The 108,136-nt window shown below is 43.4% G+C and overlaps 2 protein-coding genes across 7 annotated transcripts; both read right to left on the reverse strand.

The window, feature by feature from the left end:
- Window positions 1-3,921: 3,921 nt before the first annotated feature.
- LOC124035753 (PHD and RING finger domain-containing protein 1-like) lies at window positions 3,922-21,593 on the reverse strand. Of its 2 annotated transcripts, XM_046349400.1 has the most exons (19): window positions 21,498-21,593; window positions 20,475-20,648; window positions 19,602-19,715; window positions 19,275-19,462; window positions 18,906-18,989; window positions 18,450-18,583; window positions 18,108-18,199; window positions 17,802-17,977; window positions 17,239-17,374; window positions 17,033-17,151; window positions 16,740-16,933; window positions 16,415-16,543; window positions 16,166-16,320; window positions 13,602-15,798; window positions 12,167-13,482; window positions 11,868-11,944; window positions 10,854-11,042; window positions 7,415-7,543; window positions 3,922-6,571 (listed from the first exon to the last, which is right to left on the reverse strand). In XM_046349400.1, exons 2-19 carry the CDS (start codon window positions 20,560-20,562, stop codon window positions 6,407-6,409), a joined length of 5,682 nt encoding a protein of 1,893 aa, XP_046205356.1. In that variant the 5' UTR covers window positions 20,563-20,648; window positions 21,498-21,593; the 3' UTR covers window positions 3,922-6,406. The 2 variants fall into 2 exon arrangements, with proteins under 2 accessions (XP_046205356.1, XP_046205366.1); XM_046349410.1 differs by lacking the exon at window positions 21,498-21,593 and having other exon boundaries at window positions 20,475-21,470.
- Window positions 21,594-39,671: 18,078 nt separating this feature from the next.
- LOC124035760 (ras association domain-containing protein 7-like) lies at window positions 39,672-92,192 on the reverse strand. Of its 5 annotated transcripts, XM_046349431.1 has the most exons (8): window positions 92,071-92,171; window positions 91,775-91,947; window positions 76,930-77,103; window positions 51,835-52,036; window positions 50,269-51,251; window positions 41,597-41,771; window positions 41,411-41,518; window positions 39,672-39,984 (listed from the first exon to the last, which is right to left on the reverse strand). In XM_046349431.1, exons 4-8 carry the CDS (start codon window positions 51,935-51,937, stop codon window positions 39,953-39,955), a joined length of 1,401 nt encoding a protein of 466 aa, XP_046205387.1. In that variant the 5' UTR covers window positions 51,938-52,036; window positions 76,930-77,103; window positions 91,775-91,947; window positions 92,071-92,171; the 3' UTR covers window positions 39,672-39,952. The 5 variants fall into 5 exon arrangements, with proteins under 5 accessions (XP_046205387.1, XP_046205378.1, XP_046205415.1 ...); XM_046349422.1 differs by lacking the exon at window positions 92,071-92,171 and having other exon boundaries at window positions 91,775-92,064; XM_046349459.1 differs by lacking the exons at window positions 76,930-77,103; window positions 91,775-91,947 and having other exon boundaries at window positions 92,071-92,192.
- Between the last annotated feature and the right edge of the window lie 15,944 nt (window positions 92,193-108,136).

Here is a 108,136-nt window from a genome sequence, read left to right on the forward strand (position 1 = left end):
GGCTGGAGGCCACACATAGTTGCCAACCCCCATTGTATATTATACACTGAATCCGCGCTTATAAACCCAGGATCGTTACAATATGAATGTACAGTGAGGGGGAAAAGTATTTGATCACCTGCTGATTTTGTACGTTTGCCCACTGACAAAGAAATGATCAGTCTATAATTTTAATGGTAGGTTTATTTGAACAGTGAGAGACAGAATAACAACAACAAAATACAGAAAAACGCATGTCAAAAATGTTAGAAATTGATTTGCATTTTAATGAGGGAAATAAGTATTTGACCCCTCTGCAAAACATGACTTAGTACTTGGTAGCAAAACCCTTGTTGGCAATCACAGAGGTCAGACGTTTCTTGTAGTTGGCCACCAGGTTTGCACACATCTCAGGAGGGATTTTGTCACACTCCTCTTTGCAGATCTTCTCCAAGTCGTTAAGGTTTCGAGGCTGACGTTTGGCAGCTCGAACCTTCAGCTCCCTCCACAGATTTTCTATGGGATTAAGGTCTGGAGACTGGCTAGGCCTCTCCAGGACCTTAATGTGCTTCTTCTTGAGCCACTCCTTTGTTGCCTTGGTTGTGTGTTTTGGGTCATTGTCATGCTGGAATACCCATCCACGACCCATTTCCAATGCCCTGGCTGAGGGAAGGAGGTTCTCACCCAAGATTTGACGGTACATGGCCCCGTCCATCGTCCCTTTGATGCGGTGAAGTTGTCCTGTCCCCTTAGCAGAAAAACTACCCCCAAAGCATAAGGTTTCCACCTCCATGTGTGGCGGTGGGGATGGTGTTCTTGGGGTCATATGCAGCATTCCTCCTCCTCCAAACACGGCGAGTTGAGTTGATGCCAAAGAGCTCCATTTTGGTATCATCTGACCACAACACTTTCACCCAGTTTTTCTCTGAATCATTCAGATGTTCATTGGCAAACTTCAGACGGGCATGTATATGTGCTTTCTTGAGCAGGGGGACCTTGAGGGCGCTGCAGGATTTCAGTCCTTCACGGCGTAGTGTGTTACCAATTGTTTTCTTGGTGACTATGGTCCCAGCTGCCCGTGTAGTTCTGGGCTGATTCCTCACCGTTCTCATGATCATTGCAACTCCACGAGGTGAGATCTTGCATGGAGCCCCAGGCCGAGGGAGATTGACAGTTATTTTGTGTTTCTTCCATTTGCGAATAATCGCACCAACTGTTGTCACCTTCTCACCAAGCTGCTTGGCGATGGTCTTGTAGCCCATTCCAGCCTTGTGTAGGTCTACAATCTTGTCCCTGACATCCTTGGAGAGCTCTTTGGTCTTGGTCATGGTGGAGAGTTTGGAATCTGATTGATTGATTGCTTCTGTGGACAGGTGTCTATTATACAGGTAACAAACTGAGATTAGGAGCACTCCCTTTAAGAGCGTGCTCCTAATCTCAGCTCGTTACCTGTATAAAAGACACCTGGGAGACAGAAATCTTTCTGATTGAGAGGGGGTCAAATACTTATTTCCCTCATTAAAATGCAAATCAATTTCTAACATTTGTGACATGCGTTATTCTGTCTCTCACTGTTCAAATAAACCTACCATTAAAATTATAGACTGAACATTTCTTTGTCAGTGGGCAAATGTACAAAATTAGCAGGGGATCAAATATTTTTTTCCCTCACTGTATAGTCTTGGTCCCATGTTTCATGAGCTGAAATAAAAAATCTCAGAAATGTTCCATACGCACAAAAAACATATTTCTCTCATATTTTGTGCACAAATTTAGTTACATCCCTGTTAGTGAGCATTTCTCCTTTGCCAATATAATCGATCCACCTGACAGTTATGGCATATCAAGAATCTTATTAAACAGTATGATCATTACACAAGTGAACCTTGTGATGGGGACAATGAAAAACTTTAAAATGTGCAGTTTTGTCACACAACACAATGCCACAGACGTCTCAAGTTTTGAGGGAACACGCAATTGGCATGCTGACTGCAGGAATGTCCACCAGAGCTGTTGCCAGAGAATGCAATGTTAATTTCTATACCATAATCTGCCTCCAATCTTGTTTTAGAGAATTTGGCAGTGCGTCCAACCAGCCTCACAACCGCAGACCATGTGTAACCACACCAGCCCAGGACCTCCACATCTGGCTTCTTCACCTGCGGGATCGTCTAAAGGGAGAGGCGGGGTGCTGAGGAGTATTTCTGTCTGTAATAAAGTGCTTCTGTGGGGAAAAACTCATTCTGATTGGCTGGGCCTTGCTCCCCAGTAGCTACACCCCTGCCCAGTCATGTGAAATCCATACAGGGCCTAATTTATTTATTTCAATTGACTGATTTCCTTGACTGAATATTGACTGAATATGCTGAAAATGGACCAACTGTATTGAACACTGGTTTCATCTAGGAATGCCATCACTTTGCAGGCAGAGATTTCCACTGCTAGTACTGGTCACAAGTCAGTCACTGGCCTGTTTTAGTCTACTGCACTTTTTATGAAGTAATGCTGTCTTGTCATAGCACAGTAGCTAGGTAAGTGATCATGTTTAACTTAAATAACACATTCTAGGGTAAGTGAAGGCTGTTTGGACAGACACTTGTTTTGGTAGGGTTTAGTTTGTTGTAACCTTGTATGAACACTGAGAAGCGAGCATTTAAAGATATTCTATATTTACTTTAGATAAAAACGTTGAGGCACCAAAATAATACCCTGGAAATTATAATAAAGTATATGCCATTTAGCAGACACTTTTATCCAACCAACTTAGTCATGAGTGTATACGTGTTTTTACGTATGGGGGGGTCCTAGGAATCTAACTCACTATCTTGGCATTGCAAGCACCATGCTTTACCAATTGAGCTACAGAGGGCCACTTATATTATAATAGGTCTTCTTTTGATAAATGAAATAAGAAATAACTTTCGAGATAATTGTATTTTTTATTATTAATTACATTGTCCCAGAAAAATATGTACAAACATTTGAGTGGGCCTCCAGTAGTCTGGCCCAGGCCCAATGGGACCTCCAGTAGTCTGGCCCAGGCCCAATGGGACCTCCAGTCGTCTGGCCCAGTGAGACGTCCAGTAGTCTGGCCCAGTGAGAGGTCCAGTAGTCTGGCCCAGGCCCAGTGACACATCCAGTAGTCTGGCCCAGGCCCAGTGAGACCTCGAGTAGTCTGTCCCAGGCCCAGTGAGACCTTGAGGAGTCTGGCCCAGGCCCAGTGAGACCTCGAGTAGTCTGGCCCAGGCCCAGTGAGACCTCGAGTAGTCTGTCCCAGGCCCAGTGAGACCTCGAGTAGTCTGTCCCAGGCCCAGTGAGACCTTGAGGAGTCTGGCCCAGGCCCAGTGAGACCTTGAGTCTGTCCCAGGCCCAGTGAGACCTTGAGGAGTCTGGCCCAGGCCCAGTGAGACCTCGAGTAGTCTGTCCCAGGCCCAGTGAGACCTTGAGGAGTCTGGCCCAGGCCCAGTGAGACCTTGAGAAGTCTGGCCCAGGCCCAGTGAGCTATAGTCAAGGCAGCAGTAAGGATAATACAGACCTGCCAGGGACGGAAAGAAAAAACCTCTCCACTGGCTCAGTATAGAGCAACAAACCATTGCTCAGAGAAACCTACATCAGAATAGTAGAAATCAGGCAGGTTTGGGGTTTCCACCTTCATTCTAGCCAATTCAGGCATTGAAATGCATTCCTATGGAGAAATGTCATGGCTGCTTTAAAAGTTGACAGGAATTGAACTGGAATGAATATAACCCCAATCCTGGTGAAATACCCCTCTCATCATTTCATCACAGTTTGAGAGGAAATTGTAAAAAAAAATGTCTAATACCCTCCCGTAAAATATTATGGTATTATAATTGTGGGTTCCTTTCCAAAATGTTGCCCATACGGTCACAAAAGTTATCCCTTAAATGTAGCATGTTAGTAAAACATGATCAGAGCAAAATGTAAATTGGGACAAATCTTACTTTTATTTCACTTAGTTGTAATTTTGTGTTCCCCTTTTGAAGCACTTGTCCTAAGTGTCAAGTAAATAAGGGGAGAAAAAATGTACAGTACATGCTCAAATCCAATCAACCCCTGGACACTTCAAGTACATCTGAAAGGATCAGATAGGTACAGCATACACAATTCAATAATAGCTCCATGTTGCCCTCTGATATACTTATCCAGTCCTTTCAGGTTTACAGAAGTGCCAAGAGGATAATATTCCAGGATTGATTTGACATTTTTATCGTAAAGTCCAAGGTGCAGGACAAGACAAGCTTAGCCAAAGAGACAGGTCCACCCCCCCGTTCTACTGAACACACACAGTATGGACGCGTCAATTACAAAGAAGGAAAAGATCGGGTGACAGTGTCAAGCATTTTTCTACATAGAACATTTTAGAATAGATTAAGAGGAATCTGAAAATAAATTGAGATGGCCAACTGTTTTGAGGCACAGTGGACAGCAGTATTCATTAGCAGGAAGGAAGCCAACCACCTCCTCCAATGAGAAACAGTGTTAAGGATGACATGAATTGCATACAGTATGACAAGGGCCAGTTTCTCCCACCCACGCCACCTGACTAGGAAAAACATTGGGCCTTCGTTCGTGTTTTTTATAGTCAGGTCATGTTGTCATCAAAAACATCCTGGCCCTGACTACGGACTGTTAGCTATTTAACCATGCACACACTCCCCACGACTAGTATAATGATATTTGTAAGTAACGAAACAAAATCAGTTTGTTTTTGCAAATGTTATTCAAATTGGAACATTTTCTTTTTGAATCAGACAATCTTTCAAAGGAAATGTGAGCAACTAGTTGAGTTCATAAACAAGTGTGAATAACTGCAAACAACATTAAGCTGCAAGACAGGCATTGTCTGCTTTGTCTTATGCTATAGCTTAGGATACCAATACACAACAGGACTAGCCACTTGACTCGGAAATAACAGAAAAGAATGGTGAAGGTGCAGAATTCACTCAGCTTCAAAACGTATTAAACTCCTGTCCCCCAGGGCTGCAAGTTTTCATTCCTCCTTGGCAAATTACTTGTCAATTGATTAATTAAAGTCTCACCTAGTTTCCTATGTCTTAGTCAATAGCTGAAGTAAAATTAGAATTCAAACCAGTAGACACTTTGGGCCTAGTCTGAATTTGAGAAAATGCACACATAACAGAAACTTCATCAACAACCATGTTTTATGGGAAGTCTGAGTTGTGTTATCTCAGGTATTCTGCCAAGAGACACCAGAGGAGCGTTGACTCAATCTGAACACCACTCAAGACAGCCACTATGTGTAGTCACATACAGATGTAGGATCTTAACTTGATCACCCTGTTGTTGCAGGACATTTCAAGGCACAGCAGGAAATGCAAACATGCAGAGTATTCGTGGTTTAAAAATGCTTCTAAAGTTTGATATTTCCACTTTAAAATTTCAGGCTTGATTTGCCCCAACTAAAAATGTATCAACCCCTACAAAAATGGTATTTAATTATAATTCAAATTTCCTGTTGCTACAAGACTATTTTCCTGCTGTGAGAAACTGGTCAACTTAAGAGCCTAACTGTACCGTTTGCCAACAAGCACTCCATCGGACCCCCATCCCATAGCACAGAGACATTCACAAAAACAACAAACTTCATCCAGAACCATTCACAGTATACATTTGTGAATACTCAGTAGGAAGCTAACTGAACTGGAAGGGCATACATAGTGAATCCAAAATCTAGATTTACACCAAATCTAAAATCAGAAATAACTTTCCTACTCTACAAATTTGCATACATGTATTTTTCTGCACTGTGGCATTATTTTCTTCTTCTAATATGTCAATGACAGCATTAAACGTTGACACCACAGAATTAGGACTCATGCCACAGATAAACAACCCTCTCCCATACAAAAGACACCATTTAAAAAATAAAAGTCAGCACTGCTTCTTGTCAGACATTTTGCCTGTAGAAAAAGCTCATTCACATTATTCCTCAACCTCTCTTGGTGGAAAGGCTATTTGACAGAGCTGTCCGTTTAAGACAGAATCTCTGTGGGAACCTCTCCAAGAGTAGACCATGCTAGACCATGAAAACAAAGTGCATGGAGATGGTCTGGCCTTGTGTGAATCTTGAAACAAATCCAATTCAAAAACAAATGCTTGTCAGTCAGTGGTAATCAAAGTGCAAGACCACATTGGGTCCACTAAGTTATTTCCACATCTTTCAACGAAAAGGCTCTTCCATTATTTTGTGAGATGGTGAATTACTATGAACATAATGTAACAACTTTATAATCCCCAAAAACAATGAATAAAATAGCCAATCTGGAGGCAGTATTTCTCAAAGTCCTTGAGTCCCCTAACAACCTGTGACAATTTGATAACAGAAATAATCAAATTAGTGTGAAAATAGCTGAGTCTCCAGGGCGTGTGGATGAATGCGGGGTCCTCATGGAGTCTCTGGGTCATTTGTTCTATCCATTTCTGCCTCCTGTGTCTTCCCTCCATCCTCTACTTTCCTGTGTTTCCTGGAGTGTTTGTATTTATCCACGTAGGCTTTGACCAGGTTGGCCACTTTTACTGGGTTGATCGCCCCGCTCTTACTATGGCAGACCTGGAAATGCAATGGAAAACAAAATCACATGCATGTTAGTGAAGCAATGTACAAGCACAGTCAAATTACTTTATTTAAATCCACAGTGAAACACAATGGCTTGTCTTTCTGCAAGAATTAGAGTAAGACTCAGTAGATTCTTGTAAATCTAAACTCTCATATTGCACATGTCGGGGCAAGCCCTTATATCAGGTATGGGCAACTTTTATGGGGGTGGGGGCCACAATCTGAACTCATGAAGGGCTGAGGATGCTCGCGTGTCTATTTACCCACATCAGTACCCACATTCATAGCCCCCCCCTCGCATTGCGAGCAAAACATTTGACATTTTAGTAGCCCCCATCTTGACAGCAGAGAAACATTTTACATTTTAGAGTTAATTTCCTGCAATTCTACACATTTTGCCATAGGGTGGAGAGCAATGTTTGCAGTTTTGAATATGATATCTAAGTGAAAGTGACTAACAAAATCACAAGGCCCCTCGGCTGGTAATTTGACCATGATAACAAGTTTAGATAGCTGGCCAGTAAACTAACTTTGTAATCTAAAAAATGTTAGCTAACATGAGCTAATTGACTAACCATCAGTGACTGACATAAGAGGAAAAACTCTTATGCACAACCAATTGGTCCGAGAGGCCTTCAAAAAGGGGGCTGCATGGCCGCCAGTTGCCCACCCCTGCCTACCATCAACCAATGAAAGACACTTCATTCAAAGATTAATTCCCATGATTAACATATTTGGTTACATTATTATGTGCAGGTTCTCCAGTTTCCATAAAAACTCATTTTAATTTATAATTGCAAACCACATGACACATTTTTAGCCAATGATCAGGTGTACCTTCTGGACAGCCTTGCGTACGATATCCTTGTATTCGTCCTTAGTGATGTCTCTCTTCTGGTAGAACGGCTTTATAGCCAGCTTCACCTCCTCTATGGCTCTCTCCTGCATGTGGAGCTTCTTTATGTACTGTGGACAGAAACCAGGGATTGGTCAACACACACAACTATAAAAGGGGCCCAGAGCCATGTATTTACATATTACCATGGGACTGGTAATTCACTTGCAACAAGTATTGGCTGTTGCCAATGCAGCAGATACTCCTCCTGGGGTCCAGCAAAATTAAGGCACTTATATTCTTACAATACATTCACAACAGATTTCACAACACATCAAGTGTGTTCCCTCAGGCCCCTATTCTTGATGTGGAATAGTGTAGTCATGGCTCTACAGTGCTTTACAAAAGTATTCACCCCCTTGGCGTTTTTCCTATTTTTTTGCATTACAACCTGTAATTTAAATGTATTTTTATTTGGATTTCATGTAATGGACATATACAAAATAGTTCAAATTACAAAAACAAGTACAAGTAAAAGTAGTGTGTGCATACAGTATGTATTCACCCCCTTTGCTATGAAGCCCCTAAATAAGATCGGGTGCAACCAATTTACTTCAGAAGTCACATAATTAATTAAATAAAGTCCACCTGCGTGCAATCTAAGTGTCACATGATCTCAGTATATATATACACACCTGTTCTGAAAGGCCCCAGAGTCTGCAACACATCAAGGGGCACCACCAAGCAATGAAGACCAAGGATATCTCCAAACAGGTCAGGGACAAAGTACAGATCAAGGTTTTTATAAAAAAAATATCTGAACCTTTGATCATCCCACAGAGCACCATTAAATCCATTATAAAAAAATGGAAAGACTATGGCACCACAACAAACCTGTCAGAGGGCAGCCCACCAAATCTCAGACCAGGCAAGGAGGGCATTAATCAGAGACAACAAAGAGACCAAAGATAACCCTGAAGGAGCTGTGGAGCATCTGTCCATAGGACCACTTTAAGCCGCACACTTCACAGAGCTGGGCTTTACGGAAGAGTGGCCAGAAAAAAAGCCATTGATTAGGGAATAGGCAAACACATTTGGTGTTCGCCAAAAGGCATGTGGGACACACTCCAAACATATAGAAGAAGGTAATCTGGTCAAATTAGACTAAAATGTAGCTTTTTGGCCATCAAGGAAAATGATATGTCTGGCGCAAACCCAACACCTCTCATCACCCAGAGAATACCATCCCCACAGTGAAACATGGTGGTGGCAGCATCATGCTGTGGGAATGTTTTTCATCGGCAGGGACTGGGAAACTGGTCAGAATTGAAGGAATGATGGATGGTGCTAAAGACAGGGTAATTCTTGAGGGAAACCTTTTTCAGTCTTCCAGAGATTTGAGACTGGGACGGAGGTTCACCTTCCAGCAGGACAATGACCCTAAGCATACTGCTAAAGCAACTCTTTAGTGGTTTAAGGGGAAACATATTGGAATGGCATAGTCAAAGCCCAGACTTCAATCTAATTGAGAATATATGGTATAACTTAAAGATTGCTGTACACCAGCAGAACCCAGCCAAAAGAAGTATTGACTTTGGGGGGGGGGTTAAAAAGTTATGCACACTCAAGTTGTTTCAACGCCGATACCGATTATTGGAGGGCCACAAAAAAAAAGTCGGTGCCGATTAATCGCCCGATTTTTGTGTATATATATATATATATATATATTTGTAATAATGACAATTACAACAAAGTGTTGGAGAAGTAAAAATGCAATATGTGCCATGTAAAAAAGCTAATGTTTATGTTCCTTGCTCAGGACATGAGAACATATGAAAGCTGGTGGTTCCTTTTAACATGAGTCTTCAATATTCCCAGGTAAGAAGTTTTAGGTTGTAGTTATAAAAGGACTATTTCTCTCTATACCATTTGTATTTCATATACCTTTGACTATTGGATGTAATAGGTACTTTAGTATTGCCAGCCTAATCTCGGGAGTTGATAGGCTTGAAGTCCAATTTGTAAGTCGCTCTGGATAAGAGCGTCTGCTAAATGACTTAAATGTAAATGTAAGTCATAAACAGCGCAATGCTGCTGGCAAACGCAGTAAAGTGCTGTTTGAATGATTGCTTACGAGCCTGCTGCTGCCTACCACCGCTCTATCAAATCATAGACTTAATTATAATATAATAACACACAGAAATACGAGCCGTAGGTCATTAATATGGTCAAATCCGGAAACTATCATTTCGAAAAATGATATATCTAACGGGTGGCATCGATAAGTCTAAATATTGCTGTTACATTGCACAACCTTCAATGTTATGCCATAATAACGTTAAATTCTGGCAAATTAGTTCGCAACGAGCCAGGCAGCCCAAACTATTGCATAAACCCTGACTCTGTGTGCAATGAACGCAGGAGAAGTGACACAATTTCCCTAGTTTAATATTGCCTGCTAACATTAATTTATTTTAACTAAATATGCAGGTTTAAAAAATATATACTTGTGTATTGATTTTAAGAACGCCGTTAATGTTTATGGTTAGGTACACATTGGTGCAATGACAGTGCTTTTTGTGAATGCGCTTGTTAAATCACCCGTTTGGCGAAGTAGGCTGTGATTCAATGATAAATTAACAGGCACCGCATTGATTGTATGCAACGCAGGACAAGCTAGATAATATAGTAATATCATCAACCATGTGTCGTTAACTAGTGATTATGTTAAGATTGTTTTTTCTAAGATACGTTTAATGCTAACTAGCACCTTACCGTGGCTCCTTGCTGCACTCGCATAACAGGTAGTCAGCCTGCCATGCAGTCTACTCGTGGATGGAGTGCAATGTAATCGGCCATGAATGCAGATTACCGATTGTTATGAAAACTTGAAATCGGCCCTAATTAAATCAGCCATTCCGATTAAATCTCTAGTCTATAGAAACTGCCTTGTTGATAGTGCTGTTAAGGCAGAACAGTGTTTTCTTTTGGACAGACTTCTCCCCATCTTAGCTACTGTTGTATCAATATTTTTGGGCCATGACAGTTTACAATAGAGGGTTACTCCAGCAGTTTAGTCACCTCAACTTGCACAATTTCCACATTATTCATTACACAATTTAGTTGAGGTTTAGGGTTTAGTGAATGATTTGTTCCAATACAATGCTTTTCCTTTTTGAAATATTTAACTTATTCCTTGCCACCCATTCTGAAATTAACTGCAGCTCTTAAGTGTTGCAGTCATTTCAGTCGCTGTAGAAGCTGACGTGTATAGTGTTGAGTCATCCACATACATAGACACACTGGCTTTACTCAAAGCCAGTGGAATGTTTTTAGTAAAGATTGAAAAAGTAAGGGACCTAGACAGCTGCTACTGATATCACCCAAATGTGCATTGATCCTTTTGAAGACCATCATTTTCCTTCCTCCTCTCAGACTCACCTTATCGTTCCTAGAAACATCATCCTCTCCCAGGTCTTCGTTGGGTTCCTCCTGCCCAGGTTTAGACAGTGCTACGTTGGTTAGGCTGCTGGAGCTGGAAATGGCACTAGGGAGCGTTATGGACACACTGCCCCTCTTGGTGCTCTGGACCTTGGGGTCAGTGAGTGACGTAGCCCCCAAGGGAGCCTCCTATAGGTGGGAATATTTAGATGAGGCAATCTTCACATGTAAGCCTTTTGATTATTGGACAAATCCCAATTTGAGATGTGTGGGCAAGTTTAACATTAACTTAAACTGTGTATTTATGTTGAGGGTGAATTATAAAAAATAAATTAAGCAACACAAGTTGATGTGTTGCTAAATGACAGCACAATAACATTCTAATTTAATGTCATGTTCATATTCACAACAGAAATATGACCTAACCAGGGCATAAATCTCAACCATCTCTTGCCTCAACATGCCCTATCAGAAAATATGTTATTGTGTTAAGGTATTATCAGCACATAGCCTTTGTGACGTAACTTTGCTCCAGTTTTGATTTCCCTTGCAAGGTTTCTACTTTCATTTCACCATAAAACCCTCTATCAGTTCAAGTTTCAGTCACATGATCTCTATTGGGCCCTATTTGATCTGCACTGGCTATCTGCTGACACGCCACAACTGCACTCCGAGTCAAAACGGACAGTCTACCACCTTGTGGCCTTTTAGGAGAGGTGCATGTTTATTACAGGAATAGTTTGTACTGAAGGTTTTGAGCACTAAATCACAGATATCTGTAAAGATCAACAGAACATCTACTTGATATTGACATGACCGGCCGCCAGTATGATGCCGTGACTAGGTGCCGTTTCTTAATGAACTGCCAGTTTACTGATTGATCATAACTACACATTAGCAGGAAAGAAAGACAGCATACAGCGGTAGAGGCCTGAAGCTAAGCACTGACCTCACACCACACAGAACAAATCAGCTATCTAGGTAAGTAGGCAAGGTCAACGTAATGAGCCGTACCTGACTGGATGCCTGGGCGGAAGAGGCAGGTCTGCGAGCTCCCTCCTGTTTCAGCTTCAGTTTGTAGAGGGACAGCTCTGAGACGAAGGCAAAAACAACACATCTTAATTAGCTGTTCCTAATTCAAGAGCTATGACCCTCTCTGTGTTAAGTGAATTAGAGGTTGTTTCTGAACCAGAGTCAAAGAGTTGACTACAAATTGTTGATTGATGTAATTTAACACGTAAGGGCTCTAATTGTGCCAATCTAGGTTATGGTATGCTTAAATGTTTTAAAAGGGTACAATAAAAAAAACTCACTAGTGCCAGTCTTCTCTGGCTGTGGCCCCTCTGGCTCCTGCAGGTTCCAGGTGACCCTCTTCACCGAGGGTTTGACCTTGGTACCTGCTGTGACTGGCACCAGTTCTCCCCCAGTCTTCCCCTTCTCCCCCTCTCCTTCCTTCTCCTGTTTGACCCCAGCCTCGCCACTCTCTCCTCCTGGCTCCGTCTTCACATAGTCCAGGCTGTCCAGCATCATGTCCACGTCCATGTCATCGTCTGAAGGCTCCTCTAACTCGTGCTTCTCTGGGTTCACTGAGATGGGTTGGACTAGTGGAGGAGTCTCTGTGAGGGCCTCTGGTACAGGAGGAATCAGGGATGGGGTCCCCTGCTGGCTGGCTATACTCTCAGCAGCCTGAGGAGGAGCAAGGACCAGGTGTGTGCTGAGTGTTGAGAAGCTTGGGCTGGATTGGCCAGTTTGGGTGGGGGGAACAGGGATGTTGGAGGTTAGGTGTTGAGGCAGCTCAGGCCAGATGGGCTCAGTTGTGATGGTTTCCTTTAACGCCTGATCTTTTTGATCTGCTATGTCTGATGTGGAGACTGCGCACTCCTCCTTTATGAGGGCGGAAGGGTGTTCTTTTTCGATCTCCTTGTGCTGTTGTAAGTCCTTGACTGTGCTGAATGTTGACACAGGTTTCTCTTTTTTGATTGGTTTACTATCCAGTGATTCTTCCAACATATCAAAGGCAGGTTTCTCTTTTTTAATCTCTTTTAGCAGCATAGACTCATTGAGTAGTTTTGTTGAGAGAGAGGCAAGTCTCTCTGTTCTGTCATTGCTGTCACTCTCCTTTTTCACCTCTGAGGCAGAGAGGACAGAGAGAGATTTGAGTCCTGAGGAAAGCATCTGCTGTTTGATCTCTCGCTCTTTTCTCTCTTCTTTAGTCTCGCTCTCCTCTTTCAGAGGGACGCGGGGGAGAACTTGTACCTTTTTCTTCTCTTTCTGTTCTTCTAGCTTATTGAAGGTGGTGGTTGAGGAAGACCCTAGTGGTCTCTGTGACCCCTCTTCTTTCCTCCTCTCTCTGGATCGCGACCTGGACTTCGGCCTCTTCCGGTCTTTCGACCGCACCTCAACCCTGTCCTTTGATCTGGAGGATGATGGTTGTGATCGAAAGTGGTCTTTCCTCCTCTCCCTGGACCTGGAACGGGAACGCGAGCGAGACTGCGAGTAATCACGCTTCTTGTCCTTTGACGGGCGACCCTTCTCTCTTTCACTCCCTCTGCCCTCGTTCCTCTCCCTGCTCCCCCTCCTCTGCTTTTTCCTCTTGGACCGCTCTCTACTGCTGGAGTCTGACCATGACCTTAATCAAAATATTTGAAATAGTTATCATAATAGGAAATATACGAGAATAAATATATAATTAAACACCACCAAATCACTGTGTACAGAATTAACATGATCAAACAATGACATTAGTACCTGGAGCGCCTCCTGTCTTTGGAGGGAGAACGTGACCGTCTCTTCTTCCTGCGAGACCTCTCAGAGATATCAGAATTAGAGCTGTCTGACCGGGACCGAGTCCTTCTCCTCTCCCTCGATCCCGAACGCCTAGAACTCTCTCGCCCCTTGTCTCCTCTCCTACCCCCCTCATAACGTCTCTTCCTCCTTGCCTGGTCCGGGGCCTTGTCTCCCCTCCTCCTGCCTGCCTCTGGACTGTTTGAGGCAGACCGCCGCTCCATGGAAGACCCCCTGCCTTTGGACGTTTTCCTCCCCTGGCCTGGGGGCCTGGAGTATGATTTAGACCTGGATGGGGACCTGGGGGGGCTGTCCTGGGGCTCTGACTTTATCTCAGTCTTCACCATCCTGTTTCTGTGGTGGCTGGAGGCTAAGCTGGATAAAGAAGGAGTAGTATGCTGGTTCTGGGTCTCTCTACTGTTGCCAGTCTGGCTGTGCTGCCCTTTCTCACTGCCTGGCTCATTCCTCTCCCTCTTCAGATGGACCTGGCTCTGGGACAGAGGTGTGCTGGTGCCAGTCATCACAGACCTGGGTGGGTTGTGAGGGCTGTGACTAGGCTTTGCAGTGTTCTCTGGCTCCCTCTTCACCTCCAGACCTTCTCCTGAGCCCGCATTCCTCTCCAGTGACAGGGCTTTCACCTGCTGGCTGGCACCTTCCTTCACCTGCTGGCTGGCACCTTCCTTCACCTGCTGGCTGGCACCTTCCTTCACCTGCTGGCTGGCACCTTCCTTCACCTGCTGGCTGGCACCTTCCTTCACCTGCTGGCTGGCACCTTCCTTCACCTGCTGGCTGGCACCTTCCTTCACCTGCTGGCTGGGACCTTCCTTCACCTGCTGGCTGGGACCTTCCTTCACCTGCTGGCTGGGACCTTCCTTCACCTGCTGGCTGGGACCTTCCTTCACCTGCTGGCTGGGACCTTCCTTCACCTGCTGGCTGGGACCTTCCTTCACCTGCTGGCTGGGACCTTCCTTCACCTGATGGCTGGGACCTTCCTTCACCTGATGGCTGGGACCTTCCTTCACCTGATGGCTGGGACCTTCCTTCACCTGATGGCTGGGACCTTCCTTCACCTGATGGCTGGGACCTTCCTTCACCTGATGGCTGGGACCTTCCTTCACCTGCTGGCTGGGACCTTCCTTCACCTGCTGGCTGGGACCTTCCTTCACCTGCTGGCTGGGACCTTCCTTGTGCACCATGGTTGGTTTCCCCCCAGCATGGCTCTCTGCTTCGCTGTCTGAGCCAGTTGGATGGAAGGGATCGTATATATCCCCCTCTTCCTTCTCCTCTTTGACCGGTGTGTGTGAGGACGTCAGTAGATTCTGTTTCTTCCTGCGCTCCTCTCTTTTCCTCTTTGCCTCCTCTTCCTCCGGAGACGCTGGTTCTAGACAGTTTCCAGCTGCAACAATTGCAGAAGCGTTGCTAAGCTTTCTGGCGTGCCAGACAGAGCTGGCGTTGATCCGAAAGCACACCGTGGATGATGCTGATGAAGAGGTACGGGCAGGGTTAGATGGAGAATCAGAAGAGGAGAACGAAGAGGAGAAGGAGCTGGAGAAGGCTGAGGAAGGGCCTGCTCTGTCTGGTCTCTGTCCCTCTGTCCTGCCCTGCTGCTGGTCCACACTTTGCTGCCTGCCCCTGTTCCCACCCAGGCTGTTCACACAGGCATCAGGCAAGCTATTACTACCACTACCATTAGCACTGCTACTACTACTACCACTACTACCCCCTCTGCTGGCATTGCCATTCGTCACCAATACTGGTGCTTCCCATACTGGTTTAGCAGCGGCCTTCTTAGCCTGGGGCTGTGGTGGCACATTCTCCCTACTACCTCTGGAGTGAGAGTCTGGGGTAGGAGTGGAGGTGGCAGCCCTCTGGGTCCCATGGGGGGGTAGTACACCGGTGTCCTCCCAGTGGCTGTGTCCAGGACTAGGTCTACAGGGGGCAGGGACGTGTGGGTGACTCAGGATGGGAGTTGGATAAGTGGCCGAGTGGGGGGATGAAGGGGTGAGAGGGGACAGGCAGGGTCCTGCTACCAGGTCTCCATTAATGGGGAGACAAAGGGAGCTGGCTGCTGTGGTAGGGGACATCTCTGAGTGGAGCTGGATTACTGATTCACCAGAGCTGCTGCTCCTACTGCTGCTGGGCATGGATGATGACAAACCCACTATAACACAAACACAACACAATAACTGACTCAACATGATGTTGCTGTGTAACACACAGAATCCAACAGACTTCAAAATCAATGGTTAACAAGCAATAAAACATTGAGTGGTCCTTCTGTAGCTCAGTTGGTAGAGCATGGCGCTTGTAACGCCAGGGTAGTGGGTTCGATCCCCGGGACCACCCATACGTAGAATGTATGCACACATGACTGTAAGTCGCTTTGGATAAAAGCGTCTGCTAAATGGCATATATTATTATATTATTATTAAATAGTCAGGTAATAGATACAGTACCAGCAAAATACTGAGAAAAAAAAGACAAGAGATTGAACTAAAGAAAGTAAGAAACCCTAGCAGCCTGCTCACCTGGTTTGATAGCCTTGAGGGATCCATCTCTGTTAATGACTACGTCTGAGCTGTCCATCAGAAGCATGCTCTGCCCTGATAGGATGCTGCCCAGCAGGTCAGGCACTGGGGCCACCTCTGCGACCTCCTCCAACTGGGGAAGGCTCGAGCCCCACCTACAACCCCATGGCAACCACAGGTCAGACATGTATCATATTGAAGGATGTGAGCTACAAAACAAAATAACATTTGGGAGATGAGAAGGGATACCTAGAGAGGCCAGCAGTGATTGGTCGAGCCACAGGCTGGTGTGAGAGGAGTGCGGAGCGAGATAAGCCACGCCTCTTGGCCTCCAGCAGTGATGACGTGGCCGAGGCTTGCTCCTCCTCATCATCATCCCTGGGGTGGGATCAACAGCCAATCAACATTCAGAACCATGTTGAGGTCCATTCCACAATTGTCTGTTATTTTCTATGAGTTTTCCACTTCATGGTTTTGTTTGAAATTATTGTTGTCAGCTTTAGATGGAGATCTCTATTCTCTAGATGAATAAAGTACTGTTATCTTATAGTTGTGAGTTGTGCCTGAGACAGACCTGCTAGTGAAGGGGTCCAGATCGTAGGGGTCTCCATAGACAGAGAGCGAAGCAGCTCCTATGTCAGCCCTCATACTGCCCAGAGTGGTTTCTGAAGGTTGGTACACAGAGGGAAGGGACGAGCCCCGTTTGGGCTTCCCTATCCCGAGGCTACGGGCTATACGACCACGTGACGTAGCTTCCTTTTTCACCACCTAGGAACACACAGTCAGATTAAACATGAGCACTGATTCTGTCATTTTGTTATAGGCACTATATTTTTCATGTTATAATTGTTAAATTTGAAGTCTCACCAGTTTCCTTCTGGACTTGGTCCTTCTCACTCGCCGTTTCCTCCTCCTCACCCCGGTGCCTGCAGCTTTGCCCTTACCACCCGTGGCAGACCGCTTACTCTGGCCTTTCCTGCGCTTTACTGTGGGCAAATGCATCTCTTTTAAAAACCCAGGTAGGTCTTGCGTGCGTGCGTGCGTGCATGGGTGCGTGCGTGTATTTTTTTCACCTGTCCTGCGTCGTCGACTGGATGGAACGCGGGGTGTGAGGTTCCGTATGTACACAGCTGTGTTGAGTCCAGCCACCACTGCATTGATAGTCTCATCCAGCCAGGTGGTCTGTGGCATCAGAAAGCTGGGGGAGATCTGAGACCAGAGGTACACTGCATCACTCTACTATTCTCTGCTGTCTATTTGGACATGCTTTACTTAACATGAACTTCACAGCCGTCTAATGAGGCAGGCTGCAGCATCACTCAGCCTGCAGCATCACCACCACCCTCTGGCTCTCTATTCTAGAGCTGCAGGTCAAAGTAGCGCATTCAAACATGACAAAATAACAGTGTCATCATTAATAAATAAAAAAACATCATACACGTTTCAACCCAGGAGAGAAAACATGGGTAACAACATTTTTCATAAGTACATTATCATGCTGCTCACAAAATAATCTTTGATTACAGAATCCATATCAATGCTACAGAGTAAGGGCTGTTGACACTAGTGGCGAGGAGCGGAGTGTAGTGAGGCAGAACAGAGAAGCCAATAGGAAGCAACACGCCTCATGCCAAACCTGTGCAATGCGTGCCTGGGTGATGCGGTGGTGGTTGACACTGGCGCGGACCCTCTCACTCTGCTGGGTGCGGGCAATGGCCCGGGTGGGGCCTGCCGCAGGGAGCCGGGAGCGACTGGTTGTGGGACGGGCGCTGCTCAGCCTCTCCGTGTTGCTCTGCTCTTCCACTGAACCCCCTGAGGAGCAATAACATTGATGAACTCTGGGATCTTGGTAAAAGGACTTTTTTATATTGCTTTATACAAAGAGTATTGTCAACGTATTCCTCAGAGGAAGACGTAATGAGTCGGTACTGAGTATGATTACTTGAACGGCGGTTGTTGGCTTGACACTCTGGGCAGAACCATTCCTCCACAGGGACAGCATCCAGCGGGGGGGTCAGGCACTCCATGTGGTACCTTCCATGGAGCACAGACATGGAGTGGTAGAAAGTAGGTATTAACATGGATATGATCAAGTCCCGCATTCATAAAGTGTTTCAAAGTACCTACCAGGTTAAGAATGAGAACATGGATATGATCAGAAAATAAAAACCAGGGAATATTCAAAGGGTTCATTGGAATGATCAGATAGATACATTTATTCCTGATTGTATGATTAATCAGGAACAATCCCAGAACGCTAGGTGGCGTGTGTTAATTGTCTCACCCAGCATCACAGCCGTCACAGAGCAGCAGGCGGTCTTCACGGTCACTCCCTCCACACACCTCGCAGCTAGTCTGTTCCAGCTCCAGGTCGATCACCTCCTCCTGGCCCTCCTTCACTGGTTTCTGCACTGTGATCTGCACTCAATCATCATGCACATAGAGCAATGACCAGAATGACTGTCTGTAATGGCTGTCTGGCAATGACTGTCTGGAGTTCCCATGCATGACCCATATTTGAATATACAATGTTTCAACCATAATGGTCTTTGCCACAAAATAAATCAAACACCCTTCATGAGGAATACACATGCCATGTGTAGTAGCTACTTCTCTACCTCTCAGAACACCCCCCCCCCTCCGACAATACATTCAGAAACACCATGTACAACATTAAATCAAGACCAAAGAAGGCAATTAGAAGACATTCACCAAGAGAAAGTCCGATTTTTTAACTCACCATTTTCTGCACTTTCCCTCCATAACATTTTCTCAGGTAGATGTTATTGAAGACTATTCTGTCCACAGGACAGGAGTTTGCATTCTGAGAGAAGAACAAACCACGATTGGAGGCACAACATTTGGACACACTTTAACATATAATTACTATCTGTCTTAACAAAACCTTTGTTTATAGGACTGAAAGTGAAAGCTGAGGTGTGGCGCCTTTGGACCAAGGTTCCAGTGACGCTCATGAATTTGACGGGTTCTTCCGACTTCTAGTTCTTCCGACAATATTGACATTTTGTGTCTGCACTAACACATAAGTGAATAAAAAGCTTTAACCCCTTGACCTCTCATTTTGCACCCTCTAATGTCACCCACCCACCTTGGACCACTCCAGGATGCAGTCGAGGCAGAAGTAGTGTTCGCAGCTCTCTGGCGTGGCCACGGGCTGGCTGTGGAAGGAGTTTAGGCAGATGGGGCATTTCTCAGTGTCCTCGTCTGAGCTCAGACCTGCCAAGTCAGTAGACGCTCCCCCCACCGCACCCTCTACCACGTCGTCCTCTTCTCCATCTGAGGAACAAGTATGTCGTATGATCAGAAATGATGAAACTCAAGTGGTAGATCTATACCTTGGATACTAAAAGCGTACCATGGACCATTACTGATTATTTTCCATGAGTACAGAATCCTACGTTTCCATATTTCTCACCATCACTGTCATCCTCCTCTTCTTCCTCCTCCTCCTCTCCATCGAGGTCTTCCTCCTCCTCACCACTGTCAGAAGCTCCCTCAGATTCCTCCCCACCTTCATCGCTGTCTTCATCTGTAAGTTGACAAATAAAAGTAGATGAGTAAGTCATCCAATTATTTTCAATACTAGTAGTGATGAGGGCCATTTCACTAAGGGCGCTTTCAAACATAGTTTTGAGCTGTAGTTCGAATCAGAATTTGATTATTTATTACGTAGTTTTTTGTTGGTCCCACATTGTCAAATGAAAAACAAACAAAACCATGTGTCCATGCAAGTAATTTGTTTATTGGACAAAAATTATCACGTTAAATTAATCTATGATTATCATGAAGCGTCACTGTGTCCAAATCTTCATATGACTTTAGCTTAGGTCTTCCAACAACATGCGGGAGGAAACAGCGCAATAGCCGCTCTAACTGTGACGTGAAAGGGCTATACAGTAGCCTGTATCCCCGGTATAGCCCCCGTCTCCCCTAATCTGCATCCGATGGGCTCAGAAATGTGCTGCTAGAATCAGAAAGTTTAAAGGATATTAAGTTATGATGCAGCATGCATTTCATCAAATGCTCGTAGTCAAATAATCAATAATACTGCACAATTCTGGTTATTTTCCGGTGTTTTGCAGCAAACCTCACCACAGTACGAATTGAATCAGACCCTTTCTGAGCAAACCACTATTTGTGGTTTACTGCGCTCCTGAGTGCAGATAGTATTCACACCAGTCCAAACAAACCGAACTACGGGGGTAAATGCACAAGAGTTTGAAAAAAACACTCCAAACCAGATTAACTCCTTAGGGTATTCATAAACTGTAGAAATATGATTACATACCTGAGATTGCCCATACTGCAGTCCTTTTATCTTTTCTGTGTGAGGCATTCCGGTTGATCAGCTCATCCTGGTTGTCTTCTTCATCCATGGCTGAACATCAGAGAGCTTCCTGCACCAATATCTAGCTAAATATCAAAGGCTATGCTTCAAATGAGACATATGACTTTTCAGTAGCTGGAAAACACATGAAATTAAAATTAGTGCCACAACTATTCACCTGGCCCATGCACAACAACGATTTCCTGTGTAGTCAGTATTGGCACATGCAACAAGAACGCATTTTCACACTGTTAATACGGATTTAGCTACTGCATGAGATAGCGGTATGTGAGGGAGCTTTGTAAGTCAATTATAGCATGTCACAAGTGGACAGCTAGTTAGCCATTGTGAGACGTGAGTTGGCTACGTTAGCTAGTTAACGTTTGCAGACCTGAGCATTTGCGTCAACGTTAGCTAACGTTACCTACTGTAGATAACTATGACTACATCGTTTTCCAGGCATAAATTACAAGCACAATCCAGACGGACAAATGAAAGACATTTCTATCAAGTTATCTTCTGCGTAGATGTGTTAGCTACCTAGCTAGTAGTAGCTGTTAACCTTAACGAGTAATTAAGTAGCTAGGTAGCTAACAACTACTGCTGCTCCACTGCCTTCTGTTTCCTCAACAACAAAAACATTGAGCGACTTTGGTGTTGCACTGTAAATGTATGCCCGCTAAAAGAGCTAGCTAAATAAACAGTTGTAAATAAGCTTTCGTTACCTATCTTATTGCACAGAAAACGTGCAAGTTATGGAATATGCTTAGCTAGCTACCAGTACCTGCATTGTTATGGATAATAGTCTGCTAGATGCTAGCATGCTACTGCTAGCATTAGCTTGAGCCTAAATATAACTTCACTTGCACGCTCGTTATGTTCGGTGCATGTGACATTCATATGTTGTCAGTTTAAAAGTTATCATTATCCAGGCGTACGTTATCGTATACTTCGAACGTGCAAAGCCATGGTGTTTACACCTACCCTACACGGTTGTGAATGACATGTTTGGAGTAACTGCTTAGTCCACAATTTTTGTTGAGTGACACCGCAGGCTGGAATGACGGAAATGGCCAAACGTATGCTTCTCTTCTTCTTCTCTGTGTCTTTTACAACTATTATTGTATTGCTGCCACCAACTGGACGGGGTTGGTAAAAAACATGCAAAAAATGTAATTTCAATTACAAAGAAGGGAAAAAAATATGAATCCACAGGTATTACACAAAAAAAAGTAATAAAAAAACATCCCTCTCCTTCAGTCATTCAAAAACTCCATAACTCCCTACACAGGTTCTAGAGCCTACCATGAGACAGAACTGCTGGTGATGGGAACCACAGGAGGCTGCTGAGTGAACAGCTCATAATAATGGCTGGAACGGAACAAATGGAATGGCATCAAATATATGGAAATTCCCTAAAGGGAGTGTAGAAGAGGTGAAACTATTATTGATGTCTATCAACAATGACAAGCCACCGGGGTCTGACAACCTGGATGGAAAAATACTGATGTTCATAGCGGACGATATTGCCACTCCTATTTGCCATATCTTCAATTTAAGCCTACTAGAAACTCTGTGCCCTCAGGCCTGGAGGGAAGCGAAAGTTATTCTGCTTCCAAAGAATAGTAAATCCCCCTTTACTGGATACGCACTGAGCTAAAGGGTAGAGCTGCCGCTTTCAAGGAGTGGGACTCTAAACTGGACACTTATAAGAAATCCCGCAATGCACTCAAACAAACCATCAAACAGGAAAAGCGTCAATACAGGGGTAAGACTGAATTGTACTGCTCTGACACTCGTTGTATGTGGCAGGGCTTGTAAACTATTACAGACTACAAATTTAAGCACAGTCACGAGTCGCCCAGTGACATGAGCCTACCAAAAGAGCTAAATTACTTCTATGCCCGTGTCGGGGCAAGCAACACTGAAGTATGCATGAGAACATCAGCTGTTCCGGACGACTGTGTGATCACCCTCTCCATAGCCGATGTGAGAAAGACCTTATAACAGATCAACATTCACAAGGCCGCAGGGCCAGACGGATTACCAGGATGTGTACTCCGAGTATGCGCTGACCAACTGGCATGTGTTTTCACTGACATTTTCAACCTGTCCCTGACTGAGTCTGTAATACCAACATGTTTCAAGCGGACCACCAAAGTCCCTGTGCCCAAGAACACTAAGGTAACCTGCCTAAATGACTACCGACCCGTAGCACTCACATCTATAGCCATAAAGTGCTTTGAAAGGTTGGTCATGGCTCACTTCAACACCATTATCCCAGAAACCCAAGACTCACTCCAATTTGCATACCGCCCGAGTGCTCCCGAGTGGCACAGCGGTCTAAGGCACTGCATCTCAGTGTTAGAGGCGTCACTACAGACCCTGGTTCTATTCCAGGCTGTATCACAATTGGCAGTGATTGGGAGTCCCATAGGGCGCCCCACAATTGGCCCAGCGTCGTCCGGGTTAGGGTTTGGCCATCATTGTAAATAAGATTTTGTTCTTAACTGACTTGCCTACTTAAATAAAGGTTAAATAAAATAAATAAAAAATCCACAGAAAATGCCATCTCTATTGCACACCACACTGCCCTTTCCCACCTGGACAAAAGAAACACCTACGTGAGAATGCTATTCATTGACTACAGCTCAGCATTCAACACCATATTCATAGACTGTTCTCTCTGCTACCATACGGCAAGTGGTACCGGAGTACCAAGTCTAGGTCCAAAAGAGTTCTTAACAGCTTCTACCCCCAAACCATAAGACTCCTGAACAGCTAATCAAATGGCTACCCAGACTACTTGCATTTACCATTGGATGTGCTACCCTGCTGTTTTCGCCTCTCTTCCTCTACCGTACCTGCTGTCTCCAGCTCTGAATGATCGGCTATGAAAAGCCAACTGACATTTACTCCTGAGGTGCTGACTTGTTGCACCCTCTACAACCACTGTGATTATTATTGTTATTTGACCCTGCTGGTCATCTATGAACATTTCAACATCTTGGCCATGTAATGTTATAATCTCAACCCGGCACAGCCAGAAGAGGACTGGCCACCCCTCAGAGCCTGGTTCCTCTCTAGGTTTCGTCCTAGGTTCCTGACAGCTTAATCCTGACACGTCTATTTCTTGGTCTGACAAGAGAAAATCTAAAATATTGTTACTAAGCCCTTGCAGAGAAACCACATGATGTGTGATCACTTCATTTGTGTGACATTATAGAGCAGGGTTCACCAACTGGCGGCCTGTGGGCCGAATTTGGCCCCTCAAGTTTTCTGAGCAAAAAATAAATACAAATATATATTTATTTTTTTCAATGCTGGACATAATAGACTGTAAAAACACCAGGAAATAAGCTCCAAGTGATTTTAATTTAAGAAATCTGTTCCCATCTATTCCCATGCATAATAGAGGTCAATTTGCAGTCTCACCTTCCGGCCCCCAGACCATCCACTCAAAGAAAAATCGTCCCGCGGCTGAATCTAGTTAATGATCGGTGTTATAGAGGGTGGCAGAGCAAGCTTCAAACAGGAAGCTGAGAAGCACACGGTATGATCAGTCACATAGCTATGTATTTTATGTTAAGGTTATACAACTTTCATAATGCATTGTGCCAAATTGTGGAGTAAATGTGCATACTATGTACTGGTGCATCAAAAAAAGTTGCCAATATTATGTTTGAACTTTGTAATTTAGTCATTTTTGTTGTTGTCCCACTTTACCAACCCTAGCTAGCTAAAGTAGGACAGCATGTAGAAGCTAAAGTGGGACAGTCTAGGCTTTTCCAATGGAGGAAAGAGATCCAGTTTACATTAGGGGCCCCCTGTACTTAGGTTAGGCAGGGCTCTCGTTCTTGTAGTACTATATCGTGTAAAAGAAAAGTGTAGTATTGTTATTAGTAGTGATATTTTGAGAATTCAGAAATTTTGTGAATGGCAGAGCTCCTCTGTTCAGTATCTGTGTTCTTTTGCCCATCTTAATCTTTTCTTCTTATTGGCCAGTCTGGGATATGGCTTTTTCTTTGCAACTATGCCTTGAACGCTAGCATCCTGGAGTCACCCTCTTCAATGTTGACATTAAGACAGATGTTTGCGGGTACTATTTAATGAAGCTGCTAGTTGAGGACTTGTGAGGCGTCTGTTTCTCAAATTAGACACTCTAATGTACTTCTTCTTGTAGTGTACCTCTTGCTCAGTTGTGCACCGGGGCCTCCCACTCCTCTTTCTATTCTGGTTAGAGCCAGTTTGCGCTGTTCTGTGAAGGGATTAGTACACAGCATTCTACGAGTTCTTCAGTTTCTTGGCAATTTCTCGCACAGAATATCCATCATTTCTCAGAACAAGAATAGACTGACAAGATTCTGAAGAAAGGTCTTTGTTTCTGGCCATTTTGAGCCTGTAATCGAACCCACAAATTCTTATGCTCCAGATAACTAGTCTAAAGGATGCACAGTTGTATTGCTTCTTTAATCAGAACAACAGTTTTCACCTGTGCTAACATAATTGCAAAAGGGTTTTCTAATAATCAATTAGCCTTTTAAAATTATAAACTTGGATTAGCTAACACAACGTGCCATTGGAACACAAGAGTGATCGTTGCTGATAATAGGCCTCTGTACGCCGATGTAGACATTCCATAAAAAATCCGCCTTTTTCAGCTACAATAGTCATTTACAACATTAACAATGTCTACTCTGTATTTCAATTTGATGTTATTTTAATGAACAAAACATGTGCTTTCCTTTAAAAAACAAGGACATTTCTAGGTGACCCCAAACTTTTTAATGGTACTGTATATTGGCCTACATATTTTCTATAACACTAATTTATTTATGATATTTATGCCATTTGAAGTTGCATTGAACTAAAAAATACATGTATTGTTAATTAAATGATATACAGTGCATTCAGAAAGTATTCAGACCACTTGGCCTTTTCCACATTTTGATACGTTACAGCCTTATTCTAAAATGGATTTAATAAAACATTTTCCTCATCAATCTACACACAATACCCCATAATAACAAAACAAAAACAAGTATTTATTACAAATAAAAAACAGAAATACCTTATTTACATAAGTATTCAGACCCTTGGCTATGAGACTTGAAATTGAGCTCAGGTGCATCCATCCCGTTTCCATTGATCATCCTGGAGATGTTCCTACAACTTGACTGGACTCCACCTGTGGTAAATTCAATTGATTGAACATGATTTGGAAAGGCACACACCTGTCTATCTAAGGTCCCACAGTTGACAGTGCATGTCAGCGCAAAAACCAAGCCATGAGGTCGAAGGAATTGTCCTTGGAGCTCCGAGACATGATTGTGTCAAGGCACAGATCTGTTGAAGGGCACCAAAACATTTCTGCAGCATTGAAGGTTGCCAAGAACACAGTGGCCTTCATCATTCTTTAGTGGAAGAAGTTTGGAACCATCAATACTCTTCCTAGAGCTGGCCGCCCGGCCAAACTGAGCAATCGAGGGAAAAGGGCCCCGGTCAGGGAGGTGACCAAGAACCCAATGGTCACTCTAGCAAAACTAGTTCTAGAACTAGAGTTCCTCTAGGAGATGGGAGAACCTTCCAGAAAGACAAACATCTCAGCAGCACTCCACCAATCACGGCTTTATGGTAGAGTGGCCAGACGGAAGCCACTCCTCAGTAAAAGGCACATTACAACCCTTTGTAGTTTGTCACCTAAAGAACTCTCAGACCATGAGAAACAAGATTCTCTGGTCTGATGAAATTGCTTCTTCCAATGATTGATAAACATGTACCTGTTAACTGACTGTTAGATATGTTACGGCTCCATGGATTGATGAGGAATTTAAAACTGTATGAGTTCCAACCAATATTGAACTCTTCGGCCTGAATGCCAAGCGTCACATATGGAGGAAACCTAGCACCATCCCTATTGTGAAGCATGGTGGTGGAAGCGTCATGCTGTGGGGAGTTTTTTAGCGGCTAGTCAGGATCGAGGGAAAGATGAACTGAGCAAAGTACGGAGAGATGAAAACCTGCTCCAGAGAGCTCAGGACCTCAGACTGGGGCGACGGTTCACCTTCCAACAGGATAATGACCCTAAGCACACAGCCAATACAATGCAGGAGTGGCTTTGGGAGAAGTCTCTGAATGTCCTTGAGGGGCCCTGCCAGAGCCCGAATAAGGCTGTTATGTAACAACATTTGGAAAAAGTCAAGGGGTCTGAATACATTCCGAATGCACTGTACAAACAAGAAAATGTTCAACCTCCAGATGAGTATCGGGGGGAGTTGAAGTACAAATCTTTCAAGCTTGTTTGACTGGTCTGTAGCTTGTTCTTTAGATGTTTGAGGCTGTTGGTGAACCATGATGTGCAGGCATAATCAACGTGACACTAGAGTAGCACACTTGCCAGAGTCTTTAGGGTGTCTATGGCTCAGTTTTCATCCAATTGGTGACTGATTTTCATGTGAATATGATCAAATCTATATAAAAACAATATGCACATTTCAGAGTTTCCTTTCAGAAAATGTGGTGCCAGACAATGTGACCATGAAGATTTTAAATTACCAGACATTTGAGAAGTGTATGTCTTTAAGATCGACTTGGTGCAATGAGCACCATCAATAAAGGAAGGATATTGGCCAAATGAGACACATTTACTTGTCCTTAAAGGCATTTACTTGTCCTTAAAGACGGCCTATAACAAATTACAAAAACATTATTCCTTTGGTTTAAATGTGTAGCATATGCAAAAGTTTTTTGCCATTTTTGTATACAGTTTTTAGACAACTTTCCTTAAACAATAATTGTCCACCTCAACATCTGAGCACTAAATGCATCAGGGCATTGCATGCATAGGCCTATAGGCTTAGGTGTCCACGGTATGATATTAACATTTTTAAAAATGGATATAGCCTAAATCAAATCAAATCAAATTTATTTATATAGCCCTTCATACATCAGCTGATATCTCAAAGTGCTGTACAGAAACCCAGCCTAAAACCCCAAACAGCAAGCAATGCAGGTGTAGAAGCACGGTGGCTAGGAAAAACTCCCTAGAAAGGCCAAAACTTAGGAAGCAACCTAGAGAGGAACCAGGCTATGTGGGGTGGCCAGTCCTCTTCTGGCTGTGCCGGGTGGAGATTATAACAGAACATGGCCAAGATGTTCAAATGTTCATAAATGACCAGCATGGTCGAATAATAACAAGGCAGAACAGTTGAAACTGGAGCAGCAGCACAGTCAGGTGGACCGGGGACAGCAAGGAGTCATCATGTCAGGTAGTCCTGGGGCACGGTCCTAGGGCTCAGGTCCTCCGAGAGAGAGAAAGAAAGAGAGAATTAGAGAGAGCATATGTGGGGTGGCCAGTCCTCTTCTGGCTGTGCCGGGTGGAGATTATAACAGAACATGGCCAAGATGCTCAAATGTTCATAAATGACCAGCATGGTCGAATAATAACAAGGCAGAACAGTTGAAACTGGAGCAGCAGCATGGCCAGGTTGACTGGGGACAGCAAGGAGTCATCATGTCAGGTAGTCCTGGGGCATGGTCCTAGGGCTCAGGTCCTCCGAGAGAGAGAAAGACAGAAGGAGAGAATTAGAGAATGCACACTTAGATTCACACAGGACACCGAATAGGACAGGAGAAGTACTCCAGATATAACAAACTGACCCTAGCCCCCCGACACAAACTACTGCAGCATAAATACTGGGGGCTGAGACAGGAGGGGACAGGAGACACTCTGGCCCCATCCGAGGACACCCACGGACAGGGCCTAACAGGAAGGATATAACCCCACCCACTTTGCCAAAGCACAGCCCCCACACCACTAGAGGGATATCTTCCACCACCAACTTACCATCCTGAGACAAGGCTGAGTATAGCACACAAAGATCTCCGCCATGGCACAACCCAAGTGAATCAGTGAATCAACCCACTCAGGTGACGCACCCCCTGCAGGGACGGCATGAGAGAGCCCCAGTAAGCCAGTGACTCAGCCCCTGTAATAGGGTTAGAGGCAGAGAATCCCAGTGGAAAGAGGGGAACCGGCCAGGCAGAGACAGCAAGGGCGGTTTGTTGCTCCAGAGCCTTTCCGTTCACCTTCCCACTCCTGGGCCAGACTACACTCAATCATATGACCCACTGAAGAGATGAGTCTTCAGTAAAGACTTAAAGGTTGAGACCGAGTTTGCGTCTCTGACATCGGTAGGCAGACCGTTCCATAAAAATGGAGCTCTATAGGAGAAAGCCCTGCCTCCAGCTGTTTGCTTAGAAATTCTAGGGACAATTAGGAGGCCTGCGTCTTGTGACCGTAGCGTATGTGTAGGTATGTTCGGCAGGACCAAATCAGAGAGATAGGTAGGAGCAAGCCCATGTAATGCTTTGTAGGTTAGCAGTAAAACCTTGAAATCAGCCCTTGCTTTGACAGGAAGCCAGTGTAGAGAGGCTAGCACTGGAGTAATATGATCAAATTTTTTGGTTCTAGTCAGGATTCTAGCAGCCGTATTTAGCACTAACTGAAGTTTATTTAGTGCTTTATCCGGGTAGCCGAAAGTAGAGCATTGCAGTAGTCTAACCTAGAAGTGACAAAAGCATGGATTCATTTTTCTGCATCATTTTTGGACAGAAAGTTTCTGATTTTTGCAATATTACGTAGATGGAAAAAAGCTGTCCTCAAAATGGTCTTGATATGTTCTTGAAAAGAGAGATTAGGGTCCAGAGTAACGCCGAGGTCCTTCACAGTTTTATTTGAGATGACTGTACAACCATTAAGATTAATTGTCAGATTCAACAGAAGATCTCTTTGTTTCTTGGGACCTAGAACAAGCATCTCTGTTTTGTCCGAGTTTAATAGTAGAAAGTTTGCAGCCATCCACTTCCTTATGTCTGAAACACATGCTTCTAGCGAAGGCAATTTTGGGGCTTCACCATGTTTCATTGAAATGTACAGCTGTGTGTCATCCGCATAGCAGTGAAAGTTAACATTATGTTTTCGAATAACATCCCCAAGAGGTAAAATGTATAGTGAAAACAATAGTGGTCCTAAAACGGAACCTTGAGGAACACCGAAATTTACAGTTGTTTTTTCAGAGGACAAACCATTCACAGAGACAAACTGATATCTTTCCGACAGATAAGATCTAAACCAGGCCAGAACATGTCCGTGTAGACCAATTTGGGTTTCCAATCTCTCCAAAAGAATGTGGTGATCGATGGTATCAAAAGCAGCACTAAGGTCTAGGAGCACGAGGACAGATGCAGAGCCTCGGTCCGATGCCATTAAAATGTAATTTACCACCTTCACAAGTGCCGTCTCAGTGCTATGATGGGGTCTGAAACCAGACTGAAGCATTTTGTATACATTGTTTGTCTTCAGGGAGGCAGTGCGTTGCTGCGCAACAGCCTTCTATAAAATTTTTGAGAGGAATGGAAGATTCGATATAGGCCAAAAGTTTTTTTTTTTTTCTGGGTAAAGGTTTGGCTTTTTCAAGAGAGGCTTTATTACTGCCACTTTTAGTGAGTTTGGTACACATCCAGTGGATAGAGAGCCGTTTATTATGTTCAACATAGGAGGGCCAAGCACAGGAAGCAGCTCTTTCAGTAGTTTAGATGGAATAGGGTCCAGTATGCAGCTTGAAGGTTTAGAGGCCATGATTATTTTCATCATTGTGTCAAGAGATATAGATATATAAACGAAGACAAGCTTAAGCCTAGCCCCAGAGAGATAGACACTTTTGAATGAAACATTCAAATCACAGGGCTTTTGCACCATTATTCAAATGACATTTTCACTACAGCACTTGCTTGAAAACAATAATAAATGATTCATTGCATTGTGGTGTTGTAGACTAGTCTAGGTAGGATAATGTTATTGTTCTTAAACTAGATCAATAGGGGAGCTTTTTGAGCTGTGCTTCATGTCTTCACTGTTCTTTCATGTGCAATGATGAATGTGGCATCTCCATTGCCTATCAGCTATTCCTATTTGTTCTTGTCGATTCATACTGAAAATTGATGCAGCTTTGAATTATTTTATGTGTGGTATGATTGCTAGTTAGCCTATTGCAAATATGGACAAAAGATCCACCTAGCACTATTGTCAATATGAATGGTGGATAAAAGGCAGGATGGACCACTGGACTGGTAGATTATACCGACCTGTGGTATAGTAACGCAATGAGGCCCGAGGGGGTGTGGTACAGTATATGGCCAATATACCACGGCTAAGGTCTGTTCTTAGGCACGACAAAATACTGATTGCCTAGATACAACCCTTAGCTGTGATATATGTTCAATATACCACAAACCCCAGAGGTGCCTTATTGCTATTATAAACTGGTTACCAACATGATTAGAGCAGAAGAAATACATGTTTTGTCATACCCGTGGTATACGGTCTCATATACCACACCTTTCAGCCATTCAGCATTCAGGGATCGAACCACCCAGTTTATAATAAAAGTTAGCAAATGGAGAAGCATAGTGCATAAGAGAAGTACCAAAACACCTTGATATAGGGGAGGCGCATGTGAGCAGATGAGGAAATTTGGCTAGGATGGAATAAATTAGTAATACATGCAACTAGCAGATGTAAACCAGGGGAAAAAATGCAATGCCCTCCCCTGTGCCCAACAAAAAAACACACAACCCTCCCCTATATTGGACCACCCCTCCCCCCTATAAATTGCAATCTGTCCCTAACTTCGTGCATTTCAAAACATTTTGAATTCTACACATTAGGCCATGGGATAGAGAAAAATGTGCAGTTTTATAGCACATTATCTGCTATTCTACACATTTTGCCATGAGGCTGAGAGAAAATTGTGCATACCATCTGAGCCTAGGGCACTTGCCCTGTCCATTTGTAATCCTGCCCTGATCATTCCACTGATAATAGGCATCGGCCTACATACTATGTGGCTTTCTTGCTCTCTGCTGGTTGATATTGAAATGACATACAGTACCTGGGTGGACCTGTTACATAATATATTGTAAGAAATGTATGCTTTATTGATGTTTTGTATCGTGGTAGAATTTGTCCACACTGTATCCTATTGTATCCAATCAAATAAATGGTATGGTCTGGCATTTTCTGACCAGACACGATTCTATTGCTTTGCCAAACTGTTGATTGACCTGTTCCGGTTCAAAAGGGTACTTGGTAATGTTGTTGAACCTGAACATAACACCTTTTAGTAGTTAGAGGAAACGTGGGAATATGCAAGCTCAAATGGGGGGGGGTTATGAAGAATTGTCAATATGAATAGGACGACGTTCGCACTCGAAGACAGTTTAATTATAGATCATTTTTCAGCTAAATGTTTTTGTATTTGTTTAAAATGTGTTAAACGTGTATAAAATAATGATCTTGAGTGTTAGGCAATTGTATCCTAAATTGAATTTTGCATCTTGCAGGACATCTAAATAATTGAAGATGATCGGTAATGCGCCTTGAATACTGTATGATTGCACTAGTCCAGATCATACAGTCTGTGCCATTCGCACTCTCTCGCTCTGATTTCCACTACTGGAATGAAGCAGCATCCTTAGTACGTGCACAACCACACTCGCCTCATGGCAACACTGTACACAAGCGAGCAGAGTTCAACCACTTTCAGTAGTACGGGTAGAGCGCTTTTTCGCAAAACGGGTTAAATGCACGCCCCTTGACTCCGACGACCAATGTTGCATTACAGTTTGCCCGATTTAGACGGGGAGAACCTTATCGTAACCGCCTTTCTGATTAATATTGTCGATGGAAGGAAATTGCTGACGCGAAAATGGTTTATTCCTAATATAGCCTGAGACGTGCAGAAACGAACGCGCCGCACCCCAACCATAACTCAAGGAAATCCACTAAACCCATTGGTGGTGTTAAGTACACCAATTGGACGCTGTAATTCGATGGTTGTGTTTATTGGGCGGGCTGTACAGTAGGAATAGTGTCCACAGGCTTTACAAGACGCCAATATCTGTATGCTTTGCATATGCAGGTCAGGTTGCAGAGATGCAGGGGAATGGGTAGTTTTGGGGTAGCGCAAGTGAACTGAACTGAACTTCTGGGTTAGTGTGGCCTAAACTGCTGTTCTTTAAATTCACCTAACTTTAATGAAATATTTGACATATTTTTGAGAAAACAGTTACAGTGAATGTATGAACGCGTGGCACTCCGAGCTATTTGGAGTTATTTTCTCTCACACATTATCTATTCAAAAGGAAAATGTGGGAGATTGGTGAGTAGACTTCTGTATCTTTATCTGGTGAAATGTTGTAATAATTTCCTGAGAATATTTTCCAAATGTTTTTGAAGTAGCTCGATGCAACGTTGAATTTGATGATGTGTTAGGCCTATGTTGTAGAATTACTTCCCTTGTTGTTGATCATCTTGTAATTTGACTGATAGGATAAATGAGAACCATGCTAAATATTTTACAACCGAAATGTATCGAAAATGTAGGTGAATATGTCAAGGAGGAGCCTGCCAAACCAACTGAGATTGCACATAGTTTCGAATCCAAAAGTTATTTTCAGTATTTGAATGCACACTATTTACGCAACGTGCGCTGTAAAACCATTCCCATAGCCACAATGAATTGAACCCACTATTTGCATGCCATGTTGACATCAAATAAGATGATGATGATTATTATTGTTGTTATGCTATTATTGTGTTGTTACTGTATAATACATACCACATTTTTTCCCCCTCAGTTATCATTTGGTAGGATTTATTTTATGAATCTGAAATCAGGTTAGCCACTGACTAACGTACATTGCGCCTATCCCAATACCACTGTGCGTGTGACAGCGGCTAACCTGGTTTTGGGGAGACTGCTCTACTGCCGCCGCGGGAAAGGCCCTGTCCAGACACACTTTACAAATGCAACATCTCGTGCTATCTGACACCTGTTATGTGGGAATAATTATTTGCTTCAGCATTACTGCCCTCCCCGTGGCCTTTCTGAGTACTACTGTATGTAGTACATTATCTCCAGGCTATGCAGTCAGAGGCCTTTACATTAGACCTACTTTGGAGCTGCCGTCCTATCGACCTGGCATGCCATCTACTGGGACTCTAGGCTGCTGGTGGTGAGTGTTTCTCTGGCATTGCCTTAGTTTACTTCTGTGTGTATTTCGTTCATTAGCACAAATATAGTCCATAACTTGTATCAATGTATATATACTCTGTTCCAAACCAATGACAATGTGACTTGACAATGTTACCCTAAGAAAAAAAGTAAACTTTCTATTGAAATCATGTGGCATCAAGTATATTTCTTTCCATTGTGTGGTTTCAGTGTTTAGTTTATTGCCTCGTGGATTACTCTGAGTGACACCCAGTAGATAGATAAGTAAGTGGTGTATGTCTAACTGTGAACGTGCAGATACTTACGGCACCATCCTATCAACAGGCAGGCAGGCAGCAGGGCTATATCCATAGCATTCAGGCTCCGGCCATAAACAGCCTCTGGCCCCCCTCCTTTTAGACCCAGGCACATGTGTTCTGTACATCTGAAATTATTGGGTAGGTGTAAGCATATGGCAAAGTGGACCTACCAGCATATTGCTTATCCAATTATTCCTGATCTACACAAATGGTTAGGGGCTAGGGTTGTTTTTGGACAGGGGTCCCTCACTTTTTAGTGATAAGAACAGGGTGCTATTCAATGCCATGACTTCCAACCCACGTCCTGCGTAGATACATATGATATACATATTGTTCTGTCTGGTTAAGGTCAGTTTCCATATCCAAAAGGCAAAAGTTTGCCTTACCTCTTGCTGAACCAGTCTCAACAGATTCAGTGAGAGAGGATCCATATTGAGTGGTATGGTATCTGCGAGCAAACATAATGCCCTCATCAGATAGACACCCTGCAAACCCATCATAATCTGTTAATGTTCTCCTGTTTGTGAGATAGCTGTCCTTAAGTTTGGCTTTTGAGTGGGTGAGATTGTGTGTGTGCGTGAAAGAGAGGTAGTGCCTGTGTGACTGTTCTGTATGTGAGTGGCTACAGGCCACAAATGGGACATTTCAAAAGATTAGAGACTAACTGGATGTGATTGAACTGCTCCTGAACTAGAAAGCCTTCCAGTGTGATAATCCCTGATAGGAAATGGAAGTTTCCATGAGACTGATGACACGACATCTGCATTTAGTATTCCACTTCTGCTGCATGCTCATATCAGTGTGACCCTGCAACAGCTCAGTGTGTGTGAGAGAGAGCTTCCCATGTCATACCAGGTCAGAGAACTGTCCCCCCCCTCTGCTTTCTTTCCCTCACTTCTCTCTCTCCCCTCCCTCTCCCTGTCTCTCCAGACTATGGGAACTGCAGGGATTCTGGGGCTTATCTATCTCCAGCCAAGCCAGACGTGTCCTGATCTTGTCACCATAATCCAATTCCACATAATTCATCTTAATATCAGAACTGTCTAGTCTTTTCAAGTAGCTCTGACAAACATATGTACCTCAGCTACTCCCTCAACCCATAGAGGTGAGAGTTAAAACAGGAATGTAGAGAGAAATGCCGACTTAGGCAGAGTCATTAGACAACTATTGAAGGGTGGAAAAAGTAGATAAATATAGAGGTGCAGATACAATATGTAAAGGGAAGAGGAATCTCTTTATGTGGCAGCAAGGACAAATATTTACAGAGCTGTGGAGCAGCTAAGCAGAGTTTGTTTCAGCATTGTGGTGGTTCATGGGACTCACTCCGTCAGACAGCCATCATGTTTATTCTCACAGATATACACAGAGAGGGAGAAAGGTGGGACTGGGTCATCTGACGTGGGTTCAGAGAGGAGGACTGTGTAACGTGAATAGAGTCCAGAGTCGGGGTCAGCTCACTGTTTATGATATCACTTACTGTAGTAGTGATATCACTAACAAGCTTCATTACAGAAAGGCAAACTGAATAGACATTTGACTTTTCATCACTATCTACTTAGCTAAATAAACTATCAGGGCGGTCGGTAGCCTAACGGTTAAGAGTGTTGGGCCAGTACCCGAAAGGTTGCTGGTTTGAATCTCCGAGCTGACTAGGTGAAAAATCTGTTGATGTGTCCTTGAGCAAGGCACTTAACCATAGTTGCTCCTGTTAAGTCGCTCTGGATAAGAGTGTCTGCTAATTGAATTTAAAAAATGATTGTACGGTCCTAGTTCTGCACTCTTGTCATGTTTGCATTTTATTTTCCATGTTCAAATACCACGGCAAGTTACTGTGGTTTGAGGTAAGAGCAGGGGCCTGGACTAGAGTATGGGAAGTGTTGAGTATATGGCATGAAGAAGCACTTGAGTAGAGAGTTAGTGTGCGTTAAATGTGCATGTTCAGCTATCGTGTGAGTGGACACGTCAGCATAGCATAGTTGACTTCATAGCAGCTGGTGCTAGGTCACATGTACTGTATGTGTTCTCTACCTCTCTCCCCACCAAGGGAGACGTTTTGGTAACAGATTGTATGAGCAACATTATGTGTATAATGTATTTAATGTGTTTTCTGTCACTCACAGTGTATTGGAAGTGTTGCCATAACCATTAAAAACAGCTCTATATAGCAGCCTTTATGAAATGTATGAATATCTATCATAAATGTGAAATTCATTAAACTAGCAATGGTCATCCAAATTGTTAAACGTTTTTAAAAACAATTCTAATAAATGCAAGTTGGACAATGGATGAAGATACTCCAACCTTTTGTCATTTTTATAATTGATCAGATATTGAGTGATTTATAGCACATAACATTTTCTTACCGTATTCTTGATTGTATGTTTGTTTATTCCACTCTGTGTTGTTGTGTGTCGAACTGCTTTGCTTTATCTTGGCCAGGTCGCAGTTGCAAATGAGAACTTGTTCTCAACTAGCCTACCTGGTTAAATAAAGGTGAAATAAAAATATAATAAAACTGGCACGGACAAATAATGAATGGAGTTCTTGGATTTTGGTGGGAATACAGGTATTCAATTCAATGCCATATATCACTTTTTTATGCACTCATCTATACTCGGTGGCCAGTTTATTAGGTACACCCATCCATACTGAACAAAATGATAAATGAAACAATTTCAAATATTTTACTGAGTTACAGTTCATAAGGAAATCAGTCAATTGAAATAAATAAATTAGGTGCTAATCTATGGATTTCATATGATTGGGAAAACAGATATACATCTGCTGGTCACTGACACCTTAACAAAATTGGCCTCACAATGGGTCTCAGGATTTCATCAAGGTATTTCTGTGCATTCAAATTGCCATCGATAAAATGCAATTATGTTTGTTGTCCGTATCATATGCCTGCCCATACCATAACCCCACCACCACGGGGCACTCTGTTCACAACGTTGACATCAGCAAACATCTCGCCCACATGACGCCATACACGTGGTCTGCAGTTGTGAGGCCGGTTGGAAGTACTGTCAAGTTCTCTAAAACCACGTTTCAGGCGGCTTATGGTAGAGAAATTAACATTAAATCCTCTGCCAATTGCACGCTCCCTCAACTTGAGACATCTGTGGCATTATGTTGTGTGACAAAACTGCACATTTTAAAGTGGCTTATTATTGTCCCCAGGACAAGGGGCACATGTGTAATGATCATGCTGTTTAATCAGCTTCTTGATATGCCACACCTGTCAGGTGGATGGATTATCTTGGCAATGGAGAAATGCTCCCTAACAGGGATATAAACAAATTTGTGCAAAGATTGAGAGAAATGCATTTATATTTTTGTTCAGTGTAGTACTGGGTCGGACCCCCCTTTTCCTCCACAACAGCCCAAATTATTTTTGGACTTCTATAAGGTGTCGGAAACGTTCCACAGCGATGTTGGTCTATGCTGACACGATGGCATCACACAGTTGCTGCAGATCGGACGGCGGTACATTCATGCTGAGAACAGCCTATTTCATCTCAGCCCAAAGATGCTCTATTCAGTTGAGGTCAGCAGGCCACTCAAGTAAACTGAACTCACTGTCATGGTCCAGGCAATGTTTCTCCGCTCCTCAATTGTCCAGTGTTGGTGATTGGATTGATGAGTTGTGCAGTTCAAGATGCCATTCTGCACACCACTTTTGTACAGCTCTGTTATTTGTCAGTTTGTGACCCACCTGTTAGCTTGCACGATTCTTGCCATTCTCCTTCGACCTCTCATCAACAAGCTGTTTTTGTTGTCCACAGGGCTGCTGTAGACTAGATGTTTTTTTGTTTGTCGCACCATTCTCAGTTAACCCTAGATACTGTGGGGTGTGAAAAGCCCAGGAGGCCGGCCATTTCTGAGATACCGGACCTGTCATGCCTGGCAACGACGATCATTCCAAGCTCAAAGTCGCTTAGGTAACTAATTTCGCCCATTCTAACGTTCAATCGAACAGTAACTGAATGCCTCAATGACTGTCTGCCTGCCAAGTGACTTACTGTCTGTAGGAGCAATCCATATTCGGGAACGGGGTGGTGTACATAATAAACTGGCTGGCGAGTTTATACATTTTCATATTGCATCAGCTATTTGTTTATATTTTGTGTTAAAATATGCATAATTTGCATAAATACAATGTGTGTATACATTTGTATTTGCATAAATGAATATTAACATAACAGGGTGGAACAGGGCTGCAACCACCAAACACCTACTATCTATCCTACCAGCACTCACCTGCTCCGTCTAACCTACCAACACCCACCTGGGCTGTCTAACCTACCAACACCCACCTGGGCTGTCTAACCTACCAACACCCACCTGGGCTGTCTAACCTACCAACACCCACCTGGGCTGTCTAAACTGCCTCATTAATTACTGTTGTTGTCATGTTCTCTTTCATAATTCAACAAGTGTGTGTCTGTTAGAGACAATTTCAACATATTTGTATACAGAACATACAGAGCTCCATGTACGTGTGTAAATATATTAAATATGAATGTATATGATGAAATATTAGGTATTAACCTTTATGATTTTTATATTTACCTGATTGAGATATATTCCTTTGTTATTAGCGAAATTTTGTTTGTCTCCCCCTCTTGTCCACTCATTGTACTGTGGTAAATGTGTTAGTGATAAAGTAAAGGCAGGAAGTTGGGACTTTGGTGGGGTGTCCTAGCTAGACGCGGGAGCAGTATAGTCGTTTGGCCATACATGCATACAAACAGGCCATATTATGTATTTTTCATGTCAAGTAATCTAGACTTTACATTGATAGGATAATCATTTTTTTAATGTTAGATTTCAGAAGAATAAACCTTTTTGTTGCACCATAACCCTGGACCTCATTGAATGTGTTTGCTGTTTGGGAACTTCGAATGTGGACGGACTGTATGCTCCCGAAACAAAGCCAGGGCAGTGTCTATGTTCAATTGGTAAGGAAGCCACTAGTGTCAATAGCAGGATATCCTCGGATTAAAAATCAACATGCTTGGTTCTAGATTACATATATCTAAACATACAGTACTTTACATTGTTTGCGAGATCAAACATAATATCACTATAATCCGAGTATTCATTTTCGGAAGTTGTTTTCATTTTAGCGCATCTAATTTGAAAAATGTCAACTATTTTAAATTACTTTATTTTTTTGTGGAATTAAAAACCCATCAAAATACATTTTCCTTCCTTCTATTTCTTGTGATTTCAAGTGTCGAGAGGGTTCATTAAATCCCCAACGAAGCTTTAGAGTTCTTATAGATTCAACGGAAATACAATATATTCCATTGAGCGCATTTCAGCCATTAGTGTGTTTGACAGGTCATTGCAAACATTTCCGCGCTTGTAACGTTAACGGGGGGAAACGAGAGGCACAAGCAAAAGTATGAAAGAGCCGCAGGAGTCAAATGAAAGTAATCAATCCAGCGAGATTTAAGTGACAAGTCGATTTTTGCACCCCTCAATCACAGGAAATCGATGGCTGAAAGAGATCCTCAAGTGGGCGGGGCATGCGCCTTCTACATCATTAAACAGTGCCTCATAGAAAGGGTGACTGGAGTTTTGAGTCAGCGTTATGCACTAGCATGTGAAATATTCAGAGTTGGACATTCCCAACAGTAGCCCATCCTTGCCATATCTTATTGCATCACTTAACCAGGCCTGTAGATGCAAGTATATATTATGCAACTATGATGTGGTCTTGGGGAGGATTTAAGGGTTTCATTCAATCAAAACAGCAGGAAGTATATCTAACACACAGTGCACAATATTTTATTATATTTAAATACACAAACAAAGTAATAATTCCTAAATCATTTTACATTTCATACATAGGTACTTTGCAGTGTACAGTAGTAAAATGCTATAAATATATTTATGTGCTAGTATATACACAGTATGTATATAGTATATGTGGTAATCTGGATGATAATAATAATAACAGACAGTAGGTATAAAGACAGACAGGGGTTAAATAGAATGTGTTGGTGACATTAAGTAAACAGTGAACAACTCCTTCGCCCTGCCGTTCCTTGTTTTATCTCCATGACGACTCTCTGGATGTCATGACTGCAAGACACACAAAAATAAGTTGGGATGATGTCTCCTTTCATTTGATTTCGAAAACAATTTTCTTGTTAAGGTGGAGGGAGAGCTTGGTAGATAATTGTAAATCATTCCCTGGGAGTGGGCAGAAGTTGGCCCTAACCACTGATTCAGGGTCAGTTCTTATTTAACCGCCTAATGGATTGGATTAGGGGAATCTGATCAAGGATCTGTGGTGAGGCAACTTCTACCTCAAGCATGCTACCTCTATTTCCCCACTAAAGCCAGAGAAACCGCCAAAATACCCCAGCACCCAGAAGGGAGCACGAGCACACACACACACACAAATAAACCCAACATCACACATACTAGGCCATGGCCATGTTTCAATACTTCTGAAATGCATTGTTCCATTCTCTGTCCTTAGAAGAAATTACTAATATGAAATATCAGAACTAATGTGAAGGATGCATGTTTTAAGTAATCAAACAGGGCCCATGACCTCACACAGAAGAGAGAAGGGACTGTGCAATACATCTTACAGCACTAAGGTCAGGCTCTCTCTTTCTCTTTGGAAGTCAAAGGTCACCAACATACAAGGCAATAGGGAAGTAATCCCCCAAACAGAGACAGAAAAAGGCTCTCTGGTACAACCAAACACAATTGTATTTTACACTACAGTCAGAATGGTCAATCATTGAGCAACATTTATCAATTGTAAGCAGCACAAATTGGATTTTTTTCCAATAAAAAGTCTGCATTTAAATGAGGCACACTCTTTTATACAGAAATAGAGTGGTTACAGTGTAATAGTGTGTTTCTGTTGTGTGTGGAGAACAGGCCTGTTGTTCTGCGGGTGGACAGACACCCTGCGTCACTGGACTGACTGGGGAGAGGGGGGAGGGACATACTGGGGGAGGGGGCAGGAATAACTCACAGCTGCACCACCCGCCTGAGTGTTACAGTCCAGCTGGAGTAGAGGGAGCAGTAGGAGGCAGAGCTACTGTTAGTCCACAACACAGAGAAACAGAGAAAGACTGGCAGAAACAGAGAGAGAGACTGACAGAAACAGAGAAAGAGTGGGGTCGAGAGAGAGAGAATTGGAAAGTAAGGGAAAAGGGGAGCGGGTGGAAAGAAACAGAGAGAGAAGGGAGATGTGCATAGGAGAGTTGAAAATAATGATTGTAGATGGACCAATATAACAGATAACCAGAATGATCAGATACAGAATAGCATTAGAGGCGTAAGGGGCAGTCAGAGGACAGCAAAAGGTTAAGGGAAACCTGGGGGGGCTGGTAGGGGGATGGGGGATCCATGCTTGGACTTCCACCCTTAGTACCAGAACAGATGGGTGTGGTCGCCAGGCATGGCGCAAAAAGTCAAGCTAAGGCATGGGAAGGCCGGAGTGGGACAGGGCGGGGTAGCGGCAGATAGTGTCACACATACACACCCTCTGGGTGGAGGCTGGACACCAGCGGGTTCTGCAGGTTGCGGGGGTGTCCCAGGAACTGCTTGGCTGTGGGCCGGGGTGGTGACTCTGAGGGGAGCAGGCCCAGGCCTGGTGGAGAGAGACAGAGGTTAAGGAGGAGCAATCTTCTGTGCGAGATTGAGAGAGAGAGAGAGTGTGTGTCTGTACCTCCATTTCTGTATCTTTCCTGTAGCATATGAGCCAGTTCTAGCTGGTCCAGCTGGTCGCTGAGGTCTGTGCGTGAATGTGTGTGTGTCGGCAGGACTCCCGCCTGCTGGATGAACTGCTGCAAGTTACACTGCCTCAACTCCTTGTTCAGCTCCTCCAACTCCTCCTGCTTCTCCTGGGGAGGAACACAGAGAGAGGGGGGTGGGGGACGCAGTTGATGATTCTATAGGCATAGGTGTTGGATAGGTCTACAGTTAGGTTTGGGCTTCAATTAACAGATCTCTTCTCATTCTCTTCGTTTATCTCATTCTTATTATTATACACCATTAGATATGTGTTTGACACTGAAATGTACATCGGACAGGTTCAATAATATTTGGATTTAGATACATATAATTAAAGAAATGGTGAGATATTTCTATTGCATGAATCATCTCCTTTGTTTTCTAGGACTACATCCCAAATATGCAAGCTGGAATATAAAACAACCACAGATATACAGCCAACTGGAAGACATGAAATGTAATCTGCAAGGTTACTTAGGTTACATTATCATTAGAACAAACACAGACTGGCTGATGTTGGGCTTTCAAAGGCTGTAATTCATATTCCCGCCACAAGAGTACAGCAACATCCACAGCATGAATCTCAGAGGTCAGACGCTCATCATCATTAATGAACAGCCAGTCAGCCACCTACTGTATACATCTAGAAAGCCACTGCAAGCTGCAAAAGTCTAAAAATCCTGACCATACAATTCATAAGCTTGTAACAATCAGTAAAGTATGTTTTGACTATAGACACCCATCAGTTTGAATTTCTGACTTAGAATATGTGGACAACTACAAATACCTAGGTGTCTGGTTAGACTGTAAACTCTCCATCCAGACTCGCATTAAACATTTCCAATCCAAAATTAAATCTAGAATCAATTTCCTATTTCGCAACAAAGCCTCCTTCACTCATGCTGCCAAACATACCCTTGTAAAACTGACTATCCTCGACTTCGGCGATGTCATTTACAAAATACCCTCAACACTCTACTCAGCAAATTGGATGCAGTCCATCACAGTGCCATCCGTTTTGCCACCAAAGCCACATATACTACCCACCACTGCAACCTGTATGCTCTCGTTGTCTGGCCCTCGCTTCATATTCGTCGCCAAACCCACTGGCTCCAGGTCATCTATAAGTCTTTGCTAGGTAAAGCCCCTGCCTTATCTCAGCTCACTGGTCACCATAGCAGCACCCACCTGTAGCACGTGCTCCAGCAGGTATATTTCACTGGTCACCCCCAAAGCCAATTCCTCCTTTGACCGCCTTTCCTTCCAGTTCTCTGCTGGCAATGACTGGAGCGAACCGCAAAAATCACTGAAGCTGGAGACCGATATCTCCCTCACTAACTTCAAGCACCAGCTGTCAGAGCAGCTCACAGATCACTGCACCTGTACATAGCCCATCTGTAAACAGCCCATCCAACTACCTCATCCCCATGCTGTTACAGTGGTGCAAAAAAAGTATTTAGTTAGCCACCAATTGTGCTAGTTCTCCCACTTAAAAAGATGCGAGAGGCCTGTAATTTCCATCATAGGTACACTTCAACTATGACAGACAAAATGAGAAAATAAAATCCAGAAAACCACATTGTCTGATTTTTTTATGAATTTATTTGCAAATTATAGTGGGAAACAAGCATTTGGTCACCTACAAACAAGCTAGATTTCTGGCTCTCACAGACCTGTAACTTCTTCTTTAAGAGGCTCCTCTGTCCTCCACTCGTTACCTGTATTAATGGCACCTGTTTGAACTTGTTATCAGTATAAAAAGACACCTGTCCACAACCTCAAACAGTCACACTCCAAACTCCACTATGGCCAAGACCAAAGAGCTGTCAAAGGACACCAGAAACAAAATTGTAGACCTGCACCAGGCCAGGCTGGGAAGACTGAATCTGCAATAGGTAAGCAGCTTGGTTTGAAGAAATCAACTGTGGGAGCAATTATTAGGAAATGGAAGACATACAAGACCATTGATAATATCCCTTGATCTGGGGCTCCACGCAAGATCTCACCCCGTGGGGTCAAAATGATCACAAGAACGGTGAGCAAAAATCCCAGAACCACACGGGGGGGACCTAGTGAATGACCTGCAGAGAGCTGGGACCAAAACAACAAAGCCTACCATCAGTAACACACTACACCGCCAGGGACTCAAATCCTGCAGTGCCAGACGTGTCCCCCTGCTTAAGCCAGTACATATCCAGGCCCGTCTGAAGTTTCCTAGAGAGCATTTGGATGATCCAGAAGAAGATTGGGAGAATGTCATATGGTCAGATGAAACCAAAATATAACTTTTTGGTAAAAACTCAACTCGTCGTGTTTGGAGGACAAAGAATGCTGAGTTGCATCCAAAGAACACCATACCTACTGTGAAGCATGGGGGTGGAAACATCATGCTTTGGGGCTGTTTTTCTGCAAAGGGACCAGGACGACTGATCCGTGTAAAGAAAAGAATGAATGGGGCCATGTATCGTGAGATTTTGAGTGCCCTTCCATCAGCAAGGGCATTGAAGATGAAACGTGGCTGTGTCTTTCAGCATGGCAATGATCCCAAACACACCGCCCGGGCAACGAAGGAGTGGCTTCGTAAGAAGCATTTCAAGGTCCTGGAGTGGCCTAGCCAGTCTCCAGATCTCAACCCCATAGAAAATATTTGGAGGGAGTTGAAAGTCCGTGTTGCCCAGCAACAGCCCCAAAACATCACTGCTCTAGAGGAGATTTGCATGGAGGAATGGGCCAAAATACCAGCAACAGTGTGTGAAAACCTTGTTAAGACTTACAGAAAACGTTTGACCTCTGTCATTGCCAACAAAGGGTATATAACAAAGTATTGAGATAAACTTTTGTTATTGACCAAATACTTATTTTCCACCATAATTTGCAAATAAATTCATTACAAAATCCTACAATGTGATTTTCTGGATTTTTTTTTTATCTCATTTTGTCTGTCATAGTTGAAGTGTACCTATGATGAAAATTACAGGCCTCTCATCTTTTTAAGTGGGAGAACTTGCACAATTGGTGGCTAACTAAATACTTTTTTGCCCCATTGTATTTATTTTGCTCCTTTGCACCCCAGTATCTCTACTTGCACAACCATCTTCTGCACATCTATCACTCCAGTGTTTAATTGCTATAGTGTAATTATTTTGCCACTATGGCCTATTTATTGCCTTACCTCCCTTATCCTACATCATTTGCACACACTGTATATAGACTTGTTCTATTGTATTATTGACTGTATGTTTGTTTATTACATGTGTAAGTCTGTTGTTGTTTGTGTTGCACTGCTTTGCTTTATCTTGGCCAGTTCGCAGTTGTAAATGAGAACTTGTTCTCAACTAGCCTACCTGGTTAAATAAAAGGTGAAATAAAATTGAACTAGGTGGAAGAGAAGAAAACACTGGTCTTTCCAACGTCAACCTTTCCATCAATTAAACATTGACACACAAAAGCAAACTAATCAATTAACCCAATCGACTTTCCACTCGAGCCTAGTCAACAATGTCAGAACAGTCGAGAGAGAGACAAAGGGGGGGGGGGGGGTCCTCTGGAAGCAACGTCAGCACAAGAACTGATTGTCAGAAGCTTCATGAAATGAGTTTCCATGGCCGAGCAGCCGCACACATGCCTAAGATCACTATGCACAATGCCAAGCTGGAGTGGTGTAAAGCTCACCACCATTGGGCTCTGCATAAGTGTAAAGAGGTTCTCTAGAGTGAGAAATCCCGCTTCACCATCTGTCAGTTTGACGGACAAATCTGGGTTTGGTGGGTGCCAGGAGAAAGCTACTTGCCTGAATACATAGTGCCAACTGTAAAGTTTGGTGGAGGAGGAATAATGGTCTGGGGCTGTATTCCAGTGAAGGGAAATCTCAACGCTACAGCACACAAATTACATTCTAGAGATGATTCTGTGCTTCAAACTTTGTGGTAACCGTTTCAGGAAGGCCCTTTCCTGTTTCATCATGACAATGCTCCCGTGCCCAAAGCGAGGTCCATACAAAAATGGTTTGAGATCGATGCGGAAGAACTTGACTAGCCTGCACAGAGATCTGACCTCAATCCCATCAAACACAATGGGGATGAATCAGAATGCCGACTGCAAGCCAGGCCTTTACCGCCCAACATCACTAATGCCCTTTTGACTGAATGGAAGCATGTCCCAGTAGCAAAGTTCCAACGTCTAGTGGAAAGCCTTCCAAGAAGAGTGGAGGCTGTTATAGCAGCAAAGGGAGGACCAACTCTATATTAATGCCCATGATTTTGGAATGACATGTTCGACGAGCAGGTGTCCACATACAGGACCATACAGTACATGACCAGAAATACCAGAGATGAACCAGCAACAGTCCTGATATAGTCCTGTACCAGAGGTGGACCAGCAAGCTATGCTGAGAGATTAGTGCTTTTTGAGGTCTGTTTGGTTTCTGTTCAATAATCGGTTGAGGTTATTCCTTTGTGCAATGAAGAAGTAGGCCAACTAGGAACTGGGTACACTTTTGTGAGTTGCGCAAGATGTGAAAAGTGGCGCTGGTTTGTTTTCATTCCTGTATTGAACACAGATTGCCCCGTCTACAATTTGATTGATTATTAACGTTTAAAAATACCTAAAGTTGTATTACAAAAGTAGTTTGAAAAATGTTGGCAAAGTTTATGGCAACTTTTGAAATATTTTGTAGTGACGTTGCGTTTTTTGTAAGCTGTTTTTTTCTGGATCAAAAGCGCTTTATAAATGGACATTTTGGATATATATGGACGGAATTAATCGAACAAAAAGGACCAATTGTGATGATTATGGGACATATTGAAGTGCCAACAAAAGAAGCTTGTCAAAGGTAATGCGTGTTTTATCATTTATTTCAGCGTTTTGTGTAGCGCCTGCAGGGTTGAAATATGCTAACCCCTTTGTTTACTGCTGGTGCAGATGGTGCAGGCTATCAGATAATAGCTTCTTATGCTTTCGCCGAAAAGCATTTTAAAAATCTGACATGTTGGCTGGATTCACAACGAGTGTCTTTAATTGAGTATCTTACATGTGTGATTTAATGAAAGTTTGAATTTTATAGTATTTTATTTGAATCTGGCGCTCTGCATTTTCCCAGGCAATTGGCCAGTTGAGACATTTGCGTCCCGCCTATCCCTATTAAGAACAAATTATTTTTTGCAATGATGACCTACGAAAAGGCCTCCTGCGGAGACGGGGGCTGGGATTTTAAAAAATCTATATATCTATATATATATCTATATATATATATGACAAAATACACATCACGACAAGAGACACCACCACATAAAGAAAGACAATAAGATAGCATGGCAGCAACATGTGACAACAAAGCATGGTAGCAACACAACACGGCAGAAACCCAACATGGTGGCAGCACAAAACATGGTACAAACATTATTGGGCACAGACAACAGCACAAAATGCAAGGTGGAGACAACAACACAATCACGTGAAACAGCCACAACTGTCAGAAAGTGTCCATGAGTGAGTCTTTGAATGGAGATGGAGATAAAACTGTCCAGTTTGAGTGTTGAGCAAACTGAAAAGAGGAGTGACTCAGGGATGTGTGCGCTTTGGGGACCTTTAACATTCTCCATGTTGGAGAATGGAGTGGATGGATAGGGCTGCCGTGCTTCAAGCTCTTAGAAAACTTTGCAGTATTTTGTTTTATGTGTTAGGAGATGTTAGGAGATACTGGTTGTACCCCCTGTGACTGTTAACGTCTTGCTTCCGGACAAGCTAAACACCTTCTTCGCCCGCTTTGAGCATAACACAGTGCTACCGACTCCGTCCACTACCAAGGACTGTGGGTTCTCCTTCTCCGTGGCCAATGTGAGTAAGACATTTAAGCATGTTAACCCTCGCAAGGCTGCCGGCCCAGACGGCATCCCTAGCCGCGTCCCCAGAAAATGCGCAGACCAGCTGGCTGGAGTGTTTACAGACATATTCAATCTCTCCCTATCCCAGTCTGTTTCCACACATGCTTCAAGATATCCACCATTGTTCCTGTACCCAAGATAGCAAAGGTAACTGAACTAAATGACTATCACCCCGCAGCACTCACTTCAGTCATCATGAAGTGTTTTGAGAGACTAGTCAAGGATCATATAACCTCTACCTTACCCGACACCCTGCCCCAATAGATCCACAGACGATGCCATCGCCATTGCACTGTACACTGCCCTATCCCATCTGGACAAGAGGAATACCTATGTAAGAATGCTGTTCATTGACTATAGCTCAGCATTCAACACCATAGTACCCTCCAAGCTCATCATTAAGCTCGAGGCCCTGGGTCTGAACCCCGCCCTGTGCAACTGGGTCCTGGAATTCCTGACGGGCCGCCCCCAGGTGGTGAAGATAGGAAACAACATCTCCACTCCTCTGATCCTCAACACTGGGGCCCCAAAAGGATGCATGCTCAGCCCACTCCTGTACTCCCTGTTCACCCATGAGTGTGTAGCCACGAATGCAACCAACTCAATCATCAAGTTTGCCTGATTAACAACAACGACGAGACAGCCTACAGGGAGGAGGTGAGGGCCCTGGGGGTGTGGTGCCAGGAAAGTAACCTGTCACCCAACATCAACAAAACAAAAGGAACCGATCGTGACCTTCAGGAAACAGCAGAGGGAGCACCCCCCTATGCACATCGATGGAAAAGCAGCGGAGAAGGTGGAAAGCTTTAAGTTCCTCTGCGTACACATCACTGACAAACTGAAATGGTACACCCACACACAGTGTGGTGAAGAAGGCGCAACAGCGCCTCTTCAACCTCAGGAGGCTGAAGAAATTTACAAACTTTTATAGATGCACAATTGAGAGCATCCTGTCGGGCTGTATCACCGAGTGGTACAACTGCACCGCCCGCAACTGCAGGGCTCTCGAGGGTGGTGCGGTCTGCCCAACCTATCACCTGGGGAAAACTACCTGCCCTCAAGGACACCTACAGCACCCAATGTCACAGGAAGGTCAAAAATATCTTCAACAACAACCACCCAAGCCACTGCCTGTTCACCCCGCCATCATCCAGAAGGCGAGGTCAGTACAGGTGCATCAAAGCTGAGACTGAAAACAGCTTCTACCTCAAGGCCATCAGACTGTTAAATAGCCATCACTAGCACATTAGAGGCTGCTGCCCTATATACATAGACTTGAAATCACTGGCCACTTGAAATAATGGAACACTAGTCACTTTAATAATGTTTACATATTTTGCATTACTCATCTCATATTTATATACTGTATTCTATCCTATTCTACTGTATTTTAGTCTATGCCGCTCTGACATTGCTCATCCAAATATTTATATATTCTTAATTCCATTCCTCTACTTTAGATTGTGTGTATTGTTAGATATTACTGCACTGTTGGAGATAGAAACACAAGCATTTTGCTAAACCTGCAAAAACATCAGCTAAACACGTACGTGAAAAATAACATTTGATTTTGACAGAATGTGACTGGCAGAACGGGTGTTGTATGTGGAGGATGAGGGCTGCAGTAGGTATCTCAGATAGCCCTCACTCCCCCCTTCCCCCTAACAGGGTTTTATAAATAAGGTCAACTTGTGACTGATGAAATAAGGGTCAGTCATGACTATATAGACCACAGACTTAATCACAAAGTCCCACTCCTACTCAGCTGACAAACTGATACCAAATGAGATTTTCATGGTCTTATAATCCGTTTTCATAGCATGCCAATAGCACAGTCATTACTTATGGATCACAATGAGATGGGTTGCAATGGTCTAAGAGTGCCAATGGCCCAGTCTTAATGTGGGATGTAGCAAATGCACTCAACCCATATGAAATACATTAGAATATCATTAGCTACATACAACAACATCGTCACTGTCTCCAACTAGCAGCAAACACTGACAGACCTGCTTGTGGCAAAGTCAAGCCAAGAAAATGCACTTGTGCAATGGATTAATGACCTTTATTCAGTTTTTATTGATTTTTTCTCAATTTCGGATACAAGAATATAAGGAAGTACAAGTACTGTCAATGTGATACAAATGAGAGTACAGATATGGGGGAGTGTATCTAATCAGTCCAGATGAGAACTAAGCGGTCACAGCCAATCATACCAGTCAAGCCAGTTCAGCCAGACACCCCAAAGGGGTCCCATTACAATTCATAGCAAACATTCATACATTTAGGTACACGTTTGATTTAAGTACAAAACATTGTGTAAATGGTAAGCATTTTTCTCCCCAATAAATATAGGTTTTCCCATCACCATTGGAGACCGAGACCATATTTATCTGTTTGTTGAGTGTCCTTGCACTGATGAATGTATGTGTGTGCGTTTTCTGCAGTGTGCTGACAAGAGGGGGTGAGAGATGGTAGCTACACCAGTGGTTCGCGAAATGTTTTGATAAAGTGTTTCAAATGTTCCTATGATAACACGATTTGGCTTGATCAAGGATCCTTGGCTCACTTGGTTTCCCAGGTCTCAATCAGTTTGTCCCACAGCACTGACCCACCATTTGGGAACCACTGAACTACAACCTTCTCGTGGATACTGAATAGGAGTGTGGGTGAAGGAGACTGCGAGCTAAACCCCTCTCTCCAGGGCCCTATCCTCTCTCCTTACCTGCAGCAGTGACTCAGCCTTCCCCAGAGCCCTGTCAGTCTCCGATAACTCCCCCTCCAGCTCCTCGCTGTGCCTCCCCTGGCTCTGTAGCTCCGCCCTCGTCGCCCCTAGCGACTCCTCACCCCCCGCCTGATTGGCCCTCCCAGCATGGGCACCACCCCCAAGGTTCTCCTGTTTGATGGCCTGCTCCAGCTGGGCGGAGCGAGACGAGAAGTCGTGGAGTCGCCGGCCGCAGTCGTCCATCTTGGCATGGAGTTCTCCCAGCCTCCTCCTCATCTCCCTCTCCCTTTCCACCTCTGCCTGCAGCTCTTCCTCCCAGAATGTCTCGTGGGCCAGCTCGGCCTGGTTCCTCCTGGCTGCCTGCTCCAGAGCCTCCATCTCCTCCTGGAGGCGAGCCTCTGGGACAGGGGAAGGAGAGGAGGCCGGGGAGGCCCTGTTCCTGAACCGAGAGTCTCTCTCCATGGCCTCCAGCTGGGCCTCAAAGGCCCTCAGCTTCTCCTGCTGCTGAAGAATCTGACGGAAAACCTCCTCTTTGGACGGGCCCACGAGAGGTGAGGGAGAGTGGGGGGAGGGAGAGGGGGAGTGGGAGTGTGGGGAGGTTGCATGGTGGGGAGGAATGGGGCTGGGTGAGGACCTCTCTTTGGTGGAGTCGCAGGGAGACTTCCTAATGAGCTGCTTGGCTTTGGTTCTGGGAGAGTTGGAGGGCCCCAGGTTAAAGGTGAGGGACTTCTTGGGCTGGGTGCGTTTGAGGGGCTCTGGTTCGGGGTGTTTGGGCAGGGAAAGAGGGGCGACACGGTCCTGGGTGGAGCCAGAGCCAGGCCCTGGTCCATCACTGCTGCTGGGGCCGGTGCGGCGCAGAAAGAACTGGACGTCGTTGCCGTGCTGTCCCAACTTGGCCAGGGACTCCAGGGGCCTTTCGTTGGCTAACAGCTGCCTCTCTGAATCTCTCAGTCTCTGGATCAGCACGTAGCGACCCGTCTGACCTGTGGCAGGAAGAGAGAGTCAGAAAACTGAAACATAAAATTAGCACAAATCATTAACAGCTCGTTGCACTCTCTCTGGCAATGGGCATATGGCTAATGTCTATACAAGACTCTAAACTCTAGTTCTTCAGTCCTTAACTCAACTCTCTCTTCTCTCAGCAATGACAAATATAAGTCTTATACAATGTGTAAACATGTTCAAACAAACTGAAATGAGGACAAGCTCTCCCTAATGACCTGGCAGTGGCGTTTAGTTTTTAGCACTGCAGTATGTGGCTTCAATACAGCCTGAGGGTGTGGTGACAGAAGCTTGCTCCATACCAAGTCGACCCCTAGCACCATTCCCCCTTAGCACTTCATTGAGGTCAGAAAGGAAGGATAGGTGGAAGAAATAAATAACATAGTGGTCCCACCTTACCCGATCAGTGGGATTTTCACCATATTGCTTATGCCCATCCTATTCTTTGAAATCTAAAGTGCCTATGGTGTAGTAGGGGCTAGTCAGGGTTGGTTTGGAAAGAGCCGTAGGGTTTAGAGGGAAAGAACTCGCTCCCCAGAGAGGAAGAGGGACAGAGATACTGACCAATGGCCTGAGCCAGTGCGATGACCACATCCTGGCAGGAAGTCTCCTCTGATAGGCCACAGACCACGCGCACCACACCATCCACCCACACCTTCAGTTCCATCTGAGACGCGATGCTAAGAAATGCAATGAGGACTTCAGTTCAGATCCGCTTGGCTCGGTTCGGCTCAGTTCAGCACTGCAGGGTACTACTGACTCCTCTCTGCAGGGAAGAGAAACATGGATAATAAAACATTTAAAACTCAAAACCAACCAATTAGTCACAGTACAGAAATTCATGTTACACAGAACTTGTCAAACGTCCAATGTTATCTAGGCAAAGGGGGTGAAACAAGTAATCCCTCGAAACTAGCAGAATAATATTGTTGCTCAGTTTAACACACCCGACACGCAGCTGTGTCACACACAAATGGCCCCTTTCTCCCTCTACCCTCTGTTGAGCATTGAAGCTATGGGTTTATACATCTCTCCTACAAGCTCTATACGTAACAGAGCCTTATTGACGTCAGGCCCTGCGTATGTGTGACTGAGGTTTAGATTTTCATTACACTGCCCCTGGGAAGCTGAGCGGAGCCGAGCGTTGCGTTCATGAAGTTTCCTGTTGGTTAGTTGGAGCTCTGGTGGTACCTCACGGATCGGAGAGCATCAACTCAGATCTGTAACCCAATTAAATGCTCCGCTGCCCTCCTTCAAAGACATTATGACAGCTTAGTGCCGAGAAGAGCACAAGCAGAATGCACCATAGCCACTCGGTGTGTAGGTGAGAGAGAGTGTGTGTGTGTGTGTGTGTGTGTGTGTGTGTGTGTGTGTGTGTGTGTGTGTGTGTGTGTGTGTGTGTGTGTGTGTGTGTGTGTGTGTGTGTGTGTGTGTGTGTGTGTGTGTGTGTGTGTGTGTGATCTACTTAGATGCTTCCCACCAGTAACTGACCTGGCAGACCTGGAACTTCAGAGACTGTCACTGGGAAGAGCAGCAGGTATCCTAACACAGGAGGAGATTTAGGCCTAAGTGGATTTCACAACGAGGAACAGGAACAGCACTAACCACTGCACTGCTGTGTGCCGTTTTATGACTTTACTTCATCTGTATTCCACAAATAACAAGGCAATAACACACATTGCCTGACTCAAAGTCTATAGCCTTGGGTGGTAAAGTACACACACAGACCTACAACTTTTATTAACAATAGTAGTAGTAGTAGGCTATACAGTTTCTCATTTGGCATATGTAAGGCCATACACACTGATCTGGCAGTGTGACTCTTACGTAAGTTATGTCAACATGAGTAATAGGTCAAATGACCCACTTGCTCTGTAACTGGCCCACAGCACAGCTAGTGTTCGAGCTCAAACCCCTAGCCTAGCTCCTCCTCTCTCTGAGGTGTTTTTACTCAAATCCTCCATTATCTCCTCCTCAATGACTGTTGGCTGTGGTCGTCTATAGGGGAGCTGCCCAGCAGGAATGCAGGACTTCATCTGATGATCACAAGAATTCCATATTTCTTAACAAACCGTTATTATAACGGTTTATATACTGTCGCTAGCTCCCCTACCTGCGACCCAGCTACCCCCAACATTACTCATGTGTTATAAACAGGCCACTGGGCGAGCTGGGAAGCAACAGAGCTTATCACAACACCACATACAGAGAAGGAGTCACAGCTAGCGCTGTTACGGCGAGCGTATTACCGCCACACCGGCAGTCAAATGCCAAGTGAACATTTTGTCACGGTAATTAGGCTTCTCCAAACTCTGATGCTGCTGGTGGTCACTAATAGCCTACCAAACTTACTAACTGCCTGGTACTCAACATGAGCTCATGTTGCACAACATTTCTATAGGCTATGCAAAGGCGTGAGAAAAACAGAGTGATGCCGTCTATTAAAAAGAAGAGGATTCCATCAGCTTTCTATAGGCTAGGCCTACTAGATTTATTCACTTTTGATAATGGTGTTTTCCCGCTAATGGAACATTCCTGCATATAGCCTACTGCCGTGTGCGCATTGCTGCGCTTATAATGTGAATAAATAGCCTAATAGTTTATAAACATTTTAAGCTAAACGTTCTGATCTGTTGCATCCCACAACTCCCAGACTATATTTAGAATATTTATTTCTCGCACAGAATAGGTCAACTTTTGTACGATGGGGGATAGTTCATCGGGTGGACAACGGTGGGTGGACCTGCCGCCATCTTTGTGGTAGTAATTAGAAGCTAACATTTTAATTGAAATGTCAGTGGTGTACCAGCTAAATAGCAGTGGTCTGAAGGGATAGGTCCATTCTATGAATTCTATTTATGATTGAAATGACACCCACCCGGTATTCAAGAGCATGTTGTGTCTCAACCGATGGCGAGCACAACACAAAAACCTCAGATGATGTAAGGTAAGTCTAAGCTACAACATATGTTAATATAAAAAAATATAAAAACATACATTTATATTTAGATAATTGACTTTAAAAAGTTAAAAAATGTCATAGTTTTTATAAAACACTTTTTTTTAAAGAAATTAAAATAATTTGACAACCCTATTTGTATGCTTTAAAATTTTGAACACCTTTATCCCCTGAATGTTTTGACATTCAGGTAACAAAAAGTCCCTATCTGACCACCTCTGCCATGGTCAAACGTATATGGAAAGTTTTGTTTAAATTAAAAGCGAAGATGTCAAAAAGTGATTGGATTCAAATGGCTTTACCTAATAATGACTCACATATATCTCACAACGGCTGAAGATATAACATGTTTCTAAAACACCACGCGGAGAGAACGGTCACTAAGTGCATTGTTGGAGCATGTGTCAATACTGATACTATCAACATAAAGGGAGTGCCTGCTCTTGGATCAGCATTCAAATCTTTACTTAACATTATTTCACAATACTGATGACGGAGGATCTCCTAGAGAGATATTACCACCTACGGCTGCAAATATTGAGGCAGCTTATTCTAATGCTTACCCAATAAAAAAATGCACTAAATCACCGATTTGGCACATCATTGAGCACGTTAGGTTACACATCATGAAATATATTGCGACAAATGACAGTACATGTAGCAAAACAGAACTCAATTGATTGAACATGAAATGTATTTCACTATGATTAAAAATGGGCCTATAGCCTACTATTTATAATTTAATGCAGTCATCTTGGTTTTTATTTAAACCATCTTTTTATACGTCGATTGTTTATAACAATTGCAAAGACATGGGCACCTTTATATTTGTACTCAACTTTGTTCTGAAGTTATTGGTGGTCACAGAGAGACAGATCAACCATGTGATTCTATGCTTAGCAGAGATCTGTGTATAAAGTAATGCGGGAGAGCAAAAAAGCATCTAACTACGCACTTAGCTGCTCTACAAGTGGTCTGAGGCAGACGTTAGATTACAAGCGTTCTCAAGTGCAATGTTAATAATGATGATTTTGGGAAACCGCTCATAGATTTCATTATGCTCCTACGAACATTCGAACGATTAAATTAGCCTTAAGATGCTTTTGGGAAACTGGACCCAGGCCGAGAGCAGTGGAATGCCACCGTGTGTGTGTGTGTGTGTCTGTGTGTGTGTGTGTGTGTGTGTGTGTGTGTGTATGTGTGTGTGTGTGTGTGTGCGAGAGAGAGACACGAACAAACTCTCCTTTGTCTGTGAGAGGACTAAGATTATGACACATATACAGTAACCCAGTAAATGTAACATGGTATCCAACACCAACTCCCCCTGTCAGAGCCAGGCTCTGTGGCCTTTGAGATACGGTTTCCTTCCTGAGTGTGATGAGCAGTGTAACAAATACAGCATCTGAATTCTCCAAAATGGCTTCATTTCCACATCACTGGCAATGATCCTGCAGAACTGGACGATAGATGAAAGCAAGTGTAAGAGTATATGTAGGTCTCCAAAGATTAAATTTACTTGATCTAGTGCTTTCAGATGGTTGTAAAATAAGGTGAGGAGATGAGGTAAGGACAGAGGTATCTGTGCCCTGACCCCTATCCAACATCTCTATCTTATCTAGCATGACAAGCTCTCCTACAGCACCTCACCTGGCCAGATCTTATTGGCCAAACAAGCCTTGTCGTGTTGGGGGGTTGTGTGTGACAGGTTCTCACACTACCTATGACGCCATGTGACAGCTTAGGAGTTGTGTGTTCCATGAAGATATGTCATTTTCCCACAAAAACATACCTCTTAGTCAGTGAAATGTGATCAACAGGAACCAAACCAGCCACACAGTCTCATGTTACTTACTGCCTGGCCATTGTCACTGTCAGTCTGTCTCAGGAACAACATGGCAGATATCCAGTGGTGTAAAGTACTTACATGCATATCAATTAAAGTACTGCTTCAGTAGTTTTTTGGGGGCATCTGTACTTTACCATTTATATTTTTGACAACTTTTACTTCACTACATTCCTAAAGAAAATAATGTGCTTTTTACTCAATACCTTTTCCCTGACAACAAAATTACTTGTTACATTTGGAATGCTTAGCAGGACAGGAAAATGGTCCAAGTCACACAGTTGTCAAGAAAAACATCACTGGTCACCCTTATTGCCTCTGATATGGCAGACTCACTAAACGCAAATACTTAATTTGAGTGTTGGTGTGTGGCCCTGGCTTTCTGTAAATTTAAACAATTAAAAATGTTTTAATTTGGTTCTTAATATAAGGAAGTTAAAATTATTTGTACTATTCCTTTTTTGATACTTAAGTATATTTTAGCAATTACATTTACTTCTGGTACTTAAGTATACAGTATATCACAAAAGTGAATACACCCCTCACATTTTTATAAATATTTGAGTATATCTTTTCATATGACAACACTGAAGAAATGACACTTTGCTACAATGTAAAGTAGTGAGTGTACAGCTTGTATAACAGTGTAAATTTGCTGTCCCCTCAAAATAACACAGCCATTAATGTCTAAACCGCTGGCAACAAAAGTGAGTACACCCCTAAGTGAAAATGTCCAAATTGGGCCCAAAGTGTCAATATTTTGTGTGGTCACCATTTTCCAGCACTGTCTTAACCCTCTTGGGCATTCAGTTCACCAGAGCTTCACAGGTTGCCACTGGAGTCCTCTTCCACTCCTCCATGACGACATTACAGAGCTGGTGGATGTTAGGGACCTTACATTCCTCCACCTTCCGTTTGAGGATGCCCCACAGATGCTCAATAGGGTTTAGGTCTGGAGACATGCTTGGCCAGTTCATCACCTTTACCCTCAGCTTCTTTAGCAAGGCAGTGGTCGTCTTGGAGGTGTGTTTGGGGTCGTTATCATGTTGGAATACTGCCCTGCGGCCCAGTCTCCGAAGGGAGGGATCATGCTCTGGTTCAGTATGTCACAGTACATGTTGGCATTCATGGTTCCCTCAATGAACTGTAGCTCCCCAGTGCCGGCAGCACTCATGTGCAGCCCCAGACCATGACACTCCCACCACCATGCTTGACTGTAGGCAAGACACACTTGTCTTTGTACTCACACGTTTGACACCATCTGAACCAAATAAGTTTCTTGGTCTCATCAGACCACAGGACATGGTTCCAGTAATCCATGTCCTTAGTCTGCTTGTCTTCAGCAAACTGTTTGCGGGCTTTCTTGTGCATCATCTTTAGAAGAGGCGTCCTTCTGGGACGACAGCCATGCAGACCAATATGATGCAGTGTACGGCATATGGTCTGAGCACAGACAGGCTGATCCCCCACCCCTTCAACCTCTGCAGCAATGATGGCAGCACTCATACATCTATTTCCCAAAGACAACCTCTGGATATGACGCTGAGCACGTGCACTCAACTTCTTTGGTCGACCATGGCGAGGCCTGCTTTGAGTGGAACCTGTCCAGTTAAACCGCGCTGTATGTTCTTGGCCACCGTGCTGCAGCTCAGTTTCAGGGTCTTGGCAATCTTCTTATAGCTTATGCCATCTTTATGTAGAGCAACAATTCTTTTTTTCAGATCCTCAGAGAGTTCTTTGCCATGAGGTGCCATGTTGAACTTCCAGTGACCAGTCAGTATGAGGGAGTGTGAGAGCGATGATACCAAATTTAACACAACTGCTCCCCATTCACACCTAAGACCTTGCACCACTAACGAGTCACATGACACCTGGGAGGGAAAATGGCTAATTGGGCCCAATTTGGACATTTTCACTTAGGGGTGTGCTCACTTTTGTTGCCAGCGGTTTAGACATTATTTTGAGGGGACAGCAAATTTACACTCTTATACAAGCTGTACACTCACTACTTTACATTGTAGCAAAGTGTAATTTCTTCAGTGTTGTCACATGAAAAGATATACTCAAATATTTACAGAAATGTGAGGGGTGAACTCACTTTTGTGATATACTGTATTTAAAACCAAATACTTTTACTCAAGTAGTATTTTACTGGGTGACTCACCTTTAATAGAAAATAACTCAAGAAAAATATCTTTACTTTTACTCAAGTATGATGTTTGGGTACTTTTTACACCACTGCAGATATCTATGGTATCTTCTAGAATCTAGTGAAAACCATGGCAACTACACCTAGGCCCTACATATATTTTAAGCCCCCAACAACAGCATGAAATAGCATACATATTTAATGGTGCACTTCTATTCTGGGATATGTCCAATGAGAATCCAGCTGACAGCTTCTCCAACCCCAAATGTCTTGAGGTCAACTTCACCAGATCCTTACAGTGGAGTCTCCAGGCCTGACTGACATGCATCTCTGTGGTTGTGTGCAGGGTGTTTGAGTGTGTGAAGGGTGTGGAGGATCCGCACAGACCGCTCACATGCATTCAGAAACACACCCACCCACCACTACCCGGGCAACCAGAAGTTTTCAAAAACACAAATATCCACCCAGGCCCTCCACACCCAAAAGTCTCGGAGTAGAGACAAAAAGCATCCGCCCCGACCCCATCCCCTCACCCGCTGCTCTGCTCATTATCTTCCAGTTCAGCCCAGATCCACCCAGCGAGACAGAACAGTGAACAGACATGTGCCCTTCCATTCTCTTCTCTTTTCATCATCACCCACCCAGCCACTCTCTCTCTGATCAATGAGAGGCCAAGAGAACCCTCCAGCATGGCTGCCTGCTGCACACACTCATCATTATACCAATGAAAGAGACACACACTGACAGACAGCATTTGGGTCTAGTCTGGTGTTCTGAAGCCTAAGACGGACTAGTCACAGCTAGTCCTTAAGAGTGAATAAGAGAGAGTTCCCGCCCTGATAACCTCTTACCATGACAACCATCAGCACACATTCCTGTGGCTTCACGCACACTCCGTAGATCACCCTAAACACACGAAACATACCAGTCACTCACACATACAGATTGACACAAGCACACAAACACTGGTCCATGCTAACCAACTCCAAGTTTCACCTTACAGTAGAGGTGATGGTCATTCATTGGTGGCCTGTGTCTAGTTGAATCTCAGCTGAGCTACTAGGGTCAGCTCTCAAGGGGACAGGAACACATCTCTACAGAGCAGAACATGTTCAACTAGACTAGGTACAGGTTTTTCTCAAGTGATCAGCATCAAAGCCCACGCAGACAGTGGGTAGCATCTCTCTGTCTGTGTGTGTGTGTGTGTGTGTGTGTGTGTGTGTGTGTGTGTAAGTGTAAGTGTGCTTGTGTCTGTATGAGCTACACAGTGTCAGCCTGTGTATAGCACAGGGCCAAAACAAGCAGAGCATGACTATGTCTCCATATGTACTCCACAGCTGTTCATAGAGGAGAACGCACACACGCACACACACACACTAAAACCTTCCCATCCAAACCTACACAAAGGAGGAATTGATTGATTACTGTTAGTCACCTGGAGTAACGCTTTTGGGAAATGGATCAGAGGATAAAGATGAGGAGTAAACATTCCACAAGTGTTTAAGTTATGAGTCTGCTTCAACACCTTCCCCTTAAACAGTGAAGAACAAGGAGCGGGACAGATGTGTGCGTATGCATGTGTGTGTGTCTCTATACTGACTGCACTGCAGCCTAATTCAAATATATACCTGCCCACAACTATTACTGTACAATCAGAGTGAGTGAGAGAATCCCTTGTCAGAGCTTCATTGTACACCCATGGACAAGAGGAGAACAATGAGAAGAACAAAGGAGAGTATGTAGTACACACACACACACACACACACACACACACACACACACACACACACACACACACACACACACACACACACAGAAAATGACACTGTAGAGCACATTTTAATGTTTTTTGCTTTTCTTTTAACCAATTTCTGTCTTCTATTCATGTGCAGTTCTAATAACCAATTTCTTTGTTAATGCAAGTGGCTGAACTGTACAAATCCTCACTATCAGTAGCTGCAATTTGGCAGTACGCCCAGACCATGTTTTGAGAACAAACAAAAGATATCTCAGTTTCAAGGTCTCAGCTTAGAGAGAGAGAAGAAGCCTCGTGGGGTATTGGTCTGTCACATGTCATGAACCAGTATTGGTTGGTCACATGAATGAAACAAAATGGTAATGATTAATTCACTGTGCTAAATCATGCAAATATAATTTGTCCGTGTAAAGTGGATATAAGAAAACTGCTGGGTCTGCCCAGAGAGAGTTCCTGATTGACATGTGTACTATGGTGCATTGAGTTGGTTGGAACCTCTCCAGCGCGCTGACAAATAAACAATGATTCATTTAAGATCGACAGTGTCTCTGTGTAAGAATTTCCAAGACAACACACACAGTTCTAAACACACACATTCTTTTCATACACACACACTCTCCCTCTACTGTTCCCTCTCTCTTATCATCATTCAAAGGAAAACACACACTGTCCTTGATACACAAAAGTAAATAGCTCCCTGAAGTAAACAGTGTGATAATGAGTTTCTTTGTGGCTGTTTGGTTAGTGGGCAATGCCCTAGTTGATGTGCTCGACTGCCTGCTGTGTCACTCTACCCCTGGGCAGAGACTATAACAGGCTGGCACCAACCACCCTGGTCCCATCTGCACAGTGGAGGCGCTCCCACTTGTAATGTAGAGCACTATCTGTCACAGCAGGCGCCCAAATATTTATGTTGTCCTCTCGCTTGCTTTGTTTGTTAGGCTTGACACTCATTACTGGCTTTGTTGGTTCTGTCGTGTCTGGCTGTCTATCGGTTTTATGACCATTCTGCTCCACGTGGGACAGCAATAACACTGTAATAAAACTGTTTATTAAATGTTATTTTGTCCTCTTTTTACATCCCTCATTCCCTCCATTCTTCCTCTGTCCCTCACAGCTCCAAGAGCTCTGGCACGGATATAAGCTGAGAACAGCCAGTTAGGTCACATCATCATCATCCAGCAGGGTTTTGACAATCTAACTACCCCACCTGATGTCTCCACTACAGAACATGTACAAAAGAAAAGATGACATACACACAACCAGGTGCTGCAGGTTAAAGAATAGGCTCCTTCTGTACAAGAGTCAGGAAACATTAAGACATGTTTTAATACACCACATGGGAACATACTGTAGATGTCAGTGTGTAGTCTTCTTGTACTAGATCTCAACGTGCAGTCTTCTTGTACTAGTTCTCAACGTGCAGTCTTCTTGTACTAGTTCTCAGCGTGCAGTCTTCTTGTACTAGATCCGTGTGCAGTCTTCTTGTACTAGATCTCAGCGTGCAGTCTTCTTGTACTAGATCTCAGCGTGCAGTCCTCTTGTACTAGATCTCAGCGTGCAGTCCTCTTGTACTAGATCTCAGCGTGCAGTCTTCTTGTACTAGATCTCAGCGTGCAGTCTTCTTGTACTAGATCTCAGCGTGCAGTCTTCTTGTACTAGATCCGTGTGCAGTCTTCTTGTACTAGATCCGTGTGCAGTCTTCCTGTACTAGATCCGTGTGCAGTCTTCCTGTACTAGATCCGTGTGCAGTCTTCCTGTACTAGATCCGTGTGCAGTCTTCCTGTACTAGATCCGTGTGCAGTCTTCCTGTACTAGATCCGTGTGCAGTCTTCCTGTACTAGATCCGTGTGCAGTCTTCCTGTACTAGATCCGTGTGCAGTCTTCCTGTACTAGATCCGTGTGCAGTCTTCCTGTACTAGATCCGTGTGCAGTCTTCCTGTACTAGATCCGTGTGCAGTCTTCCTGTACTAGATCCGTGTGCAGTCTTCTTGTACTAGATCCGTGTGCAGTCTTCTTGTACTAGATCCGTGTGCAGTCTTCCTGTACTAGATCCGTGTGCAGTCTTCCTGTACTAGATCCGTGTGCAGTCTTCCTGTACTAGATCCGTGTGCAGTCTTCCTGTACTAGATCCGTGTGCAGTCTTCCTGTACTAGATCCGTGTGCAGTCTTCCTGTACTAGATCCGTGTGCAGTCTTCCTGTACTAGATCCGTGTGCAGTCTTCCTGTACTAGATCCGTGTGCAGTCTTCCTGTACTAGATCCGTGTGCAGTCTTCCTGTACTAGATCCGTGTGCAGTCTTCCTGTACTAGATCCGTGTGCAGTCTTCCTGTACTAGATCCGTGTGCAGTCTTCCTGTACTAGATCCGTGTGCAGTCTTCCTGTACTAGATCCGTGTGCAGTCTTCCTGTACTAGATCCGTGTGCAGTCTTCCTGTACTAGATCCGTGTGCAGTCTTCCTGTACTAGATCCGTGTGCAGTCTTCCTGTACTAGATCCGTGTGCAGTCTTCCTGTACTAGATCCGTGTGCAGTCTTCCTGTACTAGATCCGTGTGCAGTCTTCCTGTACTAGATCCGTGTGCAGTCTTCCTGTACTAGATCCGTGTGCAGTCTTCTTGTACTAGATCTCAACGTGCAGTCTTCCTGTACTAGATCCGTGTGCAGTCTTCCTGTACTAGATCTGTGTGCAGTCTTCTTGTACTAGATCTCAACGTGCAGTCTTCCTGTACTAGATCTGTATGCAGTCTTCTGGTACTAGATCTCAGTGTATGGCAGACTGACACTCTGAACACAGACACAGAACTGCATCTAGCAGTAAGCTATATCTAATCACAGGTGTTCACATGCAGAAATGATTAGCTGTAAGTTTTGTCCACCAACTGAGCTGCAGTTACTGACTGGCTGACTGACTGCAGTAGAGAACAGGGAGTGGTCACAGGCCCTGGAAGAAATAAGATCTCTGATCTTCTGAAGCCTCCACAAGCAGCCCTATAAAAAAAGACTGATTCCTGGAGAACTTTTCAAACAGAACCACACCTAAGACTGGAGCAGATTACTGTAGCCTTTACAGTCTGTGACAAGGAAGTAAAGAGGTTTGAACAACAACAAAACCTCAATGGAAGGTTTAGTTGGCGCTCTTAGCAAAACATCAGAAAGCAGAACGTTCCCTGTGTGTGGAGGTAGAGGCACGTTTGTTTTCTCCTGTTTCAGAGTCGATGTGGCTATGTGTGTGTGTTCTCTCACACAGAGGAGGGGGCCAGGCTGCTGCAGCCTCTCTAGACACACAGCTTGCTAATTAGATTGAGCGGTTGCCTGTTCTCCCAGCGAATGAAGCGCAGAAACAAATCATGAATAATGCATTTCACAGCACATTCAATTTGGCAAATATTTCTCTGAACAAATCCGAAACACGTGGCCGGCCGGCAGCGCCTCTCTGAAAACATCCCCTCTGTCTGTCAGTGGTAGCTCTATTCAGATGCTAATGACAGCAGGAGGCATCAGGCACTACCATAGAACACATCACTCCTCCAGACATCAGTATCAAACCATTATACTGATTGGATTACTGGTTTGTGGGTTAATTTGCCGCAAGAATTACAACATATTTTATATTGTCCTCAAAGCACCTCAACAGTGTTTAGTGGTCTGTTAATAGTGCAGGCACAGTTGAGCAACATCTCACTCAGTTTAAAAGATGCAGAGTAACCACCCAGTTGGATTACATATAAACCTACTGGAGCAACAACACATAGGTTTTACAAAGTCATTGATTATTAACCAGGTAAAAAATATGACAAGGCTCACGGACCAGCAGGCAGACACAGACAGACAGCTTCATTCACCTCACAGCACCTCACTGCAGTGTCAGTCCTGTAGCCAAGCAGCACAGTGTTAAAAACAGTCTGGGTGAAAACTCAACAGTCATTAACTAGCTACTCTTCTAGCTACGTGTAACGCCAAGCATGGCAATACTGACCAAGGAGTTAACTTCTCATTAGCAGCAGTCAGAGTCAGTCAGTGGGACGGTGACTTGATGACAGGGTCATACTCTAAACCATAGCAGAGAAAACTCACATCTGGACAATACAGTTGACATAGTCAGGTCCAATCAGTGGTTAAATCCTGCTAAGAGAAGAATATAAGGTTTACTCACACTAATGACCCCTACCTCATCAACTCCCTGGCATGACTAGATTCACTGCCTTGGCTGCTTTAACTAGCCTAGCTCAACCGTTTACCCATCTACAGTACCAGTCAAACACTTGGACACCTACTCATTCAAGGTTGTTTTACTATTTTCTACATTGCATAATAATAGTGAAGACATCAAAACTATGAAATAACACAAAGAATCATGTAGTAACCCAAAAAGTGTTAGACAAAATCTTAATATAATATAATTTATATTTAAAGATTCTTCAAAGTAGCCACCTTTCCCTTGATGACAGCTTTGCACACTCTTGGCATTCTCTCAACCAGGTTCATGAGGTAGTCACCTGGAATGCATTTCAATTAACAGGTGTGCATTGTTAAAAGTGAATTTGTGGAACTTCTTTCCTTCTTAATGCTTTTGAGCCAATCAGTTGTGTTGTGACAAGGTAGGGGTGGTATACAGAAGATAGTCCTATTTGGTAAAAGACCAAGTCCATATTATGGCAGGAACAGCTCCATAATGTGTTATTTCATAGTTTTGATGTCTTCACTATTATTCTACAATGCAGAAAATAGTAAGAATAACTGACTATACTCTCTGTTCACTAGATTAGTGTTCCCGGTGCTCTGATTAATTTTGCTTCTGTTTACTTGGTAGGGCGGTAAAAGTCTATTTTAGGTGGGTGTTTGACACGCACGCGTCAGCAGAAATTAAAGTTTGGAGAGTGCTGAACGATGTAGCAGGCACAGCTTTAGGACTAATAAAGACAGCAATAAAGGCTTACTCATAGGTCTAGTTCCTAAGCCCTACCTCAGACACTACCACAACTGCTCCAACTGGATAAACACTTTATTTACCAATGTAAACTATACTGCTGCCAAAGTTTTTGGGAACAATAGAAGGTTACTCATTGTGGCTCAGCCCTATACAGCCTTTTTACTAAGCGAAATACATGACTGGCCTGGCTGCCTGAAGGTGATGAGGTTTTAGAACAGAGAAGAGGACTTAGCCTTGTCATCATTACTCTGCACCTTGACAGATGGAGAGGAGTGACTGGTGTGACTACTGAGCTCTACAGAGAACAGGAGGCTGTATTGCTAATCGGTTAAGATTGTTGGGCCAGTAACCGAAAGGTCACTGGTTAAAATCCTAGAGTTGTAAATTTTGAAAATATCTGCCATTCTGCCCTTAAGGCAGTTAACCCCGACTGGCTCCGATGATGTGGACTTCAATCCATGCAGCACTTCTCTGATTCAGAGGGGTTGTGTTAAATGCATAAGACCTTTTTCGGTTCAAGGCATTCAGTTGTGCTACGGACTAGATATTCCTTTTCCCTAGGCTACAGACACAGACTGCTGATGGGCACCTCTATGTGTAATTATACACTCTCTACCTGACTCAGCACTACTGCAGGCCTGGCAGAGTCGAGATCACGCACACAGAGTGCACACAAATGCAGAACGCACACACAATTAGGGGTGTACCGAATAAACATAAACACACTAGGCCTATAGGTTATGCCTACGCTGCGTTGTATGCCTTTTGAGTGAATCCGAGCAGAAAAATGACATTTCAGGCTATTCCGTTAAAACAACTAGAGCCTATGCACACGTTGTGATTAAATTTAGAATCTTAAATTGGTGCATTTCAAACGGTCCTTTTGCGAGGCGCAGCTGGGCACTAGTTCTGTACAATTTAAAAATATATATATATTTCACCTTTATTTAACCAGGTAGGCTAGTTGAGAACAAGTTCTCATTTGCAACTGCGACCTGGCCAAAATAAAGCATAGCAGTGTGAACAGACAGAGTTACACATGGAGTAAACAATTAACAAGTCAATAACACAGTAGAAAAAAATAGGCAGTCTATATACAATGTGTGCAAAAGGCATGAGGAGGTAGGCGAATAATACAATTTTGCAGATTAACACTGGAGTGATAAATGATCAGATGGTCATGTACAGGTAGAGATATTGGTGTGCAAAAGAGCAGAAAAGTAAATAAATAAAAAAAACAGTATGAAAACAGTATGGGAATGAGGTAGGTGAAAATGGGTGGGCTATTTACCAATAGACTATGTACAGCTATGTATAGCTGATGTTTGAAGTTGGTGAGGGAGATAAGTCTCCAACTTCAGCGATTTTTGCAGTTCGTTCCAGTCACAGGCAGCAGAGTACTGGAACGAAAGACGGCCAAATGAGGTGTTGGCTTTAGGGATGATCAGTGAGATACACCTGCTGGAGCGCGTGCTACGGATGGGTGTTGCCATCGTGACCAGTGAACTGAGATAAGGCTGAGCTTTACCTAGCATGGACTTGTAGATGACCTGGAGCCAGTGGGTCTGGCGACGAATATGTAGTGAGGGCCAGCCGACTAGAGCATACAAGTCGCAGTGGTGGGTGGTATAAGGTGCTTTAGTGACAAAACGGATGGCACTGTGATAGACTGCATCCAGTTTGCTGAGTAGAGTGTTGGAAGCCATTTTGTAGATGACATCGCCGAAGTCGAGGATCGGTAGGATAGTCCGTTTTACTAGGGTAAGCTTGGCTGCGTGAGTGAAGGAGGCTTTGTTGCGGAATACAAAGCCGACTCTTGATTTGATTTTCGATTGGAGATGTTTGATGTGAGTCTGGAAGGAGAGTTCACAGTCTAGCCAGACACCTAGGTACTTATAGATGTCCACATATTCAAGGTCGGAACCATCCAGGATGGTGATGCTAGTCGGGCATGCGGGTGCAGGCAGCGATCGGTTGAAAAGCATGCATTTGGTTTTACTCGCGTTTAAGAGCAGTTGGAGGCCACGGAAGGAGTGCTGTATGGCATTGAAGCTCGTTTGGAGGTTAGATAGCACAGTGTCCAATGACGGGCCAAAAGTATATAGAATGGTGTCGTCTGCGTAGAGGTGGATCAGGGAATCGCCCGCAGCAAGAGCAACATCATTGATATATACAGAGAAAAGAGTCGGCCCGAGAATTGAACCCTGTGGCACCCCCATAGAGACTGCCAGAGGACCGGACAGCATGCCCTCCGATTTGACACACTGACAATGGCGAGTGATGGTCAATAAAACAGGAGAATTCTCCATCGTCGTTTAATTCCCCAGTTGGGGAAAATGTTGGAAAAAAGTAGATTACAACGGTGATGGAAACAGAGTTAACAGTACTATGTAGCCACTGCTAAACGAGAATAGTCTATGCAGCTGCCAACACCTCAAACACGTTGACACAACCCAGTATTCCTACCACTGGATAAAAACAATACAAAACGTGGTCTCCCCTCTACATACAAGCAGCCTTTCGCTGCCGAATCTGACCGGGCCCAAAAAATTACAAGAGCGATAGGTATGTTTATAGCCGCGGATATGCACCGATTCTTGGTGGTTGAGAATAGGGGGTGTCAGACTCAGCACCTCATGAAAGTGCTCGCGTTAGGTTACGAACGCCGCGCTCTCGCAACCATTTCAGCAAACAGGTAGTACCCACTCTATACTATCAAGCTAAATCTGAAGATGTCAATGAATTGGCCAATGCACCATGTGTTGCGTTGACTACAGATGGATGGACCTCCAGGGCTACAGACAGCTACGTAGTGACAGCTCGTCACATTATCTCAGAGTGGGAGACGAAAAGTACCGTGCTACAGACACGCCCTCTTTGAGTAGTCACACAAGTGCGTATTTTTCTCTTTGTAAGAAAACATTATAGCAAAGGCTTATACAATGTCTGAGCTATGTTTACATATTGATTTCACTGTCAAATGTATATTGCACTTTACTTTAGTGTTGTTGTTGATGAGTAATCGTGTGTTTTCATTTGAAAAAATACAAAGTGATATTCCTGATAGTATTCCTGATTGGGCTCTCCTCAGGCATTATGACTCATGATCATATATCGAATCAGGGATACAAACACTTTGTATTTTCTTCAATAAAATACAGTAACTGTTTCCCGCTGTGCCGAAACCGAACCGTGACCCCACGGAGCCGTGGGTTTGAGGTTTGGGTCATTGAGTATGTTTACATGCAGAGTAATAATTCGATGTTAAACTGATTATGACAGTAGGCAGAATATGCAATAATCATGTAAACACCCAACTCTGCTCATCTTAAATCCGTATAATGTAAACATCGAAGTAAACCTACGCTGATTAGAACACCTGGTTTTCTGGGCAATTTTTGGAAAAATTCTGATATATATATATATATATATATATATATATATATTAGTTATAGTTTAAAATAATAATATACACACACACACGCACCTTAAATCGGCACGAGTGAAGTGAGTTTGAAACAACTGAATGTATGAGTCTTAGTAGTTTACATCCCAACTTTATAAACTCAGAAAAAAAAAAAACGTCTTCTCACTGTCAACTGCCTTCATTTTCGGCAAAATTAACATGTGTAAATATCTGTATTAACATAACAAGATTCAACAACTGAAACATAAACTGAACAAGTTCCACAGACATGTGACTAACAGAACTTGAATAATGTGTCCCTGAACAAAGGGGGGTTCAAAATCAAAAGTAACAGTCAGTATCTGGTGTGGCCAACAGCTGCAGTAAGTACGGTAGTGCATCTCCTCCTCATGGACTACACCAGATTTGCCAGTTCTTGCTGTGAGATGTTACCCCACTCTTCCACCAAGGCACCTGCAAGTTCCCAGACATTTCTAGGGGGGGAATGGCCCGAGCCTTTACCCTCCGATTCAACAGGTCCCAGACATGCTCAGGAAGTGTACCACATGAGGGAGGAGGATGTCTTCCCTGTAACGCACAGCATTGAGATTGCCTGTAATGACAACAAGCTCAGTCCGATGATGCTGTGACACACCGCCCCAGACCATGACGGACACTCCACCTCCATATCGATCCCGCTCCAGAGTCCATGCCTCGGTGTAACGCTCATTCCTTAGACGATAAATGCGAATCCGACCATCACCCATGGTGAGACAAAACCACGACTCGTCAGTGAAGAGCACTTTTTGTCAGTCCTGTCTGGTCCCGCGACGGTGGGTTTGTGCCTATAGCTGACGTTGTTGCCGGTGATGTCTGGTGAGGACCTGCCTTACAACAGGCCTACAAGCCCTCAGTCCAGCCTCTATCAGCCTATTTCGAACAGTCTGAGCACTGACGGAGGAATTGTGCGTTCCTGGTGTAACTCAGGTAGTTGTTGTTGCCATCCTGTACCTGTCCCGCTGGTGTGATGTTCGGATGTACCGATCCTGTGCAGGTGTTGTTACACGTGGTCTGCCACTGTGAGGACGATCAGCTGTCCGTGAACAAGCATGGGAAACAATGTTTAAACACTTTACAATGAAGATCTGTGAAGTTATTTTAATTTTTTACAAATCATCTTTGAAAGACAGGGTCCTGAAAAAGGGCCGTTTCTTTTTTTGCGTAGTTTATGTCCTAACTCCGAAACAAATAGGCTTCCAAATAATGTCTGCTGTGGTAGAATGTTTTAAACAGTATTATTAGGGAAATCGTTCTTCTTTCAAAGCTTGTAATAAAAACTTTTTTTTTTTAATTAGTCGGACTATAATCGCATTATTGTGTGCATGTAAACGTACTCATCGACTTAATTAAAGAACAGAGAGTGCAATTACAAGACTGACTAAGTTGGTACCCTTAAATTGCACTGAGGACAGTTCTATTCATAGGCCCTGTTCTAGTCTCATCTGTGTGTGCGCATGTCGGCCTCCAGTAGCACTGGGCTGGTCTCAATAATCATTTAAGGCTCTTTCCATGTCTGCTAATGTAAAGGACGTCCCGCTGCTTGCTTAGGGAGTACCGCTTCCTCCTGATTCGGCTCACACAGAGGCACAAACACAAGACCTCTGCCTCACAAACACACGTGACCACCTTCATGAAGCTTCTTACCAGTCAAAAAGCTACAGTAGGGCCACTTCAGGCTGCTTTTTTCTTTTCCTTTTGGGGATGTAATGTTCCAGCAGTATGCTCCAAAATGTTCCAAATGAGACCCATTCCAAGTGTTATATGTTAAACCCCAAATACAGCGTTGAGAGTTGTCTATAGCCAATGTTGTTGTGGTAAAAAAATAGCTGGGTATACTGATCACCTGTCACGGTGAATAAGATAACGCTCGCTGTCGTGCAAAAACAAATGGTGGTTAAACTGCATTTAGTTGCATTTACTACACCACTGTCTATAACCTAAAACCAAACAACAGTGGGAGTCTTTAGGATCCAGTCCAGACTAGTGTAGGTGTGCATACTTTAACAAGGCTGGGACAGACCGTCAAAATATATGACTCCAAATGCAAAACAAGGACTTGTGGGCTGGATGAATGTTTTAACAGATGAGATCTGTGCTGCATTCCACCCAGTTAGGCTCCCAAGTCTCTCAACTTAGCTGGGGCCATGCAATGGATAGTTAACAACAACAAACTCAGTCCCTTCAACACTGGTTTCAATTAAACTGAACTCATCTAGTTCCATTCCTTCACCCTAACACTAGGGAAATATTTGTTAGAACTTGGGGCCATGCATAGGATACTGTGTCAACCAACAGCCAATGCTATCCCATTACACTATAACGTCTTAGTTTCCTACAGCTCCATTTCTTCTCCTTCTACTATATTTATTCTCCTGAACACTAGTGAAACATTTGTCAATCTAATACACAGCTTAGGTAATAAACAGGTGTTGTAGATTAACATGTGGCTCCATGATTAAGGTCAGAGGTATGCTAACCTCCTATCACACACCTAATATTGACCTAGGGAGAGCGTGACTATCCCTGGGAGAGTGGGATAAGGGCAGAAGTGTGAGAGACTGTGTGTGTGTGTTCATCTGAGATGTGTACTTTAAACAGGACAGTGGGCATTCATACACCCCGAGGAATGTTTGGTGTGAAAGCATTCAGTGAGATGACTGAAGGACAGAGGTAAAGTTGAGGGGGAGTAAGGTGTGGGGTTAGGTGCAGAAGGTGTATGGTGTGAGGGGAGCAGAGTATGTGGATATTTATGGAAGCTATGAAGGTAGTATTGACTTGAGTGTGGTTGGTGTGGGTCATGCAGTGGGGATCTATAGGACTAAGGCCACTCATGGGGAGGTGCCAGCCTCAACTCAGTCTCTCATTAAACTGGGGGACGGAGTAACGATTTTTGCTCTCTAAGTGGAGGGGTGAAATGATGGAAGGCTAGAGTGGAGGATGAATGGAAGGCTAAAGGGGACGATGTAGATTTACTTTGGGATTCCTCATATCCCAGATACCTTACTGGAGCAGGGTTATATATCATGCCTCGCTCTGTCCAGCCCTAGAAACCTCCCTTTCGCCCCACTTACCACACACACACAGTCAGGGGTCCATAGTTGACACTAGCCAGTCTGTTGAGATTGAGATATCTTCCCTAGGGGAAATCAATCTCAACCCCCTAGGGGGGGGGGGGGGGGGGTAGCTCTGCTATGTGTGTGCCTGGTTGAGGTCTTCAAGGGTTCAAAAAAATTGGACCCGTTCCGAAATGGACATGGGGTTCCCCCCACCCGGACCTGATATGCATAAATAAAAACATTTCCTAAAGGAACCGAGGCCAACTAGACCCATTCGAGTGACGAAAGCAGCAGAATTTAAAAAAAGTTATTTTATTAACCAGAGCTGATAAAGCGCGAGAGGAGGGAGAGAGGTGCCACTCTAGCAGGCGGGGGATGGGCTGTGCTGTGAGCAAGTGACATGGGGAGCAGGGAGGGAGAGATAAGAGACAGCAACCAACCAAGCCAATTCTTGCTATAGTAAGCCAATCGCTGACATAGCTAGTTTATTTATCATCAAATATGATTATGTAGTACCCGTCTTGCCCTGCATCAAACCGGGACCAGAAGTTAGTCAAGTTCTTAGGGCTAGGCCCCTTTTTTCTCAATTTCCATCTGAATGACGTGCCCAAAGTAAACTGCCTGTTACTCAGGCCCTGAAGCCAGGATATGCATATAATTGGTACCATTGGAAAGAAAACACTTAAGTTTGTAGGTGTTAAAATAATGATGGAGGAGAATAACACAATAGATATGGTAGGAGAAAATCCAAAGAAAAACCAACCAGAATTTTTTTTTTTGAGAGACCATGCTCTTCCAATGGCAAGTATAAGGGTATACTCAATTCTAGCTCCCAGGATGCAATTCCTATGGCTTCCACTGGGTGTCAGCAGTCTATGTTCAAGGTTTCAGGCTTGACTTCCAAAATGAACAAGAAATAACAGTTTTAGTACAGGGAATTTCATGTTGTTTTCCCGCGCTATGAAGACAAGACGCACATGCTAAAATCGGTTTCCTACTGAACATACTTCTTTCTGTAAGAAATATTATAGTTTGATTACATTTTAGGGTATCTGAGGAATAAATAGAAACATATTTTGACTTGTTGAAACAAAGTTTAGGAGTAGATTTTCAGATTCCTTTCTCTGCATGTTGAACGAGTGGATTACTCAAATCGATGGCGCCAACTAAACAGACTTTTTGGGATATAAAGAAGGATTTTATCTAACAAAACGACAGTACATGATATAGCTGGGACCCTTTGGATAACAAATCAGAAAAAGATTTTCAAAAGTGAATATTTAACCACTATTTGTGAATTTATGAAATCTGTGCCGGTGGAAAAATATTTTGATGTGGGGCGCTGTCCTCAAACAATCGCATGGCATGTTTTCACTGTAATAGCTACTGTAAATCGGAGAGTGCAGTTAGATTAACAAGAAGTTTAGCTTTCAACCGATATAAGACACTTGTATGTACCTAAATGTTTAATATCCATAATTGTTATGATTATTTATTTGAATTGCGCGCCCTCCAGTTTCATCAGAAGTTGTCCCGCGAGTGGGACACCGATCCCGGAGAGGATTTATTAAACTAACTAACTAGTCTGACTAACTGGATTAACGGAGGATTCAGTGCATGCGCCTTCTCATCCTACAGTTACAAACAACAACAACTCCATTCAGAACATTAAGTAGCAGCCTATCTGTTGGCTCTTGATCATTGTTGCCGATCCTTCAACTTTTAATTCCGTCATTTTAATTCCATTAGAAATCTCCTAACTCTTTCCACACATGGAGCGAGGCTCTATGACTGTACCATATTGCCGCTTTGATGATTTTGGATTGGCCAACATCAACGCTCCACTCTCGTGAAAAGCAAGAGCAGCTGCATAAATTATAAGATTTCCCTCTCGCTCTCTACTGTAGCAGTCTCATTCGGAAATGCAAGGGCCCTTCCGGACAAGTCAGTTAAAATGACACATACCCGAGACCTGTGACAATCATATCAGATCCAACCCACATCCTTGACATTATTTCGAATTCTGGGTCCCAGATCGGGAATTCGGGTACAGGTGGATCCGTGAAGACCTCTAGTGGCTGGTATCCATTCAGGATGTTCTTTACCACACACACACACAACTCAGACACATTTCAATATTTCAAAGAAACTCTCCTAACAGTGTGTTTATGGTGGTACAACCAGTCAACAGTCCACAGAGCAGCATGGAGAGTCTACTGAGCAAGTCAAGAGAACATATGTCAGTGGGAAAAGGCCAATGTAAAACAAGCACCCTAACTAAACAAAGGGATGAGTCAAGACACTGAGAACAGGGCCTTATCCATTCATCACCATGACAGGGAGATCTTTGTCATCACATTGTGGTGAGCATAGGGGTTTACATACAGCTCTAAGAACCAAATAGAACACTGTTCAAAGTGACAACAAGTCTTCTTCACCCATGAAAGATACTGAGCTGTGAAAGTGAAGCACCAGAGTGTGCTGAGACTGTGTTGAAAGTACAGTCCCTAACCTGAGTAATGCCAACCATTCTGACTATGTCTGTGTGTATCAGTGGACGGAGCCTGCCCTGGAGGTTACCATGTACTACTATAGGATGAGAAAATGTCCCTAGGTGCTGATTTTTCAGTCCGTTTTGACCTAGGATCCCTCCTAATGTTCAATCTTGAGAGGGCTGTTAAGTTAAATTTGAGCTTTTCGCTTCTATTACCTGTTCTGGGAGGCAACTTTGACGTACTTCTATGATGTTCACAGATAATAGATCTCAGTTTAAGGAAAGGTCTTCCAACTCTGATTGGAGGCAGGTCGCTGTCAAGAACACCTGCCTCTACTCCCTTAGTCATAGATTTGGAAACGTTCACAGCTTGCCTTCTGCTTGGTGCCAAAAGCCCCTCTCTCAGGCCCCTGTGTGTGTGTGTGTGTGTGTGTGTGTGTGTGTGTGTGTGTGTGTGTGTGTGTGTGTGTGTGTGTGTGTGTGTGTGTGTGTGTGTGTGTGTGTGTGTGTGTGTGTGTGTGTGTGTGTGTGTGTGTGTGTGTGTGTGTGTATTCAGGCCCTCCCCTGGCAGAGAGACCAGCCTTATTTACGGTTTTGTAAGATGCTGAGAATCAACATGGCTCCTCAAACACAATTGCCATGTCTACGTATGGCATCACACGACTCTTCCAGGGGATTGTGGTATATTTGCATTGCCACGGTCACAAGACAGGCTGCGTCAAGATAAATCTCATTACTCGCACCACACACACACACACATTGCCCCTCGTCTCCACGTCCACAGGTGTCCGGAGGCTTGGCAACACTGTCAACTCTAACAGATCAGGATCATATAGATCAACCTAGAAGTCTGAGGCCAAGCAGATTTGACAGAACACACACACACACACACACACACACACACACACACACACACACACACACACACACACACACACACACACACACACACACACACACACACACACACACACACAGGTTGAAAGAGGTGAAGCAGTAAGAAACAGACAGGGCCAGGAGTGAAGCTGACAGTACAGTGGAAAGCACAAATCACCGTCAGCCAGGTAGACTTCGTTGTCAGTAACAACAAATCCTGAGGTGTGTGGGTTATCAGGATGTCTGACAGTGAGGGAGTTTGAAAACCTCTAGATCAGAGGTCAGACCAGAGAGCCCAGAAGGTTATCTTTCACTGCCGGACTAAATGACCACAGCCAAACTGCCAGGGACTTTCCATTAGAACTTATATCTAACTGGTTGACCCGAAGGCAAACATGCAGCAATTGGTATCAAACATTTTCCTCCAGAAACAAACAGACCGGAAGCTATTGGCTCCTGCCACCCAGTTAGGGCCTGGGTGAATGTATGTGAGCGAGAGTGTGAGTGAGAGAGAGATTTGAATAATGAAATATACAGGTGTCTGAGTGTGTCTGTCTGTGAGAGAGAGGTAGAAGAGTGCAAGTGAGGAGAGCAGCACTGGATCAATCTTTAAATCACGCAGTGCAATCTCCTTCCTGATAGATCACACACTGTTTGTCTGTCCATCACATTACACACACACATTCACTCTATCAAACACACCTAGACAAGAAACAAGTACATTTACATTTTTTACATTTAAGTCATTTAGCAGACGCTCTTATCCAGAGCGACTTACAAATTGGGTAATACTTTCCCCTCATGAAAACATTCACATACGGTTGCTTTGAGACCACCTGCAGTAGGTAACCAATGACAGGCAGAGCCACTTCACAGCATGAGGACAGTCACTTTACACACCCACATCATCAGTTAGAATGAACTAACTGCGCTCAGCAAGACTACATTACATGAATTTACAGCTGGACACACACACTTCATAACAGAGGAGGAGAAAAGGGGCCAAGCTTTTCCAGGTGTAGTGAAGCAGTAAAAAGGCCATTAAATATAACATGGCAGTGAACACAACCATCCCTCAGAGTACGCTCCACCCAGCCCAATATAATGGGAAATTATCCATACTGTATGTTTAATCCACTGTGTGTGTGTGTGTGTGTGTGTGTGTGTGTGTGTGTGTGTGTGTGTGTGTGTGTGTGTGTGTGTGTGTGTGTGTGTGTGTGTGTGTGTGTGTGTGTGTGTGTGTGTGTGTGTGTGTGTGTGTGTGCACACATAAGAGTAGATTCTTGCATTCTGGCAGGCTACCTGAGACATTAAACCTATAGGAGGGAGGGCATACTGGCTGTTCCCAATGTATTAATACACAGTTTGTCTAAATGGTTCATGGAAACACTTCTACCACTACCATTTTCATTTAGACACCATGGTTTCTTTTTTGGGGGTCTGACGTCATTGCATCCAGCTGGAAACGCACCGCAGACTATTTTCAATTGTCACAAACTTTCTCTAAAATGTAAAAAAAAAAAAAAAAATCTACTGACTGAGGAGACAGTTGGTTGAAAATGTGCTCGAGTTTAAATACATTTACGTCCCTCCCTCCACAACCATCTCACACACTAACATGTACACACACTAACATGAAGTATGGCTATTTACTCTCAGTGTATGCCAGACAATAAAATCTCTGGCTCCCTATGGTTGAACAACTAGACTCTAAAAACCACACACACACACACACAGAGAGGTTAGGATAGTAAGTTAATATTTGAGAATGTGTAGCACACTAACAGTTCAATAAGTGTTGTATAGGCAGTGAGTGAACTCTGCGTGTGCCCTCCATAAAGTAAAAAGAGCTGGGTGATGTGCAGGCTGTAGAAGAGATACCCACGGCCTTATCATGCCTTGTCACGCATACATGCAGAAACACACACAGGTCAGGCACACAGTTTCCCCCTAACAGGTTTGAGTTGTGCCACAGAGGGGGCCTAGCAGCAACAGATACATTTAAAGACACAGTAGCCTGGTCAGGGACATTGAACAAACACACACTCATAAAGTCCCTCACACAAACCCACACTCACTCAGAGAAAAACACACACACTTTTTTCCCAGAACAACATATGCCACACTCACCAGGTGTGGAAATGTCTTCTTTAACAGCTCTCGCTCTCTCGCTCTCCTTCTCTCGGGTAGATTCCACTCGCTCCTCCGGGCTCTGGAGAGAGGGATCAGGAAGTGTCGTCCCAGCGCAAGAGGGAGTGAGTGAGTGTGTAAAGTCCAGCGGGGGTCCAAGTCAGACAAGGTGACCTGGAATTAAACAGATCGTTCTGTTGCTACTCATCTGTTTCTCATTCTTCCCTTCTCTCTGTCACTCGTTCAATGGCTGCTTCAGGAGGATCTGAGTGACTGCTGAACTCTCCCTCTCTCTACCCCTCCCTCTTCACCCTTCCCTTTCTGACATACAGAAACACACCCTCCCAGTCGCTCTCCTTTCACCCCGCCCTGACACACGCTGCTGACAGGGCATCCCCCTCTCCAGGTACTGGGAGTAGAAAAGTATTCTCTCTCCCGCTCTCCTCCTACCTCGTTCATTCTCAGTAAAACACTCAGTGTCATTTGCTGGAATCAACTGTCTCTATCCACACCAGCTACAGAGAAACACCAGAGGCTGGTGGGAGGAGCTATAGGAGGACAGGCTCATTGTAATGGCTGGAATTAATGGAAAGGAGTCAAACACGTTATTTCCATATGTTTGGTACCATACCATTGATTTCATTCCAGCCATTACAATGTGCCCTTCCTCATACCAGCCTCCTCTGACACACACAATGGTTAAATTGTCACTGCAGGGAAATAGGACAGACACAGAACACACACTGATCACATTCGTGCACATTGACTAATGCACACTCAGCCCCAATTTCAAACGTTGCCGTTTCTGTTCCTGGAATAAGCACAGAATCTCTCTCTCACACACACACACACACACACACACACGAGAGCCTAGCATTACCAATGGTTGTGTGTGGGAGCCCCACAGCAGGAGCTGAGGCCTGTTTTCCATCAACACTTCTCTCGCTCTCTTCATCCCTTTTTCACTCTCTCTCTCTCCTACGCTCCCATACTACATGATTGCCTCTCCAACCCAAAACCCCAGGGCTGGTCACTGATACTCAGGAGGATCCCAGTAGAGCAGGCCCTCTCTTGGATAGCCTAGTCTGTTTCACAAAGAAACAGGGAAACCCTTCAAAACAATCAGATGTGTGTGTGTGTGTGTGGTTCCTGCTAAGCCACTAAGGTTGGATTTGGAGCCGTGCCAGGCCAAATAGATGTTGTGTTGGTATTGTCACGGCAGGACATCCTATGGCCTTTAGGGTGAACACACTAAAAATCAACACACAACCTGAGCATTAGTCTAATTTACCAAGACTGAACTGACATGATTCATAAACAGTCTTTAACTAAACACATTCACATTGAGACCAAAATGTTAAATAATGGGGCTATTTTGTCTTGCAATAACCCATATATGTCCCCCAACCTTAATGAAACCATATAAACCAGGCTAGGCCAAGCTTTTTACTTTAGCCTGAACTATGGAACAAATCAGAGAGTTTGCTCACATCTGACACTTCTGTCCACTGACACAAGCTTGACACATTTAAGAGGTCAGATCCACAACAGATCCAGTAATACTCACTCTCACACACACACACACACACACACACACACACACACACACACACACACACACACACACACACACACACACACACACACACACACACACACACACACACACACACACACACACACACACACAATTCCACTTCTGACTGGAAATACAGTGAAGGGAGAGAACCCTGGAGGTTCGGTTGCTAGTGGCCTGGGTGAGAAAAGCAGAAGGTGCCAGAGGGAAGTAAAGTTTTAAAAGGGCAATATCGAGAAGTCAGTCTTTTTCCCTACGATTAGGAACTACTTAGCTGGTAAATCCCAAAAGTCAAACAGAGCCAATGAGAGCTGAGGGCAGGGTGAGTTAGATGTGATGTAAGGATTAATCTGAAGGCTTTGAGATTCACAGTCCCCTTCCAGGCATTCCTGAGGGTGCCTCCCTCTTGAACCAGAATATGAGTTTACAGGAGACATATGGCAATTCTCCTTCAAGCCCAGAAAGCAGCCATTCAACTTGCCTTTCACCAGCTTTTCAAGCTTAATGTCAAAATACGTTCTGTACTTACCAAAGAAAACAGTTTCACTGAGCAACTATCATTACTGTCGTTACGGTCATTGCGTACTTCCCAAAAAATGAAATAGAAATAAAAAGTTACATGCAACCAAAAACATTTATTGTCTGGAAAGAATCTGGGGTTTTTTACCAAATGCACCAAATCCACCTCTTCTGCACCTCTAATGAAATTGGAATTACTGCCAAGCACAGGTTGGCTGGAAAGGTCATTGATTTTACTACCTACAATAGTGTATGAACGTCATATCAATCTGTTGTTTCACAAATGCTACACAGAATGCAATAATATTTCATGTAAGTAGATTAAGTAGACAATATAGGCTACAATTTTACAGTGATTGTAGATTTCTAGATGGGCTTTATTTATTTGTGTGTATTTCAAATCCATGACGAATATTGCAGGAGCAAAAGAGTTGGATTTGACACACTTGGTCAAAAACAATACTTACCGTAATTGCTGGACTAAGCGCACCTGAATATAAACCGCACCCACTGAATTATTAAAAAATATGTATTTTGTACATAAATACGCTGCACATGTCTATAAGCTGCAGGTGCCTACCGGTACATTGAAACAAATGAACTTGGTCACTATCTTCCTCCTCCTGTGCACTGAAACCACTAAAGTCATCTCCTTCGGTGTCGGAGTTGAATAGCCTCAGAATTGCTTCATCCGATGTTGGATCGTTTTCATTGTCGCTCTCGTCACTTTCATCCGGAGGCAAATACCCCGCTGAGCTTCAACACGCAGCAGTCCAGCCTTTCGAAACCCGTTGATGATAGTGGATTTTTTGACAATGCTCCACGTTGTCAGAACCCACTGGCAGACTTGACCATAAGTTGCTCCCCACTTGTCATCCAAGCCTCCCACTGAACAAGGAGCGCCACCTTAAATGCACAATTTACACTGATGTCGAGTGGCTGCAAATACTTTGGGCCATCTGCTTTTCTTCCCTCTGAAAGCCTTCGTTGTCTTTTTGCACTGAGTCAGTTCCTCACGCTGCTGTTTCCAACGTCTTATCGACTCATTAAGGCCAAGCTCCCATGCAGCAGCTCTATTTCTTTTTCCAACAGCCAGATCGATCGCCTTCAACTTGAAAGCTGCATCATATGCATTTCTCTGTGTCTACATACAGCCTTCTGTATGCTTTAACTTCTGTCTGTCTGTCGGACGGCCTTCTGTATGCTTTAACTTCTGTCTGTCTGTCGGACGGCCTTCTGTATGCTTTAACCTCTGTCCATCAGACAGAGACAGAGACAGACAGACGGTTAAAACATACAGAAGGCAAAATACAGTGTTGTGTTCAACAGGATCCAATAGGAGAAAACACTTTGAAACGAAGAAGGGACTACAGTCCAATAAGTTTCTAAACATTTTGCATCATTGCTTGTCTAATTGAATATGTCACAGCCTGCACTGCTCTCATGTTTGCAACAACACACTGAGTTCTGAACTTTTGTTGGCATAGGCTGTGGTCAGGGTAAGCCAGATCAAGGCAGTAGTAATACTTTGCTTGTTCCTAGCAGAGCTAAGTATAACATAGCCATGTCATTATGGTCAGTGTCTAACTATTGCCCCTGCATTGTAGCTCTGCTCTGTGTATCATGAAGATAGAGAAAGTCTGGATGGCTTAGGTCATTGTATGGTTTACTCTTAAATATAGCACACCCTGCAGAAGTTAGAAACAAAGCCTTTGTTTTCTGCCTTGATCCTCATCACAGTCAAGGAATAATATAGGTCTATGTTTATGATCTCATTTGGAAATCATCATAATCTCACCTCATTTCATCTGTACTACTACAACAGTCTTGTCTGTGCATGAAAACAGTTCTTACCAGTTCAACAATACGAAAGAGAGAAGCAAACGTGATAGCCTATATCTCTTCCTCTGCTGTCATCTAGTCTAGACCAGTGTCAAAACACAGCCAGGGAAGGGCTCCCTCTATCTCGGTCATGCATGGAGCCCCTCAGTGTGGAACACAAAAGCCAGTTAGGGTTTAAGTCAACAGTATGCTCACATCAGACACTGACCCCAAGCCCCAATCCTCAGATCCTCTCCATTCTGGGAGTTCTGGTGGTGGGAGTGTGTGGGATACCGCCTCGCCACACACTGGTCTCAGCCTCGCCACACACTGGTCTCAGCCTCGCCACACACTGGTCTCACACTGGTCTCAGCCTCGCCACACACTGATCTCAGCCTCGCCACACACTGATCTCACACTGGTCTCAGCCTCGCCACACACTGGTCTCACACTGGTCTCAGCCTCGCCACACACTGGTCTCACACTGGTCTCAGCCTCGCCACACACTGGTCTCACACTGGTCTCAGCCTCGCCACACACTGGTCTCACACTGGTCTCAGCCTCGCCACACACTGGTCTCAGCCTCGCCACACACTGGTCTCAGCCTCGCCACACACTGGTCTCAGCCTCGCCACACACTGGTCTCAGCCTCGCCACACACTGGTCTCAGCCTCGCCACACACTGGTCTCACACTGGTGAACAAACACACCGCCAGGCCAGACTAGAGAAACAGACAGACAGACAGACAGACAGACAGACAGACAGACAGACAGACAGACAGACAGACAGACAGACAGACAGACAGACAGACAGACAGACAGACAGACAGACAGACAGACAGACAGACAGAGACAAGCAAGTAATGGAGAGAGAAATTCACAATGTTTTATATCCAGAGAGAGAGACAGACAGAGCAGAACAGAGCAGAGAGAGAGAGAGCAGAAGCAGAGAGAGACAGAGAGAGACAGACAGACAGAGAGAGACAAGCAAGTAATGGAGAGAGAAATTCACAATGTTTTATATCCAGACAGAGAGAGAGAGCTAGAAGCAGAGAGACAGACAGACAGAGCTAGAAAGAGAGACAGACAGACAGAGAGAGAGAGACAGAGAGAGACAGACAGACAGACAGAGACAGACAGACAGAGAGACAGACAGACAGAGAGAGAGAAGCAAGTAATGGAGAGAGCAATTCACAATGTTTTATATCCAGAGAGAGAGAGAGAGAGAGAGAGCTAGAAGCTAGAGCAAGAGAGAGAGAGAGCTAGAAGCTAGAGAGAGAGAGAGACAGAGAGAGACAGACAGAGAGAGACAGAGAGAGACAAGCAAGTAATGGAGAGAGAAATTCACAATGTTTTATATCCAGAGAGAGAGAGAGAGAGAGCTAGAAGCTAGAGAGAGAGAGAGAGAGAGAGAGAGCTAGAAAGAGAGAGAGACAGACAGAGAGAGAGAGAGACAGAGAGAGACAGACAGAGAGAGAGAGACAGAGAGAGAGAGAGAGAGAGAGACAGAGAGAGAGAGAAGCAAGTAATGGAGAGAGCAATTCACAATGTTTTATATCCAGAGAGAGAGAGAGAGCTAGAAGCTAGAGAGAGAGAGAGACAGACAGACAGAGAGAGAGAGAGACAGAGAGAGAGAGACAGACAAGCAAGTAATGGAGAGAGAAATTCACAATGTTTTATATCCAGAGAGAGAGAGAGAGAGAGAGAGAGAGAGAGAGAGAGAGAGAGAGAGAGAGAGCTAGAAGCTAGAGAGAGAGAGAGAGAGAGCTAGAAGCTAGAGAGAGAGAGAGACAGAGAGAGACAGACAGACAGAGAGAGAGAGAGAGACAGAGAGAGAGAGAGAGAGAGAGAGAGAGAGAAGCAAGTAATGGAGAAATTCACAATGTTTTATATCCAGAGAGAGAGAGAGAGAGCTAGAAGCTAGAGAGAGAGAGAGAGACAGGAAAATTGAGCTAGAGAGAGAGGAGCTAGAGCGAGCTAAAGCTAGAGAGAGAGTGAGATAGAGCTAGAGAGAGGAGCTAGAGAGAGAGAGAGGAGCTAGAGAGAGAGAGAGGAGCTAGAGAGAGGAGCTAGAGAGAGGAGCTAGAGAGAGGAGCTAGAGAGAGAGGAGGTAGAGAGGAGCTAGCGAGAGAGAGGAGCTAGAGAGAGAGAGGAGCTAGAGAGAGAGGGGAGCTAGAGAGGAGGTAGAGAGAGGAGCTAGAGCGAGAGGAGGTAGAGAGGAGCCAGAGAGAGAGAGGAGCCAGAGAGAGAGAGGAGCTAGAGAGAGAGGAGCTAGAGAGAGAGAGGGGCTAGAGAGAGAGAGAGGAGCTAGAGCTAGAGAGGAGCTAGAGCTAGAGAGCTAGAGAGAGAGGAGCTAGAGAGAGAGGAGCTAGAGAGAGGAGCTAGAGAGAGAGGAGCTAGAGAGAGGAGCTAGAGAGAGCTAGAATGACAAACAGACTAGGCAGAAACAGAGAGTACGAAACAATCAAAGAAACAAAGAAGAAGAGAGAGACAGAAAGGTAAAGAGAGACTGTAGGAGGGAGAGAGGGTCTGGAGGGTGGGGTTGTTTGTGATGCTAAAGGGCAGGAAGTGCCAGTTAGGGAGAATGGAACAGTCAGGTGATTAGAGGTCAGGGGTCTGGGGTAAACAAGGGACAGAGTGTGAGGCGCCCTAATGTAGGCACTGACGCCCTGTCTCTGTCTGGTTCTCCCTTTACCGGTCTCTCTGGGGCGGCAGGGTAGCCTAGTGGTTAGAGCATTGGACAGGTAACCAGAAGGTTGTAAGTTCAAATCCCCGAGCTGACAAGGTACAAATCTGTCGTTCTGCCCCTGAACAGGCAGTTAACCCACTGTTCCTAGTCATTGAAAATAAGAATGTGTTCTTAACTGACTAGTTAAATACATGTATAATAAATATACCTCTGTCTGTGTCAATCTCTCTTTTCATTTTCTCTTCTGTCTGATGTCTGGGGAAAGAAAGGGCTATAAAAACACCTGTTAGAACAATAAGTCCCAATGGCTTTCACTCTACTTCTCTTTCCCTTCCTTGGATCAAAGGATTCATCTGGCTGTGTGTGCAGTGGGGTGGCTGGGTGAGTCAGTGTACCTTCCCCTTTCCCTCCCCTGCACACATCAGCCTGCCTGGGGAACATGACACTACTCCTCTCACATAATGGACTTGCATTGTTCTAGTACAGATATCATCCTCACAATATATGTCTCATAATCTAGAGTGCTAGTGTAAAAGGGTTCATCAAAACCTGGCATAAAGAGTATCTAGTAGGCTGGAGGATTTCCAGGAACCCTGGTTGAATATAACCTGGCATAAAGAGTATCTAGTAGCCTGGAAGATTTCCAGGAACCCTGGTTGAATATAACCTGGCATAAAGAGTATCTAGTAGCCTGGAAGATTTCCAGGAACCCTGGTTGAATATAACCTGGCATAAAGAGTATCTAGTAGCCTGGAGGATTTCCAGGAACCCTGGTTGAATATAACCTGGCATAAAGAGCATCTAGTAGCCTGGAGGATTTCCAGGAACCCTGGTTGAATATAACCTGGCATAAAGAGCATCTAGTAGCCTGGAGGATTTCCAGGAACCCTGGTTGAATATAGCCTGGCATAAAGAGCATCTAGTAGCCTGGAGGATTTCCAGGAACCCTGGTTGAATATAACCTGGCATAAAGAGTATCTAGTAGCCTGGAAGATTTCCAGGAACCCTGGTTGAATATAACCTGGCATAAAGAGTATCTAGTAGCCTGGAAGATTTCCAGGAACCCTGGTTGAATATAACCTGGCATAAAGAGTATCTAGTAGCCTGGAAGATTTCCAGGAACCCTGGTTGAATATAACCTGGCATAAAGAGTATCTAGTAGCCTGGAAGATTTCCAGGAACCCTGGTTGAATATAACCTGGCATAAAGAGTATCTAGTAGCCTGGAGGATTTCCAGGAACCCTGGTTGAATATAACCTGGCATAAAGAGTATCTAGTAGCCTGGAGGATTTCCAGGAACCCTGGTTGAATATAACCTGGCATAAAGAGTATCTAGTAGCCTGGAAGATTTCCAGGAACCCTGGTTGAATATAACCTGGCATAAAGAGTATCTAGTAGCCTGGAAGATTTCCAGGAACCCTGGTTGAATATAACCTAGGACAAGACATCTGAAAGTATAATCACTGTCTAGTGGTAGTGGAGCTTGAGTGTGTTCTACTGGACGTGTGTGTGTGTGTGTGTGAATAAATGACTGTGCGCGCTTATGTGTGTATATATGTGTCTGATTACTAATTAATAGAAGGGTCATAGGGTCCTCTGTCTCTCCCCCACAGCAGCCCACACATGCCCAGCCTGCTTTGCATAACACCACCAGTAGGAATGTGAGGATTGTTGGGTCAGCAAGCGGTGACATCATACATAGCAGCATGCAGCTACAACGCAGCCCCAGTCCCCGTTTCCTCTTGATTACATCAGTCAAGTATTGATGTCTACAGATAAAGCCATGACACACTCCACCACAGCTTCCTGTGAACGCATACGCACACACACACTTTTTGGGAGATTCATACAAACACACTTCAAACCCTGAGTAGATATAAAATGACTCACTGAGTCCAGCCAGTCTGCCTCACGTATATTAGCCTTCCCATACATCCTTTTCTCACACGACAGGGAAGTAATACAAGCTCTCTTCTCAGCAACCCAGCTCTGAGTATGAGAGATAACCTCTCACACACGACAGGTGTCTCCTAACTGTGTGTGTGTGTGTGTGTGTGTGTGTGTGTGTGTGTGTGTGTGTGTGTGTGTGTGTGTGTGTGTGTGTGTGTGTGTAACAGGAGATCCTCCGGCCATCAGACAGACAAGACAAGGCTACTAGGTCCTTCTGTAGCTCAGTTGGTAGAGCATGGCGCTTGTAACGCCAGGGTAGTGGGTTCGATTCCCGGGACCACCCATACGTAGAATGTATGCACACATGACTGTAAGTCGCTTTGGATAAAAGCGTCTGCTAAATGGCATATATTATTATTATTATTATTATTATTATATTAGTGCACCTGTGTGAGTGGCCGAGAGCTCTGCTTCTGGCATTGCCACGGTTACCAAACACAGGGCAAGCCACGTGGTTGGTGGAAGGGAGCAGGGCAGTCAAAAGAGGACAGCTCTTGAAGACGGATGCCATGCCAGAATGTGACAAAGTAATTCATAGACACAGCCCAGCGTCAGTGTTGGGACAAAGCCAGAAAAACAGAGCTCACAGCTGTGGAGTCTCAAGATATTATGGTCCTTTTCTACTACATGACCCAATGGTGTTTAACAAAGGACACACATCTTGAGACCAGACACAACTGTCATGCCAACAGTTTCAATACAAATTCGTTCCATACTTTTACTGAAATTAAGACTACTGTAAGTTCCATGTTTAAGGCTAATGCAGCTTTACACTAAAATGACTGTTCATCTCATTTCCCATGGAAGGGTCTCCGCCACCAATCTAGACAGAAAAGCAATCCTACGCTCATCTTAATTCATCGTCAGCGGTGTACAACAATATCAACAAAAGATCTCTGACTCATAAAATATGTTCTGACAGGAGCGTTGAAGAATTGACCCTCAGCTGATATGAAGACAAAAGTGTGCCAGTTCAGTGTTAGACCTGCATTCACCTGTAGTGAACGACACAGAAGCGAACAGAAAGAACGTTAAATTGTCAAATGAATCCGGATTTCATCGTTTGTTTTTTGTTAGAATCTGCCTTAGAAATTAGAACGACATAAGCAACTATTACTATTTACTTAAATTCAAACCCTCTGAAAACAACAGTTTGACAAAGACAGCCAACAGAAAAAGACAAAGCAAACTTCCAAAAAAGGGAACAAAAGCCCCAAAACTACTCGCCTTCTTTAGTAGAATCCAACCATCTGTCTGGGTCTCTGTGGTGCTGTGAAAGAAGAGCAAGATGAAGAGAGAGAGAGAGAAACAGCCCAGTCACTGTGAAAGAAGAGCAAGATGAAGAGAGAGAGAGAGACAGCCCAGTCACTGTGAAAGAAGAGCAAGATGAAGAGAGAGAGAGAGACAGCCCAGTCACTGTGAAAGAAGAGCAAGATGAAGAGAGAGAGAGACAGCCCAGTCACTGTGAAAGAAGAGCAAGATGAAGAGAGAGAGAGAGACAGCCCAGTCACTGTGAAAGAAGAGCAGCAGCCCAGTCACTGTGAAAGAAGAGCAAGATGAGAGAGAGAGAGACAGCCCAGTCACTGTGAAAGAAGAGCAAGATGAAGAGAGAGAGAGAGACAGCCCAGTCACTGTGAAAGCATACGTGTTACACTGCTACCTGATCCAGTAGAGTGAATGACAGCCCCACACACTCAACACGATGGAGGGGAGGAGTGGGGAAGGAGAGAAAAGTGAAATGGTGCCGCCATTCTCTGTCGCCCTGGAGACCAATGCTCTTTCAAAGAAATCGACCAATGACAAACACCGGCGATTGTGTCGAGAAAAAAAAGTCACGACTGCCATTCCCTCAGCAGAAAAAAAACACAGAGCGAGAGGGAGGGAGAAACAAAAAGAGAAAATGAGGGAAGAATTAAAAAGGGAAAGACAGAAGAGACAGAATGACCAACAACAAAAAAAACTGAAAGAGTGAAACAGAGAAAGAATGGGGGATGAAATGGAAGCCAGTAAATGACAAAAGGGGCCAAGCAGTGAAGAGGCCACCAGACCAGAGTCTGTCCTTTCTCCATTGTCCTCCTCATCTCGGGGGGGGGGGGGGGGGGGGGGGGGTCTGACCCTGTATCAGTGGTTAAGAATAAGAGTCTCATATCCTCCCTGTATTTCCCACGGCTGAAAGGATCAATGCTCTACACCACTGGGTGAGCCGGATGATAAGTACTACAACTTTAGTTGGTCCCATGTCCTGAAACAGCTGAACTTCACATATCTGTTGTTGACACGTCACCATTCTGGTGTACCATGTCATTTGATCAAAACTAGCACTTCAGACGGCAATGTGACTGACTTACGAAAAGTGCTGTCCACAGAATGAGATCATCCACACTTTAGAGAGGACACCGCAAAAAGTTAAACAGAGTAGCCCTGATTTCCAAAAGCTAATGTGCAGGGCCTAGGGAGAGTGATATGGATGGACTGAACAGAGAAGATTGCCATATATTTGAACTCACACATCCATCACCTTTTCAGCAACACTTGAGCACAATCAGTTTCACAACACAGCCTCAGCCTACTAAATGACCCTCCTTCAGCGGTAAATGCTCTATTTATCCCGAGCCAAAGCGTTTACCATGTGAAAATGGCCCTATTTCCCCGCTGTGACAGTCGCTATGACAGGATTGCTGATTAACCACCAACATAGTGTGTGTGTGTGTGTGTACACATCAGACAGAACAGAAAGGTTTAAACAGCTAGGATTGATTTATTTGAAGTGGGTAATGGGGAGTTCTGATTGGAATTAACTGCTCTGTAATAGCCCTGTATTGGCTGCTGCATGAGGGTTTTAGTAATAGCTGTTCCATGGATCTCATCTAGCATGGATATTTAGGTTACACAGATACAGCAGCAGGCATAGATAAAGCACCTAGTCTATTTCAAAATTCGATGTATCCCCAAAATTAACCATCAATGAGCTATTGCATTGTAGCCTAATAGCACTGTAACAAAATAAAATTGTATTTGTCACATGCTTTGTAAACAACAGCTGTAGACTAACAGTGAAATGCTTACTTGTGGGCCCTTCACAACACCGAGAGAAAAATTTAAAAATAACAGAAAATTAATAACGAGGAATAAATCCAATATGAGTAATCATAACTTGGCTACATACACAGGGTACCAGTACCGAGTCGATGTGCAGGGATACGAGGTAATTGAGGTAGATATATACAGTTGAAGTCAGAAGTTTACATACACCTTAGCCACCTTACCCTGCACATTAACTTTTTCACAATTCCTGACATTTAATCCTAGTAAAAATGCCATCTTAGGTCAGTTAGGATCACCACTTTATTTTAAGAATGTGAAAAGTCAGAATAATAGTAGAGAGAATGATTTATTTCAGCTTGTGGACAGAACTGAAAAAGCGTGTGCAAGCAAGGAGGCCTACAAACCTGACTCAGTTACACCAGCTCTGTCAGGAGGAATGGGCTAAAATTCACCCAACTTATTGTGGGAAGCTTGTGGAAGGCTAGTCGAAACATATGAACCAAGTTAAACAATTTAAAGGCAAAGCTACCAAATACTAATTGAGTGTATGTAAACTTCTGACCCAATGGGAATGTGATACAGTGAATTATAAGCGAAATAATCTGTAAACAATTTTTGGAAAAATGAAATGTGTCATGCACAAAGTGGATGTCCTAACCGATTTGCCAAAACAATAGTTTGTTAACTAGGAATGTGTGGAGTGGTTGAAAAACTAGGTTTAATGATTCCAACCTAAGTGTATGTAAACTTCTGACTTCAACTGTAATGTTATTTACTATTTAATCCTTCCATCTGAGGACAAAAAAAAACAAAATACAATACTTTCATTCATGCAAAACCATTGGTTACTAGGCCTAACAAAAATGGTTGCTATGCAGGCTGGCTAAGTCTTCTCACTGAGCCAATTAAGGCTAAACTCTACAGCTGGAAGGGCAGCAAACACTACATTTTCCTCTGTTTTCATAGCTTTTCTACTGACATTTAATTGCATATATTCATGACAATAATATTGTTGCTTGACTTCAGGATTAGAAAAGTTTCTTGTTCATTCACAGCATTCTCTGTGGGGCGAGATCAAATTGTAAAGGTAAATAGCCTAATAGCTATAGATCTGACATGCTATTTAAATGAGCCTAACAAAAGTAGCCGTATAACATCAGCCATTTCAAAATCATAGATCATTGTAATCAGAGACGGAACAATGAGGCATTGTGTGTAAGCAATGAGCAGTACGTTCTGTAAATATTGTGTTCCAGTAAAGCACAGTGACTTACTGACGTTAGAGAACCTGGAGCTGACAGGAGGAACCAGAAGGTGGTTTGGCTGTGTTTTATCAGCCTTTCAATCAGTGGATAACATGTGAGTCACAGCTCTGATAAGGTTGTGGTAGGAATACATGCAGGTCCAAGTACACCAACACTTCACATTGTTATTGACTGGGACAGAGGAAGAGAGTGAATTGAGATGCACCCAGTGAGTAGCATAGTTGTGGCAAAGAGAACAGGAAGTCCTTCTTTGGATATTAGAACAGGAAGTCCTTCTTTGGATATTAGAACAGGAAGTCCTTCTTTGGATATTAGAACAGGAAGTCCTTCTTTGGATATTAGAACAGGAAGTCCTTCTTTGGATATTTCCCCTACTGGGTGACTGGTCAACAATGACATCATGAAGTTGGAGAGTGTACTGATGTGAGAGTACGCAGTGTGGGTTCATGCCCATGAGGGGAATGCACTCTGTCTACCCCAGCTAACATTGTTTAGGGATGAGAGTGTGTGTGTGTGTGTGTGTGTGTGTGTGTGTGTGTGTGTGTGTGTGTGTGTGTGTGTGTGTGTGTGTGTGTGTGTGTGTGTGTGTGTGTGTGTGTGTGTGTGTGTGTGTGTGTGTGTGTGTGCTTTCTCCAGTTGGTACACAATCTTTTTTGTTTTCCCATGGAGAAGCAGCTGTACAGATGATTAAGTATTGGGCGATTCAGGAAGGAAGAGGGGAGGACGAGGAAGAGGGCAAGGAGGAGGCAGACAATTTTGTTTCACTACTACAATATTACAATAACCAATAGACACTTAGGGAGGGAATTCATTTATATCATGGGAAAATACAGGTTTAGGCCAAACAAAAGTACAGCTCCCAAAGAAACAGAAGATACAAACATGGCTGAATTCGCACAGCAATATTCCTGATTACAGAAGTAAACTGTTACCTACACTCCTTATGTAGGGGAGTTGGGGAGGAGCAGAATGGCGGAGAGCACAACAGAGGGGATCCTAATGCCATTAGTGATGCTGGAGGCATCATACTGCACACAAATCAAATAAACAATGCTGCCAGAGCATTCCAGCATAGTACACACTACTGCCTGCCTTCAAAATACTATAAACTGCATGTCTTGAGTGATCACATTTCATGTTATAATAAAGGTGGCTTAAGCAAACACAACAAATACAAACAGAGCAGAGTACTACATTTTCTATTACAACATAGGCTTTTTGCTTGCAAGCCTACGACACAAACAGAGAGTCAACTAAATTAAGCCAATGCTGAAATATTTAAATGGTAGTATTCCACAGCCAGCTATTGAAGTTGGATGTTATACTGGATGTAATTTGTCCTAGGCTACATTCTTCTCTATTAGACACTCAACAATAATGACTGCTGTTTTCACACAGAAGACCAGTACAACAACTGGCACTTTCATTGCTATGGCAAAGTATTTCTTTCATGGGCAAAATCAGAAACACCATGCACTATTAAATAGTTCTAAGACTAACTTTATCTGTCTACCTCTCAAACAAGCACTTAGACCTAACAAGATGTTACACTAAATCATCATTTCAATGTAAATCAAAGGTAACATTCTTTACAGTTTACAGATGGGTTGGTTCACAGACTGATATACATAAATCACCTGAACTTTGAACCTTGTTAGAGCTAGTACAACTTGGAAATCAGTGATGGAATGCATCCCATTCAATACACAAATATCAAACTGATATTTACATACTCATGCAAATATGTTAATGTGAGATTAAATTAGCTTGCAAGTGCCTCTTGATTTTCATAGCCTACTTGAAGAGCCATAATGTATCACAAACACACACACACACACACACACACACACACACACACACACACACACACACACACACACACACACTGAGGGAGAAATAAGTTGGCTAGCATGGCTAACTTAACATTAGCTGATTAACGCGAATGTTTTTGTGACGGTGTTTACCAATGTTGTCTCTTACCGGTTTATAGCAATTCGGTGTAAAACGACAGAGGTCCTCGTCTCTTATTTCAGGTGTATTCTACTCCGGTTGTCTTGCCATAGAGCGCATGGTGCAGTTGAATCTACTCTCCACTGTCCCCGTCAGCGACTCTCTACAAATATTCTGCACATGCATCAGTCCTGCTCACGCCACTGTAAACAACAGTCTGATTGACATCTTAAAGAGGCAGTATCCAATGATTTGGCGGACATGTAAGAAAAACGTTTTTTTTCCTGATTTTGATTATCTCATAACGTTTGAGCTATTTATCGTACCTGTCTCATGCCTTTAACATTATCCGAGTCCTATCAACATGTTCAGCCCTTCTCCCGGGTCATGGCTCGAAGGGGTCCAGCTTTTGTCAAATCAACGTCAGATTTGAATTTCCGCAGCAGGTTAGGATAACTTATGCAGCAGGTTAGGATAATTAACGTAGCAGGTTAGGATAATTTATGCAGCAGGTTAGGATAATTTACGTAGCAGGTTAGGATAATTAACGTAGCAGGTTAGGATACTTATTTTAAGGTTAGGGAAAAGGTTAGCTTACATAACATTTTTTTGACGTTAATTTGACAAAAGCTGGATCCCTTCTAGCCATGACTCCTCTACCGCCAGTTAGTGTAGCCGCACACACTTACAGAGGTTGAGCTATTTGGTGATAGCAAGACAGTTCGATGTAGGTTACTTTAAATTCTTTCACAATGACAAACTGAAAGTTGTACAATGCTTCAGTGAGTTGTCTGTGATGTCAAATTGTTGCAAGTTGTAATAAACTTTGTGTAATCCAATGGTATCTGGCATCTATAGCGAAATACATTGCAAAGAGTAAACCCTATCTAGCATCTCTTAACATCACTACTCTAGCACTAAGCTACGCTACACGTACATGCATTGACTTGTTTGCTATTTTCATGAACATTATCATTATCTTTTTAATGCTTTGAAAAACATGCACTGAAATTGTTACAGCAAAGATTTGTGCAGCTGCCCACCTGAGATAGGCCTGGCTACATGGGGGCCAGGGATGGTGCCACAGAGAGAATGGAATTCAAAACACCTTGCTAGCTTGTATGTAAGCCAGCCATATATATATATATATATATATATATATATATATATATATATATATATATATATATATATATATATATATATATATATATATATATATATATATATATATATCCCTATTTCATACTTTGGCATAGGGGTGATGACTAGGCCTATAATAGATTTACCTATTTTGTGCGCCTACAAAGATTATATCTCAAATCAAATGTTATTTGTCATATGTGGCGAATACAACAGGTGTAGTAGACCTTACCTTGAAATGCTTACTTACAAGCCCTTAACAAACAATGCAGTTTTAAGAAAATAGAATTAAGTAAATATTTACTAAATAAACTAATGTAAAAAAATACATGTTAAAAAAAGTTACACAATAAAATAACAATAATGTTACAGGGGTACCGGCACCGAGTCAATGTGCGGGGGTAAAGGTTAGTTGAGGTAAATTGTTACATGTAGGTAGGGGTAAAGTGACTGCATCTGACAAATGTAATCATTAGTCCAGAGTGCTTTCCAAATAAATGTCTCCGGGTGAACAAAATCTAGTCCCGAGTTCAGAATGTAATGTTGGAGGCCTTATTTTTCACTTTCAAACCTGTCTGTGCACCTAAACTGATTGGTACATGTATGATGTACAGTAAAAGAAATCCCAACAGCTCCTATTAATGTTATATGATTCATGCTTCTCTTGAATTTAATGGAATGGAATGTCCCTGTGGGCAGGATTGTGTTCCATACTGTACATGTCTGAACTCATAGGCGTATCCAACACATGGACCCTGTTGAGCTTTATTTTTCCTAGAATGGAAAACTAACAAGCCTCCACCTAAAGTAACAGAACTAAGCAGGCAGCTTCCTCTAATAGTTGTCTTAATTGCACACACTTGGCAAAGGTTCTGGTATGTCAGTGAGTTCATATCTGCTATACAGTCCTGTGTTGCTCAGTTGGTAGAGCATGGTGCTTGCAATGCCAGGGTTGTGGGTTCAATTCCTGTGGGGGACCAGTACAAGGGGAAAAAAGTATGAAAATGTATGCACTACTGTAAGTTGCTCTGGATATAAGTGTCTGCTAAAATGTTAATATAATTAGGCTACTCATTTCTTGTTTGGCATCAGGCGCAGGATGCAAGTTTGTGCATGTTTTTAACTTAGGCTATGTTGTTACATACACTACTGTTCAAAAGTTTGGGATCACTTAGAAATATCATTGTTTCTGAAAGAAAAGCACCTTTTTTTGTCCATTAAAATAACATCAAATTGATCCGAAATACAGTGTAGACATTGTTAATGTTGTAAATGACTATTGTGGCTGGAAATGGCAGATTTTTTATGGAATATCTACATAAGTGTACAGAGGCCCATTTATGAGCAACCATCACTCCTGTGTTCTAATGTCATGTGTTAGCTTATCCAAGTTTATCATTTTAAAAGGCTCATTGATCATTAGAAAACACTTTTGCAATTATGTTAGCATAGCTGAAAACTGTTGCCCTGATAAAAGAAGCAATAAAACTAGCCTTCTTTAGATTAGTTGAGTATCTGGAGCATCAGTATTTGTGGGTTCGATTACAGGCTCAAAATGGCCAGAAACAAATACAGTGCCTTGAGAATGTATTCGGACCCCTTGAACTTTGCGACCTTTTGCCACATTTCAGGCTTCAAACATAAAGATATAAAACTGTCTTTTTTTGTGAAGAATCAACAACAAGTGGGACACAATCATGAAGTGGAACGACATTTATTGGATATTTCAAACTTTTTTAACAAATCAAAAACTGAAAAATTGGGTGTGCAAAATTATTCAGCCCCTTTACTTTCAGTGCAGCAAACTCTCTCCAGAAGCTCAGTGAGGATCTCTGAATGATCCAATGTTGACCTAAATGACTAATGATGATAAATACAATCCACCTGTGTGTAATCAAGTCTCCGTATAAATGCACCTGCACTGTGATAGTCTCAGAGGTCCGTTAAAAGCGCAGAGAGCATCATGAAGAACAAGGAACACACCAGGCAGGTCCGAGATACTGTTGTGAAGAAGTTTAAAGCCGGATTTGGATACAAAAAGATTTCCCAAGCTTTAAACATCCCAAGGAGCACTGTGCAAGCGATAATATTGAAATGGAAGGAGTATCAGACCACTGCAAATCTACCAAGACCTGGCCGTCCCTCTAAACTTTCAGCTCATACAAGGAGAAGACTGTTCAGAGATGCAGCCAATAGGCCCATGATCACTCTGGATGAACTGCAGAGATCTACAGCTGAGGTGGGAGACTCTGTCCATAGGACAACAATCAGTCGTATATTGCACAAATCTGGCCTTTATGGAAGAGTGGCAAGAAGAAAGCCATTTCTTAACGATATCCATAAAGTTTGCCACAAGCCACCTGGGAGACACACCAAACATGTGGAAGAAGGTGCTCTGGTCAGATGAAACCAAAATGGAACTTTTTGGCAACAATGCAAAACGTTATGTTTGGCGTAAAAGCAACACAGCTCATCACCCTGAACACACCATCCCCACTGTCAAACATGGTGGTGGCAGCATTATGGTTTTGGCCTGCTTTTCTTCAGCAGGGACAGGGAAGATGGTTAAAATTGATGGGAAGATGGATGGAGCCAAATACAGGACCATTCTGGAAGAAAACCTGATGGAGTCTGCAAAAGACCTGAGACTGGGACGGAGATTTGTCTTCTAACAAGACAATGATCCAAAACATAAAGCAAAATCTACAATGGAATGGTTCAAAAATAAACATATCCAGGTGTTAGAATGGCCAAGTCAAAGTCCAGACCGGAATCCAATCGAGAATCTGTGGAAAGAACTGAAAACTGCTGTTCACAAATGCTCTCCAGCCAACCTCACTGAGCTCGAGCTGTTTTGCAAGGAGGAATGGGAAAAAAATTCAGTCTCTCGATGTGCAAAACTGATAGAGACATACCCCAAGCGACTTACAGCTGTAATCGCAGCAAAAGGTGGCGCTACAAAGTATTAACTTAAGGGGGCTGAATAATTTTGCACGCCCAATTTTTCCGTTTTTGATTTGTTAAAAAAGTTTGAAATATCCAATAAATGTTGTTCCACTTCATGATTGTGTCCCACTTGTTGTTGATTCTTAACAAAAAAATAGTTTTATATCTTTTTGTTTGAAGCCTGAAATGTGGCAAAAGGTCGCAAAGTTCAAGGGGGCCGAATACTTTTGCAAGGCACTGTAACTTTCCTCTGAAACTCATCAGTCTATTCTTGTTCTGAGAAATGAAGGCTATTCCATGCAAGAATTTGACAAGAAACTGAAGATCTCGTACTACGCACTGTACTATACCCTCAACAGAACAGCATAAACTGTCTCTAACCAGAATAGAAAGAGGAGTGAGAGGCCCCGGTGCACAACTGAGCAAGAGGACAAGTACATTAGTGTCTAGTTTGAGAAACAGACGCCTCGCAAGTCCACAACTGGCAGCTTCAATAAATAGTACAGGCAAAACACCTGTCTCAACGTCGACAGTAAAGAGGCGACTCCAGGATGCTGCCTCTGTTCTGGCAGACTCAATAAACACAAATGCCTAATTGTAAATTATGTCTGTGTTGGAGTGTGCCCCTGGCTATCCTTAAATAAAAACAAATAAAACAAATTGTGCCATTTGGTTTGCTTAATATAAGGAATTTGAAATGACTCATACTTTTACATTTGATTGTAAAGTATATTTTAGCAATTACATTTACTTTTCGCACAGTTCTATGCTTGGGCCGCCACTATAAGCATGTTATTATCAGAGTAAAAAGGTTCATGTTTGCATGCTACAGGCCCACTGAAGCTTTTTAATTTGACGTGAGCCTAAACACCCTTCCTCCGCCCTCTAAAGAATATCAATGTTCTGTTGAAAGTCATCTCTTGGGAATCAAGACGCATATTTTGGGAGGAGTGGTGTAGTGGTATAATTAGCTATTTAATTTGATAGAGTTAAAGCATCCTCCTTCCACCTGCTGCCATACCAACTGTGTCAATTGTCTAGCAACAACAAGGTTGTAATGGTAGCATTCCATTCACAGTAACCCAGGGGCAGGAGGGTCAAACTAATGTACCCACACCCTGACTTAAAGTCTGTTACCAGGCCCTTTACTACATTCTCTGTCACCTGTATGTAGTGGTCAGCTCATTGCATAGCAGCCTTGTGTAGTGATGCAGGGCTGTTTTATGGTAATGCCCGTTGACATCAGAGTGCAGTGATGGTGGGAGAATAACATGTATAAAACCTGCAGGCCATATATACAGTGCAACTGGTTTCCCTGGTTGGTTTAAGACTAATGACTGGTGAGCAGGGACAAGCTCTCTACAACACAGATTCCAGTCAGTCACCACCAGCTGGAAGTGTTTCTCTCTCCACAGTCAAATTACACATCTGAGGTTACTACCTGGACCCACGAGCTGCCCGCTCCAGCTGTCTGCAGCATTGATCTCTCACACACCCTACAAGGCATCCCCTCTCAATCCACTCTCTCTCATCACTAGCAGGCAGTGTGGATGATTGCCATTTGGCCAAGAATGTTAACCTCAGAGAATTCAATTATCTGGTTAAATGAGATGAGCATTAAGTAGGCAGTGAAGTTGATGAGGCTCAACAGGAAGCCAGCTATACAGACCGTGTCAGACACAGCTGGTCAAAGCACAGGTGCATGATTGAAATGGATGCTCAGATAGGATGGCAGCAAAATGTATCAGATAAATCAGGCAAGTCAAACAAACAGCTTTTTTGTGTTATGTAAGTGTAACAGTTTCGCTTCAGTCCCTCTCATCGCCCCTACCTGGGCTCAAACCAGAGACCCTACGCACACATCAACAACATTCACCCTTGAAGCATCGTTACCTATGGATCCACAAAAGCCGCAGCCCTTGCAGAGCAAGGGAAACAACTACTTCAAGGTATATATTTTTTTTCTTCGCATATCTTTAAAAAATATTTTTCTAATCCTCAACTTCAAAATATTTTCTAAATTATATTTCTCTACTTTCGAACCGGAATCCCACAACAGAAGCTAACCACTGCCAGCGGTCATCAGCTAACCTCTAGCTAGGAAATCTCTCGCCAGTTTACACAGCACGATTCAAACCAGAGCATCTCGGCCTTATTTACTCTCCATATCCCCGGATTCCTAACGCAAGCTCTGAACCTTTTCACCCGGATCATCGCAGCTAGCTAGCTGCAATCCGAGTGGCTACTCCTGGCTAACGACTTTGTCCCGAAGCAAGCCTGGAGCTAGCTCATGCTAGGCCCATCTCCCGGCTAGCTGAAGAGGTCCATCAGCTACTCCTTGGCCCACAATACCTATTTTGCCAATTGGCCTGGACCCCTTTTACTACACGCCCTGCTAATCCATCACGAATGGACTACCTACGTTATCTGAGGGCTCTTTTTCCAAATCGCCCCTAAATCGTGACGTTCCCCTGAATGCCCATCTGCTAGCCTGCTTGCCGCGGCCCGCTAGCTGTCTAGAGTATATCGGACTGTTAGCTGAATAGGTCCATCAGCCAATTTCTTGGGCCACTATACCTATTTTGCCAATTGGACTGGGCCCCTTTACTACACGGAACCCTACAAATCCAACACGGCTGGTCAGCCAACAGAATAGCATGAGGAGGCTCTGCACGAGGAGGCTACAACAGACTTCTTCCGTCGCGACGTCCCTCTAAGGCCCTTCTGCTAGCTTGCTAGCCCCGGCCCTCTAGCTGCCTGAATCGCCGTGTCTCCAGCCAGCTTAACTACTCACTGGACCCCTATGATTACTCGGCTACGCATGCCTCTCCCTAATGTCAATATGCCTTGTCCATTAGTGTTCTGGTAAGTGATTGTCTAATTTCACTGTAGAGCCTCTAGCCCTGCTCAATATGCCTTAGCTAACCATTTAGTTCCACCTCCCACACATGCGGCGACATCACCTGGTTTAAATGATGTTTCGAGAGACAATATCTCTCTCTTCATCACTCTATGCCTAGGTTTACCTCCACTGTATTCACATCCTACCATACCTTTGTCTGTACATTATGCCTTGAATCTATTCTATCGAGCCCAGAAACCTGCTCCTTTTACTCTCTGTTCCGAACGTACTAAACAACCAGTTCTTATAGCCTTTAGCCATACCCTTATCCTACTCCTGCTCTGTTCCTCTGGTGATGTGGAAGTTAATCCAGGCCCTGCAATGCCTAGCTCCACTTCCATTCCCCAGGCGCTCTCATTTGTTGACTTCTGTAACCGTAAAAGCCTTGGTTTCATGCATGTTAACATGAGAACCCTCCTCCCCAAGTTTGTTTTATTCATTGCTTTAGCACACTCTGACAACCCTGATGTCCTAGCCGTGTCTGAATCTTGGTTTAGGAAGACCACCAAAAACCCTGAAATTTCCATCCCTAACTATAACATTTTCCAACAAGATAGAACTGCAAAAGGGGACAGAGTGGCAATCTACTGCAGAGATAGCCTGCCGAGTTCTGTCATACTATCCAGGTCTGTGCCCAAACAATTCTAGCTTATACTTCTAAAAATCCACCTTTCCAGAAACAAGTCTCTCACCGTTGCCACTTGCTATAGACCACCCTCTGCTCCCACCTGTGCCCTGGACACCATCTATCTTCAGAGCTCGTGCTGCTAGGTGACCTAAACTGGGACATGCTTAACGCCCCGGCCATCCTACAAACTAAGCTTGATGCCCTCAATCTCACACAAATTATCAATGAACCTACCAGGTACAACCCCAAATCCATAAACATGGGCACCCTCATAGATATCATCCTAACCAACTTTCCCTCCAAATACACTTCTGGGGTCTTCAACCAAGATCTCAGCGATCACTGCCTCATTGCCTGCATCCGTAATCGGTCTGGAGTCAAACGACCACCCCTCATCACTGTCAAACGCTCCCTAAAACACTTCAGCGAGCATGCCTTTCTAATCAACCTGGCCCGGGTATCCTGTAAGGATATTGACCTCATTCGGTCAGTAGAGGATGCCTGGTTGTTCTTTAAAAGTGTCTTCCTCATCATCTTAAATAAGCATGCCCCATTCAAAAATTGTTGAAACAGGAACACATATAGCCCTTGGTTCACTCCAGACCTGACTGCCCTTGACCAGCACAAAAACATCCTGTGACCTACTGCACTAGCATCATATAGCCCCCGTGATATGCAACTTTTCAGGAAAGTTAGGAACCAATATACATAGGCAGTTAGGAAAGCTAAGGCTAGCTTTTCAAACAGAAATTTGCATCCTGTAGCACAAACTCAAACAAGTTGTGGGACACTGTAAAGACCATGGAGAATAGGAGCACCTCCTCCCAGCTGCCCACTGCACTGAAGCTAGGAAACACTGTCACCACCGATAAATCCACGATAAATGAGAATTGCAATAAGCATTTTTCAACGGCTGGCCATACTTTCCACCTGGCTACCCCTACCTCGGTCAACTGCCCTGGACACGCCCAAGCCTCCACAATTTCTCCTTCACCCAAATCCAGATAGCTGATGTTCTGAAAGAGCTGCAAAATTTGGACCACTACAAATCAGCCGGGCTAGACAATCTGGACCCTCGCTTTCTAAAATGACCTCCCGAAATTGTTGCTACCCCTATTACTAGCCTGTTCAACCTCTCTTTCGTATCGTCTGAGATCCCAAAAGATTGGAAAGCTGCCGCGGGCATCCCTCTCTTCAAAGGGGGAGACACTCTAGACCCTAACTGCTACAGACCTATATCTATCCTACCCTGCCTTTCTAAGGTCTTCCAAAGCCAGATCACCGACCATTTCGAATCTCACCGTACCTTCTCCTCTATGCAATCTGGTTTCCGAGCTGGTCATGGGTGCACCTCAGCCACGGTCAAGGTCCTAAACGATATCATAACTAGAGGTCAACTGAATATGATTTTTCAACACCGACACCGATTACTGGAGGACCAAAAAAAGCTGATACCGATTAATCAACTGATTTTTATATATTTGTTATAATGACAGCCTAAGCTCGGGTGTTGATAGGCTTGAAGTCATAAACAGAGCAATGCTTGAAGCACAGCGAAGAGCTGCTGGAAATGCAGGAAAGTGCTGTTTGAATGAATGCTTACGAGCCTGCTGCTGCTCAGTCAGAATGCTCTATCAAATATCAAATCTTAGACTTAATTATAAAAACAGACAGAAATACAAGTCTTAGGTCATTAATATGGTCAAATCCGGAAACTATCATTTTGAAAACAAAAACTTTTATTCTTTCAGTGAAATACAGAACCGTTCCGTATTTTATCTAACGGGTGGCATTCCTAACTCTAAATATTGCCGTTACATTGCACAACCTTCAATGTTATGTCATAATTATGTACAATTCCGGCAAATTACGGTCTTTGTTTGGAAGAAATGGTCTTCACATAGTTTGCAACGAGCCAGGCGGCCCAAACTGCTGCATATACCCTGACTCCTCTTGCACAGAACGCAAGAGAAGTGACACAATTTCCCTAGTTAAAAGAAATTCATGTTAGCAGGCAATATTAACTTAATATGCAGGTTTAAAAATATATACTTGTGTATTGATTTTAAGAAAGGAATTGATGTTTATGGTTAGGTACACATTAGTGCAACGACAGTGCTTTTTTCGCGAATGCGCTTGTTAAATCATCACCCATTCTTATTTCACAACAAAGCATCCTTCACTCATCCTGCCAAACATACCCTCGTAAAACTGACTATCCTACCGATCCTCGACGATGTCATTTACAAAATACCCTCAACACTCTATTCAACATATTGGATGCAGTCTATCACAGTGCCATCTGTTTTGTCACCAAACCCCCATATACTACCCAACACTGCGACCTGTACGCTCTCATTGGCTGGCCCTCACTTCATACTCGTCGCCAAACCCACTGGCTCTAGGTCATCTACAAGTCTTTGCTAGGTAAAGCCCCACCTTATCTCAGTTCACTGGTCACCATAGCAGCACCTACCCACAGCACACGCTCCAGCAGGTATATTTCACTGGTCATCCCCAAAGCCAATTCCTCCTTTGGCCACCTTTCCTCACAGTTCTCTGCTGCCAATGACTGTAACAAACTGCAAAAATCACTGAAGCTGGAGACTCATATCTCCCTCACTAACTTTAAACACCAGCTGTCAGAGCAGCTGTACATAGATCATTGCACCTGTGCATAGCCCATCTGTAAAGAGCCCATCCAACTACCTCATCCCCATACTGTATTTATTTATTTGTTTTGCCCCTTTGCTCCCCAGTATGTCTCCTTGCACATCTATCACCCCAGTGTTTAATTGCTATATCTTAATTAACTTGCCACTATGGCCTATTTGCCTTACCTCCCTTATCCTACCTCATTTGCACACTTTTTTCTACTCTATTATTGACTGTATGTTTGTTTATTCCATGTGTAATTCTGTGTTGTTGTGTGTCGAACTGCTTCACAGGTCTCAGAGTGAGTGACGTCACCGATTTGAAATGCTATTAGCGCGCAAGTGTTGCCAATTTAGCGACTCGGTCGCTATATTTAGCTAGTATTCAGACCTCTAGCAACTAATTTTCAAAAAATCAACTAGCAACAAATCTTACCGACTTTATTGGAGACTTTTGGAGACTCTGACATGAAAGCACGTATTGTTCTTACTCTTCTCAACAAGCAGCGGATGCTGCCGTGGGCCCCAGGCCCCACCCCACCCCACCCCATCCCAAAGCACTCACAGGAGATGTTCACCCCTCCGTGCCCAGACTGCAATTGAATCACACATGCGGTAAGCAGCCGCTGGGTGATCCCATCCTGGTTTACAATAAAAAAAACTATTAACCTGAATTAGGGCCAGACTAGTTAGCATAATTTTCTCACATTGCCATTGACAGTTTCTTCTATTGTCTCTTTTTGGTCCATTTAGATTGTATACAAAAAAATGTTTAAAAATGTTATGGTTAAAAATGTTCATGTTTTACTGTGACTTGTTGTAGGCCCCTAAGTGGACCATAAGGTTAACCAAATTAAGAAAAATAACCTAAAAAATATATATATATTTTTTTTAAACGAAGTAACTCCGCCAGAGTGTCTCTTTTGGGTCACATTTGCCGGTCCCATGCCCGGATAAAGGAGGGTTGGAATTGTGACATAAAAAAAACAAGAATCGACAGAAGTTAATTTGTAGTTCTAAACATATATATAGGGTGTTTTTTACTCAATTTTTTGTCTCTCCCACAATGTTATTCCTTTAAAAAAAAATTTTTTACATTTTTTATTTTTATTAACAACAAATCAATACATAAAGCACATGAGGGAACACAAGCATACATAGATTACAAACAATGGACAATTGAGCTAGGGGGTACAATATCACATTACAATTACACAAGGACCTTAAGGGACATGCATATACTTACAATTCATGCATATACTTGCAATATACTTACAATTTGTTAGTAGAGCATTTAACCGTCTTAAAATACAGTTCAATTTCTTTTTGTAGGATACGAAAATGTGTTTTTCTGTTTGTAAATTTACATTTGTGTATATGAAATTTGGCCAAAAGAATAATGAAATTAATTACATAAAAATGATTCCGCTTATTTCTATTGTATGTAAAGAATCCAAACAGTACATCTCTCCACAATAGTGTAAAATTTTCATAAATGTGTTCAATTATAAACCTACTGATGTCTTGCCACAGTTTTCTTACATGCATATAATGCCAAAAAAGATGCACAACTGTTTCTGGGTGGTCATTACAAAAGGAGCAATTTGAGTTGATGTTTTCCTTAAGCTTCTTCATATAGTGGTTGGCAGGATAATATTTATGAATAATTTTAAAGAAAACTTCCTTAATTTTGTTAACAAGTAGGTATGTTTGTGGCAACATCCAAACTTTTTTCCAACAGATATTGTCAATAAATCCATTCCAATAAGGCATGACATAAGGTATAGATACAACATCCTGCTGAAACAAGGATCGTATCGCTCTGTTGTTGAATGGACCAAAAGAGAAACAAATCTTTCCTACTGATGAGTCAACAGGGTCAATAGAAGGTAGGTTCTGAGGGTCAGGTCTTGACATGTTCCTGAATAACATAGCAACACCTGAGGGAATGGCATCTAAAACAATTGCAAAATCTTTAGGTGTTACAGGGACCTTGTAAAGTGATAAGAATTCTTTATAACTGAGTAAAAGACCCTCTGCATTTACCAGTTGGCTCACCAATAGGATATTATTTCTGAACCAATATTCTAAAAACAGAGAGGTATTTTTATACAATATATCCCGATTATTCCATATATAATATCTGTGTGGAGAAAAATTGTGTTTAGAAATTAAGGACCATGACAAGAAAATCCGCTGATGAAAAGCAGAAAGTTTCACTGGAACTTTGTCAATATTATAATTGCAAAACAACATGAAGTTAAGGCCACCAAAAGTAGAGAAGACATGATGAGTGTTATGGATACAGTTATCCTGTGTGTGTGTATTTCCTGTGTGTGTTTCTTTTCTCTCCTTCTCCCCTCACAGGTGAAAATCATCACTCCCCAATCAGTCAACAATCAATCATCAATCAGAAGACACACCTCCTCCTATTTCCTGACCTATCACAGTTCCTTCCCCATGGTTTAAAAACCCCATCATTTGTTTGTTCTAAAGCTCAGCTCAGCTCAATCTTTCTGTAAATGCCATGTCTGTAGGTCTCTGTGTTTCACTCTCGCTTAACCTCTCTTTTGTTTAAAGCACCTCCATAGCACTTTGTCATCACCTGTGAGTATTGTTTTTGGTTATGGTGTTTGTTTGTTTGCTGGTGGGAAAAGGGGGAAACCAAGACAAGTCGCCCATGGGCATACACTACCCGTAGGTGAACTTTGTTAAATACACTAGTTAGAACTGGGCGGACCACCCACTGTATTTTTGGTTAGTTAGTTAGCTGTTGTTAAAGTAGGCTAGTCTAGCTTAGGGGTGTTTTTGAATACTTATTGTTTCTTTCCTTGGGTCCAGCTCAGCCCCTTTTCCTGCTCCCCCCATTACCGTGTGTTTATAAATAAACCTAGAGTTTGACGGTAGATTTCTGTTGTCGTGGTTATTTCGTGCACACTTTTACTTTGTCACAATAATAATTTGCATGAGTTATGTTACGGGTCTCATTACCATCCCCCCTAGACTGTCGGGCCAAAAGGGATTCGTAACAATGAGGAATAAAATTCCAGATAGAAGTGGGTCTTAGGAATTGTTTTATCCAATTGATCTTGAAAGTATTATTTAAAGTAGTATAATCCAGAACTCAGTCCACCATTCTCATAAGTGTTCATTACAACAGTTTCCCTAATGTAATGGGTACGGTTTCTCCAAAGAAAGTTGAAAAGCATCTGGTCTATCTCCTTGCTTATTTTACGGTCAAGATATAAAGATAGAGCACCATATGTTAGTCTAGAGATACCTCCAGCCTTGGTTATTAGGACTCTACCTTTTAAAGATAAGTCCCTCTGTAGCCATTGATTTAGTTTCTTCTGGGTTTTTTAATAAGAGGGTTAAAATTTAGTAAGCCTCTAGACTTCTGATCCTTTGTAATGGTTATGCCTAAATATGTAAGTTCTTCTTTTACTGGAATACCATAATATGAAGGTGTCACACAATCTTTGACAGCCATGAGTTCACATTTCTTAATGTTAAGAAATAGACCAGACGCTTTGGAAAAGGATTGTATCACATTGATCGATATGGGAATTTGGTTAGCGTCTTTCAGAAAACGTGTAGTATCGTCAGCCAGCTGGATTATAATAATTTCTTTACCAGCTATGGAAATACCTTGTACAGGACTATTATTTAAAGAATTAGCAAGAAGTTGGGTGATTAATAAAAACGGGTACGGAGAGATAGGACAACCTTGCCTAATTCCTCTCTTTAACTCAAATCTAGGCGAGGTGCCATATTTCAATTTGATAGAGCTGTTACCATTTGCATAGAGTCTTAATAGCCTTACAGAAAAAAATCCCCAAAGCCAAGACTCACAAGGGAGTGGAAGAGAAACTGATGCTCTACTGTGTCAAATGCTTTATAAAAATATAAAAATAATATGAAGCTATCCTCAGTTATTAGGTCTGAGTAGTCAAGTTCGTCTAATACTAGTCTGACATTGTTAGAAATATGTCTGTTCCTCATGAAGCCAGACTGTGTTTCATCAATGATTGCATCCATAACTTCTTTAATTCTTTTTGCAAGTAGTGAGTACTGGAAGCTAAATAGCTCATTATTAAATAATGATAGTTACATTTGAGGTTAAAGATCTGCTCTCACACTTTTGGGAAAGGGCTTGTGAAGAAAAATCTTATTGCAAGAACTGGGAGCTCTTTAAATTTGAGGTGTCCAAATATCTTAGAAATATGGTAGTAATCTTGCTAAGACCAGAAGAGCTGAGGAGGAAAAGGTGATCATTAAGATAACTTCCCTTTCTCAGAGGTCCCCAGCTGACCTCTTGGGGGAGGAGAAGATGGAACTAATTCAGTTACAAAATAAACTGGATAATATATATAAATTCAAAGCAGAAGGAGCCTTTATTAGATCTAGGAAAAAATGGATTGAGGGAGAACAGAATTCATCCTATTTCTTTAGACTTGAGAAATTTCACTCTAAAAATAACACTATCCATATGTTAAACATTGATGGTGTTATTACAGATGACTAAAAATTAATCGCTAAATACTGCAGCAATTTTTACAGAAAATTGTATAGCTCTACGTACTGTCAGGAATCCACAGATATGTTTTTTAACTCACTGAATAATGTTCACTCTATCAGCGATATAGAATCTAAACAGTGTGATGAACCCATCAAAGTTGAAGAGATTATAGTCTATCAAACATCTAAAGAACAATAAATCACCAGGTGTTGATGGAATTACATCAGAATTTTACAAATAATTTTCTGAACAAGTAGCTACCTTCCTATTTGAAGTCTTTTTAGAGAGTATTAAAAACAATGTTCTCCCTCCTACAATGAGTCAGGGGTTAATAACACTGATACCTAAGCCTAAAAAAGAAGTGCTGCTCATCGATAACTGGCGTCCAATTTGTCTTCTTAATAATGACTATAAGATATTAGCCTCAATGTTATTCCTCTCTCCGACAACATCCTTCACAATTACATGCACATGGCAGATTATGCAAATTAGGTGATGGCGTCATTTGTCGACTTTTAGGGCAGCGGATAGCTACTTTTCTTACTAAGGACTTGGCAACACTGTAATAGCACGCACCCTGCTACCTAGCTAGCCATTTCACACCGGTTACATAAGGACAGTCTCGTGGTTAAAACAGACACACCTTCATACAGTTTGTTCTGTATTTTTGCGTGTCCATGAATCCCACACAAGTCTTCCATGGTAGTGTGTAATCAAACAGTACTCTGTGGTCGCGATGGCAATCTGTTTTGTTGTTCTATGGCTCCTTTAGTTCTGTCCTTTTGCCAGACAGCAGTGAAGCAGAACTGACAGACATGCCGAGTGGAATCAGGCCCTCTGTTTGCTTGTGTTTGTGTCTCCAGGAACAGGATTTGGCCTTCTCAAATATGTCAGCTTGGTTAAAATTGTTCACCTGTTCATAGCAGTAACTTACGAGGACACCTATGTCCAGAACTCTGCTCGGTACCAATTATTTCTAATTTGAAAAAAATATTGATAATATATATAATTTGTACACAAGAAAATCAATTATGGATCAACTTCTAAATATTGCTTCCAGCATTGATCAAAGATCAGAAAGCTATTATTCTTGATCTGACAGTTCTATTCACACCTGCCTCTCTGCGAACGAGTGGAATCATGAACAGTGGTTTGTTTGTTGCGTCCCCTAGATTTTCCTCACAGATTTTCCTTTTCAGCAGCACATTCATCACTCTCTCAAACAGCTAACTCCTCCACCTCGCAACACAAGCCGAGAGACGTGACATTTTAAAACCTTCCCGCAACATCCCCATAGCCGCGGGAAGTAGTTAGGGAGTGCCGCGAGAGAAGAAAAAAAAACTCCCCGAAGACGTCTATATTGGTGCACTAATACAGGACTAGTAGAGGCCCAGTACACTACTTTTGGTAATTTTTAAAACTAAATGTATTTGAGTGTTTACCAGCACTTGTGACTTGAGTCTGATAACTATCTGTACAAAACATTTAATCAGATAATACTTGTGGAATATAAAAATACTTACTTGATTTGTTTTCCAGTTTCTCGAAATACTTTGCAAATACAACTTATTTCTATGTAAAAACTGAAATGGTCTATTCA

This window comes from Oncorhynchus gorbuscha, linkage group LG01 (assembly GCF_021184085.1).
Source record: "Oncorhynchus gorbuscha isolate QuinsamMale2020 ecotype Even-year linkage group LG01, OgorEven_v1.0, whole genome shotgun sequence".
Lineage (NCBI taxonomy): Eukaryota > Metazoa > Chordata > Actinopteri > Salmoniformes > Salmonidae > Oncorhynchus > Oncorhynchus gorbuscha.

What these genes read in the sequence shown, in the direction of transcription:
- LOC124035760 (XM_046349459.1), bottom strand. Translation starts at nt 51,937, where the DNA reads ATGGAACTGAAGGTGTGGGTGGATGGTGTGGTGCGCGTGGTCTGTGGC. An exon ending in CGCACTGGCTCAGGCCATTG is followed by an intron (nt 51,252 to 51,834) that starts GTCAGTATCTCT and finishes TTCCTGCCACAG; the next exon opens with GTCAGACGGGTCGCTACGTG. An exon ending in AGGCTGAGTCACTGCTGCAG is followed by an intron (nt 41,772 to 50,268) that starts GTAAGGAGAGAG and finishes GTTCCTCCCCAG; the next exon opens with GAGAAGCAGGAGGAGTTGGA.
- LOC124035753 (XM_046349400.1), bottom strand. Translation starts at nt 20,562, where the DNA reads ATGGATGAAGAAGACAACCAGGATGAGCTGATCAACCGGAATGCCTCA. An exon ending in AGCCAACAACCGCCGTTCAA is followed by an intron (nt 17,978 to 18,107) that starts GTAATCATACTC and finishes ATTGCTCCTCAG; the next exon opens with GGGGTTCAGTGGAAGAGCAG. An exon ending in AAAGACAGGAGGCGCTCCAG is followed by an intron (nt 13,483 to 13,601) that starts GTACTAATGTCA and finishes ATTTTGATTAAG; the next exon opens with GTCATGGTCAGACTCCAGCA.